General features: G+C 51.9%; 6 protein-coding genes across 12 annotated transcripts in view; 4 read left to right on the forward strand and 2 right to left on the reverse strand.

Moving 5' to 3' along the window:
• Positions 1-12,368: 12,368 nt before the first annotated feature.
• Positions 12,369-78,340, forward strand: GRB2 (growth factor receptor bound protein 2). Its single transcript, XM_040989680.1, has 6 exons — positions 12,369-12,428; positions 19,258-19,470; positions 66,578-66,675; positions 72,300-72,422; positions 75,715-75,883; positions 76,356-78,340. The coding sequence occupies exons 2-6, from the start codon at positions 19,393-19,395 to the stop codon at positions 76,539-76,541; spliced, it is 654 nt and encodes a 217-aa protein (XP_040845614.1). The 5' UTR covers positions 12,369-12,428; positions 19,258-19,392; the 3' UTR covers positions 76,542-78,340.
• A 16,180-nt stretch (positions 78,341-94,520) lies between these two features.
• On the forward strand, positions 94,521-102,882 carry SLC25A19 (solute carrier family 25 member 19). The gene is made up of 8 exons (XM_040989426.1): positions 94,521-94,914; positions 95,313-95,362; positions 96,224-96,393; positions 96,710-96,865; positions 98,585-98,755; positions 99,819-100,002; positions 100,432-100,562; positions 102,323-102,882. Exons 3-8 carry the CDS (start codon positions 96,262-96,264, stop codon positions 102,503-102,505), a joined length of 957 nt encoding a protein of 318 aa, XP_040845360.1. The 5' UTR covers positions 94,521-94,914; positions 95,313-95,362; positions 96,224-96,261; the 3' UTR covers positions 102,506-102,882.
• A 1,303-nt stretch (positions 102,883-104,185) lies between these two features.
• On the forward strand, positions 104,186-107,280 carry MIF4GD (MIF4G domain containing). 3 transcript variants are annotated; one of them, XM_040989684.1, is made up of 6 exons: positions 104,186-104,242; positions 105,073-105,207; positions 105,800-105,909; positions 106,048-106,203; positions 106,286-106,378; positions 106,687-107,280. In XM_040989684.1, the coding sequence occupies exons 2-6, from the start codon at positions 105,117-105,119 to the stop codon at positions 106,912-106,914; spliced, it is 678 nt and encodes a 225-aa protein (XP_040845618.1). In that variant the 5' UTR covers positions 104,186-104,242; positions 105,073-105,116; the 3' UTR covers positions 106,915-107,280. The 3 variants fall into 3 exon arrangements, with proteins under 3 accessions (XP_040845618.1, XP_040845617.1, XP_040845619.1); XM_040989683.1 differs by lacking the exon at positions 104,186-104,242 and adding an exon at positions 104,257-104,614; XM_040989685.1 differs by lacking the exon at positions 104,186-104,242 and adding an exon at positions 104,257-104,475.
• Positions 107,281-107,324: 44 nt separating this feature from the next.
• Positions 107,325-110,236, reverse strand: MRPS7 (mitochondrial ribosomal protein S7). Its single transcript, XM_040989682.1, has 5 exons — positions 109,929-110,236; positions 109,315-109,506; positions 109,146-109,209; positions 108,779-108,946; positions 107,325-107,897 (listed from the first exon to the last, which is right to left on the reverse strand). The coding sequence occupies exons 1-5, from the start codon at positions 110,009-110,011 to the stop codon at positions 107,676-107,678; spliced, it is 729 nt and encodes a 242-aa protein (XP_040845616.1). The 5' UTR covers positions 110,012-110,236; the 3' UTR covers positions 107,325-107,675.
• A 76-nt stretch (positions 110,237-110,312) lies between these two features.
• GGA3 (golgi associated, gamma adaptin ear containing, ARF binding protein 3) lies at positions 110,313-126,689 on the forward strand. Of its 4 annotated transcripts, none has more exons than XM_040989686.1 (17): positions 110,313-110,368; positions 119,710-119,794; positions 119,877-119,952; positions 120,164-120,262; positions 121,046-121,169; positions 121,387-121,490; positions 121,628-121,708; positions 121,932-122,069; positions 122,428-122,509; positions 122,597-122,713; positions 122,969-123,214; positions 123,480-123,550; positions 123,706-124,001; positions 124,149-124,369; positions 124,655-124,824; positions 124,960-125,070; positions 125,283-126,689. In XM_040989686.1, exons 1-17 carry the CDS (start codon positions 110,329-110,331, stop codon positions 125,391-125,393), a joined length of 2,172 nt encoding a protein of 723 aa, XP_040845620.1. In that variant the 5' UTR covers positions 110,313-110,328; the 3' UTR covers positions 125,394-126,689. The 4 variants fall into 4 exon arrangements, with proteins under 4 accessions (XP_040845620.1, XP_040845621.1, XP_040845622.1 ...); XM_040989689.1 differs by lacking the exon at positions 110,313-110,368 and adding an exon at positions 116,746-116,768; XM_040989687.1 differs by lacking the exon at positions 120,164-120,262.
• Positions 126,690-126,997: 308 nt separating this feature from the next.
• The window catches only part of NUP85 (nucleoporin 85), a 19,336-nt gene continuing 8,628 nt past the window's right edge, over positions 126,998-137,705 (reverse strand). The window contains exons 5-19 of one of the 2 annotated variants that reach the window (XM_040989690.1): positions 137,420-137,463; positions 134,275-134,344; positions 133,237-133,358; positions 131,774-131,908; positions 131,559-131,681; positions 131,278-131,409; positions 130,963-131,069; positions 129,779-129,862; positions 129,633-129,698; positions 129,379-129,530; positions 128,806-128,923; positions 128,625-128,725; positions 127,799-127,950; positions 127,456-127,557; positions 126,998-127,178 (exon numbers count right to left, since the gene is read on the reverse strand). In XM_040989690.1, the coding sequence (XP_040845624.1) occupies positions 127,077-127,178; positions 127,456-127,557; positions 127,799-127,950; positions 128,625-128,725; positions 128,806-128,923; positions 129,379-129,530; positions 129,633-129,698; positions 129,779-129,862; positions 130,963-131,069; positions 131,278-131,409; positions 131,559-131,681; positions 131,774-131,908; positions 133,237-133,358; positions 134,275-134,344; positions 137,420-137,463 (1,610 nt within the window). In that variant the 3' untranslated portion in view covers positions 126,998-127,076. The remainder of the gene's footprint in view (positions 127,179-127,455; positions 127,558-127,798; positions 127,951-128,624; positions 128,726-128,805; positions 128,924-129,378; positions 129,531-129,632; positions 129,699-129,778; positions 129,863-130,962; positions 131,070-131,277; positions 131,410-131,558; positions 131,682-131,773; positions 131,909-133,236; positions 133,359-134,274; positions 134,345-137,419; positions 137,464-137,705) is intronic. The other variant, XM_040989691.1, reaches the window with a different exon arrangement.

Genomic DNA, 137,705 nt, shown 5'->3' on the forward strand with positions numbered 1-137,705 from the left:
TCCAGAGCTTTCCACCGTTGGGTCATAAAAAAAAAAAAAAAATCTGCTTCATTCACTCAAGAAGGCAGGGAAGAAAACACAGCTTTTGTGTGTTTACCCAATAAATGGGAAAATATTGCTCCCGTTCTTCATAACCACGAAGAATTAAAACGTGCGGTTAACAAAGATTTAGGAGCTAGGGAGGGGGCGGGAGCAGGGCTGCTGGCTTCTGCCTTCCCTTCTGGTTCCAAGAAAGTGAGGTTTCCGTTGCACAGGGCGCAACTTGGATGGCTCCGCCACGCTGGCCGCGGGCCTGGCGAGCTCCGCGTCCTGTCACTCACCCAGGTCAGCCCTGCGGGCCCCAGGTCAAAGCAAACTTTGGGAGCCCGAGAGCAACAGCGACATCTAGTGGCGAGAGAGGGAGATGCGCTTTTTAATTTTAATTTTTTTTTCAGCCTAGAAAAAACCGGATCACTCGCCCCAGATTTGATCGTTCTCGAATGGCCCCCCCACGGTAACGAGGGCAAATGGAGAGGACAATAGGAGCCCCATGGAGTTATCTCACGTGGTAACTGGAGCTGTGAGGTGCGCTTCCTTGTTAAACACGAAACTCTTGCCTGTGTTTGGATGGGCCCCGACTCCCGCCCTTGGCACTGGGGGACCTGGATTCCTCACAAGTCTATGGTCACCAGAGATCCCACTTGTGGTCGGCAGCATGGAGCTTTCTCTCTAGAAGGGCATTCAGATTTGATGACCTTCCCCCATTCCCTACCCCAATGGTCACAATGACCATAACTGAGCTAATCTGAAGCCAGGAGCCAGGAGTTTCTGCTGTATCTCCCACACAGGTGAAGAGTTCCAATGCTTTGGACCATCCTTTACTGCTTTCTCAGGTCACAAAAAAAGGAGCTGGATGGAAAGTGGAGCAGCCAGGATAAGAACTGGCACCCATATATGATGCTGGCACCAGGAAGTGATTAGCCAGTTAAGCTATTGCGCCAGAACTGCCAGGTCTTGAACCAGGGTGCATTTGGAATGCCGGCACTAATCATCCACGTGCATTAGCTTTTTATCCACATGTACCCATAGGACTGTAAGCTCCAGGAGTCCTGCTGTTTGTTCATGCACGTTCTGGGGCCTATAAGAAGGGGGAGAGCTCCTACCTGCTGGTTTAGTCCAAATGCCTGGAATAAGGGTGGGGCTGCAGCTCAGTCCAGGTCTTCTGCAGGGCAGGAGTTTCATGCTCATCTCCCACATCCGTGGGTGCAGGGGCCGGGATCATCTCGGGCTGCTTTCCCAGGCACGTTAAGGAACAGCTGGGACAGGGTCCAGCATCCTTATGGGAAGCCAGTATCGCAGGTGGTAGCTTATTGGCTACAACTGCCAACACCTAGAGTGAACTGTTTACAAAGGGAGACTTGTTAAAGGGGAGGGGGAGGGGAAAACCTCATTTGTAGCATATTTTACTATTTAAAAAAAAATACTCAAGTTCTGGGGGGCCAGTGTTGTGGCACAGTCGATTGAATCACTGCTTACAATGCCCAACATTTCATACCAGGGTACCGATTTGAGTCTCAGCTGCTCTGCTTCCAGTCCAGCTCCCTGCTCATGTTTCTCGGAGAGCAGAAGATAGCCAATCAGCACCGGGCTCCCTTGCATTCATGGAAGAGCCCTGGTTGGAGTGTCTGGTTCTTGGCTTCATCCTGGCCCAGCCCTAACTGTTGAAGCCAGTTAGGGGAGTGAATCAAGCAGATCTCTTGGTCTCTTTCCCTGTCACTCTGATTTGCAAACACGTAGAAGTCAGTTTTTAAAAATACACAAGCGGGCCCGGCGCGGTGGCGCAAGTGGTTAAAGGTCCTCGCCTTGCACGCCCGGGATCCCATATGGGCGCCGGTTCTAATCCCGGCGGCCCCGCTTCCCTTCCAGCTCCCTGCTTGTGGCCCAGGAAAGCAGTCGAGGACAGCCCAAAGCTTTGGGACCCTGCACCCGCGTGGGAGACCCGGAAGAGGCTCCTGGCTTCGGATCGGCATAGTATCGGCCCGTTGCGCTCACTTGGGGAGTGAATCATCGGACGGAAGATCTTCCTCTCTGTCTCTCCTCTCTGTATATCCGCCTTTCCAATAAAAAAATAATAAAAAAAAAGAAAAAAAAAGAAAAAAAAAATACACAAGCATGGGGATGGAGCTACACAAAAAATACACAAGCTTTGGGGACCTGCTTCGTAGCACGGGTGACATATTCACTGTCATCATTATTAAACAACATGTTTGTGGGCCAAACCATCACAGCATATACCTTGACTGTACACGATTGTCATCTTCAGTAAATTTTTTTTAAGATTTATTTATTTTTATTCGAAAGACAGATATACAGAGAGAAGTAGACAGAGAAGAAGATCTTCTATCTGATGGTTCACTCCCCAAGAAGCTGCAGTGGCTGGAGCTGAGCCGATCTGAAGCCAGGAGCCAGGAACTTTTTTCCGGGTCTCCCACACAGGTGCAGGGTCCCAAGGCTTTGGGCTGTCCTCGGCTGCTTTCCCAGGCCACAAGCAGGGAGCTGAATGGGAAGTGGCACAGCTGGGATTAGAACCGGTACCCATATGGGATCCTGACGCATGTAAGACGAGGCTACCATGCTGGGTCCAATCTTAAACAAATGTTTTAAAATGTATGTTATTTATTTGAAAGGCAGCGTTACAGGGGGAAAGAGAGAGACACAGAGAAAGTCTTCCACTCATTGTTCAGTCCCCAAATGGCCACAATAGCCAGAGCTGGACCAGGTTGATGCCAACAGGCAAGAGCATCATCTGGGTCTGCTACATGGGTGGAGGGACCCAAGCACTTGGGCCGTCCTCTGCTGCTTTCCAAGGCCATTAGCAGGGAGCTGAATTGGAAGTGGAACAGCCAGGATTGGAACCAGTGCCCTATGAGATACCAGCACTGCAAGCAGAAGCTTAACCTTCTGTGTCACTGCACCAGCCCCGGCAAACTATTTTTCCATAAAGAACAATAGAGGCGACATTGGAGAAGCGACCTGGCACTGAGCTGCCGAGGCCTCTTCCTCCTAGTAGGAACTGGAGAAATTTCTACCGGTGTGTCCCTTGCTATTGAGTTCACAGCCTACAATGGGATGGATTTCATCTCCTTCACAGACAGACTATGTCCTTGGAAAGAGAGACCTGGAAATGAAAATAAAAGGAACCCTGAAGGGCTGGGCTGCTTTGGTCTTGACCTGGGCACTGCTATGGAGTTCTGACAAGACCAAAGTCCATCTGCTTATCTGGGCTTTTATTTATTTACACTCAGACTCTAGCCACACCAAGGCACTTTACTGGCATGCTCAATGACAGAGAGCCTGTGTTCCCAGGGGAGAGCATTTGGGAAACCAGTCCCCGCTCCTTTCTCCCGCCCTGGCAATCGGCACCCCGATTCCTGGAAGCCAGGATACTTGGGGAGAATCCCGGAATTCCCAAAGCTCCATTAGTCAGTAAACACTGACTCCCAGGGTTTCCGAGAACTACCTGCAGCTACCACTTGGAAACCCACGTGCCTGAGTCATTCGCTGCCTGCTGCCCTGGACGCTGCTCTGAAGCTGAGCCCTGACACAGCCCCAGACAATTATTGTGGATTTTAAAATTCGAGGAAAGCTGCAGTTGAGAATTGTGGTTCTTTTTAAAAGTTGTTATTTAGTCTAGAGGGACCTCAGCCAGGTCCTACCTTCTGGAATGCCAACTAATCTTTACGGACAACTCAGGGGCCTGGCACAATGACTCAATTGGCTAATCTTCCACCTGCAAGCACTAGTATCCCATATGGACGCCAGTTTGTGCCCTGGCTGCTCCACTTCCCATCCAGCTCCTTACCTATAGCCTGGAAAAGCAGTCGAGGAAGATCTAAAGCCTTGGGATCCTGTACGTGCCTGGGGGACCTGGGAGAAGCTCTTGGCTCCTGGCTTTAGGTGGACTTAAGTTTGGTTGTTGCAGCTACTTGGGGAGTGAGCCATTGCACGGAGGATCTTCCTCTCTTTCCTCCTCTCTGTGTATCTGACTTTCCAATAAAAATTTTTTTTTAATCTTTAAAAATTAAAAAAAAAAAAAGAAATAAAACAAAATGACAAGACAATTCAGTTCATCACTGTCTCTCAATTCTTCCTGGTCTCCCTCGTGCCCGTGTGCAGTGAGCCCCAGGTCTCCCTCGTGCCCGTGTGCAGTGAGCCCCAGGTCTCCCTCGTGCCCGTGTGCAGTGAGCCCCTGGTCTCCCTCGTGCCCGTGTGCAGTGAGCCCCTGGTCTCCCTCGTGCCCGTGTGCAGTGAGCCCCAGGAACTCCAGTGCATTACACTGTCACACTGCTTGGGGTCAAGTTTTTTTTTAATCACCACTTCATACTGTTACTTCATACAAGCCTTGGGGTGGTAGATATAATAAAACTTTTCTACCACAGCTATTTTGTATCTATTTGTGATATAAAATGTATTCTATTTGTATCTACTGTGGAGAGAGTAAAAAAAAATCTGTTATCCATAATAGATACAAGATTTTTATTGGATCTTAATATTGTACACACTGTACCTCGTGCCACACTTTGCACAGTGTTAACCTTGAACAAAATGTATTGCTCTGTTTTTAAAGATTCATTTATTTATTTTAAAAGCACAGTGATGGGTCCAGCGCGGTAACCTGGTGGTTAAATCCTCACCCTGCATGTGCTGGGATCCCATATGGGCACTGGTCCATGTCCCAGCTGTTCCATATCCAACTCCCTGCTTGTGGCCTGAGAAAGCAGTCGAGGATACCCCAAAGCCTTGGGACCCTGCACTGGCGTGGGAGACCAGGAAGAAGTTTCTTTTCTTTGGATTGGCTTAGCTCCAGCCATTATAGCCACTTGGGGAGTGAACCAGTGGACAGAAGATCTTTCTCTCTGTCTCTCCTTCTATGTGTAAAAAACAAAACACAACTGCCTTTCCAATAAAAATAAACAAAATCTTAGGGAAAAAAAGGCAGAGTGGCAAAGAGAAAGGGAGAAGAGAGCTGTCTTTCATCTGCTGATTCACTTCCCAAATACCCACGGCTCCTGGGGCAGGACCAGGCTAAAGCCAGGAGCCAGGACCTCCATCCAGGTCCCCAGTACAGGCCACAGGAGCCATCATCTGCTGCCTCATTACACATTAGCAGGACGGTGGATGAGAGGCACAGGAGATGGGGTCCAATCCCAGGCACGGGCCTTCCAAACTGTGGTTTAACAGCTGCACCACAATGCCTGACTCAGAGGCTCAATAAAATCCAACTAACTAAATAAGCAGTAAAATAAACCATAAGGTGATATTTACTCCCTTGGAGCCCCCTCCTGTCACTATAGCAGGAGACCTCTCTCTCTCTTAAATAAATCTTGGTTTGCATACCCAATCAATCAATCAATAAACCATAAGGGGACAGCACTGTGGTGTAACAGGGAAAGCCACCGCTCGGGGTGCCAGCAGCCCATCTGGGCAATGATTCGATCCCAGCTGCTCCATTTCCCATCCAGCTCCCTGCACGTTTGCCTGGGAAAGCACTCTGGTGTGGGATGTGGCCCTTACCTAGCTGGCCAGACACTCAGGTCCCCTGGCTCTCCCAGCCTCTCTTTGCTTCTCCTCCTATGCCTTAGGCCTGCCAGTCTTTGCATGCCCTTGTAGGGAGCCAAGAAGACTCAGCCAGGGACCCTTGCAGAAGTCAATCTGAAGTGGAGAGGGGCACAAAGGAGCAGGCAGTCATTTCCTAGGGCTGGCACGGCTTGCTCAGCACGCTAGAGGGCTTTTGAAGCAGGCACGTATTTTCTCACTGTGCCGGCAGCTGGAAGATCTAGGCAGAGGCGGAGCAGGTTGCTGTCTTCTTCTCGTCTCTGGCTTGCAGGTGGCTGCCTTCGTGCTGCATCCACACACAGCCTTTTTTTTCTTTTTTCCTCTGCACACATATTCCCCTGTTGCAAATATATGAGTTGGCGGCCCAACGCAGTATCCTAGCGGATAAAGTCCTCACCTTGCATGCACCAGGATCTCATATGGGAGCTGGTTTTAATAACAGCAGCCCCGCTTTCCCTCCAGCTCCCTGCCTGCGGCCTGGCTAAAGCAGTAGAGAATGGCCCAAAGCCTTGGGACCGTGCAAGAAGCTCCTGGCTCCTGGCTTCGGATCAGCTTAGCTCCAGGCATTGTGATCACTTGGGTACTGAATTAATGGGCGGAAGATCTTCATCTCTGTCTCTTTTTCTCTATATATATATCTGCCTTTTCAATAAAAATCAATAAATCTTAAGAAAAAAAAAAAGGGCGCGGCACGATAGTGTAGTGGTTAAAGTCCTTGCCTTGAACGCACCATGAACCCATATGGGCGCTGGTTTTAATCCTGGCAGCTCCACTTCCCATCTAGCTCCCTGCTTGTGGCCTGGGAAAGCAGTGGAGAACGGCCCAAAGCCTTGAGACCCTGTACATGTGTGGGAAACCTGGAGGAAGCTCCTGGCTCCTGGCTTCAGATTGGCTCAGCTATTGTAGCCGCCTGGGGAGTGACCCATGGAACGGAAGATCTTCCTTTCTGTCTCTCCTCTTCTCTATATATTTGTCTTTCCAATAAAAATAAATAAATCTTTTTTTAAAATGTCGAGATGACACTCATGTGATCATTTATTTAAAAAATAATAAAAGGATATGAGTTGGGGATGGGATAGTGGCAGGATGGGTGAAACTGCCACCTGGGGTGCTGGCACTTCACACCAGCACCAGCTTGAGTCTTAGTGGCTCCACTTGCAATCTAGCTCCCTGCTGATGTCCTGGAAAAAAGCAGCAGAAGATGGCCCAAGTGTTTGGGCACTTGCCACCCATATGGGAGACCCAGAAGAAGCTCCTGACCCCGCTCTGGCTGTTGCGGCCATCTGTAGAGTGAACCAGTGGATGGAGGTTCTCTCTGTGTGTAACTTTGCCATTCAAAATATATGCATCCTTTAAAAAAAAAGATTTATTTATTTTTTATTGCAAAGTCAGATAAACAGAACGGAGGAGAGACAGAGAGGAAGATCTTTCGTCCAATGATTCTCTCCCCAAGTGAGCACAATAGCCGGAGATAAATCAATCTGAAGCCAGGAGCCAGGAGCTTCTTCCAGGTTTCCCACACATGTACAGGGTCTCAAGGCTTTGGGCCATTCTCCACTGCTTTCCCAGGCCGCAAGCAGGGAGCTGAATGGGAAGTGGAGCTGCTGAGATTAGAACCAGCGCTGATATGGGATCCTGGCGCTTTCAAGGTGAGGACTTTAGCCGCTAGGCTACCGCACTGGGCCTAATACATGCATCTTTTAAGGAAAAAAAATAAAGGACTCAAGTCAGACTGAATTAGGATTCAGTCTAACTGTCTCATTTTAGCTTAATGGTTTATTTTTTTATGCTAAAAGTTTTATTGCAGTAGTACATTCAAAGCCTGGGAAATGTGTGACCCATCTTAGGGATTTCTTAAAGGCTCTCTCTCATAACAACCAGGGATCTGGGTAATATAGGGCATTTTGGGGAGGGAAAATGCAATTTTATTGATAACATCAGCATATATTCCCACAAAAGGGTGATGCTGGATTGGGTTGAAGGTGCTCTAAGACACCCATGGAGGTTTTAGGACACCCAGGGAAACTTCCTGGAGGAGGTGGTACATAAATGCAGTCTTGGACAGACAGGAACTGGCAGGAGGCAGAGGAGGAGGCATTCAAGCACAAGGGAGCAGTACAAATCTGAGCTGTAAGTGAACTGATGGTCATTGAGAAAACCACAGACAGTCCAGGATTTGAGACATCAGGGGTGGCTAAGAGCTGAGGTTGCAATTGCCGTCAGCGGCCAGCCACAGAAGGCCACATGGGGCACGTGGAAGGCTACAGATTTTAGCTGTGATCTCATAGTTTAGCGTTCTAGAAAGTCCACTGTGGCTGCAACACGGATAATTACCGGAGGGGCCTGAGGTGTCAGTTGGCAAGCCAGAGTGACCACCCAGGAAGGCCAGGTGCACCGACCAGGGCAGGGATAGAAATGGGGTCAGGCTGCCGAGGAGGGGCAGCCACTACATGGGGTGTCCAGTGCGTAGGTTCAGCACCAAAGACAACCTTCGGGGCTGGCTCGGAATTTGGACACAGAAAATTCTAGCTGAGATCTAAGAGCAATAAACACCACCAGCCAGCTCTCCAAAGAATCCAGCTGTAGTCCGTTCCGAGACAGTGTCCAGTCCTTACCTGCAGGTGGCAGCACCAGCACTCCCAGAAAACAAAGCTCCTCACAACCACCCCAAGTCCGGAAGGAACAGAAAGACATCTTGGTGATTGATTTGTGAAAGCTGAACTGACTGATGGAGCCAGTTTGCTTTAAGCAAGTTGGCTACAGTTACACCAGGCTTTCAGACCAAGGTGTGACTTGTACTTCACACCTTGTCTGGCATTGCAACATCACCCACAGGCATGTGTTCCAGCTACTATTGCCTTTGAAGCATTTTTTAAAAAAGATTTATTTATTTTTATTGCAAAGTCAGATATATGTAGAGAGGAGGAGAGACAGAGAGGAAAATCTCCCATCCGTTGATTCACTCCCCAAGTGACTGCAACAGCCGGAGCTGAACCAGTCTGAAGCCAGGACCTTCTTCCAGGTCTCCCACACATGTACAGGGTCCCAAGACTTTGGGCCATCCTCCACTGCTTTCCCAGGCCACAAGCAGGGAGCTGGATGGGCACCCATATGGGATCCCGGCATGTGCGAGGTGAGGACATTAGCTTCTAGGTTATCATGCCAGGCTCCTCCCACCCCTCACCCCTTTAGAATGATGTGGGCTATTGGGTTCTCTCAAATTTTGGAATCTGGAGAAATACTTATCGGAAAGACAACGTAACAAACACTGTCTCCCAAGTCTGCCATGGTAGCACATCTCAACACCTTGCTCCTTCCTTTTCAGATGCTCCCCTTCCAGTTCTGTTCTCCCAACAGACATTTAGACACACCTTATCAACGTTGCATTTGGGGAGGAAGCACGGTCGCCTTGCCTCGGGCCCACCCCTGTCCTCTGAAGCATCCACTGTGTCTTTCTGTGCCCTCGCCCACATTCTTAGCTTCAAATATCACCACCACACAGAAAGGCAGCCACATTTTTTTATCGCTAAGTCAGCCTGCACTATTTATTCATCCATTCATGCCTTTATTCATGTCACACACTGGGTGGGAGACTGAGAATACCTTGTGAAAAAAAACAGGGTCCTGTCTGGTGGGAACTCAGAGACCCCTGGCAGGGGTGGGGAGTGGGTTCCGGGCACAAACTCCTGGATACTGATGCCATCAGATGGCAGGTGTGGTGGGCATTTTGAAGAAATGGCTGACTTGGGGACTCAAAGATGGGGGTAGAAGGCCAGCTGGGCTGAGGAAATGGCATGTGTAGCGATAGGGACACTCAAAACAGTGTGATACCTTCAGGAAGCCACAAGTGGTTTAACATTGGCGCAGCATTTGCTGGTTTGGGATGGAGGGGGTTGGGGAGTAGATCTCGAGGTGCCTTGGCTGAAGGACTGGGGGACATTATCTCCCAGATAAGTGGTGTCTCCGTTCCCATCAACTCTACCCTGCAGCTGCAGTATGATAAAGTATTTTGAAGATGAAACTGACAGTGGCTTACGCCTGAGTCTACAGTCCACAGAGTCAGATTCCAAGGCCCCAGCCAGGGCTCATACGCCCTGGGTGAGCCCTTCTCCAGTGGCTTCACCCACAAGTCCTCCTAAGCCAGCAAGGGTGGGGCGTCAACCGCCTTCCCTGATCCCAGGTAAGGTCAGATGTCCTGCCCCAGGTTTGCTAGGCCACCAGGACCCCTCCCACCACATCTTCCCCTTTTGGCTGGGAAAGGTGGTCCTACTTGCTGCACGGTAGATGTCTGGGCACTCTGGGGGGCCAGGAAGCAGGCTGCCCAGAGCTTTTCAATACCAACAGGATAGTTCCAATCTGCCTGTCTCCTGCCATGTTAAACTGAAACTGGGTCATCGGTCTCTGGCCTGCCCCTTGCCTGGCAAAGTTCACTATTCTTTTCCTGCCCAGCCAGGCCCGTTCAACACTGCAGTTCTTTTTGGGCTGCCTCTCTCCTCTAAGTCCTTCTTTTTTTTCTTTTTGGCCACCATTTTAGCACAAAGTGTTAAAGAGGTCTGGTTTCAACCCCTACAAGTCCTATGTTTTGGTTTCCTCGGGTAACTTACTGCTAGTGAAACCTCAGCTCTGAGTCTGCAAACTGGGTACATCACCCAGCCTGAACCGGCAGGTTTGCTTTCGTTTGTCTCACGTGGATCACACATGTGGTTCCTCTGCTATTTTTAACTCAGAACAGATATCTTCTGCTCACAATCGCTTGATGGGCAAATCTAAGTCACAGATCTTGGCTTGATTCTTTTACAGCTTCTCCCCTCCTCGCCCCTGCCAAATCCTGGGCTGTGGCAGCTCCGCTTGCAGTTCACCCCGGGTGCTCCCTGATGACTTCAGGCCCAGGCTCTGGCTCTCAAGTCTGCAGGCCACTATGTCACTCAGGGACACGTGGGGGTCAACTGTCTTATGGGGTCACCAACTCCAGAGAAAGTCAAGGCTTTTTTGGGTTCCTATGTTACTGGCCACCCCGCTGCCGCCGGGGGCGGGGGGCACCATATCCGCAGCCGATGCTGTCACTGGGGCCAGCACTGGTCCAGCTGGGAGGATGCTGGCCGAGATGCCTGTGTCCCATGCGGGAGGGCCCTGGGAGGCAGGGACAGCTCAAGTGTTGAGTTCCAGCCAGCCACCCATTGAGGAAGACCTGAATTGCATTTCCAGTGTCTGGCTTCATGGCTCACATTTGAGAAATGTACCATCAAGTGGGAGTCCTCTCCCTCTCTCTTGCTGCCCCTTAAATAAATGCATAAAACTTTTAAAAGAAATACTTGATGAAAGAGTCATCCATTTTCCTTGCGACGATAGGCTTATTTTCTCGGCAGAAGAGATGCTGAGCTATTCTTGCCTCACCCTATTTTGGGGGTTTTCAGAAAGCATGTTAACATCAGCTGTATTCTGTTCGCTCCTGAAATTGGAAAGAGGTTTTGCAACTGAAAAAACAGTGTTGCCTCTCGGAGCCTCATCTTCAGCCACACCCCTGTACACAGCAGCAGCTTCCTCCAGCAGTCTGGCCCTACGGTAGGGCACACCACACTGCTCTCTTACTCCCCCGGGTCTCGGTGCCCGCTGCTGGGTCTGCCCGACGTGGTCTCCTATGCCTGCAGACACTGGATCTTCCAAGCCTTCAACCAGACAGGCTCACCACTTCTCTGTGAAGCCCTTTCTTCAGGGGGCAGATGGGGAAACCTCCCGGTCTCCTTAGCTTTCTTGCCATTTCTCCACACAACGCTAACAGTGGTTCTCTCACCTCTCTCCACCTCCATGTCTTGAGGGCCAGGAGTTCCACACCCAGCGCAGTACGTGACCTATATGAGGGCACTTAGAAAGTTCTAAAGGAATGGAATTAGAGGAGAGGTGCTGGGGTAGGCACTGGCTGCGGTTTAACTGCCCCTCGAGGTGCCCATGTTTTGAGTATCCGAACGCTTGGCTTCAAGTTCTGGCTTCACTCCCGATTTCAAAGTCTGGCTTCACTGGGAGGCAACAGGTGATGGGTCAAGTACTGGGTCCGCCGTGCCACCCACATGGGACACCTGGATTAAATTCTAGAATCCTGCCTTCTGTCTGGCCCAGCCCGGTTGTGCTAGGAAGAAATCAGCAGATGAAAAATCGGTCTCTCTCCCTTTCCAATAAATAAACCATTAAGGTTGTGCATTCGTTGTTTTTTTTTTAAGAGACAAATTTATTTTGATGTAAACATTTCAATGCGGGTCTAGTTTTTCACACTATACGTTTTCCTCATACTTTGTGAAACAGCACATGGTTCAATGGTTAAAGGCGCCACTACCGGATTCTCAAGCATCTCAAACACCTGATTTTTGAAATTAAGAGGGCTTCACGCTGGAAAGAACTCTCCAGCTCTCCGCCGCTGCCTCGGTTCGGTGGAGGGGAAAGTGATTACAATCCGTCTAGCGTTACTTTTTCACAGCCGTCATTCACCGGGTACAGCACCGGAGCCAGGCCGGGGCCACCTGCTGCGGGGCCGTCTTGCGCACGCGCACTGGCGTCTGCGCCGTCTTCACCGGAGAGGCTCCCGCGGCGACCCGGTGCGCTTGCGCTCTGGGCCTTTTCCGCCGGGGCAAGTCTCGCGGGGGCGGGCGGCCTGGGGCAGTTCTCGCGGGATCCGCGCGGAGAGCGGAAGCGAGGCGGCTTTGCTGCTCCGGGGACCGGGCGGCGGCAGCGGCGGCAGCGGCGGTAGCGGACGCTGCGCTCCGGGAGCAGCAGCGAGATCGGCGGCCGCTCGGGGCGCGGCGGAGGGGCGGGCCGGGCGCGGGCCGGGCAGCTGCGCCACGGTGAGTGCGGGCAGCGCGGCCCGGTGCTTCTCTTCCTGCCGCTCCTTGGGGCGGGTGGGGCGGGTGCGGGAACCGGGCCCAGCCCGCCGGAGGAGCAGGACCCCCTCTCGCCCTCCCGCCCGCCCGGGCTCCGGGGCCCGAGGGCACCCCGGCATCAGCCTGGGAGCTTCTCGTTGGAATCCGCTGCCAGCGTCGGGAGGGTTCGCACCGGAGGGGACCGGCCCGGGCAGGCGGGGGGTTCGGCGCACGCTTCGAAGAAGGGGGTTCCGAGGCTTCTTCGCCCACCGAATGTTGTGCGGGAGAAGGTTCGCTCCCCCCGCAGAGTTTGCTTTCTTTCCGGCGCTCGGCTCTGCTGGATCTTCGGGAAGACGTTTGTCCCGAGCGAGGAAGGGGCCGGCCGGTGGGGATGCTCGCGGCAGGAGTCCGGCGAGGGCCCCCCTGGCCGCGCTCTAGCTGTCCTTCGGTGCTCGTTGAGGAAGTTGTTCCTAGCCGGCTTCGGTTGCAGGACGCTGTGCAACCTCGAAGTCTGGTCCCTTGCAGACCGGAGTCAAAGCCGCGAGAGAAGCGAGCGCGGGGCTGGTGTCGTACTCCCCCCCCCCCACACACACACCTGTCTCCCCTTCCTCCTCCTCCTCCTCTCCATTCCATCAGGGACGCAGAATGCTCACTCGATCATGCCAGACATTTGCCCCCCACCCCCACCCCTTTTCTAATCTACTTCCCCTTCCTCCTTGCTGTCCCCTCTTTCGCGTAATTTTTTTTTTTTGAGGTTTCTGCCTTTTGGTACTGTTCAATAAAATATTTTCTTGGCTGGAAAGTTGGCCCTTTTCCTTCTTTTCTCATTACTTGGAAACGTCCAGGCTGCTACAAAGCTGAGTTCCCTGCTCCCCGGCCGACCCCGGAGTGGGAAGGCTGCAGGGACGGAGTTCATCCTTAGGTAATCGATACTGCTGCTTGCCACAGTGTGCTTTGCTCGTGATCTCTATTCCCTTTCGCTTTGGTTATTGATGTCACTTAGCGATGGCTGCTCCGGCCTTCCCTCCCAGGTGCCTTTTAGTCCAGAAGGTCGGGTTGATTTGGGGCTCACCTGCCATCTTTGTGATGTTTACTGGGGATTAGTGGATGGGAGCAAATGAGTGAACTCCACATCAGTGTTAAAGTAGAATTTGAAGATAGCCTGGGTAATGGAAGGGGATAGAGATTTCGGCCATTGATGGAGGAAGGCTGCCCCTTTAAATGGTGCTAATTTACAAAAATCAGATTTCTTAAGAATTAGGAGTCTCATAATGAGCTTTTTCGGGAGGCGGAGGGTGGTAAACAGAAGTATTTACACGCATGTGAGTTCACTTCCCTGCCAAGTTATGGCAGGCAGCTGCATTTCTGATGGTTCCACAAAACGTGGCAGTCGCAGAATTTGGAGAAATGTGGAGGTGGAGCAGCTACTGCGCTGTGAGAGGGGCTGACGGTCGTCTGCTGGACTCACGGGGACGCTCTGCCCACTGGCCCGGGGCGTCCGGAGTCTGTATTTAAGGTTTGTCGAAGAAGTTGGCTTTTCCCCTGTGGTGCCAAGTGAATGTGTGTCACCTTCATTTTAGTGCACTGTCTGACATGCGTATTTTAAGATCTGGTTGCAGTGGTTCTTAAATTTAGAATGCTAAGAATTGCCAGTTTTAAAACTTGGAATGTGGCACCCCTAATGGATTAGGCTCCAGCTGGGGTGATCCTGATGCAGATGGTCCAGGCACTCAAATAGTTGCGGAAAGCAGGAGTCTAAAACAGTGGCGCTGCTAAGGGACTTGAACTCACTGGAGTTTGTGGCACTTTTCTGTGCGAACAGAGTAAATATTTAGCATAGCCTGGTCCTGGCTGTAGGTGTGATTAGTTCTGATATGTATGAATGCATGAGCTTTGCTTGGAACTGTTTCGTCAAGTGATTTAACTTGTAATTTTATGTTTAACAGGGCTACTGACTTGCCTCCCACAGAGGTCGTCTGAATCTGTGTGTGATAAGTGGGAATTCTAGGACAGGTGTTTGAACAGGGACTGGGAATGCTGCTTAACAACAGCTTGCGCTCTTAAGATTTGCAAGGCAAAGTGACTGAGAGAAATATGTTCCATCCTCTTGCTCAGTCAGATGGCTGCACTGGCTGGGGACAGGCCAGGCCCAAGCCAGTAGCGCAGGACTCCCTCCGGGTCTGGTGCCTTAGCAGGCTGCAGGATCAGCAGGGGAGCTGCTGGGGTGCTGACCTCACTTGCAGAGCTTAACCTGTTCTGTGATGCTGGTGTAAACGGCATCTCTATGCCAGAGGTCCTGCCCAGCTGTTTACAGGCTCGATCTGGTTTGCTCATCAAAGTCACTTTACAAGGTGAATGCTGTTTTACCTCCATTTTCCAGATGTGGAGTACTAGGGACTGGAGAGCACAAGTCGTTTCCGCAGGGTTGCTGGGCAGTAAAGGGACAGCTGAGTGCAGGGCTAGCTCCAGTGCGCTGGTGAACTTGCAAAGGTAGTTAATACTTGTTTGTAAAGTGTACGGGGCAAAAAGTCATCAGCCCTGAGCCCCAGGCCTGGAGACACTGTTGCTATCATTTGGGTCTTGTTCAGCACATGCTGATAGGCGATTGGGCTTTGCACAAGTGGATGACTTTGCAACATATTGTGGTGCTTACATAGAAGGAGATCCCCTAGACCGTAAGCCTGACAGGTGCAGGTAGGTGACACTGTGTTCTGTGTCACAAAGTGGAATTGCTTGACCGTGGGTGTGTATTTTAAAATTGTCAATAGTTACTGTCAGCTTGCTCTCCAAAAAGATTGACCTAGTTCATTCCCAATTCAAGTGTAGATTTGGGATTTTTTTTTTTTTTAATGCCAAAGCACATTGTCTGGCCAAGTGTAACTACTCAAGTGTAGGGCTAAGGAGTCATCAGCTGGGCTGGCCTCTGCCTGAAGTACCGCAGAGGTTGGATAGTAGAAACTTGCATGTTTGTTGTTTAGTTTGCTTTACTTTTGATGTCTGCAGTGGAGTGTCGTTTTCACCTTCTTCTGGGTGACTTCCAGAGTCAGCCTCTGCCCAGCGCCCTGTGAGTGGGTGACTTCCAGAGTCAGCCTCTGCCCAGCGCCCTTTGAGTGGGTGACTTCCAGAGTCAGCCTCTGCCCAGCGCCCTTTGAGTGGGTGACTTCCAGAGTCAGCCTCTGCCCAGCGCCCTGTGAGTGTTTTCCAGTGTGATGCAGTGAGTCTTACTTGGTAGATGTTATTCCCATCGTTTAAGTGAGAAAACAGGGTTAGTTTAAGATTAGCTTGCCCAGAATTACAGCTGTAATTGTCAGGGCCGATAATAGAACCCACACAGCACCTTAACACTTAACTGTACTGCTGCACTGGCCTAGTGCATGTCACCTCTTTTTTTCTTCCAATGTTTTTTATTTAGATTTATTTATTATTGGAAAGTCAGATATACAGAGAGGAGAGCCAAAGAGGAAGATATTCTGTCCATTGACTCACTCCCCAAGTGGCTGCAACAGCTGGAGCTGTGCCGATCTGAAGCCAGGAACCTCTTCTGGGTCTCCAATGCGGTTGCAGGATCCCAAAGCCTTGGGCCGTCCTCCACTGCTTTCCCAGGCCACAAGCAGGGAGCTGAATGGGAAGCAGGGCTGCCGGGATTAGAACCAGCGCCCATGTGTGATCCCTGCATTCAAGGTGAGGCCTTTAGCCACTAGGCTACTGGACTGGGCCCTAAGATGTATTATTTTTCATTGGCAAGGCAGATATACAGAGAGGAAGATTTTTCGTCCACTGATTCACTCCCTAAGTGGCCACAGTGGCTAAAACTGAGCCCATCTAAAGCCAGGAGCCCGGAGCCCGGAGTTTCTTCTGGGTCATCCACATGGGTGCAGAATTCCAAGGCTTTGCACTGTCTTTGACTGCCCTCGCCCCAGGCCACAAGCAGGGAGCTGGATGGGAAGTGGAGCTGCCAGGCTGCCCATATGGGATCCTGATATGTTCAAAGCGAGGACTTTAGCCACTAGGCTACCATGCTGGACCCTACATATCACCTTTTATTTTGTGTAAATTTTGGGATGAGATTTAAAGGGAAGAAAGAAAATAGTCTCACAAGGACCTTTGGGGTGCTGATAGCTGGAAATGGGCAATTCAAGCCTTGCTTGCCGTTCTTAGAATTCCCTGCTCTGGCTGGCTTGTGACAGTTGAGAGACGTTCTGAACGGGTACGGTGTTGAGTGTACCTCCACCCTGTGCAGCCCTGAGCCACCATCTCCCCTGCTGGAATCACTGCCTGCTCATTGCTTCTTGTTGAGACAGATGGGTGCTACAGCGTTTTTTCTTTTCTCTGTCCTTATCGAAATACACCGTTTTGAATTTCTTTACTTTGCCGTGTTCTTGGTGGATATACTAAGTTACAGACCTCTTCAGATTTTGTGTGAGGTACTAATTGTTACTCGGCCAGCGCAGCCATGGAAGTGTTAATTTCCCACCAGTAGGTACTGGAACAGTTTGTGGAGGATTTGCCCATTTACGCTTTCCCTGAGCAGCTGTGGCCAGTGGGTTGGTAGCGGCAGGAAGCTGCGTGGAGAATGATCTTGTTTTTTGTCACCTGCTGTTGAGTTACTTGACCACCGAACTCTGGGTGACAGCTACACACTTTGATGGTGACCGTGCTTAGGGATGCTGTCGTAGTTGTGTTTTGGGAAAAAAGAAAAACGCCAAATTTCTTTTTTGAACTACTACTTTAGACTTCTTTAACTTCCCGTCCTGAATGCCTGGTCTGAGCAAGCCTCGCTGGATTTTCAAGGGGCTGTGGGAAATACAGAGAGCGTGCAGCAGAGTTTTTGGAGCATGTGTTACAAAAGAAAAACAAATAGGAGGTAAATTAGCAAGTTTTTTTTTTTTAAGCAGCAGTTATTAATGGCAGGAAAAAGAAGGATTATACAAAAAAGGAAGCTTGGTTGTAGTACATTAATTGTCAGTGAACAGTATTTTATGATGTGATTCTGCTGATGGAACTGTAATATGTGATGTTACCGGGAAAGGGCAAGGGGAGCTGGGCTGAGTCAGTCCTGCCCTTCAGATAACGGGCGGTGCCTGCAGTAAGCGAGGGAGCAGCACAAGTGTATGACTTAGAAAGATTGTGGATAAATAGAAAGCTAAACACGAAATTGTGGGTATATGGCAGGGAACTGCTTCTAAAAGCTCTATTATACTTAACATTTTGTACATGGGTTAATTTGGGCAAAAAATAACTGCAGAGTACAAGTGAATGGCATTTAAGGATATAAAAAAGTAAATGTTTAGACTAATCTTTGCATTTAAAAAAATATTTCCTGGAGCACTTTTCTTCCCTGTGTTCCAGCTAGCACATGTGATCTGTTAGGTATGGCCTGAAAGAACACACACTGGTCTGGCATCCTGGTTCCCCGCAGCCAAGTGTCTGGCTTGTGGACTTTGACGGAGGGACTTACCCCCGGGTGATTGCTCTGTGCCTCGGGGATGCTCATTTTGGTTTAGCCTTATTCCCAGCTGGTTTACTGCTTAGTCCATTTGCAGCTATCTCGATTGATGTCCTAATTGTTAACTTTAGAACCAGAGTAATCATCACTCCGGGAGCTCCTAGGTGGTAATTACCCAGAAAGGTGTCACTATAAATAATCTGTCCCCGTTCGGCTTTCTGGTTTTGTTTATCAAGTCTGAAAACAGTGACTGAGCAAACAAGAATGGGGCTTTATTCCCTTTCAGTTATGCAAGCGCGACTGTGTCCCACATTTTGTGCAAGGCACTCTGCTGCCCTGTTCATCTCTTGATACAGGACCTGGGTGGGTGTTGTGGCAGAATCTTTTACCTTCCAACTAGAATTTGTTTCCATTTAGCCCTCTCTTTGCTCTGGGAAAAGCAGCTGCGCTGATTGCTCGTGAGACTGCTGTTTGACCTTCTGGCACCAGCCCCACACATTCTTTCTCCAGACTAGACACTTGGCAGCTCAGATTCTGGGTGTAGATTACGCTTGAGTTCTTCTGCTTAGGCTGGCCGGAGTAGCGTGGAGGCTGTTTCTCTACTGTTGAACCTTCACGTTTCAAGGTCCTGTGGGGCGCCCAGTGTCTTGGGAATCTTGCAGGGGAAAAATGGAACTTTAGACAGATCAGACCCCGGCCAGTCCAAAGCTCAGAGTGCGTTTTTCTGTGGTTACTGAGCTTGCTGATTGGTTTGGATGTGGTAGGGGAAAAGCGGCTGGGGCTCGTTAATACTAAATTGAAGGAAAAAGCAATTCCTGGGTTCACTGTCTCCACTTTGCTGAGAGCAGAACAAGGTTTCGTTTTAAGGGAAGCAGCTTGGGACCAAAGCGTTCATTGCTTGCTCTGGTCTGTGGAACAGGGGAGCCAGCATTCTGAAGAAATCATCACGGTCAGTGGGGAGAGGGGAGGGAGATGGGCCTGTTTAACGCTGAAAAGGTGGGTGCCCTCCCCCGGAGTGGGACCTTCCTCTGTGGATGGCTTTTGGGAGGGGAGTTGTGAGCAGGGAAGGAAAGCAGAGACCGAATGGGACTCAGCCGGGTTCTCTCCGCGCACACCCAGCGGGAAGGAAGAGGAAGTGTGTTCTGGAATAGCTTAATCAGCTGCTGCCATTGGCCGGCAGGCCTGTCAGTCGCCTGGGGGCTGAGTCTGAAAAGGGGAAGCCAGCGAGCGGGGCTATTGCTTGTGAGGAGGAGGGGTGGGAGAAGGGCTGAGCCAGGGGGCGTGGGGGCTGGGACCGCTGGCGGATCGGCAGGGCGGGGCTGCCTTCCATCCAGGCCACTTCTCCTTACCGTCCCTCTTGTGCTTCAGGGTGGCATTGTGCATCCCGGCGTTCCGAAGTGAATCCCAGGAGAGAGGCGAGGCTGAGCCCAGGGCTGGGCTGCTTCGGCGGGGAAGCCTCCCTCCCCCCTGCTTCAGGCTGCCGAGCACTGAGCAGCACTCAGAATGGAAGCCATCGCCAAATATGACTTCAAAGCCACTGCAGATGACGAGCTGAGCTTCAAAAGGGGGGACATCCTCAAGGTAAGTGCTGCTGCCAAGCACGCTGCCGCGCTCACCTCTCCTCACTCCGCTGCTGCCTTCGCTCTGGCAACACACAAAGGAACCTGCTAGTCCTTCCTTCACTGCACACTTCGCCCGTTACCATCGTGTTCTATCTGGAGAGCTTGTGATAGGTGCTGAGTGGAATATTAAATTGGACTTAAGAGTTGGTGTGGTGTGTGGTCTTTAACTGCCTTTGTGTGAATGCCTGTTTGTTGATAGTAGTACTATTTCAAGTAAAGTCAGAGTAATGTGAGTATAGGAAGGTAGTATATGAACACATTATAGCCTACCTGGTAGCATTTTATTAAAAATTAAAAGATTTTCCTAAAGGCCAAAAGCTTGAAGTATTTATGTAAGAGCATTCCGTTAGTGCCATTTTACACTAATGCCAAAGGATTTTGCATTCTGTAATATGATCCTGGTTGGGTAGAAATTAATTTTCCCGGTTTAGCGATGTTGTTAGAAATTTATACCAGAACTCATTAGAGAACTTCATGTATTTTTATTCTCTGTGCAAAAAAACAGACAAAACAAAATAAAACAAACAAAAAAACCCCACTAATAAAGATCTGATCAATAAGGCTCACCTTACATTGTATAAGTTAGGTTTTAATTTTCTTTAAAGAAACTTGAGGAACAGTTGTCCTGTACTGAAGTCCAGTTGCACAAAAGAAGCCGGCTGACAGTTTGAAAGTAAACTGCTTAACAGTTTACAGCTTATTTTCAGCCTTGCTATTTGCACCAGGATTCACTCTCCACCTGGCACATGTTAATTACCCAGTTGACTGGAGCATTTGCCCTTTTTGGATATGTCATTTATTTTTACAGGGAGGGTGTTATGTTATCAAAGTGTATTCTGTTTGACATTTTTTCTCCAGAGCCTTCATCTGGTTGTTGGAATTCACTTCAACCATTTGTGTAGCAGCCCTGAGTAAAATTGTTAGAATTTTGTCGAGAGGAAATGGAAATGTAGAAGTTCAGTCCTGGGGGGGGGGGGGTTTGCAGTCTTTTTGTAATGTGCACTGTTGGTCGTTACTGTTTGGACTTCCTTGCCCAAGGCTCGGGCTTCTTGTCTGAAGTTACCCGCCTGGTTCATGTCGGAGAGGCTGTGCTGCCGAGCCCTCCCCGGCTCAGTTGAACGGTTTTTGTGTCGCTCAGTTTTCCGAGGGAAGCCTCAGGTCACTTCTAAATTGTCAGAAGAAAAAAACTTCTCTAGGTTTAGAAAGATAGGGATATCTTGTCTTCTTGTAGAGAGCTAGAAGTCAGCAAAATTAGACAACTAAATTACTTTGTTGTATGGAGAAGATAGTTTGAGGTCACTGCAGGGTGCTGCTGTTTTCAGTAGCTAACCCATTTGTGATATTAAGTATTGACATTTGTATCATATACAAATATGGTGGTGAGGCAAGTCTGGTTTTGTAAATACACACTTAAATTTCTCCATTAAATTTATCTTAGAAACTTGAACCTGCAAAGTTGGTAGTTCATGCTTTCTCTTATGTCTATCCCGTTGAACTTTAGCACTAAAACAACAACGCTAAGCAGGGCCTGAGGTCTCTTTTTAAGAACTTTTAGAAAAGAGCTTTTCTGATGTATGTTTCTGAAGTAATTAGACAGCTTTTAAGCAAGTTTAAAACCCTCCTCACACCCCATAATCAGGGAAGGTGATGCTGCTGGACACCCCCTCAGGAATTAGTGTCTGCGAGAGGACGTGGATCAGAGGGCGCAGGTTTGCAGTCAGATTTTCTTTGGGGGAAGAGAGAAAAATACATGAACTTGATTCTTTCCAGTCTGGGAGATGATTGGGGTATGAAGTCATGGTGCCATTACTGCTTTTGAACGGTGGCCATTAGCTGTTTGTTAGTAATCATGTGGCTTTACTCCAAGAAGAAAAAAAAGTGCCAGTACAGTAGTTGGCCTTTGTCTTCTAACTGTGTAACAGCTGAGCGAAGAGGCGGCACCTGCTTTGTCTTAAGAGCTGCTAATAAAAACAGCAGAATGGAGGAGCTTTCCTTATTTGATTTTTCTAGAAGTAAACTGGCTTCATCTGAGTGGCTTTGATTTGATTTGGTCACTCATTAGGCTGTTCCTTGTAGCCGAAACATTTTGGTCAGAATAGCACTAGCTCACTTGACGGAGGCCCGGAAGGAGGTGGGTGCACAGGCGTTGGATACATCCCATTTCAAGATAATGAGCTGGAAGGGCTGGGCCCTGGTGTCTCCTGCTCACCACTCTGAGGATTGCATCGGCGCTATCTTGAGTTCCTGGTTAACGTTTAGTCACTGTGGACTCCTGCCCAACAGGTAGCTTCCTTCTGCGGTATCTCTGCACACACTGACCTATTACTGCTCTGAGAAAAGGAAAAGATAACATGTTTTACTGGAAATGTAAGAACAGGATAGAACTGAAGGCTTCTGCGCTGTGTCTGCGCTTGTTTCTTTCCCTCTGACGTAAGCTTACATTTTTCTTGAAGTAGGGCAAGGGAAGGCACTGGGGTTTAAAAATGGAAGAAATTGCTCTTGTGTTGCAGGCCTCAGGCCTTGTAAGGCTGAAATGAACTGAACTTCCCTGCTGCTGTAGGGCAGGCTTGAGATACTCCCTGAGGTGCTGTGCTGACTCTGGGGCTGTGCAGTCTGCCCTGGAGCACAGAAAACCACCTGGGGTGGTTGTGTGCAGACGGTCAGGAGCTGGCACCAGCGTGCGGGTGCGGATAGCGCTGTCCCGCAGTTCCGAGGCGCTGGCTGCTTGCTCTCGCTCCTGCTGTAGAGCTGACTTCTTGCTTCCAGCAGCTCAAGGAGAGACCAGCCCTGCTTGAGTGTTACAGGTTTCTTCCATACTGTGGACACTCTGTTTGCCAGTTTCCCTATCTCCTTGAAATAGATCTTGGGGGGGAAAAAAAAAAAAAGAAATAGGTCTTGGGTTCATACGTAGATCTTTGAAGCATCTTCCTGTGTCATGATGCTTGGGCTGTGCCAACGTCAGCTACAGTGTCACCGGGAACAGTCCCTGGGATGGCTGCTTTAAGAAGGAGAAGATACACTTCTCGCTTCAAGAGCTCTAAAGTCAAATAGGAGAAGTGAGATGACTGTGTGAAATGACATAAAGCAGTATGTCACATTATGTAATTTTGAGAGCAGGAAAAGACTTCCTTTTATTTTTTATTTTTTTAATTTATTCGTAAGGCAGACTCAGTAGTCTTGCATCCACTGGTTACTATGATGATTTCAACAGCCTGGGCTGGGCCAGGCCAGAGCCAGGAGCCCAGGACGCTACACACTCCTGTGTGGATGTCAGAACCAAGTACAGGAACCATCACCTGTCTGCCTGGGACAGATGAGCTGGAGCCCAAACCAGGAACTCGGGGTCAGAGTGCAGGCGTCCTCTGAAGCATCTCAGCCTGCGGCGGCACAGTGCCCATCTCTTGGAGAAGACATTTTAACTTAGACTTTAATTTATGAGGAAGCTGCTTCAAGATGAGATACACAACCGTTCATTTGCACTAAAGGCTTAGTGTTTGATAGAGTGTTAGAGTTGCACACATTCCACAACCTTCAGAAGAGGAAGGCACTGTTTCAGAGCTGACATCTGAAAAGGTGTGTACAATAGCTGGGGCTTGAACGGGAGCTCATGACAGGAGCATGCTGGTGCTGGATGAAGGAGGATGTTTCAGGAGGAGGGTTGTGTTTGTGATGTAACAGTGGGAAATACGGTGGAATTGGAGGCAGATAAGAAAAACCAGTAAGACTTTGATCTGGTCCTTCCCTGCTGGGAAACCTGTGTCCAGAGCCTGGATTAGAAATGGTGGGGGAGAGTAGTTGGAGAGATGCCAGAAGGCAAAGTGGATGCGGTTTCTGCCCGTGTTCTGTGTGACTGAGAGACCCCATCATGGAGCTCCAGAGCTGAGCCTGGATTTTCTTGGCTATGGCTTTTGCTCTAACGGCTGTTAAGTTCTGAGTTGTAGTCGTGATTCTCAGTTTGGTTGTTTGAGTTTTCTAACATGAAAACTAAGAGGATGTTTTGGTTTTGTTCACTGAAGTCCTTGTATCAGTATACTTCATAGAAGCATTTTGTGGCCTGTTAAAAATTCTTAGCAATCTTCTATATTAAACTAGAATATTGTATTTACTCTTTAAGAATAAGGAAAGTAGGGCTGGTGTTGAATAGCAGGTTAAAACCTCTGCCTGCGATGCCAGCATCCCGTTTGGGCACCTGTTCCTGGGAGCAGAGGATGGCCCTGTCTTTGGGCCCAGGCGCCCACAGGGGAGACACAGAGATGCCCTTGGCTTCCGTCTCCTGGCTTCGGTTTGGCCCAGCCCTGGCCACAGGCTGTTTGGGAGTGGACCAGCAAATGGAAGATTTCTCTTTCTCTCAAATGCATAAGATGTTTTTTTTTTTTTTTTAAAAGAATTAAAGACAGTTTTATTTGTGTTTTCTGAAAGCATATGTTATTGTATTTGTTTTGTCAGCTGAATGGACTGGTTCCAGCAGTGCATTTTGTTTGTTTTAAGATTTTTATTTGGAAAACACCAAGAGAGGAGAGGGAGAGTGCTTCCTTCCACTGGTTCACACTCCTGTGGTGGCAGCAAGCGGGACTGGATAAGGCTGAGGCCAGGAGGGCATGAGTGGCAGGAACCTCAGTGCTCCGACCATCTTGCTGCTCTCCCTGGCGCGTTGGCAGGGACTGGACTGGAAGTAGATGTGAAACAAATGGGACTGAAGCAGCACTCCGGGATGAGCTGCCGGCTTTGCAGGCTGTGACTTAACCCACGGTGTCCCGGTGCCCAGCGCTGAGGGCATTGCTCCAGGAGGAGCCCTACCACACCCCTTAGTTGGAGGGGAAAACAGGGGGCAAATAAAACAAAGTCAGGAGATCAGCACAGAATGTCTGCAGTAGTGTGGAGAAAGGCTTAAATGCATCCCCTTTTAATAAGTAACAATGTGACATATGTAGTGCTTCATCTGCTTTTGCAGTAAGCTAGGTGTTTGCTTGCATTCTTTCTGAATTTTGACAGCACTGCAGGAAAGCTAGGTGGTACTGTCTCCATTTTACTGATAAGGTTTAGATTACATAATTTGCCAGGTTCATACATGTAGGCTGGTTTGAGTTCTGATGCTGTGTGCTTCCTCACTGCCTTTCAGGGATCTCCCACTAAGGGAAGTTGCTGTCCCTTGTTCTTGGCCTTGCGCGTAGGCATACACTTCCTCCTGAGTGGTCCCCCACAGGACTGTCATTCAGCGATTTGTGTTCTTTGCTCTTTTTCTGTTGCAAAGAGCACATGTATGTATCAGTTTAATTAAAGTCATAGCTGTGTTCAGCTAGGTCGCATTTTACAGGATACTCCAGGAAGTTAAAGGGTTCTGCATAGCGATTGCTTTGTTTCCTTAATGACCGAGGCTTAATCTGATTGTAAGTCTTTTAGGCTAAAGTTCACTCCGTGTCATAAAACGATGAGATGTTTTCAAAAGTAACTCAGAAATGAGTTTGAGGAAAACCTTGATGTTTCTGGCAGATAGTCCTTTAGAGTGAACTGGGAGGTTGTCCTGGTAATATGGCAAGCTTGGTTTCCAGGCTAGACCTGCTGTTGTCAGCTGCCATCCTGGGCAGCGGCTGTGGTACTTTTTTGCTTTAGGTCTCCAACCTACAGAGTGGAAATGGCAACACTGCTCTTCCTCCCTAAGGCGTGGTAAGGATTAGAAGAGCTCCTGTAGTGGTGTGCTTTGGAAGCAGTAAGAGCCCAAAGTCCCCAGTAACTTGTAGCTGCTGTTTCGTGAACGTTATTCAGGTGCACAACTTGATACGAGACTGCCAATCCAGCCCTCACTTTAAGGGATTGCTGCTCACAGGACTGAAATCGCTGTGCCAGGCCTGTCCCAGAGCTCAGCCTAACGCAGTGTTGATGGAGGGCCACCCGGAAGAACGGCTGCTTTTTCATCCCTGTGCGTCTGTAGTCTCTCAGGAATATGCTGGGAAGGAAGAGTCATGCGCAGCTCCGTGGTGTTCTCTCTCTAAGATTCATTTTATCTACTTGAGAGGCAGAGTTACTGAGAGGGAGGCGGAGACAGTGTCTTGTGTCCTGTTGAGACCCGTATTTGGTAGATTTTGTTTGACTGACTGGAGATTTGGGATTATATTATTGACTAACAGTTTTAAAAAAACACCCTAGAAAAACAACAACAACAAACTAGAAAAACATTAGTATATTAGGAAAAATACCCTTGGGAACATCTCCTCATAGTAGTGAGTGCCCAGGAAGGAGCCGTGGGGAACATGCTAGCTGGATTCAATGTTAAGGGAGAGGTGTGTCCCCAAGCAGCTCTTTGGGGTCTTGGATTCCCTGCATCATTCTTCAGTCTGTTTGCTTCTTCACCTGCAGAGAAGCCTAGAGCCCTCATCTTGGACCCGCTTTTTTTTAAAAAGATGTGTTTATTTTGATTGCAAAGTCAGATATACAGGAAGGAAGAGAGACAGAGAAGATCTTCCATCTGCTGATTCACGCTCCCCCCAGCCCCCAAGTGACTGCAATGGCTGGTGCTGCGCCTATCCAAAACCAGGGACCAGGAACTTCCTCCAGGTCTCCCAAGCAGGTGCAGGGTCCCACGGCTTTGGGCCTTCCTCGACTGCTTTCCTGGGCCACAGGCAGGGAGCTGGATGGGAAGTGGGGCTGCCGGGATTAGAACCGGCACCCATATGGGATCCCGGGCATGCAAGGCGAGGACGTTAACCACTTGTGCCACCGTGCCAGGCCCTAAATTTTACTTCTTAAAAAACATTCTTTGAAAGGCTAAGAGAGAGATTGATCTAAATTTTCTATTTTACTCTCCCATTTCTGGGCCAGGCTAATAACCTGAGGTGCTGGTACTCGATGTGGGACTCCTGTCGGTAGTGGCCACCTGCTGCTTTCCAGGCACAGTAGCCGACGGTTGGGCTGAAAGTGTGGAAGAGTGCAGACTGGATCAAGCATCCCAGGTGACAGCTTTAACCAGTGCGCCCCAGTGCCTGGCCCCAAGTTCCACTGCTTTAAGTGAATCTCTTAAAAGGAGATATCTCAATTTGTGCTTGGGAAAAGACAAAAAGACAAGTGCTGCTGCTTTTTTTTTTTTTAAGATTTATCTGGCGTGCTGCTTTTTTTTTTTTTAAGATTTATTTATTTTATTGGAAAGGCGGATATACAGAAAGGTGGGGAGACAGAGAGGAAGATCTTCTGTCCAATGATTCATTCCCCAAGTGAGCGTAAATGGCCATTGCTGCGCCCATCCGAAGTCAGGAGCCAGGAGCTCTTCTGGGTCTCCCATGCAGGTGCTGGGTCCCAAGGCTTTGGGCTGTCCTTGTCTACTTTCCCAGGCCACAGGCCGGGAGCTGGATGGGAAGTGGAGCTGCCGGGATTACAACCAGTGACCATACAGGATCCCGGCACGTACAAGGTGAGGACTTAACTGCGCTATCACGTTGGGCCCTGTTTTTTTTTTTTTTTTTTTTTAAAGATTGATTTATTTTTGGACCTGGCACGGTGGCCTAGTGGCTAAAGTCCTAACTTTTATATGCTGGGATCCCATATGGGCACCAGTTCTAATCCCAGCTGCTCCACTTCCATTCCAGCTTCTTGCTTATGGCCTGGGAAAACAGTTGAGAACGGCCCAAAGTCTTGGAACCCTGCACTTTCTCTCTGTCTCTCCTCTCTCTCGATTTATCTGACTTTCCAATAAAAATAAATAAATCTTAAGAAAAAGAAGATTTATTTATTTTTATTGGAAATCCAGACATACTAAGAGGAGGAGAGGAAGATCTTCTATTCACTGGTTTACTCTGCAAGTAGCTGCAATGACCAGAACTGAGCCAGTCTGGAGACAGGAGCTCCTCCGGGTCTCCCACGCAGGTGCTTTGGGCCATCCTGGACTGCTTTCCCAGGCCACAAGCAGGGAGCTGGATGGAAGTGGAGCAGCTGGGATTAGAACTGTTGCTCACATGGGATCCCAGACATGAAAGGCGAGGACTTCTACCGCACCAGGCCCAAACCAACTCTTGTTTAGTGAAGGATACATAGACTTAGCCTTGAACGCTGGGGGTTCTACTAAGAGCTTTGGGGAAGAAAAGAAGGTAGAGAGATGTCCTTGCTTGCAGGTATCACAGGTGTGTTTCTGGATGTGGAATAATGGAGTACTCCATCTGCAGTGTAGATTTGTATGATGAATGTTTTTTATGAGCTTATGTTTTATAACCAATAAAAACCAAAAGGGCTGTAATAGTTTTGCAGATATCAACTTAGAAGTCACCATTTAAGGAGAGAGAAAAATCCAATGTGCCTAACTTCCTGGAGCAAACTTGTTTCACATGAAGACTTCTTGGTGCAAGCATCATCCGCATTGTCTAGGGTTGTTGTCCATGCTTCAAATGGAATATATGATAAACCAAAAATATGTTCAACTCTTTATCAATAGATTGACCTTAAGACATCTTTCAGGCCAGTCACGTTAGCCTAGTGGCTAAATCCTCACTTTGCACACACTTGAATCCCACATGGGCACCAGTTCATGCCCTGGCTTCTCCACTTCCCTTCCAGCTTCCTGTTTGTGCCCTGGGAAAGCAGTAGGGAACGGCCCAAATCCTTGGGACCCTGCACCCATGTGGGAGACCTGGCTTTGGATTGGCTCCTCTCTGGCCATTGAGGCCAGTTGGGGAGTGAATCAGTGGACAGAAGATCTTTGTCTCTGTCTCTCCTCTGTGTAAATTTGCCTTTCCAATAAAATAAATAAATAAATAAATTGGATCTTTGAAAGAAAAAAAAAAAAGCTAAAAACCTGATCTTTCAGGGACATGCAGGGTGGCTCAACAGGCTAATCCTCCTCCACCAAGCTGCAGTGGCCCAAATGGGGGCCAGTCCGTGTCCCAGCTGTCCCGCTTCCCACACAGCTCCCTGCCTGTGGCCTGGGAAAGCAGCGGAGGACGGCCCAAAGCCGAGGGACCCAGCACCCTGTGGGAGACCTGGAGGAAGTTTCTTGCTCCTGGCTTCAGATTGACTCAGTTCCAACTTGTGGCTGCTTGAGAAATTGATTAGTGGATGGAAAATCTTCCTGTCTCTCCTCTTTACAAACCTGCCTTTCAAATTAAAAAAAAAAAAATAAGGAAAAACAGAAAAGAAAAACTGATCTTTCAGCCCCAGATTGTTACATGTAGTTTATCTTCTCCCTGTTCCTAGTGTAAAAGTAATGTGCTTTTTAAAAAACTTCTATTTAAAGTTTTTTAAAGATTGATTTATTTTTGATTGGGAAGGCAGATTTACAGAGATCAACCTGCTGGTTTGCTCCCAAGTGGCCACAACGGCCAGAGTGGAGCCAATTCAGAGTCGGAGTGTAGGAGCTTTCTCCAGGTCTCCCATGTGGGTGCAGGGTCCCAAGGCTTTGGGCCATCTTCCATTGCTTTCCCAGGCCACAGGCAGGGAGTTAGATGAGAAGTTGAGCAGCTGGGATACAAACTGGCGTCCATGTGTGATTCCATTGTGTGCAAAGTGAGAATATTGCCACAAGGCCGTCACACTAGGCTCAGTAATATGCTTTTTTTTTTTTTTTAAAGATTTATTTTTATTATTTTTTCATTGGAAAGGCGGATATACAGAGAGGAGAGACAGAGAGGAAGATCTTCCATCCGATGATTCACTCCCCAAGTGAGCGCAACGGGCCGATACTATGCCGATCCGAAGCCAGGAGCCTCTTCTGGGTCTCCCACGCGGGTGCAGGTTCCCAAAGCTTTGGGCCGTTCCCTACTGCTTTCCCAGGCCACAGGCAGGGAGCGGGAAGGGAAGCGGGGCTGCCGGGATTAGAACCGGCGCCCATATGGGATCCCGGGCGTGCAAGGCGAGGACCTTTAACCACTTGCGCCACCGCGCCGGGCCCAGTAATATGCTTTTTAAAACAGAGTACGTACTTGAGGGCTGGTATTGTAGCATAGGGGTAAAACTACCAGCTGTCTTACTGGCATCCCATGAGGGTACCTGTTCAAGTTCTGGTGCTCACTTTGGTAGTGCCCTGGGAAAAGCAAGGGCAGACAGCCTAGGTACATGAGACATGCTGTCAGCAGAAGACTAGGTAAAGCTCCTGGATCCTGCCTGCTGCAAGGCTTAGTCCCAGGAGCTGTGGCCATTTGGGGGAGGGAGCTAGTGGATCAAAGACTCTCTCCTTCTCTGTCTCTTCCTTTGTAATTCAGCCTTTCAAATAAATAAATCTTTAAAAACAAACTATGTGACTAGTATTGTGGGTTAAGCTGATGCCTACAAAACCAGCATGCTATATGAGCTCTGATAAAAGTCCTTGCTGTTCAATGTCCGATCCAGATCCCTGCTAATGTACTTGGGAAAGCAGTGGAGGATGGCTTGAGGCCTTGGGCCCCTGCAATTATGTGGGAGATCTGAAAGAAGTTCCAGACTCCTCGCTTCAAACTTGGGCTGTTTCTGACCTCCTGGCTGCATTAGCAAGAAGCCGGCTCGAAAGTGCAGAGTAGAGCCTGGTGCAGTAGCCTAATGGTTGAGGTTCTCACCTTGCATGTGTTGGGATCCGTATGGGCACTGTTTCTAATCCCAGTGGCCCCACTTCCCATCCAGCTCCCTGCTTGTGGCCTGGGAAAGCAGTAGAGGACAGCCTAAAGCCTTGGGACCCTGCACCCGTGTGGAGACCTGGAGGAAGTTCCTGGCTCCTGGCTTCAGATCGGATCGGCTCGGCTCTGGCTGTTGCGGTCACTTGGGGAGCGAATCAGCAGATGAAAGGTCTTCCTATCTCCTCCTCTGTCAGCCTGCCTTTCTAATTAAAAAAAAAAAATTGCAGAGTAACCAGGGCTACTAGACAACTCAGAATGGGATGTGGGTATCCCAGTTAGTGGCTTAACCTGATGTGCCACAATGCCCACTCCATTTTGACAGGTTCTTAGGAGAGGCCAGATGATGCCAGAAGCACATCACTCAGCCCCGTATGCGTGGTAGGGACCTAATACATGATTAACTCCAGGGTTTGCTTTAGCACGAAGCTGGGCTGGAGCGCAGGCACTGACTTGATCAGCTCTTCAGCTAATGCTCCCTCCCAGACAGGGATTCCTGTTCCCCTTTCCCTGAGCTGAGGTTTCTAAAAATGGTTTTATTTTCTAATGTTTCTAGATTATTAAAAACTGCAGAACCAGCACCATCAACTTCCTTGCCTTATACCAAGTTTTCTTTATTATTAACATCTTGTATCAGCAAAGTGCATTTGTTGGAGTTCATGAACCAAGATGAATACATAGTTTCTTTGGAGTTCCTCAGTCTTTTCTGAAGTTGTAGGGCTACGACAGCTGAGTATAGATTTAGAATATATCTGTATATACTTTAATTTCAGCATTTGTTCTTGTAGCTCTTGGAGAGACCCTATTCGTGATAGCTTGTTTGTTTTTCCTGGAAAGCCCTTACATCTGTATCTATAGCTAAAAGCTTTTGCATCTGTGTAAGATGTTGCTTCTTGGGGGTACCCAAGTCTCTGCCTGTGACACCAGCATCCCGTGTGGTTTGAGTCCCGGCTGCTCCACTTCTGATCCAGCTTCTTGCTAATATGCCTGGGAAAGCAGTTGAAGGCGGCCCAAGTGCTTGGACCATGCACCCACATGGGAGACCTGAAAGTAGCTCCAAGCTTTTTCCTAGCCATTACAGAATTCCATCTCTTCTCCTCTCTCTGTAACTCTTTCAAATAGGAAAAACAAAATTTTTTTAAATTATTTCTTGAGTAATGTATTTCTTGTGTTAAGATTGGATCACCAGGTATTTTAGCCTCCATGCACTGCATGATTTACGTAGGACTCTAAACTGGTGTTCATTCTGTAGGCGTTAATTGTGCATAGGCCATTTATATAAGTTAAAGGTTTTAAATCCTCACGTGTGTTGGCTGTACTTCAAGTTCTGTCCCTCAAGTGACTGGTGACGGTGCAGATGTAGGATATTGGCATGGATTGGCCTGTTGCGGATGTCGCTAACTGGAGAAGTGTGTTTGGGTTTCATGTCTTCACCTCCCACAGCCGCCTCTGGTACTTCCTTGGTGGATGGGAGCTGGGTCCACGGGCAGGGTCGGGGTGGGAGTGGGAAGGTTGAGTGCTGCTGTTGAGCACCGGTACAGTTGAGGAGCCCCTTGCTGTCTGTCCCACCTGCTCCCCGTGAGTGTTGGCTTCCCAAAGCTCATTTCTTCACAGCACAGCCCCCTTCGCCTTTGGCCTGTGCAGAGGCAGCTCCTCAGCTGTTGTTCCTGATATTGCTTGTTTACCAGGAGAATGAATGGAAGGATCCGGAGAAACCCTTGCAGAATCAGTCAGGGGTGGGGGCGAGGTGCTGGGCTGCCGCTTCTAATTTGGGTGCCTTGTGTCACTGGATGTGTAATGTGGTCGTGAGCCGAATGTGCAGACTGCAGCATCTGACACTGGGTGTGTAATGTGGCCGTGAGCCGAATGTGCAGACTGCAGCATCTGAAGCACTTCCAGAGAGCGGAGGCAGCATTTCTTTGAATTCAGCAAAACCATAATTATTGTGTTTTCTTTTCAGAATTCTTACTCAAATCATCTCAGGCCAAATCTCAACCCTCATTGAAGCCATTTTGATTCTTTGTGTTGACTTGCACCAAATTTTGCACAATTTGGTATCTTCACAAGAAAAGTTTTACAGTGTTGTTGATCAACATGTTTTTCAGTTATGTCGGGAATAACGGGAAAGGTGATCTGGAGTGGCTATATGTCAACTAAACTTGGTTCATTTGTAGTTGGTCCTTGGTCTTCCGTAAGTGAATGTTTTGGCATTTTTCCTCTTGTGCAGTTTCCCCAGGAGCGGAAAACACCAGACTGATGGAGCACACTTCACAGTGTGAGCACATGAAGCTTGGGATTCCCTTCAGCTGCGTCCTCCCCGCCCTCACTGCGTCCAGCTGGGCTAGCGGGAGGGCTTCCCGCATGCGCCGGTCTGCCCTCCAGGTGTCGGCGTGGGTCTCTTGCTGCACTCTATTCTGTTTCCCCAGGTTGGAGCATATTCTGTATCTGAGTGTCTTGCACACATGCCTAACAACAGGGTTTTGTAATGTGTTAGAGGGAAGCTGTAGGAACCCACACCTGTGCACCCTGCTCAGTGGGCTTGTGGACTGCATCTGTGCCACCTCGTCGTGTTCTGTCTGCATCTGGGCTCAGCTCGTTGCTTGCCAGGACTGTTTCCCTTTACTTAGGCAGAGGCTAGAAATAGGAATACTTGGATTTTCTTACCACCACATTGAATAGATTTCTTAGCTATTTTAAATTCTTAAAAAAAAAAAAAGACCAAGATTTGTTTATTTGAAATGCAGAGTGATAGATTTTGATTTTGAGTTTCAGTGTTATTGTTGTTTTAATCTGTTAGTTTTTTTTAATTGAAAAGTCAGATATACAGAGGAGGAAAGACAAAGAAGACCTTTAGTCCAATGGTTCACTCCCGAAGTGGCTGCAATAACTGGAGATGAGCCAGTCTGAAGCCAGGAGCCCTGAGCTTCTTCCAAATCTCCCATGTGGGTACAGGGTCCCAAGGCTTTGGGCCTTCCTTGACTACTTTCCCAGGCCACAAGCAGGGAGCTGGATGGGAGGTGAGGCCCATATGGGACTCTGGTGCGTGCAAGGTGAGGACTTTAGCCTCTAGACCACCACACCAGGCCTGAGTTCCAGTGTTTTTAAAGCCAGTACCTGGGTCTGGCGTGGTAGCTTAGCGACTAAAATCTTTACCTTGTATGCGCTGGGATCCCATATGGGTGCCAGTTCTAATCCTGGCAGCCTCACTTCCCAACCAGCTTTCTGCTTGCGGTGTGGGAAAACAGTAGAGGACAGCCCAACAGCCTTGGGACCCGGCACCTATGTGGGGGACTCAGAAGAAGCTCCTAGATTCAGATTGGCTCAGTTCCGGCCATTGTGGCCACATGGGGAATGAATCGGCAGATGAAAGATTTTCCCCTCCACTCTCTTCTTCATTTCTGTATATCTGACTTTCCAGTAAAAATAAATAAAATCTTTTAAAAATACAATAAAAAAGCCATTACTAGATCATTGTAATGATGTTCTGGGATATTATATCCAAATCATAGCAGGATTTATATCAGCAGAAAATTCAAATATGGATGAAAGATGTCACCGTATGCCTGGATTCAAGTCCCAGTTCTGCTTATCCCAGCTTGCTGCTAACAATCATGCTGGGAGGCCGCAGGGTCCGTCCCTCTCACCTGGCTCTCTGGCTCACGCTCGGGCAGGCCCGGGGACAGCTCACCGCATGTACGCAGTGGCTGGGATCAGGGCTCTGGGCATGAAGATGGGCCTGGCCTGGCACAGGACCCAAGGTCGTCCCCTCCCCAAGCCTATCCACCACACAGTGATGCAGCGGGTGGGACCCGGGCCCACTCTGGTGCGCTCTGCCACAGGTGGGAATTTGGGGAATGAACCAGCAGATGGGAGTTGTCTCTGCCTTCGTTTCCCTCTGGCTTTTTGCCTTTCAATTGAAAAATAAATATTTAGTACACTTTTTTCCCCCAAGAGAGAAATGAAAGGTGATTCTAAACACATTGGCTTTTTTGCCTGAGTTTGTTCTCGTTTCTTGTACACTAAAGGATACAGAAACTGCTCAGTCCTGTGAGGAGTTTGGAACAGCCCTGTTGATTTGACCTCACTTGTGTGGTGTGTACACCTCAGAGCTTAGAGAAAGCGCTGCAGAGGAGCTTTCCGGAGGCCGAGGTGCTGGGGAGGAGTCTTCCTATCAGATGTTCTTTCTTGAGTTTACTTTGCTGCTAAAGGTGAGATGGATTGAGTGGGAAAATCGCCGCTTGTTTTTTCAAGCTTTGCCAGAACAGTTGGTTTAAGGAACAGCTGTTTGAACGCTTACTTGTGTTCCTGCATTTTTAGGAGTGCTTTCAGGCCTCTTATTAACACAACTAGGACTAGCTGGCACGCTTGTGGTGCGAAACATAGCTGTAACCAATCTGGAATATGTCCAAACCAAGAGAGATACTGAAATCCAGAAAAAAGTGGCTTGGAGTCTAACACAGATGCCAGGCAGTCTTCTCGCCTGTAGGAATGCAGGCGGTTTGACAGGCCCCGGAAGGCCCCTGCAGGAGCTGATGGGTCACTTCTTTCAAGCCTTGAATGGTGAGTTTTAGACAAGCAGATGCTAACAGCTTGTTTCAGAGTAAAGCTGTCTTGGCATGTGCAGATACGGTAATGAACTTTGCAGCTTGAATGTGGCCATCAATGGCCTATGTTGATGTGCTGATTATATGATATTTAAAAAGTGAATCTATGCTGCTGGGGGACCTGGCTTAAGCGTTCATTATTTCTGAGAACCATGTTTCCACATGCACAGTGTGTTCTTTTGGGTGATGTGATCCTTAAAATAAAGGAGTCCGTGTGCTTTGATTATGATTATTCTCCTAATGATAGATACATTTGCATCAGAGACTCCATTGACTTTTTTCTTTTTTTAAGATTTATTTTATTTTTATTGGAAAGGCGGATATACAGAGAGGAGAGACAGAGAGGAAGATCTTCCATCTGATGATTCACTCCCCAAGTGAGTGCAACAGCCGATGCTATGCCGATCCGAAGCCAGGAGCCTCTTCCTGGTCTCCCGCGCGGGTGCAGGGTCCTAAAGCTTTGGGCCATCCTCGACTGCTTTCCCGGGCCACAGGCAGGGAGCTGGAAGGGAAATGGGGCCGCCAGGGTTAGAACCGGCACCCACATGGGATGCTGATGCATGCAAGGCAAGGACCTTAGCTGTTAGGCTAACCATTCTGGGTCCTCCATTAGCTCTTTTTTTTTTTTTTTAAGATTTATTTATTTTTGTTTCAAAGTCAGGTATACAGAGGAGGAGAGACAGAGAGGAATATCTTCCATCTGATGATTCACTCTCCAAGTGAGCGCAATGACCAGAGCTGTGCCAGTGCAAAGCCAGGAGCCAGGAACTTCTTCCAGGTCTCCCATGTAGGTGCAGGGTCCCGAGGCTTTAGGCCGTCCTCGACTGCTTTCCCAGGCCACAAGCAGGGAGCTGGATGAGAAGAGGGACAAATTGGCACCATATGTGATCCTAGGCATGTAAAGTGAGGACTTTAACGATTAGGCTACTCTGCTAGGCCCCCATTCTGGCTCTTGCAAAGGGCAGAGCCCTGGAACCTAACATACCCCCAGACTCAGCCCATATGGGTGCTAGTGGGTGCTGCAGCCTTGAACCAGCCTGGTCCACCTCCAACCCCGGTCTCGTGCTCACTATTGGGAGCTGAAGCCTCGCAAGGGAGTCCCCACAGTTCTCCTACCAAGCCTGTTCCCAACTCTGGATCTTGCAGGTGCTGGTGGGTGCTGCACCCCAGCTCGGCTTGGCCTGTCCCAAACCTCATCTTGCAGGTATTACAGCCTAGCCCCTTGCAGCATGGCCCACATCCTGACCGTGCTCTTGAGCTGTGGCCTAGCAGGGAAGTTCCCCAAGTTCCCCCCAGCAGCCCCAGATCTCACATGTGCCAATGTATGCTGTGACCTGTTTGGCATGGTCTGTCCTCAATCCCAGCAGGTGCTGTAGCCTGCCATAGCCTGGCCTCTTCCTAGCCCCAGCGCCCACGAGTGTCAAGTGAGTCCAATCTGACTCAGCCCGGTACCACCACCCCCCCCCAACTCCCACAAGTTGATGGGTGCTATGGTTCCACAGGGGTGAACCCACAGGGGTGAACCCCTGTAGATCTGCTACAGGACCTGTTTCCCAGGTCTATGTGTGTCTTATTTCAAGTAAATTTTGAAGAAATAAATTTTTAAAAAAAGCAGTTCTATGAAATGTGTGTTCTGGTTAAATGCTGATTTGGGGATTTATAGTAAGGTAAGAGCAGCTTTAGTTTTTACAATGTGTAACTGATTTTGGAGTTAATACCAGGACCTACATGAAATAGTAGATCCAGTCTGAGTGATCAGAGCCTCAGGGGAGGGAGGACTCATAAGTGTACTTAAACTTCAATGCAGGGTTGTCTTATCAAGAGGGCCAAGAAGAGGGGTTCTCACTGAGCTCAGGCCAACTCAGTACCAGTTACTTTGTCCTATAGTCCTCCCAAGGACTTGAGGAGGAGTACTTCCACATGAATTAACAAAATCTTAGAGAAGTTGAGTTGCTCTTGTTAAAAATCACAGCTAGTGATTGGGTGAGCAGGCATTTAAACGGGACTCTATATAGTTCAGATTTGAACCAGTTGGAAGGTAGCCATTATTAACCTTAATTAAGCTGATGGCAATATTTGCTCATAGGCCATGGAACAATGAGTTTACCAAAGTCGTAGTTTTGTTGCAGAGAAGAGAGTTGAATTTCCAGAACACACTGCAAGGAAGAAACTGGTAAACCTACATATTTGGATTATCTTTGCGCTGTCCCAGATGCATCAGCAGGGAGCTGGATCGGAAGTAGAGCAGCCAGTGCTCAAACCAGGGCACATATGGAGTGCTGGCATCTCAGGCGTCAGTTTAACCTGCAGTGCCTCAGTGCTGACCCCAAGAACCACTTTTGTTTTAGGCAGGCTTGATGGAATTGGTGAAATGGGAAGGAATCCAGTTCTCAAGGGTGTCAGCAGGAAGGAACTGACAGGATTGAGCTTCTCTGTTAGATTCCAGGACTTGGAGGTTGGCAAAATGTTGCCAGTATGGAAAGGCAGGAATTATGTAAATGGGAAATTAGGCAGTTGAATGCCAAGCTATGGGAAAAAGTTTAAAAGTACAGTGCACACTTCAGACTCTGTTGCCATACTAAGTAAACCATAAAAACGCTCAGCTTTCCTCACACGGTAATTTCTTCTTGTGTATTTCTCAGCAGGAAATAGCCCTTAACAGTAAGGAACATACGTCACTTTGAGACTTTATTGCTGTGTCAAATTCCTAACTCGTGATCTCTCTTCAAGCGCAGTAACAGGTGGTATTATGACTCTTGGTGACAATTACTAGATGCCGCAGTCCTCTTCCTGGGCATGTATAACCCAGAGGAGATGAGGTCACCTTGTAAAGATAGCCACACGCCCGTGTACCTGGCAGGATTATTTGCAACAACCATAGGTTGGAAACAACCTAAGACCCACAGGGGACAGTAAAGAAACTATGGAATTATACAAACGTATTCAGCCATAAAAATGGATCATCTTGCCACCTGCCACGACATGAATGGGCCTGAAAAAAGTTATACTAAGTGAAATAGGCCAAATATGGGGAAAAAAAATACTGCATGATCTCACTTAAATGGGGAATCTTTAAAAAGAAGGAAAAAAGAAGAGCAAAATGTAGAGGAAGGGAATAAAAGTGGTTACCAGGTCAGAAATGGGAGTTGTACCTGAATTAGAAGAGAGCGAGTGTGCAGCCTGCCACAGCCACACTTGATCAGAGTGGGTTACACTGGAGAATTTTGCTGAGTGAGTGTATCATAGTTGCTCTTTTCCACATGAAGGAAAATTCTTAACTGTTAAGAGGTGACGGCTATGTTTGTTTCACTTTATATGTGTCTTTACAACATGATCTTTTTAAGATTTTATTTTGTTTACTTTTTTTTGGAGAATCAGATATACAGGGAGGAGGAGAGACAAGAATATGTTCTGTCCGTTGGTTCACTCCCCAAATGGCCTCAACGGCCGAACTTGAGCTGAGCAGGAGCCTGCTCCGGGTCTCCCACACAGGTGCAGGGTCCCAAGGCTCTGGGCCGTCCTCGACTGCCTTCCCAGGCCACAAGCAGGGAGCTGGATGGGAAGCAGGGCTGCTTGAATTAGAACGGCGCCCATATGGGATCCTGACCCATTCAAGACGAGGACTTTATCCACTAGGCTACCACGCTGGGCCCTGTTCTGCCCTCTTTATAGACTTGTCCTAATTTTAACATTGGCACAAGGCAAGGGGCAAGGGGTAACAGGTTTAGCTATAGCAGCACTGGTGTGGGACACCTGCTTGTCTGGGAGGTCTACATAGTCTCACAGTGGCAATCCTTTGATGCTGGAACTTCCAGGAGATATCCTAAAAATGAACAGGAGCTGAAAAGAAACTTCAAAAGGTTAGTTTCATCTTTTTTAAATATAAGATTTATTTATTTTTATTGGAAAGACGTATTTAGAGAGAAACAATACGGAGAGAAAGATCTTCCATCTGCTGGTTTACTCCCTAAGTGGCCACAATGGCTGGATCTGAGCCAATCCAAAGCCAGAAGTTTCTTCCGGGTATCCCATACAGGTGCAGGGTCCCAAGGCTTTGGGCCATCATCTGCTGCTTTCCCAGGCCCCAGGCAGGGAACTGGACGGGAAGCAGGGCTGCTGGGACATGGTTCTGGCACTTTCAAGGTGAGAATTTAAGCATTGAGCTATCACACAGGGCTCTGCTTAGTTTTATCTGAATGTTTTTTCATCTACAACGTGCAGTTCTGTGTTAGATTCATAATTGCCACACAGTACTAACTTTTATGTTTTCTGACTTGTTCCACCTTCCAGAAGGGGACTGCAGGCAGCTTTGCTCTACTTGCAGTGTGGGGTTCTTTGTAGGAAAATGGGGAGGGGTGCTGGAGAGGTCGGTAGAAACTTCATCATCAGGAAGGTTTTGTTTATTTATTTTTAGTTATTTATTTGAGAGAGTTGGGGTGGGTAGATCAAGATCTTCTATCCATGGGGTCACTCCCCAAATACTTCCAACAGCTGAGGTTGGTTGTAGCTGAAGCCAGGAGCTTCTTCCACGTCTCATCAGGGCAGCAGTGGCCCAAACACTTGGGCCATTGCCTGCTGCTTTCCCAGACCATTAGTAAGAAGCTGAATTAGAAGTGGAAGTGGCTAGCACCCAAATGGGATCTGGCATTGCAGGCAGCAGCTTCACTTATACCACAACATCAGCTCCTGGACTGAATTCTTTAAAGTTAGGATATAATTGTTGGACTTTTAAGAAAGAAATTAGAGGGTGGGGGACTACTGCAGTAGCCTGGTGGCTGAAGTCCTCATCTTAGGTGCTCTTGGATCCCATGTGGGCTCCTGTTCATGTCCCAGCTGTTCCGTTTCCACTCCAGCTCCCTACTTTGGCCTGGAAAAGTAGTTGAGGATGGCCCAAAGCCTTGGGACCCTGCACCCACTTGGGAGACCTGGAAAAAGCTCTGGGCTCCTGGCTTCGGATCATCTCAGCTCTAGCTGTTGCAGCCACTTTGTGAGTGAACCAGCGGATGGAAGATCTTCCTCCCTGTCTCTCCTCCTCTATGTATATTTGACTTTCCAATAAAAAAATAGATAAATCTTTAAAAAGAAAAATTGTGGCAAGGTGATAAAGAGAAATCCATTAGGATGTTACTCTGTTCATGTGGAGATGCTGTTAAGGGGAAAGTTTATGTGGAAACTAGAAGAAGCTAGACTGAGAGGGGTAAGGAAGTCTGGCTAAGACACCTGGGCTGTGGTAGGTACTGTTTTTTTTCTTTTTTAAAGATTTATTTTTATTGGAAAGACAAAGCGAAACAGAGAAATCTTTCTCTCGCTGGTTCACTCCCCAAGTGGCTTCCATGGCTGGAGCTGAGCCAGTCTGAAATCAGGAGCTTCTTCCAGGTCTCCCATGCGGGTACAGGGTTCCTAGATCTTGAACCATTCTATACTGCTTTCCCAGGCCACAAGCAGGGAACTGGATAGATAGTAGGGCAACGTGGACACAAACCAGTTCCCATTTGGGATCCTGGAACATGCAAGGTGAGGATTTGGCCGCTAGGTTATTACACCAGGTCTGGTTGGTACTATTAACTGGGGAAGGTAATATAAAAGATAAAGTGTTTTGGAGAAGGGAGACATGCAGGAAAGGGAACTTACTGGGGGATTGTATATATTGGTTTAGGTTAGAGAGTGTATCATGTAGAATGTAGGGATTAATAGAAGTTGTGGAGGGATGGGCTTTTTTTTTTTTTTTTAAAGTTTAGAATTATAACAATACCAAACAGGAAGCCTTGAAGAGTGTGTAACCATCCTGGAGGGTGCCATCCCTGATGCCAGGGAAGCCATGGTAGCACAGATATCTTAGGTTGACTTGCACGCAGCCACTGCATTGACTTTTGGTGTACACACCACATCCTCTGTATCTCTCTGTTCTTCAGCTGGTTGGCTCTTAGGACAAGCATAGCAAAAATTCAGAGAGATAATTTCATAAGAGAGCAAGTAAAGCATTTTGCACATTTGGTAAAACATTATTTTTGCATTGTAAATTGGGACTCCTGAAACTATGGCCAGTGTGTTTATCATTGTCCTTTGCACAACCCATCAAGTTTATAAAGTGGATAAGATATTCCAGAGAGAGAAAGTTCAGAATAGATACCATCGTGAGGAAAGTACCAGTACCATCTTCTGTGACTGGTTAAGAGTGATTTGGGAACTGCTTCTTTGTGGGTGGCAGGCAGTGACCAAAGATAACTGAGTTGAGGCACTGTGCTCCAAACTTTTAAGAAGGCGGTCTGTTTGCCCGTAAAGCTGTACACAGGAAGTCAGCATGATGGGAAGAGCCTTCCTTTGCACCGCACAGACACAGACTTTGTAACAGGAATAGATTCTGAAGTGCAGCCCCAGCGCAAGGGTTTGTGCTTGCTGTCTGACACCCCCAGCACTGTTTTAGGTCTCATTTTTTTGGTGTGTCTGTGCCCAAGACTGACTGTTCTTCATTCTTGCACTCCTGAAATGGGAAAACTTTAAGCATTTAGCTGTAGCACTTTCTTTGGTTGTCAGTGTATGTCATCTTAGTAATTGGGTGAGCTTGGCTGGAGGTGGAGGGCTGGCTGTTCTGCCCTTCAGGAGATTGGCCCACACACTGTGCTTAGGTGCCCACACAGGAGCTGAGGCAAGCGAGCTGCGCTATGATTGCTACAGTGTGCTGCTGTGGGTGGCAGCATGGGTACTGTTCCACTCTGCAAAGCAAGACAAGGCCCATGCGCCCGGTGGGCCTGGTGGAATAGCTTTGGCAACAGTACTTTTGTTTCTCCTTTTCTTATCTTTTAACACCAGAAGTGAATACAGTGGGAACAGAGACAAAGTAATTATTGTTATTTAGTACTTGTGTATCTGTTGCTTATTAATAAAAATAAACAAATTAAAAATAGCTGCTGCCTCTGCTGTAGATATTTTTGACTATGTATTCTGATTAATCTCATGGGGTATAAGAGTTGGGTCTCGTGTTCATCACAGTAGCACTTTGTCCTCCAGCAGTGCAGTCAGGTCACCAGGCACTGTGCCGACACACGACGGAATGGTGGCTTGCCATTCTGAGTGAAATTGTGCTGCATCTGACCCACGTTGCATGGGTGGGGAACTACATGGCTTTTTAAAGATTTGTTTCTTTGAAATGCAGACTTAGACGAGAGAGAGGGAGGGAGGGAAGGAAAGAAGAAAGAAATCTTCCATCTGTTGGTTCACTCCCCAGATGCCTGCAAGAACCAGAGTTGAGCTTATCTGAAGCCAGGAGCTTCTTCTAGCTTTCCCTGGGGGGTGCAGGTACCCAGGGACTTGGGCCATCCTCTGTTGCCTTCTCGGGCCATTAATCAGGGATCTGGATTGGAAGTGAATCAGCTGGGACATAAACTGGCACATGTATGGAATGCTGGCACCATAGGTGGAGTCAGCGTGCTATACCACAGCACTGACCCCGCCTGTGTATTTTTTTGGAAGACAGATGGAGACCTGTATTAGCTCACTTCCCAGATGAACACAACTCTTCCTGGGTCGAGACCAGGAGCTGGGTTTCCTGTATAGGCGGCAAGCACACAAGCCACTAATGTGCTGCCTCCCCAGTTGCACCTAACAGGATAGGACGGTGGAGCCAGGACTTGAACCAAGCTACTCCAGTTAGGAATGTGGGCTTCCCAAGTCACGTCTTAACTCCACCCACGTGACTTCTTTGGATCCTGAGGAAGCCTCTAGAATTGGATAATTACCTTGCATATATGTGTGACTTAGTTTCTAGGCATTATGACAGGAAAAGTGGATTGGGAAATAACCCAAAATCCCATCTGTCCTTTGATATTTTAAAAAATGTGAATGGTTGAAATCACCAAAAATTGTTCCAAACACATAAAAATGGGATCCAACACCATATTTTTGAAATTTAAGCTGTTGAATCGTGTACTTACTATGATTTAAAAGAAGGCACAGGAATTCATCACATAATAATAATATTTCCTCATTTACATTGACAACAAGTTTATTTCAGAAAGAAAAGAGCTGGTATATTTTTGTGGGGGCTTTTTGTTTTTTTAAATTTTCTTTTTAATATTGTTTGCGTAGCTGTGAGGGATGTGGGAGGATCAGGTAAGGAGGACATCGATGGGACAGATGTGCAGGGGTTTTTCCCACTGTATCTGAAGCAGGAGATCATCCTTTGATGACACGTAAGAGGCCCTCGTATGGGGAAGGAGTGTTCTGAGGATGCTGAGGATGCAGTTTGGAGAATTGGTTTTGTTGTTCCAGGATTGAGAAAATCTTTCCAGGCCCAGCCTAGTGCATCCACAGACCCAGAACACGCTGCAAGCTTGGCCAGGAGAGCTGTGCTGCTCTCAGTCCTCCAACGAGGCAGTTGATGTCCCCTGATGGCCTAGATGAGCTGGCTGCCATGTCCCTTTGTGCATCTGGGCATGCCATTCACTGCACAGGTGTCAGCAGCTGAGGCAGCCCAGTCTCAATACAATTCAAGGTCAAACCACATATCCTGTGATTTCCCCAGGGTGGCCAAGGTCTGAGTCCAATAGTCTAGTTGGGGAGTCCCGCCCAAAAAACTCCCGAGCTGACCTCAGACTTGACTGTTGTGTGCCATCCAGTGCAGGATCGGTTCAGTCTGTCACCTGCATCAGCCAGTGCACATACCTGTGGATGCAGCTGCCTGGTCAGTTCAGCCCCATATCACACAAACTGACACGTGCTGTGGTTGAGCCCAGCCAGCCTATTCCAGCAGATGCCGTGGCCCAGTCAGTGTGACCCCCCAGTGACATCATCAGGACTGCCCCCACTCCCGATTTTTATATGTGCCTGCTTTTGCTGTGGGCTAACCTGGCCCAGTCCACATCCCATTCAGCTCTCAGGCACACCCATGGGTCCTGTGGCTTGAGCTAGCATATTTTTGTCGAATACTTTATACAGTAAACATTTTTCTTTGCAAGATAAGTCAAAGTGTCACATACTTGTTGATGCCCTTGAGAATATCAGGGTTAACAGATGAGACTCTATCCCTCAAGAAGCTCAATAGAGGGGCTGGCATAGTGGTACCACAGGCTATTCCTCTGCCTGGTGACACCTCCATCCCACACTGCTTCCGATCTAGCTCTCTGCTTATGACCTGGGAAAGCAACACAGGATGGCCATGTGGGAGACCCAGAAGCTCCTGGCTCTCAGCTTTGGATCAGCTGAGCTCTGGCCACTGCAGCCATTTGGGGAGTGAAACAGCAGATGGAAAGACTTCTCTCTATATATCCTTCTGTCTTTGTAAAATCTACCTTCTCTGTCTCTGTCTCTCTCTCTCTGTCTCTGTCTCTGTCTCTGTCTCTCTCTCTCTCTTAAAACATCAGTCTAGTAAAGAAGACTGTTAGAATGTGTTGAAACAGTGTGGTGGTAGAAGTGTGGAATTAACAAAAGGTTCACTGGTGGCAGAAAGGAAGTGATCCCTATTAGGTCTTGAGTTTGCCGCTTCAGGCAGAATGAATAGTGTATTCAAGGCTGGAGTTCTTAACAAGTCTTGGCAGTTAAGAAACTGCAAGTAGCTCGAGTATTGGTACTTGGAGTTCAAGGCAGGAAATGACAGGTGAGGAGAATAATGGAGAGCTCCACGTTCCGTGTCCTGTGCCTTCCCACGGTCTGGGGATCTGGGTGATTTGGCAGTGGGATTTGCTCTGTTAGCCAAGAGCAGATTCTCTGGAATTGGTCTCCATTCTTGACTCTTGAGAGTTACTGATCCCAGGGCAGACGTTTCTGCACGGTGGTTAAGCCACCATTTGGGATGCTTGTGTCTAAAACATGGGTTTGATTCCTGGCTCTGGTTCTCAATTCCAACAGTGGTAACTCATGCCACTGAGTTCCTGTCAGCCTGGACCGAATTCCTGCTCTTCCTCCCCTCCCCCACCTATGTCTCCCACCCGTTCATAAGTTCAGGGAGTGACCCAGGAAAGTGGAACGCTGTTTTTCTCAAAAACAAAACAAAACTTTAAGTAGGAATAAAATTAATTTATTTTAAATGCCATCTTACCCTGATTGTTAGGATAGAAATATCCTTGTATTTAACATCATAACTGGAGTCTTTAAAAGTTGCTAAGTATCTCACATTTATGGGTAGTGTGCTGTGTTTGTTGGGTTTTTCTTAATTCCACTTTACATTAAATCGTAGTCTCTTTGTACTGTTTATCCGTGGCACACTGTCTCCCTGTTCGCTTAGACGGCTTGTTTACTGTGTGATCCTATCAGGGCCTTACCCTAAAGGGGAGCTAGACAAAGAACAGTGAACAGGATCCGTAGGCTCAGGAGGAGGGCATGACACCTCCTGGCAGAAGTGTGGTCTACTGTCAGTGAATCATAGAGAACACCTGCTTGGCTAAATGGACGTTAGATAGTGTCCAGCTGCTCTCAGAGCATGTGAGATGTACAGCTAAACTGTACAGAACACCTGTTACTACACACCAAGTTTCCTCTGCTGCTAAGCCGTTAGTGTGGTGCGTGTGATGGCACTAATGAACCAGTTCTGATGCAGTATCAAATATTTAAAGCACCAGGGCCAGTGCTGTGGCACTGCAGATTAAGCCACTTCCTGTGGTACCTGCCTTCCTTATGGGTACTTGTTCAAGCCCTGGCTATTCCACTGCCAATCCAGCTCTTGGCTAATGTACCTGGGAAAGCAATAGAAAATGGCACACAGCTACCTGAGAGAATAAAGCTCCTGGCTTCAGACTAGACAGTCCTAGCTGTTGCAGCCATTTAGAGAGTCAACCAGTGGTTGAAGAACTCTGTGCCTCTCTTCCCCCTCCCTCTGTAGCTCTCTCAAATAAATGGGTAACTATTTTGTTTTTAATGGAAAGGCAGATATACAGAGTGAGAAGGAAAGATAGAGAGAAAGATCTTGTATCTACTGGTTCACTTGTCAGATGGCCACAACAGCCGGAGCTAGGACGGTCTGAAACCAGGAGCTTCTTCCGGGTCTCAAGGCTTTGAGTCATCTTCTGCTGCTTTCCCAGGCCAAAGCAGGGAGCCAGATGGGGAGTAGAGCAGCTGGGATGTGAACCGACACCATATGGGATCCCAGTGTGTGCAAGGTCAGGATTTAGTCACTGAGCCATCGTACCATCTTCCATATGGGAGAGATGGAGTCTCTCTGTCCTGGCTGCTGGCAAGCATTTAGGCAAGTGAACTGGCAGTTGGAAGATCTGTCATTCTGCCTTTCAAATAAGCAAGACATATGCATTTTTTTCTTTTCTTTTTTTTTTTAAAGAATGATGTAAGAAATACAGCAAAGGAGTGGCCAGTTAGGAAGAAAAATTGTCCTGAAGAATGAGGCAAAGAAAATGATGGCTTCTGTTTGTCCTGCCAGTGGGCGGGAGTGGGCCTTTGGACATTGCACCAGAGGCTCAGTAGTGAGCTGGGCAAGTGGATTAAGTAGCATGGTAAGCTTGGGGACAAGGTGGGCATGCAGAAGGAACATGAGAAAGCTTGCTGGGTGATGCTGAGCCATGTCCTTGATGGGACCCTTGCACCAGAAGACAGCACTGTTTAACTCTAGACACTAACATGTACGCTCAGGTGTACACTGATGTATCTGCAGCTTTTGCAGACTTATTTGAAAAGCTGACAGATCTTCCATCCATGGATTCACTTGCTAAGTGTCTACAGCACAGGAGTTGGGCCAGTCGAAAGCCAGGAACCTGGAGCTCCATCAAGGTGCCCCATTTGGGTAACAGGGACCATCATGTGCTGCCTTCCCAAGCTCCTAACAGAAAGCTGGCCCGGAAGCCAGGATGCTTCCTTGACCCAGGCTCCCGTGGCATCCCAGGCAGTGTCTTACTTAGCTGTACCACAGCATCAGCCCTGATCCTATAACTTTTACTACACTGTATCAGTGCATGGATTAAACAGTGCTTATATGGACAGATGGTAATTTAGGTGGTTAGTATGTTCTTTGTGAAATTTCTTTTTTTTTCTCTTCTTTTTTAATATTTATTTTTATTGGAGAGTCAGATATACAGAGAAGAGGAGAGGCAGAAAGGAAGATCTTCCATCCGTTGATTCAATCCCCAAGGGCCACAATGACCAGAGCTGTGATGATCCAAAGCTAGGAACCTGGAGCCTCTTCTGGTTCTCCCACACAGGTACAGGGTCCCAAGGCTTTGGGCCATCCTTGACTGCTTTCTCAGGCCACCAGCAGGGAGCTGAATGGGAAGCAGGACTGCCAGAATTAGGACCGACACCCATATGGGATCCCTCCGTGTTCAAGGTGAGGACTTTAGCTGCTAGGCTGCTATTCTGGGCCCATGAAATTTCTTTTTAACTTTGCTGTATGAAAATATTTCTTGATAAAATGGAAGAGGAGAGACAGGCAAGACTTCAGATGGGGAATGCAGGTGTATTCCCAGGAGGCTTAATGGAAAGGAAAGGTGGGGCAGTAGAGAGAAGTCTGCACTCAGTGCACTTGCGTAGATGAGAGAAATGCAGCATTTTATTTACCGTTAAGAAAGCGGCAGTAGATAAGAAAACATGGGTAGTGCATCAGAAACAAAGAAAAATAACTGGGCTGATTTCTCCTGAGCATGCAAGAGGAGACGGGGCTGCACTACAAGTATGGACAGAAAACAGAGATGTGATGAGAACTTACAGGAGCTTGTTGCTTCTAAATATGAAATGAAGTAGGAAATCAGATCATTTGCTGGAAAAAGAAGAGGGTGTTGCTGAGGGTGGCTGAGTGAGTGGACATGGAGCCCCTGAAGGTGGTCTGCCCAGAGTCCCAGAAGAACAGTGCAGACACAGAGACCTTACCAAATGCAAAACATGCCAGAAGTTAACTTCCTTGGCTAGACGTGAGCTTTTATAGACAGGAAGTGTTCACAAGTACCCAGCATGATTAACAACTTACTAAACTCACACTCACACCTTGTTATATAATTTCAGAATGATGAGAGAAAGTTTTAGAAGAATCTAGAAAAGAAAAGTTCCTATGATGAAATGACAACTGGACCATTTATAAACTTTGTGCAGTACCAAATGCTAGAAAGCAGTGTCTTCTAGGTTCTGCAGGAGAGCGCTGGCCAGGGCAGAGTTCTCTTGGCTTCTACACTGGTTCAAGAATAGAGACAGGTATGTGGCCTAGAGACTGGCACATCTGGATCCTCCTCCAGGGCACCTGGTTCCCATACCCGACTCGAGCTTCCTGCTGATGTGGCCCCAGGAGCCAGTGGGGTGGCTCAAGGCATTGCTTGATGCTGCCCAAATGGTAGACATGGATTAAGTTCCCAGAGTCTTGAGCCTGTCCCAGGCCTGGCTGGTATGGGCATTTTGCAGTGAGCTAGCAAATGGGAACTGTCCACCAGAAAAAGAGAAAATCAACATTTTCACACGTGCAGGGACTGAAAATGTTTGCTTCTCAACGATCTTCTTGGAAAAGTAGTTCAAGTACATGAGTTGTAAAAATCAAGAACGAGACATCCAGCGTTCTCCCCTCTGAAGAACATCGTGGGGGAAACGCCCAGAATAAAAGGGGAAGCTAAGAGAGAAGGGGATAGTCCAGATATTTTTATACTGCCTGTGAAAACATTGGTAAGTTAGTATAATCCAGCCAGGAAACCTTTGAAAGTAGGGAAAGCCGTCCAATAAAAGAAGAAATCTTTTTTTTTTTTAATTGTTTCAAATCAGTTTAACTGTTTTTCCCAGAATTTTGAATTATGAACTTGATGGTGAATTTTCAACTGGAGAAATGAGAGTTTTGATTTTAGTCAATTTAGATTTGGAGGCTAAGTCATTATAAGTCATTATAAAACTCATTATATAGACAGTTCATGCTTTAAAACTTTCTACCAGGCCTAGATGCTAAAGTCCTCAGCTTAAATACGCCATGATTCCATATGGGTGCCTTGGGACCCAGCACCCACGTGGAAGACATGGAAGAGGCTCCAGGTTTCAGGCTCCTGGCTTCAGATTGGTGCAACTTGGGGAGAAATGAAGAGATAGGAGGTCTTTCTCTGTGTGTCTCCTCTGTGTATCTGACTTTCCAATAAAAATAAATAAATCTTTAAAAAAAAAAAAACTTAGGGCCCGGCGCGGTGGCGCAGTGGTTAAAGGTCCTCGCCTTGCACGCCCGGGATCCCATATGGGCACCGGTTCTAACCCCGGCAGCCCTGCTTCCCTTCCAGCTCCCTGCCTGTGGCCTGGGAAAGCAGTCGAGGACGGCCCAAAGCTTTGGGACCCTGCACCCGCGTGGGAGACCCGGAAGAGGCTCCTGGCTTCGGATCGGCATAGCATCGACCGATGATTCACTTGGGAAGTGAATCATCAGACGGAAGATCTTCCTCTGTCTCTCCTCTCTGTATATCCACCTTTCCAATAAAAATAAAATACATCTTAAAAAAAAAAAAAGTTTAGGGCCCGGCGCGGTGGCGCAAGTGGTTAAAGGTCCTCGCCTTGCACGCCCGGGATCCCATATGGGCGCCGGTTCTAATCCCGGCAGCCCCGCTTCCCTTCCAGCTCCCTGCCTGTGGCCTGGGAAAGCAGTAGGGAACGGCCCAAAGCTTTGGGAACCTGCACCCGTGTGGGAGACCTGGAAGAGGCTCCTGGCTTCAGATCGGCATAGCATCGACCGTTGCGCTCACTTGGGGAGTGAATCATCGGACGGAAGATCTTCCTCTCTGTCTCTCCTCTCTGTATATCCGCCTTTCCAATAAAAAAATAATAAAAATAAATCTTTTAAAAAGTTTACTGTGTGGAAGGGTACTGTAAAGGCCTGCAGCTACAGACAGTAGCGTGTCCTAGTTGATCTTCATATGTTGATAATTCTTGTGATTTGGGGAACTGCTTATTACCGTAGTTTAAAAAGTGAGCCCTGGTGGTGTTTCTCAGCAGCCTGGTGTTGTGCTATGGCCCACCCAGTGCCAGGGTGCAAAAGTTTCTCCTTTAAGAGCTGTGGAAAGTCAGGAAGTTTTTCTTGTAGTCTTGAGTTAAGGGTCTGACAAACCCATTGTTTCCTTTAATACATCCTGTGATTTAGCCTTCTTAGTCCCGCTCTTCTCTGCAGGTCGTGATAGTTCTGTGGGATGGAAGTGCTGATTTTCCACGCAGAGCAGTGTGAGATGGAGCCATGGGCGGAGCAGGGCAGGGCTGTCCTCGCTGATTGCTCCTGCAGCGCTCTGGCTGTCCCGCCCACAGCCCTCACAGCCTGAAGGAGGTCACAAAAGTGTGGTAATTATTAGACAGGCCTCGTTAATTTAGCCTGTCTGTTAACCAGTTCTGAATTGTTTAGGAAAAAAGTTACTGAATCCTGAAATCCTGACTTTTGATTTCTTGATTTCTCTCCCTCCCTCCCTCCCTCCCTCCCTCCCTCCCTCTCTCCCTTTCTTTCTTACTTTATTCTATTGATTTGTAAGGCAGCGTTGGAAGAAAACCTTCCATTTGCTGGTTCACTTCCTGCAGTGAATAGGAATGGGCCAGATTAAAGCCACGGGCTTCTTTTAGACCTCCCATGTGGATCCAGGGTTCCAAGCAGTTGGGTCATCTTTGACTGCCTTCCAGATACATGAACCAGGAGCTGAATCAGAAGTGGAGCGGGTGGCCCCCAGCAGGGTAGCCTAGCGGCTAAAATCCTCGCCTTGCAAGCACCGGGATCCCATATAGGCACTGGTTCTAATCCTGGCGGCCCTGCTTCCCATTCAGTTCCCTGTTTGTGGCTTAGGAAAGCAGTCAAGGATGGCCCAAAGCTTTGGGTCCCTGCACCCACATGGGAGATCTGGAAGAAACTTCTGGCTCCGGGATCCTGGCTTCAGATCAGCTCAGTTCCAATTGTTGTGGCCACTTGGGGAGTGAACCAGCAGATGGGCAGATCTTTCTGTCTCTCCTTCTCTCTGTAAATCTGACTTTCCAATAAAAAATAAATAGAAAGAAGAATACGGACATGATGCGGTAGCTCAGCAGCCAAAGTCCTTTCCAGGAGTTCAGGGTTTGGGGTTGGGGGTATGTCATGGCACAACCTCTGCTTGTGGGCCCGGTGCAGTAGTGGTTAAAGTCCTCTCCTTGAATGTACCAGGATCCCATCCAGCTCCCTGCTTTAAAAAAAGAATGGGATCCTTCTTCATAATTGAGAGGTTATTCATTTGTTGTTCTGAACATGTATCTTTTTGCTTTTATTTAAAAGGCAGAGCACGTGCACCTGCATGCGCTTCTGTCCAGTCATTCACTGCCAGAATGTCCACAGAAGCCAAGGGTAAGCCACACTGAAGCCTGGAGGCTGAGACTCCATCTGAGTCTCACATGTGTGTGGCAAGGACCACCGTGCTGGAGCCACTCCCTCCAGCCTTCCAGGATGCTCATTAGCAGGAAGCAGAAGCAGACTAGTCAGGACTGGAACCAGGAGCTCTCATCTGGGAACTGCCTTAACTGTCTTGCCAAATGACAAGTATTTTTTTGTTCTTGCTTACGGTGGAGAGTGTGAACTTGCTCTTTTTGATTATGTCACCTCAACTTTGAGAAGCCTGTGGTGTGGCATGAGATTGGGTATCTTAACTTCTCTACTAGTTGCCTGCTTCTGCAGAAATCTGGAGATGGGGAAGGCAGTTTAGAGGAGGGATGGTAAATGATGCATAGCATCAGTTCCGACAGCTGTGTCCCGCATTGGAATGCCTGAGTTCAAGTCGCAGCTCAAACCCCAGCTTCCTGCTAAGTAGCAGGAACCTGAGAGGCAGTAGTGACGGTTCAGGTAGTTGGTTTTGGTGCTCACATGGGAGATGTGAAATGAGCACCCTTCTTCCCTTCTACTAGCCCAGCTGCAGCTTAGTCCTGCTCTGACCACTGCCAACATCTGAGAAGTGAACTGATGAAATTCCTTCTCCTGCCTTCATAAATAAAGAATGTATGCAGATTTTTAAGTATTAATTTTAGAAATTGCAAAACTATAAAAACAATAAATAACAAAAATAAAAATAATAAGTAAAAGACTGTCAAAATTTTCTTACCCTGAACTAAAATTTTCTCTTACCTGACTTGCTAATGTAACATTATTTATATTTTAAGATGTATTTATTTTTATTGCAAAGTCAGATATATACAGAGGAGGAGAGGCAGAGAAAGAGCTGTCTGGTGATTCACTCCCCAAGTGGCTGCAGTGACTGGAGATGCACTGATCCGAAATCAGGTGGCTTGAGCCTCTTCCAGGTCTCCATGTGGGTGCAGGGTCCCAAGGCTTTGGGCCGTCCTCAGCTGCCTTCCCAGGCTACAAGCAGGGAGCGGGATGGGAAGTGGGGCTGCTGGGATTAGAACTGGCGCCCTTAAGGGATCCTGGTGCATGCAAGGCAAGGACTTTAGCTGCTACGCTATTGCGCCACACCCTGCCCACTAATGTAATCTCTAAAACAAATTGATCTGTGTGCCACACACCAATTGGAGTCATCTTAACAAGCAGAGTCACAGGATCCTTGTCAGTCCATTTTTCAGGCCGCCCGCAGCTCCACCTGGCCAAACAGCTGCTTGGGGATTTTGATGCGTTTTGGCACCTGGCATAAGCTAAACCTTCCCATCCATGAACCCTTTTCTTTGTGTCCTTAGGTCCTGCCACTGCCTTGCCTTCTGTTGCTGTCAGTTCTCCATCTTCACCCCAGCCCTAGGGACGTCCTACTCACATCCCGGGTTTCCACTTCAATATTACTCTTCACTTGCAAATCCCCAAAGTGCACTCACTCTTAAGCAGAACATCCTGAATTGTTCCATTGTAGAACAAATAAATTTAAAGTCAAAAGTATCTGGCCTTTCCTGCTATCTGCTGCTTCATTGTGGTGTCACCAGGATCTAGCCCAACCCTTGCTCAGGCACTCAGGGTGTGCTTGATGTTAACGTGGTCCTAAGATGGCATCATTTTGTTACTAATAAGTACAGAAATTAAGGTACTTAAGATATACAGCCAAATTGCCTTACATGCCTGTACTCTTGTGTCAGTGAGAAAAAAAGCTGGTCATTTTCTCTCTCTGGTGTCCATCTGGAGGAACCAGGCAAGGCGGAAGGGCAGGGGGTAGTTGTGTTATCTGGGTAGTTTTTTGCTGTAGAGTAACATTACTAATGTGCTTTACATGTGAGAGATGTCTGTTGGGTGACCACACCCAGCTGTCCACAGTATGTGTCAACACCATTTGTCATTGCAGCAGGAGACAGCTCCATTTCAGGAGGGTAACGTGTAGCCTGGCAGAGGACAGCAGGCAAATGGGATTACACAGCAGTGGCCCCCTCTTTTACTCAAGCCCAAATAGAATGTACAAGAGGTTACTTTGCTTGCTGTGCAGCTAACACACTGAGTTGTTCTACCTTTAGGTTCTTGCTCTATTCCTGTTGGAACTTGCCCTTTTCCTAGTTCCCTCAGACATGACCTTTGCTTTTGGAATCAGCTGTGCCACCTTTGGAGCATGTTGCTGGGAGTCCATGCTCGGTCCTGTCAGTGTTTCTCTTGCCTTGCTTTTTAAATTGGCCATCCCCTCGTTGTTTACATAGTTAACTCCTTAGTTCAGAAACACTTCTGAGGACGTGGGCCATGTATTTTTTGTTTTACGCACATTGCAACCTTCTCATACAATGCTTTCGTTGCAGGAAGCACTTAAAAGTCATCACAAGGGAAAGTTGCTGTAAATCATTGTGACCAAATTATGCATCAAAGTTTCTCATGCCTTCACTCCCTTTCTCATCTCCCTGTTAATTTTTGTTGGTAATCAGAGCAGAATTATTTGGCTGCTTAAGAGGGACAAACTTCATAAAGCGATGTTTTTGTAGTTTTCTTCTTCCAGCTCATTGGTAAGTGTGGGTGCTTGCTGCGTTCTCTTTGCCCCATAGCAAATGTCGCCTTGTTTAATGAAATATCTCCTTAATGTGTTCCAGAGGACACATGTAACTGATTACGAGGTCCTGGTAGGAAACCGGTGACAACCTTAAATTGACTTGTTTGCATGTCAAGACCATTTAGTGACAAGACCATTGCCAGGTGTGAATAGCGTTTTCTGGAGAAACCTGGTAATCAGTATGCAGTGGATGCCTGAGCCAAGGAGTATGCTAGATCCTCGATTGGAGTGCCAGTTGGAGTTCTGGCTATTCTGGTTCTGATCCAGTTCCCTGCTAATGAATCTGGGAAAGCAGCAGAAGATGGTGCAAGTGTTTCAGCTCCTGCCATCTGTGTGAGAGACCAAGATGGTGTTCCTTGCTCTTAGCTTTGGCCTGGACCAGCTGTGGCCCATTGGGGCATTTGGGGAGTAAACCACTGTGTGAAAGATCTTTGTATCTCTCTATCACTCCACCTTTCAAAATAAATTAATAATTTATATTTTTAAATGTATGCTTTTTACTCAGTGAATTTTCCTGAAAGAAATCTTCCTAGTGATTCTATACCAGTTTTTCTCAAGCACTTTTGAGAACATGTCCGTGCCCAGGAGGGAAGCCATGAGCAGGACGTAATCGCCAAGCCTTTTGCATCTACCTCTGACTAATCTGCCCGGCCCTGGTGCCTTCACTGGGCCGTGACAGCAGTGCACACCTGCTCCAGCTGTGGCCCGTTCTACCGCACAGCTGGAGCAGCCCTGGAAAAATGCAAACCTGCAGTCATTCTTGAGTGAACCCTAGGATCCTCTGCAGCACCCAAGTTTGAACTCATTACCTGATGATGATGCTGTTGTCTTTGGCCAGACCGCCCACAGGAGCTCTTCAGATGTCGCTCACTCATTTGGAGAGGGTTTCTCTGAGTTCTTCCTTCTGTGTCTGCTTCTGAACCCTGTGCTTTACTAATATTAACCCATATTTGCATTTTAATGTTGTCAGTCTGTTCACACTGTCGTTTACCTAGGGATGCAGACAGTGGGGGCTGGGTCCTCTTTCTAGAACCCTTTGTTCTATCATGTGACTACAACAAGCCTGTCCTAATTAGGATCTGGACTGGCTGCTTGGAAAGGGGGGAACCCTTGGAGTAGCTTTTTTACTTAAGAACCAAGGCATGTTGGGTGTAAGGATCACCAGCCCAGCTTTGCAGAAGTTTGCAACCTTCTTAAGGTGGGTGTTGGCAATTAGCTCTGTGACCAACTTGAATTTTCTTCTTTCAGAAACATCTGAGATAGCTCTTGGGTGTTAGCGCAGCTGGGCTCCAGCAGATTCCCTTTAGCTCTTTATCTTCAATTCCTGAATCAGTGAAGTCTGAAGTAGCATTGCATGAACTCCTTCTGCTGTCTTGAACTAAGGGGACGCAAAAGGGTTGTTGGAATGAGGAATGGGGTCACGTAGATCTTACTAGGAGAGAGCAGGTTTGCATGTCAGTGTCAGAATACTGCTTGGTGAACAGAATTTATCAAGGTTGGAAGTGGAGGCCTTTTGCTATGTCCTTTCCACCTTCTCCATTGAGTCCTTGCTGTAAAGAGCTTGGGGTGGCATTTGGTGCACAGGTAGCATGCTGCCATGTCTCCGTCAGAGAGCCTGAGTTTGAGTTCTGGCTTGGCCAGTTAGTTGCTGCTGATACACTCCTTGGGAGGTGGTAAAGGAAGTGATTGGAGTCCTACCACCACCATGGGAAACTGCGTTGGGTTCCCAGCTCTTGGCCCAGCCAAGATGTTGCAGGCATCTGGAAGGTGAACCAGTGGTTGGGAGAAGGCCCACTGTCGGGCTAGGCTCCTCTAGTTCTGATGTCATTAAGTAAGGTTTTACTTTTCAGATTAAGGAAGCTTTACCTGCGCTTTAAATTAATGGCCAGAGAGTCTTTTTTTTTTTTTTTAAAGATTTATTTTTATTATTTTTTCATTGGAAAGGCGGATATACAGAGAGGAGAGACAGAGAGGAAGATCTTCCATCCGATGATTCACTCCCCAAGTGAGCGCAACGGGCCGATACTATGCCGATCCGAAGCCAGGAGCCTCTTCCGGGTCTCCCACGCGGGTGCAGGTTCCCAAAGCTTTTTGGGCCGTCCTCGACTGCTTTCCCAGGCCACAAGCAGGGAGCTGGAAGGGAAGCGGGGCTGCCGGGATTAGAACCGGCGCCCATATGGGATCCCGGGGGTGCAAGGCGAGGACTTAACCACTTGCGCCACCGCGCCGGGCCCGGCCAGAGAGTCTTAACCAGGAAAATGATTCATCCCTCCCTCTACTTGGCAGCGAGTTGAAGTGACTCGCTGTCCCCTTTCTCACAGAGCTGTACTGGCTGAACAGAACTAAAGAGGCAAACCAGACTAACCCAGTTGACCCTTTCCTGCAGACTTGTAGGCTGGAATTTGGCCACAGTCCTCAGTGCCAAGTGTTTGCTGTGGGATTGATCTTGATTTGGTGCCTGTAAGTGACCCCTCTCCAGGTGCCCACCATACCACTCTGCAGCTGGCACTTGGCAATTGACTCCATATTCCAATATGTATGCTTGGGAAGGCTGTCCACTGTGTCCCCAGGTCACCAAGGTCAGGACTAAAACCTCTGCTCAGAAGTACAAGCCTGGTGCAGGCTGGCATGCTTGTTGAACTTCTGAGATGGACCTGCGAGAGGGGGTGCTGGCTTCGTGAATGCAGGGGTTGGGGGATCTGGCAGGGCTCAGGTCCTTAGGCCCACCTGTGAGTGGGATGCAGGGTTCATGATCCCCAGGGTTAGGGGATCCAGCAAGGCTTGGAATGACTGACTCAGGTCCTGGGGCTCACCTGCAAGAGCGTTTCCTACTTAGTGAAAAAGGCGGAGTAGTGGACACAGACCCAGCTGTAAAATTCAAACATGCATGCTTGTCCAAAGCTGACCTCTATAAAAGTTTTTGCTTTTAGAGTTGCAGCCATAAAATCAGTTCTGTATGAAGTTAGCCACAAGTCAGATGTGCAGACCAAACCAGGTGTTTTCACACTTCCGGGGAGTGGCCCTGTGGTGGCCCTAGCCAAGGCAACACCCCACTTTATGCAGATAATACTGAATTTTCCCTCCCCTAGCCACTTAGTTTTTTATCTTCAAGGAGAAGGGAGGTTACAGGTGCTTCTGTGGAACAGGATTTGAGAGCGCCCTTTTTGAGGTGCCCTATGTAGCACTCAATTGGCAGTAGCGCTTAAGTTACAGGAAGCCCAAAGGCGACTGCTGTGCTTTATGTTGCTTCTCCTCCTTTGGAAAAACAAACTCATGATAATCAGTTTTCTTTTTAGAATCTACTTCAGAGATTCTTCTTTGTCATCAGAGACTATGTGGGAATCTTTTTTTTTTTTTTCCTTAAGATTGATTTTGTTTTTATTGGAAAGTCATATACAGAGAGGAGGAGAGACAGAGAGGAAGATCTTCCATCTGATAGTTCAGTCCCCAAGTGAGCACAAGGGCCAGTGCTATGCCAATCTGAAGCCAGAAGCCAGGAGCCAGGAAGTTCTTCCAGGTCTCCTGTGTGTGTGCAGAGTCCCAAAGCTTTGGGCCAACCTCAACTGCTTTCCCAGGCCACAAGCAGGGAGCTGGATGGGAAGTGGAGCTCCCAGAATTAGAACCAGCACCCACATGGGATCCAGGCACATTCAAGGCAAGGACTTTTGCTGTTAGGCTACTGCACCAGCCCCTATGTGAGAATCTTTAACTGTCCCTGGTCCAGCTTACTCTGAGATATTGTGGGCAACACAGCTGAGAATTAGGTTGGAGCCAACTCCTGGGCACTTGACAGATTGTAGGAGAAGGCCTGGGCATACCGGCACAGTGCAAAGAGAAGACGAAATGAGTTAAGGGATTACGGAACACTCGACAGTGAAGCATAGAGCTCAACGGCAGGGTGCTTGTCAACTCTGAAGAGGATCATGAAAGTTTAGAAGAGATGAGGACAAGGCAAGTCCGTGCTGGGTGGTGTTTGCAGATCCATGTGTTGGCTGGCTTGGTTCCCATGTAAAAGTCAGTGGATGAGGGCGGATGAGTTGGTGATAACCAGATTATGAAAACTGAAATGTTAAAGTAACAGTGATTTAGACATATAAAAGCCTGCTCGATAGAAAAACAGTGGTGTGTAGACATCTGGGGCACTAAGTAGATTTAAAGGCAGACTAGTTTAGCTTTAAGCAGGATGCTCAGACATTTGGTAGGCCCACGCTCCCTGTTCAGTGACCCCACTGAAAGCAGGTGACCAGAAGAAAACCCCTGCCGAGGCCCAGCCAGCCAGTACCCATGCACAGGGTGGGAGAGGGGTGGCCAGGCCTAGCAGCGGGAAATGGGACTTGGCTGAAGGACCGTCTTCCTCCCCCTATGCCCCAACTTCCTTCTTTTTAATTATATATTCACACACTTAAGTGTTGGATTAGCATGTAATACCTGTACATTTTTAAAGGATACAGTAAAACATCTCTCTCAACATATTTTTATGGGTCCAGCACGACAGCCTTGTGCCTGAAGTCATTGCCTTGCATCCACTGGGATCTCATATGGGCGCCGTTTCGTGTCCCAGCTGCTCCATATCCCATCCAGCTCGTTGCTTCTGGCCTGGGAAGGTAGTAGAGGACGGCCCAAAGCCTTGGGACTCTGCACCTGCACAGGAAACCAGGAAGAAGCTCCTGGCTCTGGATTAGCTCAGTTATGGCTGTTGTAGCCACTTGGGGAATAAGTCATCAGGCAGATCTTTCTGTCTCTCCTCTTTGTATAACTGTCTTTCCAATCAATGTAAGAAATGAAAATAGAATTTATATATACCCCTCCAATAATAATTACAAGTGATATGTTTAAAGAAAAGATATATTTTTATTGGAAAGGCAATTTACAGAGAGAAGGAAGGACAGAAAGATCTTCCATCCACTAGTTCACTCCTCAGCTGCCAGCAGTGACCAAAGCCAGGAGCTTCTTTCTGATCTCCTACATGGATGCAGGGTTCCAAGGCTTTGGGTCATCCGGGTCACATGCAGGCAGCTAGATGGGAAGCGGAGCAGCCAGGACACATGCCAGCACCCATATGGGATGCCAGTGCTTAGATGTGGAGGATTATCCAGTTGAACTATCACACCAGCCCCACAGTACAACCTTTCAACACAACACCAGAGCCATTGTAGAGGGGTGGCACATTAAGCTGCCTGCCACGTGTGATACTAGCATCCCATATCTGAATGCCAGTTCTTATCCTGGGTTCTCCGCTTCTATCTTGCTCTCTGTTAACATGCTTGGAAAGCATTCCCAAGTAGTCCTTGGGCCCCCGCCACCCACGTAAAAGACCCGGATGGAGCTCTTGGCTCCTAATTGCCTGGCAGTATCCCTGGCGGTTGTAGCCATTTGGTGAGTGAACCAGTGAATAAGTGATTCTTTGTCTGCCTTTCAAATAAACAAATCTTGAAACATACACAGCCTAAACAACCATACCAAGCAGCTAGTCTTCCCATTTTCTTATCTTTGCATTTTAAATGTCATGGAAGGTGTGCAGGCCAACCCTGTCCCTGTTACTTCAGTCAAGGTAGATTTTAACCAATAAGCATCCTTGCTGATCCCTGGAGCTTCTAAGTAGACCCTTCCTTCTCCCCACTGCTCCATAGTTAAGAAATAGAGAATTCAGGACTCCTGGATTCCCTCAAAAAAAATGAGACTTCTGAAAATATCTGTTTCTACAGCTATTTAAATAGCTTTTCCTGAAAGAGATGATGACATGAGGCACGATGCGTGCATGATTTGATATCCTTACATGCATGCATTAGAGAGAGGGAGAGACAAAGGGATCTTCTGTCAGTCCCCAAATGGCCACAAGGCCAGGGCTGGGCCAGGAGTCTGAAATACTTTCTGCTGCCTTCCCAGGCCCGTCTGCAGGAAGCAGACAAGCAGCAGAGCAGCCCAGGCTTGCACTGGTGATGGGAGGGGTGCTCGTATCACAGAGGGTAACTTAAGCCTCGGGGCCACAGTACCAGCTCCATAAAACTAAGTACACTTTTTTTTTTTTTTAATCAGTTAGGGTTTTTTTTTTTTTTTAAATCATTTAGTAAAACAGCATAGTTTTATATATGTGTGTGTGTAATATGATATATATTTATGCACAGCTTCGTAAGTCTACCAAAATCCAGAGAATTTTAAGTCTTCATAAATGCATTTCATTTTACCTCCACTTACTGCCCTTCAGGAGCCAGGTACCTCTCCTTTGGCTTGTCTGGGTGAAATTGCTGCCTGTGCATGCTCTACTCGAGCCTGGGCTGCTCTTCGTCGTGGTGGAGGTCTTGGCGAAGGGATCCTGACCTGGGAAGATCTGAGAGCGGTTGCTGCCTGTGCTCGTAGGGACCAGGAGCCATAACCGTTGGTTCAGTTGATGAACTCATCATCCGTCGTGGGGCTGTTTCATGGTTTGGCATACAATATCGCCAACATGTTTTTCTTGATGAGCAAAGACCGTGACAGATGGAGATGGTGATTTTACACTGTTTAAAGTGTTAGTAATGAATCAGTGCAGCGTAAGGCTGAGTCAGTAACCCAGACCAAGAGAAGCTGGAGAGCATTCTAATGCTTTTTTGGAAGATTGGGACGGGGAGGCGGAAGACAGGGAACATAACCGTCTTCTGTTCGTTGGCTACTCCCCAGGGGACCACAGTTTGGTCAGACCAAATCCTGGAGCCTGGAAGTCTGTCCAGTCTTCCATATGGAAGCAGAGGCCTAAGCACTTGGTCTGTCTTCTGACTTCCCAGAATCAGAAGTGGAGCAGGTTGGACTTGAACCAGTGCCATATGGGACTGGTTCACCTACATCACAGGTGACAGCTTAACTGTTTGCAGCATAAAGCTAGCCTCATTCTACTAGATTCTAATAAAATACATAACAGTCAACTTGCCTTGCTCCCATATTTCTTCTAAGGCATAGCACACTAAGTCTCCGCCTGCAGCAGCGACAGGCCTTATGGGCATCTGCTTGACACTTGGTTGCTCCGTTTCTGATCCAGCTTCCTGTTGATGTGTCTGGAAAAGTAGCAAAAGATGTCCTAAGTCCTTGGGCCTCTGCGCCCAAGTGGAAGACCCGGAAGAATCTTCTAATTCCTGGCTTCAGCCCAGCCCAGCTGTGGCCATTGCAGCCATTTGGAAAGTTAACCAACATATGGACGATCTCTCTCTCTCTGAATCTGCCTTTCTCTGTCTCTGAATCTGCCTTTATATATATATATAAAAATGATTATGAATATATATAATATATAATATATATAAATGGTTTTTTATATATAGGTGATTTTTATATATATAAATGATTGGTTTTTGTTCATTTAAAAATGAGTGTGTTCAGGTAAGAAAGTGTCCTTAGATCACAAGGTACTATGATCTGTAAGCAAAATGCCATTTTCCTAAATTTATTTAGGAAATTAAATGCAGTTCTTCTGTCCCTTCATACATTATAGAATGGAGTCAGTAGCTTCGGTCCTTGAGTTCTATACTTTATGTCTTTTTCAAAAGATGTATTTTTCTTTTTTTTAATTTAGAAAAATGATGGAGAAGAATGAGAATCAGGGAGATGGGTATCTTCCATGTGCTGGCACAGTCTCTCCCAAAGACTACGACGTGCAGTTCTGAGCCAGGTCAGAGGCCCAGAACGCCGTCTGGGTCTTCCACACGTGTGGCCCTCACTTGCCGCCTTGCCAGGCTCCGTAGCAGGAAGTTGGGCTGGAATACCCATCGCAGGTGGCAGCTTACCCTGTGCTGCACCGCAGCCCTGGTCCCTCCAAGTCTTTCTTGAAATAAACACACTATAATCTTATAGTCTTTTACAAATACATCTATTTTCAGAGTAAAACAAGAGTCTTCTGTTATTATGTGTACTGTTGGTACCTGTGGACAGCATTGTATCTAACAGTTAATTTAGGGAAGGGAAGCACCTGACCCTCAGGACAGCCGCTCTGTCACTTCTGGTGCTGCCAGTGTGGACAGCAGTCTGTTCTGAGGAGGAATTGTCCACTGAGGAAGTAGGAATGTTGCAGTATCCTGCACCCTGTTCTGCTGGTCACTTTTGTCAGCTAATTTCCTCAGTATCCCCGAGTAAATTACCGCCCCCCTTCATAGGTCAGGAAAGCAGAATTTAGAGAGGGGCAGTGTAAGGCCATTCCTGTTCATTATGGTGAACCTGAGTGAACCCAGAGCTTCCATTGCTTATCTTCCTCACTGTTCATAAAGCATTGAGGTGATACTGGCGTGAAAGAAAATGTTACCAAAGTCACATAATATAGAGACGAGCATTTGCTGCAGTGGTTAAGATGGCATTTGGGACACCCTTCCTGTCACATCGGTATGACTGGGTTCAAGTTCTGGCTCTGCTCTGTTGCAGCTTCCTGTTGCTTGCAGGCTGTTGGGGGTCTGGGAGTGAACCAGCAGATACATGTCCTTTTTATCTCTGTCTGCTTCCTACCCCACCCCTGACACCCTACTTTTCAGATTTTTAAACACAAGTTTTTTTTTGTTTGTTTGTTTTAAGATTTTATTATTGTAAAGTCAGATACACAGAGAAGAGGAGAGACAGAGAGGAAGATCTTCTGGCCGATGAGTCACTCCTGAAGTGACCATGATGGCCAGAGTTGCACCTATCTGAAGCCAGGAGCCAGAAGCCTCCTTCCAGGTCTCCCACGCAGACGCAGGGTCCCAAAGCTTTGGGCCATCTGTCCTTGACTGTTTTCCCAGGCCACAAACAGGGAGCTGGATGGTAAATGGAGCAGGCAGGGCATGAACTGGTGTCCATATGGGATCCCGTGGCATTCAAGGCGAGGACTTTAGCCACTAAGCCACCACGCCAGGCCCTTTTAATACAGTTTTACTTATTCAGACTGGGAGCCTAAAACTCAGTTCAGGTCTTCCACGTGGGTGGCGCAGGCCTGAGTCTTTGAGCAGTGAGCTGTTGCCTCCCAGGGTGTGGACAGGCTCTTGGAGGGGCTGCAGGTATCCGGGGTAGCGGCCAAGGGCGTCACCCCATGCCTGGGGGTAGCAGCCAAGGGCATCACCCCATGCCTGGCCCCGTTCTTTGCCTCTGTCCATTTCTAACGGTGTGTAAAGCTCTGTCGTTTCTCATCTAAGTTGCTTCCCGATTTGGACAGTCTCTGCAACAACAAATTAGCGAATAGTTCGAAACTTCACTGAAACTCATCTCTTCCTCCTTTGGTAATCTCACCTCTTGATCAATCTGCTTCCGTTAAACCACAGTGCTCTTTGTGGCTACAGAGTTTGAAACGTGGAGCTGTGGGTGAGAGGTAGAAACTTTTCTGGGAATTTTGAGAGCCAAGTGGCAGTGGTTGGGGAAGCTCTTTGCTGTTTGTGGAACAGTTGTGAACCAGTAGCAAGAGGCATGGTCATGCTGGGGAAGTGGTGATGGGAGGAGCTCCCCCGGGCTCAGAACTGGGAGCATTTGTGACTGTTGTGAGCTCTCCTGTTGAACCATGGCAAGTTAGAACTTAGTCTTGTAGGTGCAAATCTGTCCCCAAGGGCTTCCAGTCCCTTCCCTGTCCTGCTTTAGGACATGTTCCTCTGGGACCTTGTTCATTGCTGTCTTGTATATTTAGACGTTTGAATAGAACTTGATTTCTAAATGTCTTTTAGATTCCCTCTACTGCCTGCTTCAGGGGTCCCATGTGAAAGGAGGAGCAGGGCAGCAGTGTGGGGGGATTGAACCCCACAGTCAGCTTGAAGGACCCTGTTTCCATCACTGTCCAGCATTAGCAGGTACACTCTGTCTGGTGTTGTGAGCCCAGCAGCACTAGTCTTTCCTTAAAGTCTAGAGGTTTAGTGAGAGGCCGAGCAATAAGGGACACTCTGTGGAAGTGATGTTCTGGATATTTTCCAAATAACCAATTCATGTTCTTGGCTCTTGTGTCTGTAATTCTGTATTTCCCTTCCTCCTACAGCAGAAAAACATCAAACACTATTTTGTTCTGCAGAAAACCATAGTTCTAAATTGGTACCTAATCTGGGAGTTGTCCTAGAATTTCATGCACTGGGCGAAAGCACAGCACTCTCAAGGGGATGTATGTTATGGGGGGCAGGAATGGCGGTTCCATGAACTGGCATGTGGCACAGTTGCTTGTTTCTGCGGCACTATTGGCGTGCTGGTCTCAGTTGCTGCTTGGGATTCCTGCATTCCACAGCAGAGTGCCTAGGATCAAGGCCAGCCTCTACATTCCCAATTCCAGCTTCCTGCTGAGGGGCACCCTGGAAGGCAGCTGGTGATGACTCAAGCACTTGGGATACTGTCATCCTTGTGGGAGGCTCCTGGCTTCTGCCTCGCCCTGTCTCATCTGCTGGGGGCTAAGCCAGCGGATGGGAGATCTCTGTGTCTTAGCTCTCTCTGCCTTTCAAATAAATAAATGTGTTTTAAGCTTACAGTTTTATTATTAAGGGGAAAAGGTGCTTCTATTTTAGATAGATAGTAGAATCCTGGTCTTTTTTTTTTTTTAAAGGTTTATTTATTTTTATTACAAAGTTAGATATACAGAGAGAGACCCGGTGTTGTGGCCTAGCGGCTCAAGCCCTCACCTTGATATCCCATATGGGCGCCAGTTCTAATCCTGGCAGCTCTACTTCCCATCCAGCTCCCTGCTTGTGGCCTGGGAAAGCAGTCGAGGACGGCCCAAATCCTTAGGACCCGGCACCCGCGTGGGAGACCTAGAAAGAAGTTCCTGGCTCCTGGCTTCGGATCGGTGCAGCACCGGCCTTTGTGGCCACTTGGGGAGTGAACCATTACATGGAAGATGTTCCTCTCTGTCTCTCCTCTTCTCTGTATATCTGGCTTTCCAGTGAAAATAAATAAATCTTTTTGGAAATATTTGCAGATAGAAGGAAACACAGAAATATCTTCAATCTGCTGGTTCACACTCCAAATAGACACACTGGAAGGAGCTGAGCAGATCCAAAACCTGGAGCTCTTCCAGGTCTCCCATGTGGGTACAGGGTCCCAAGGATTTGGGACATCCTCTGCTGCTTTCCCGGGCACAGACAGGGAGCTGGATGGGAAGAGGGGCCACCGGGATCAGATCTGGTGCCCACATGGGATCCTGGCGCATGGAAGGCGAGGACTTTATCCACTAGGCTACTGTGCCAAGCCCCCAAATGATTTTTTAAAATTAATTTAGGAAAAGCAAAAGCCCTTTCAGGCCTCCCTGTTACACTTGTCTATCAGCAGAATGATTATTATATATACTGCATAGGTTATTTTGTCTCGTTGCTGTCTTTAATAAAATTATAGGGTCAGTTTTCATTGCTGCCCATCAGGATGTATGGGACTTTTGAACACTGGGCTACTGGGGTTCACCAGGTTCTAGTTCTTTGAGCTTACTGCTCACATCTGTTAGTTCTTACAGGGTTTCCCACCATAGTTAGGCTGCACACATGTGCACTTGGAGCCTCTGTTGAGTCGTGAACCGATCCAGAGGCAACATCCACACACTCTGGCTGACTGGGTTACCTGTCATTTACCTCCTTTTTGTCACGATGTATCTGACTTTGAAATGTCATTACCCAGGGGTCTTAAACTTTAGGCACAATCCAGGTTCTAATTTAAGTGCGGGATCGGTCAGCATCTTCCCCCCCCCCCCTTTTTTTGTTTTGTTTGTTTTATTTACTTGAAAGGAAGAGTTAGTTACAAAGAGGGACAGAGAGGTATTGTACTCACTGGTTCAATCCCCAAGATGGCTGCAGTCAGGCTGAAACCAGGAGCCAGAAGCTTCTTCCAGATCTCTCAGGTGGATGCAGGAGCCCAAGGACCTTGGACCATCCTCCGCTGCCTTCTCAAGGACATTGGCAGGGAGCTGCACCAGAAGCAGAGTAGCCAGGACTGGAACATAGGAAATGTCGGCTCTGCAGCCAGTGCCCTAACCCACCCACCACAGTGCCAGCCCCATCACCATCTTGATATAATTGGATAATTCTTTATCAGGACCAGTGTTGGCATCCCATATGGGCATTGCTTCCTATCCTGGCTGCTTCTGATCCAGATCCCTGCTACTGCACCTGGGAGAGCAGCAGAAGGTGGTCCAAGTGTGTGGGGTCCTTTGAATATAATCAATCTGCTCACCATTTTGGAATCATGCTCATTTCTCTGTTTTCTCATTGACGTGCAATTGATGCCTTCTGCCTTTTGTTTTAAGTCTAGAGTCCTCAGGGCAACACCTAGACGACGCCTGGCTTTGTTCTGCCACTGCTGACAGTACTCTGCTGTCCCCAGTGTTGGCTCAGGGCCTGTCTGTGGATGTCACAGGAGGCAGTGTTGGAACAAACTCTGGGAATTTGCAGATCCACAAGTGATTCTCTGCTGGATGAGGCCTCCCGCTCCTGACTTTGGGTTGCCATTCTATTTTTCTAGATTTCACACAGGTAGAATGCGCTGGCTCAGTCAGATGGTCCCCAGGTCTTCCTGCAGAGGTGATGGCTACTCCGTTTCCAGCACTGTTGGTCTGAGCGTGGCGTGGCCCTGGAGGTGACTGAAGTGAGGAGGACTCTGTCTTCCCAAGTGAGATCATGTGATTGTGCTCACAAGTGGCCGCACCGTGGCCACAAGTGGTCACCGTGTGGGTGACCTGTGCTTGTGATAACCTGGGGAAGCTGGCAAGGAGTCTCAGGGTTGGACTCTGGAGGTAGGCCAAGGTGCCAAAAGGGCTGAAAATGTCCCTGTCCCTTCCTGCTCTCCCAGACCGCGCTCGTTCTGCCTCCGCCAGCCCTGCCCACCCTGACCACCTCCTTCCTTGTTAGTGTATGCTGTTTTCTGGAATCCAGAAATCTGTAGTCAGTATTTTCCCTGTCATTCATCCTGCCTTCCTCCTGGGTGTTTTAAGTATACACGTTTGAACTTCCTATTTCCAGAGACCTTTCTTTTTTCATTGTAACAGGATTTAGCATGATGCTGGTTGGTTGCAGTTGCACGGCACCTCACATCCACATGGCTAACCTGAGACTGGCTTGTGCTTCTCTTGAACAAGGAAAAGAAAATGGTGGATTTATTTTTCTTGTCTTACTTCCTATCAGGTTTTGAATGAAGAATGTGATCAGAACTGGTACAAGGCGGAGCTCAATGGGAAAGACGGCTTCATTCCCAAGAACTACATAGAGATGAAACCACATCCGTAAGTTGGGACCCGCCTGCTTGTTGCAACTGCTGTTTTTAAAACTGAGATCACTAGGACAGATGTCATACTTTTCATTCTGTCTTTCCAAGGAATTCGAGCATATTGATTGTGTGTTAGTATACATGTGAAATAGTGCTGTGATAATACCTTACTTCGTTTGGCCAGGGATCTTCAGCAGTAACACAGTGTCCTGGTGAGCTCTGTGTTGATACTCCAGGGCACAGCACAGGCATGGAGCAGTGTCATAGCTAGCCACTCTTCCTCTTACTGCTCCCACTCCCCGGAGAAGGAAATATGCTGTCTTCCAGGCTGCAAGAGCAGTGAGCATTGCTCATTTTCTTTTCCTTCTGTGTGTGTATGTATGTATTTTTGCTGCTGTTGTTAATTTTCTTTAGAACCCCATCTGATTTATATCACTATGGGACATAATGAAACCTGGAGACCTCTACAGACCACTGCCCTCCCATCTCACCCATTCCTCTTCCTCTGGCCCTGCTGCTCCCTCAGAAGCGGTTGTCTGCGACCTTGTGGCGTATCCGGGGAACCAGGGTTCTCATCGCCCCCACTTGGAGCTGTGGTTCTGTGACCCCTCAGCTTCAGTGTGACTCACACTGCTTCAGTGTGTTCCTCTCGTTCTCCCCACAGCCTGAAGCACAACTTTTACCCACGCCTTATACTGCCCAGAGCCCCCTCTCTGTCCTCCCCATGTGACTAAGTCAGTATTAGGTAGGTGTTTGCTACCGGTAGGTTCATCTTTGTCCAGCACACCTGGAAAGTCTCTGCTGTTTGACTTTCAAGCCAGTAAGTAAGTAGGTCTTGTTACAAAAAGCCGCAGTAAGAGGACTGGAGGGCAGTATAGGAGTTGGTCCCTACACACATAGCCCTGACCGAGGTAATGGCCACTCACAGTGAAATGGGGGGCACACCCCAAACCTCTTGTCAGCAGAGGGCTTCTGTGATAGACAGGCTCAGGAGCCTCCCCAGGGACTGATGGGCTCAGGCCTTGGTCAGTTAGTGCATTCTCAGAGTGCTCCTGGGCAAGGAACCGTGGTGGCAGTCATGTCCTGTCCCACCTGGCTCCCACGTGCACATGCCTGGAGGTGGAGGCAAGGCTAGCCTGTGCTTGCAGGGGCGAATGCAGAGCCAGCCATTTGCCGTGGCTCAGTAAATGTTCCATTGGATGGTTTGCAAGGAGGAAGCCAGTTGAGTTTGCTTTTGTCTTTTGTCTTTTGTGTACTTTTGTCAGCCAGTGTACTTTTGTCTTTTGTGTTTGAAATTTGCACTGTCCTGGTTCTTCGTTAAATATCCAAGTTTTCAGAAACACGTACACAAGCATCCTAGACATCCTTGGGTGAACAATTCCCAAGCAAGATCAGTTAACATGCAGCCGAGCAGGGTTTCTTCTAGTTTCCTGTGCCTAGATGCAGCTCTGTATTCTTCAGCCAGCGAGGGCAGTTTGCTTTGGGGTAGCAGGTGTAGGGCCTCCCAGATGATCTGGGACCACGTTCTGCTCAAGTTGGACAAGGGTTACCAAGAATGGGAAGGCCTGAGGGGCCACCTAACAGCCCCTGCTGTATAGGCAGACAACACGTGCCCCTGGCTTCATTCAGTCCGTCCTCAGGATCACCTCTGGATGGAAGGAGTCAGGTAGTGACTACGTCAGGGATCGTGGGCCACACAAAAGCAGGGTGATGTTCCGCTGAGATTGCAGTCTGCTGACTGTGCACTAGGCCCATCAACAGCAAAAACCAACCTGAATTCCTTTTCGTTTTGTATTTTCAGACTGAAAGAGAGTAGAGCAGATGCTGCTGCAGTTTTTATGGTAAATGAACTGTGGCCTGTGGCCCTAAGGCCTTTCTTGTCCTTCAGGTTGTGTCTGGTCTCACAGGCACTTGGAACAGATAGGAGAGTGCCATGTTGTGAAGGCCGCTCTGTGTGTGAGAGTGGTGCTGTGGCCCATGGGGCCTGAGCTCCCCGCAGGAGTTCTGGCATTTGCAGGTAAGGGTTCATGGTGTTTTCAGAGCTAAGGTACAGCAGAGTGACAGTCATCGTCCCTCCCTTCAAAGCTGCCTTTTAGTTTGGGACGAAGAAAAAGGTTTAAAACACCAGCACAGCCTCACTGCGTCCAGCGTTGGAGTTAGCAGATGAAGCTGACCATGCAGTGGGGGTTGGTGCAGGACGAGGTGTCAGTGCTGAGGACGGAGCCCCTTAGGTGCTTAAATTAGGTGCATGTGGAATATGAAACAATTTGGAAATAAGCCCTTCAGCTCTGGTCCTTGGGCTTGCCCTTGTAGAGTAAATGCACCTGTCTTTTTAAAGGCCTTTTTTTTTCCAAATCTTTTTTTTTTTTTTAATTGATTACATTGCATTATGTGACACAGTTTTATAGGCACTGGGATTCCCCCCTCTCCTCCCCAAAACCCGCCCCCCCCCCATGGTGGATTCCTCCACCTTTTTGCATTACCACAGTTCAAATTCAGTTGAGATTCTTTCCTTGCAAGCATCTACAAAGCATTGAGTCCAGCATCTTATTGTCCAGATAAGTTCAACGGTTTCTTGGAGAGACCGTCTCTGGTCTTAAGGTAGAGCTGACAGTATCATCCCAATCAATTAAGAGCCCCGACATTACATCAGTAGCAATTTATAACGTAATGGAATTAGTTGACATGGTATTGTGTAACCAGCATGTTAAAAGAGAGAGAGAAAAAAAGAGTGCAAGTTCTGAACCACATCCTATGACTTCTACATTGACATTACAATTATTAGTTTATATACAAGTGGGTTCTATACACCTTAAAGTGGCTATAGATTACTATTCAGCTGTCTCATGTCTATTTTAATTTTAGTATTTAGCAGTTTATAGCATTGAAGCATGATTTTTGCAGAACCTGTTAAAGGCCTATTTTTTAGTGAAGGCCAAGTTCGAGAGGGAGAAGGATCTCCCAGGTTACCCATATGAGTGACAGGAGCCCACATACTTAAAACATCACCTGCTGCTTTCCTGGGCACCTCAGCAGAGAGCTGGGTTATAGTGGAGCAGCCGGGACCCAAGCAGAGCTCATGGAAATTTGGCATCGCATGGCAGTAGCTTAACGCACTACATCACAATGCCAGTCTTTTTTTTAAGATTCACAAAATTACATGAAAGGCAGAACAATAGGGAGAGAGGGATCTTCTGTCTGCTGTTCACTTGCCAAGGCTAGGCCAGGCTAAACCACAAGGCGGAAACTCCCGTCCTGTTATTCTACGTGAATGGGAGGAACCCACGAGTTTGGGACCATCTTCCGGTCTCTCCCTAGGCACATCAGCAGGAAGCTGAATTGGAAGTGGAGCAGCTGGAGCTCGTCCTTGCCTTCAGACACTGGATGCTAGCAGTGGCTTAACCCACTGCAACACAGCAGCTGTTCCTTAAACATGCATCCTAAGGTTTTTCAAAACATGTGGCTGTTGCTACAGTCCGTAACTGATAAACAAAACCATATTAGAAAATCAGCTTTTTTTTTCTTTTTATTTTTATTGGAAAGGCGGATATACAGAGAGGAGAGACAGAGAGGAAGATCTTCCATCCAATGATTCACTCCCCAAGTGAGTGCAAAGGCCGGTGCTGTGCCGGTCCAAGCCAGGAGCCTCTTTCGGGTCTCCCACGCGGGTGCAGGGTCCCAAAGCTTTGGGCCGTCCTCGACTGCTTTCCCAGGCCACAGGCAGGGAGCTGGAAGGGAAGTGGGGCTGCCGGGATAGAACCGGTGCCCATATGGGATCCCAGGCGTGCAAGGCGAGGACCTTAACCACTGTGTCACCACGCTGGGCCCGAAAATCAGCTTTTGTAAGCAATAAAAATGCTATGAAAATATAGAATTGTAGCATGCTGATATTTAACATGCATAAAGTCATTCCTGTATTAACTTTTTTTTATTGATTGACCTGAGTCTGGCATATTTTATTTTATAAAATTTCAGTAAGTGGCCAGGGACAAGAAAACATGACAACTGTGTGTGTTAGTGTGTGTGTGTTAGTGTGTGTGTGTCCCACAAGGAAAAATCTAAAAACAGCTGTATGTAACTACTACCAGCAGCCACCTCTGGAAGCTGTCAGATTTTTTAATTCGTCCATTAATTTGAGTAAAATGGGCCAGAGTAGAAATCAGCAGCTAACAGGGTCACCTGCTGTCCCCTGGGGTGCACAGTCAGCAGGAAGCTGGGCGGGGGAGTGGAGCCAGGACCCAGTGCAGCCACTCGAACACAGGCTATGCCCTGACCACCAGGGCAGCATTGCCTCTGGGCCCTTTTGATCTGTAACCATCACTTTCTTCCTTTGGAAATGTAAGAGAAAGGGGGATTCCTGTGGGGAGATCTTGAGGGTGTGGGAGGAAAGAGCTGGTGACTGAGGGTCTGCGGGGAAGGCCGTTATGTGGGCGCCTGCTGCCCTCACATGCAGCGGAAGCGCGGAAGGCTCCTGCCGGAAGCTGCAAGGCCCTCTTGCTCGCGGCCCCTGTGCTTATAGCTCCCAGATCCATCTACCCTGCTAAGTGGGCATTGCTCTTGGCCAACCAGGTTTCCAGGCACCAAGGCGTGCCCTGCAGTTAGCACTAGAGCAAGAGGACTTCCGTACCTCCCTTGCAGCTCCCCCACAGCCTGCGCTGGCATGTCAGCCACAAAGGACACAAGTAACTGAGTTCAAGATCAGTACTCGGAGGTCCCTGCAGGCCATTTCCGAGCCTGGCCTTCCTGGCAGTTGGCACGTTTCTGTCTGGTACACTAAGAGCACCCTGGTTGCTTAGAAGATAGACATGCCGTAATTTATAACTCTGGAGTGCTTGGTACCCTTGACACTGTAGTTTAAGTAAATGCTACTTAAGCAACACAAAAAAATGAAAGCCAGTTTGGAGAAGAGCTTTTTTAGTGTCTTGGCATAATTACTAATAGTTTTCACCTGCCGTAGCTTTAAGTGGCTGTGACTTTAAGCGCTTCGCCTCCTCCTGGTAAGCTCCAGCCAGTTGTTCCCCATCTTGTAAATTCAGCCACTCTCCTGGTGGTGACAGTGTAGCAGAGAAGTCTCACAGGTGCAGCTGCTACAAATGTGGTGAATTATGGTATCCTGGAGCTGGATTGAGTAGTGGCCACCAAGGCCCTGCATGGCACAGCTCCCACAGCCCGAGTCTGCTCCCGCCAAGGCCCTGCACGACACAGCTCCCACAGCACGCGTCTGCTCCCGCCAAGGCCCTGCACGACACAGCTCCCACAGCCCGAGTCTGCTCCCGCCAAGGCCCTGCACGACACAGCTCCCACAGCCCGAGTCTGTGCCCCTTGGGCTCTTAGCAGCAATGACTTTGCCTCCAGCCCATGGACCTCCCTGGCATCTGCCCCTCGTTGCTAGTCCTGCTATAGCACGGAGACTTTGTCCCCCTGTGTATTCCATACTAACTCAGGTCCTCTGGCCTAGGAAGCCAGCTTGTGAGTGTTTGTATCCAAGAATGAAGGGCCCACGAGAGTGCCTGATGGGTCCTATCTGGGGGTGGAGTGAAGGGAAGGGCCTTGTGTTGGGGAGCCCCTCCTCTGGTAAAGGGTGCTGTACTCCCTCTGTTCTGAGAGGCAGGTGTTATCTGCCTTGTCTTCCTTTCCTAGGTGGTTTTTTGGTAAAATACCCAGAGCCAAGGCAGAAGAGATGCTCAGCAAGCAGCGGCACGACGGGGCCTTCCTCATCCGGGAGAGCGAGAGTGCTCCGGGCGATTTCTCCCTCTCCGTCAAGTGAGTGTTTCCGGGTGTCCTGTCTGCAGTTGGGCTGCCCAGCCAGCTTCGCACAGCCTCCATCCCTGGAGCACCCGTTCAGATACCAACCCCAGCGTCTGCCTCTCGCCTTCTAGAGGAGGCTGCCAGGAGAGATTGGGGGTGCAGGGAAAGTCATTTAGAACTAGAATCTGTGAAATAGGGCTTTGAATTACATTTCCCTGTGGTTTTTTTTTGGGGGGGGGGGGAATCTTACTGTTCTTTTGCTTTTGTTTGTTTTTTGTTTTGTTTGTGTTCAGCCCTATTCTGGTTTCTGGTTAATACATTACCATACAGAACTCTCCTGAGGCATCTTACCAATCACTTCTGTATTTATGCATACTGAGATGCTGGTGATTAGAGTAAATGCATTAAGGTTATGGGTTGCATACAAAATACTTTTTAAAGTGAGGGTTAGAATTTACAAATAATATAAAGCATAAGACTGTAAAAGTGATTTCATGGGCTCAGCGTGATAGCCTCATGGCTAAATCCTTGCCTTGCAACTGCCAGAATCCTGAACAGGCGCTGGTTCATTTCCTGGCTGTTCTACATCCCATTCAGCTCCCTGCTTATGGTCTGGGAAAGCAGTAGAGATAAGCCCAAAGTCTTGGGACCCTGCACCCATGTGGGAGACCTGGAAGAGTCTTCTGGCTCCTGGCTCCTAGCTTCAGATCAGCTCAGCTCTGGCTGTTGCAGCTACTTAGGAGTGAACCAGCTGATGGGAGATAACTCTCTCTTCTTCCCCTCCCCCCCCAAACTCTGTAGATATGACTTTCCAATAAAAATAAGTTATTTTATTTGAAGGAGAAACAGATCTTCCTGCTGATTCACTCTCCCAGGACATGCAACAGGCAGTGCTAGTCCAGGCTGAAGCCAGGACCCCAGTTCCATCTAGATCTCCCACACAGGTGACTGGGACTCGAGTAATTAAGCTGTCCTTCTTCCACTGCATCCCAGGATCTATGTTAGCAGGAAGCTGGACTCTAGGAGCAGCACTGGGACTCAAGCTGGGCGCTCTGACACAGGTGTGGGAGTGTGTCTCTATGCTTCCTGTTAGCGTGCGTCCATCTCTTCCCGTGTGTGTTTGAAGCAAGCAGCTTGGGACGAGGAGTATGGGCGGTTCATCACCAGGTGGCCAGGACCACCGGAGCAGTCTTTTGTAAAATGTATTTGTTAGGACAGGTGCAAATGCATAGCAAGCTAATCCTTCATCTGTGGCACCAGCATCCTATAAGGGATGACCAGGAAGAATCTCCTGGCTCCCAGCTTTGGATCGACCAAACCCTGGTTATAATGGGCATTTAAGGAGTGAAACAGCAAATGAAAGATCTCTGCCTGTAACTTTTTTTTTTAAAGATTTATTTTATTTTTATTGGAAAGACATATATACAGAAAGGAGGAGAAACAGAGAGGACAGTCTTCCATTTGATGATTCACTCCCCAGACGGCCACAACTGCTAGAGCTGAACCAGTCTGAAGCCGGGAGCCTGGAGCTTCTTCTGGGTCTCCCACGTGAGTGCTTTCCCAGGCTACAAGCAGGGAGCTGCATGGGAAAGGGAGCTACCAGGATTAGAACTGGTGCCCGTATGCAATCTTGGCGCATGCAAAGCAAGGACTTTAGCCACTAGCCCACTTCTCTGGGCCCCCAGCCTGTAACTCTTGCAGGTGAAATAAATGTAAAAGGTGGAGTTAGGAAGAAGGAGAAATAGAGGGGAGAGATTTTCCATCCACTGGTTCACTCCACAAATGGCTGCAGTGGAGGTGCCAGGCTGAAGCCAGGCACCCAGAACTTCTTCCAAGTCTCCCGTGTATGTGGCAGGGGCCCAAGCACTTGGGCCATCTTCCAGTGCTTTCCCAGGTGCATCAGCAGGGAGCTGGGTAGGAAGTGGAGTGGAGCAGCAGGGATTGAACCAGCACCCAGAAAGCATGAAACTGCCTTTACCAACACAGATGGTTTCACAAAGCAGGTTTGAGAATCAGCAGCCTCAGAAACGTGTCTCGTACCTAAGGTGATTTGTTGTGATGCGGCATCGTAGCCAGCAGAGCACTTCCTGGGGCCCTGTGCGCTTGAGGAAGCCGCTGTGTAGCGCCGCTGGTGTGGGTCCCTGCAGCCAGTGCAGAGTCGGCTCTTCCATGGGCCGCTCTCTGTAACATTCCACCACATGCCATCTCCTTCTCACCCCGTGGGAGAAAACAGTGCAGTAGGCACCTCTTTACCACGATTGTACTTCCGATGAGTAACTGTGCTGCAGATGCTGTGATTGGAAAATTCCAGAAACAAGCAATTCAAGTGATAAGTGACGTTTATTTTTGTGTATTTGTTTTAATTTTTTAAAGATTGTATTGCTAATTACTTATTGTACCTTACTAACTAAACCTTATCATAGGAGTGTAGGAGAAAGCAGTGTATCTGCCCACTGTCTCAGGCATTCACTGGGAATCTTGGTCCGCCACCACACACCCACATACCCTGGGCAATGGGGAGGTGGTAGGCACCCCAGGACCCTCAGTTGTCTTTCCCAGCATTGGGAGTTCAGTACTCTGGCTTCCTTGAAGCCCAGTGCTGCCACCTGCTGAATGTTTTTAAGAAACGACAGCTTCTTTAGCCTTAACTATTAAAGGAGGACTTTTTTTCCCTGTAAGATTTACTTGTTTGAAAGAATTACACAGAGAGGGTTCTTCTATCCGCTAGTTCCGTTCCCAGCTGATTGCAGTAGCCCAAAACTGAGCCAAGCTGAAGCCAGGAGCTTGCACTTGGGTAGCAGGGCCAGTGTTGTAGCTGGTAGCTTTATGCACTACACCACAGCATCAACCTTGAAGGACAGCCCGTAGACCAGGGCAGCAGAGGCCTCGTTGAGCTTGTGTGGTGCCGATTTTCCTGGGCCGGGATCAGTCATACTACCGCCAGACTGCACTGGTGCTGGGGAAGTGAGGGGAGTTTGGTGCTTCGGACTCTGTCCCAGTACACCTTTCCTTTTCCCGAGTGGAAAATGAAGTATTCTGAGTAATCAGAGGCACAGTAAACGTGTTTCCCTCCTCTCTCACTTTCTCTCCCACCTGTGAGGTTATCTTGCTGGAGGGCAGTTAGGTTGGGTCCACTGCTCATCTCCGGTGGGGCTGTTGTGGTTGGCACAGTCAGGGCACAGCCATGGGAGGTTGCTGGTGTCACTCATGGCCATCAGCCACTGTGTGGCCTCCGGACACTCTGGGCGGACAGCCCTGCGGGCTAGACAGAGCCCTGTGACCGGTGCGTGTGCTCTCTGCCCCCCAGGTTTGGGAATGATGTGCAGCACTTCAAGGTGCTCCGGGACGGAGCTGGCAAGTACTTCCTCTGGGTGGTCAAGTTCAACTCTTTGAACGAGCTGGTAGACTACCACAGATCGACATCTGTTTCCAGAAACCAGCAGATATTCCTGCGAGACATAGAGCAGGTACCGCAGGTAAGCTTTGGAGAGCAGGTGGGCTCCCTGTGAGCAGTTGGAAGCAGGTGGCTTTCTAGAAGCCACTTCCAGCCACCCATGCTCACTACTCAAGATGAACTCGCATCCCAGATTTGCCGTTTGCAGCCAGGTGCTGGGCAGGGACCTGCTCAACAGTGTCACCTGCTCGCCAGCTGTGTCCCAGTGTGGGAAGTACCCGGTGGGAGTGGGTCTGCACCAACACCCATGCTCCTGTCCTGGTGGCCCAGCCGTGCATTCATCCCCCTTACTGTCTGGCTCAAGCCAGGATGTCGTAAGAGAGAGCACCTCGGAGGGTCCCACTCCTGGGACTGCAAAGGACCGCAGGCAGCGTGCTGGGAGCGCTGAGCCCACTCAGAGTCAACTCCGAAGTTGCTTTGGTGGGGTGTACGGACACCTGTCCCGGGACAAGGACTTCACCCACATATTTTTTTTTCCTGCTCCTGTTTTGCAGCAGCCAACATATGTCCAGGCCCTCTTTGACTTTGACCCCCAGGAGGACGGGGAGCTGGGGTTCCGCCGGGGAGACTTCATTCACGTCATGGATAACTCTGACCCCAACTGGTGGAAGGGGGCTTGCCACGGGCAGACCGGCATGTTTCCCCGCAATTACGTCACCCCTGTGAACCGGAACGTCTAAGCATCCAGAAGAGCTTATTTAAAGGAAGTGCGAACACACAGCGGAGTGACCGCCCAGAGGAAGTACTTGCTGGCCCGTGAGCAGCCTGCGCTGGAGCGCGGGACCCCTGGCTGCGGCTTGGCGCCACGGTGACTCTTACTTGGGTTGGAACTTTGGGGGGAGGGAGGGGTGTTGGATATAAAATTGCCAAAACTTACCTATTAAGAAGAGTTTTTATTACAAATTTTCACCACTGCTCCTGTTCTCCCCTCATCGTTTTTTCGTCTTTTTTTCTCCTGTCCTTCAGTGCATGACCTTTCAGGCCGCATATAGTCCTAGCTGATGCCTATAATAAAAGAAAAGAAACCAAGTGGGCTGGTATTTTCTCTATGCAAAAAGTCTGCTTCAGGTGGACCAACTGACAGATGAATGGCCACTTCTGTGTTCTTGGTTTACAGGCGGGCAGCTCGAGGCCCCTTCTGTCCAGCCTATGCTGGCGTTGGGGTGGGGGCTGCCGCCTCAGGCCGGTGTCAGGAGCGGGGGGAGGAAGGTGTGTGCTACCCGCCCTCCTCTGCTTCCTGCCAGTGGGACTGACAGCCACCGCACCTGCCTCTACTCTGCCACTCCCCAGATGGTGTCACTGCGCATGTCCCCCCCACCCCGCCAAGCCCTGTCCCCCATTTCCAGGTTGCTGTGAGTGCGGCGTTTAATCTGCTGTGTTTTGCAACAAGGTAAAGGTGGTCCTGCGCTTCTCGGCCAGGCTGTGTCTTGCTCAGTGGGAATGCTTTTCCTTCCGGGGAGGGGAGCGCATGGGCCTTCCCCGCCTGTGCAAAGCTGAAAGACCCAGGCTCAGCACTGAGAGCTGAGTTCAGGGGTGCTCTGGCCTCTGGGAGACAGAGCTAGCTCAGCTAGGCCGCAGTCCTCCCACGGTTTGCTGGATCTAGCCAAGAGTCACAATCCTTGACTCTAGGATTTCCAGAGCCACGCCCCCAGACTTCCACGCCGAGACACAGGAGAGCCGTGGAGGAAGTGCTGTGAGGCCCATCCTGAATGATACCAGGTTTTACAGGCCCAGCACTAGCCCGAGAGTGAGAGACTTGCATTGTTTCTGGGTCGTAACTAAACTCAGGTGCTGGTGCTCACCTGGGCCGGGAACCCGAGGGCAGAGGGAGGTTCCGGGTCCCGCTCCCTGCGGGCTGTGCTCATAGCTGCTCCACACCTCCCCACCCCTGCAGCAGTCCCTGAGACAGGGAGCGGGGAGGGGAAGGGCTGGGAGGGCTGGAGACCCAGGCAGCCGCCAGGCGATGATCTCCCTGCCGGTCTTGGGTCCTTTCTCCTCCCTTGTAGCTTACACTCGCGGGAGCGGCCTCTTTTCTTTTCCCCAGGGACAGAAATGGGATCACTTCCTTTGGGGGTCACTAGATCCCTTGAAACTCTGTGTCAGGCATCAGTGGACTGTCCCTGGCCTCAGCCTGCGCCCCTGGAGGTGCGCCCTCCACTCCCCACTCAGCCCTGCCCCGCCCACACACACCCTGCCTCCCCCTGCCTTTGGCCAGGAAGCATGCTCTCCCCTCCCCTGCTCCCCTGCCGTACTGCTGACCCCAGGAATGGCTGGCAGCGTCCACACCTGGACCATTTGATTGTTTTCCTTTGGCATTGGTGTGTATCATGAAGCCTTGCTAAACTAAGTTTTGTGTGTATATATTTAAAAACAAATCCATGTTTAAATAAAAAGACCTATGTACCTAATCCTTTAACTTTGCGGGTAGCATTTGGTAGGTAGTGATTAACTGTGAATAATAAACATACGTTGAATTCTTCACTCTGCGTCCTTTTTTCTCCCTCTAGCTTCATTTTAAAAGTTGAAAACTGTAAGGTGTGGGTCAGGGCAGTGGGAACCTGAGGGGTTGTGGGGGGCTTGACACTGCAGACACAGAGCCCCCCGGCCCAGGACAGTGCGGCGGAAGTGCAGACAAGAGACCTGTTGTGTCTGATGTGGACAGACCACAGGACACAGAGAGGAAGTTGGTGTGGACCAGGAGCGTTCGGGGACAGCACTGAGCTGTTTTGGACAGCTGTTTGCAGACAGCTGCAGGGAAGGGGCTGCAGGCTGCTCCAGGGCTGAGAGAGACTGGTCTGTCCAGTAGGTTCCCTTCAGGGTGACTGGTTCAACTGTACACGTCACTAGCCGCCGTGGACCGACCAGGTAGACATTAGAAATTGAACAACAGGGCCCGGCGCAGTGGCACAGTGGTTAAGATCCTCGCCTTGCACGCCCGGGATCCCCTATGGGTGCTGGTTCTAATCCCGGCAGCCCCACTTCCCATCCAGCTCCCTGCCTGTGTCCCGAGAAAGCAGTCAAGGTTGGCCCAAAGCCTTGGGATCCTGCACCCGCGTGGGAGACCCGGAAGAGGCTCCTGGCTTCGGATCGGCATAGCATCGGCCGTTGCGGTCACTTGCGGAATGAATCATCGGACAGAAGATCTTGCTCTCTGTCTCTCCTCCTCTCTGTATATCCGCCTTTCCAATAAAATAAATCTTTAAAAAAAAAAAAAAAAGAAAGAAATTGAACAAAAAAAAAAAAAACAGCCAAGGGATTTCCTCTTGTGTTATCTACTTTGGATGCAGCGAATTGTTTTAAAGTTAGTGGGGCCAACGCCATAGCGTGCATGCTAAGCTTCTATCACCTATAGTGCCAGCATCCGTATGGCTGCCTGTCCGAGTCTCTGCTGCTTCACTTTGCATCCAGTTCCATGTTTGTGGCCTGGGAGAGCGGAGGAGGATCTTGTTGAAGTCCTTGGGACCTGCATCTGCATGAGAGACCCAGATGGAGCTCTGGCTGCCAGATTTGGATTAGCTCAGCTCTGGTTGTTGCAGCATTTGGAGAATAAAACAGCGGATTGAAGATCTGTCTGTGAAATCTTTCAAATAAAAATCTTTATTTAAAAAAGTTATCTCAAAGGCAAAATGACAGGGAGAGTTTCCGTTGGCCAGTGACTCCGCAAATGTCCTACAAACCAGCGCAGGGCCAGTCCAAAGCTGGGAACCAGGAGCTCCCTTTGCGTCTCCTGCAGGAGGAATACAAACTTGCACTGGAGCCATCATCCACTGCTTCCCTCGCGTCTAACAGGAAGCTGGCTTGAAAGCAGGGTAGCCTAAGACTTGAGCTAGCTGCTCCTGGGGTGGGGCCCACTCCTACTGGGGTTTGGACGCCAGGCTGAGGGTGCCACTTCCCTCTCCTGCAGGGAGCTTTAGGTCCCCAGCACCCCCATCCTGAGCTGAGTGGAGCCTCGCACCCACACACCCTAACCAAGGCTTCTTTTGATTGCTTGCTTTAGAATTAACAGGGAGGGCCCAGCACAGTGACCTAGCAGCTAAAATCTTTGCCTTGAATGCACCGGGATCCCATATGGGCACTGTCTCTAATCCCGGCAGCTCCACTTCCCATCCTGCTTGTGGCCTGGGAGGGTAGTTGAGAACAGCCCAAACCCTGGGAACCCTGCACCCATGTGGGAGACCTGGAAGAAGTTCCTGACTCCTGGCTTTGGATCGGCTCAGCTCCAACCATTATGGTCACTTGGGGAGTGAATCATCAGACAGAAGATCTTCCTCTCTGCCTTTCCAATAAAAAATGAGTCTGTAAGAAAAATTAACGGGGAAATTGCTGCTGCTGTTTGTAGTCCTCAGTTGATCACAGAGCACATGGTGGCACATACCTTCCTGTCCTGTCATTTCTGGGAAGGAACCTGAAGGCTCGCACATCCACCAGCACTTCTGGCTGTGCAGTGAACCAAGAGATGGGGAAGGGCTGGGGAGCAGTGGCCTGGGGTCACCCTGACCTTGAGCTTCGAAGGCCTTGCTGGTCGTTGGCTCAATCAACTGGCATGTTTACAAGCACCCATTGTCCTACAGGGGGTGGGGACGGATGGCCCTGGGTACCTCTCTGAGTAGCTTTGGAAACTACTTGAACCGTGTGCCCCTGAGTTACCGGACAGGCGCAGTGGCCACCACCACTCCTGAGGCAGCTGAGTGCTATACCAGCATTGACAACCGAGGCACAATCAGCAGGCATTACAGCTTTGATCGCCGTTAGAACAGAGTGCAGTGTGTGCTGACAGCACTAATGGTGATATTGATTCGACCATTTAGGCTCAAAACCTCTCAGATACTTTTAAATATATGTATTGATTGAAAGGCAGGCTAAGAGGGAAAGATCAGCCATCCCATGGTTCTGTTAGGAACTGTGCTCCGGTGCCAGCTTCCCAGACAGTCTGTGTGTGTGTGTGTGTGTGTGAGAGAGAGAGAGATTTATTCTTATTGGAAAGACAGATCTGCAGAAAGAAGGACAGAGAAAGATTCTCCATCTGCTGGTCACTATTCAAGTGGCTGCAACAGCCAGAATTGAGCCAATCTGAATCCAGGACCCAGGAGTTTGAGTTTCCCATGTGGGTGCAGGGTTCCAAGGCTTTGAGCTGTCCTCTGCTGCTTTCCCAAGGAGCTGGAAGGGAAGTGGAGCATCCCATACATGAACTAGCACTCATATGGGATCCTGGTGCTTAAATGAAGAAGGTTAGCTAGTTGAGCCATTACATCGGACCACCAAACATTCCTGTTAAGACTAATGGCATTAGGAGCCCAACATCGTAGTGCAGTGGATTAAGCCATTGCCTTTGATGTCAGCATCCCATGTAAGCACTGGTTCAAGTCCTGGCTCCACTTCCTATTGAACTCCCTGCTAATGCAGTTGGAAAAGCAGCACAACATGGCCCAAGTGCTTGGGCCCCTGAACAAAGATGGAGTTGGCCCAGCCCAGCCGTTGCAACCATTCAAGAAGTGAACCAATAGATGGAAGATCCCTCTCTAATTCTGCCTTCCAAACAATTCAACAGATCTTTAACAAAAATTGCAGTGAACTAAAAAAAAAAAAAATTTTTTTTTTTAAATTGCTGAAACTGGAGACTGGATTCCTGCTCAGGCAGGAACGTCACGGGGCCCTAAGGGCAGGAAGGAGTCTTACAGCTCTCCTGGGAGCTGTGTCTCCCACAGGCCCACGTCCTCAGCACAGTGAGCGCTCACTTGCACGGGGGCACAGGGTGGAGCGCCGGGCCCTGCCTCTGTGCCTCTCCCTCATGCTGTGTAGCAATAACCCCGGGTGTCGAGTGACTGCGTCTCTCTTCACCCCTCATAGACTGGTGGTCAGCCACTCCTCACCCCGGGCCATGTGGCGTCTGTTCTTCCAGCACAGGCCTTGGGCCCCCCCCAAGCGAGAGGCAGGTGCCCAGGGTGGGGAGGGGCATTGTAACCCATGGCCTGCCCTCTTCGCGGGGCATGGTGGGCACCGCTGCAAGTCAGACTGAAACTGGAAATCACCGCCTGGGGCCTCTGGTCTCCTTGCGGACACATTTCTCCGGTAGAGATTTGGCTGAGGGGATTTCAGAGAGGAAGTGTGAAGGTTTGCCACCCACAGGGGTGGGGACCTGGGGACAGTTGGGACTTGACCAGGGTAAGTGGGTCAGACAGTGTGGTTTTGTTAGAGCAGTGGAGGTAGGAATGAGCAAGCTGCTTGGAGACTAAAGGGCAGGCCGGTGGGCATTTAGCCCAGCAGTTGAGACACGCATGTCCCCTGTCCAAGCCTGGATCAAGAGTCAGCTCTTGGAGTCAGCACCAGAGCATAAGGCCTTAAGTCTCCACCTGCTGTGCCAGCATACCAAATGGCCTCCAGTCCCAGTCCTAGCTGCTCTGCTTCCAATCCAGTACCTTGTTATGTGCCTGGGAAAGCAACAAAGGATGGCCAAAGTGCTTGGGTCCCTGCACCCATGTGAGAGACCAAGAAGCTCTCAGCTCCTAACTTTGGACCCACCTAGCTCTGGCTGATGTGGTCATTTAAAGAGTGAATTAGTGCATGGAACATTCTCTCTCTCTCTCTCTCTCTCTCTCTCTCTTTCTCTCTCTGTAATTCCTCCTTTCAAATCAATCAGTTAATAAAAATCTAAAAAAAAAAAAATGTGGGTCCTAGGGCAGGGTAGCTAGGTCTGGGGGGGGGAGCCAGATGGGGGCTCATTCACTCACTCTCTCCCACCCCAATTAAAAAAGAAGAAAGAAAAGAAAGGACTGGTCCTTTGCTGTGACTTCCCATCTTTTTTTTTTTTTTTAAGATTTATTTGTTTTTTTTTTTATTGCAAAGTCAGATATACACAGAGGAGGAGAGACAGAGAGGAAGATCTTCCATCTGAAGATTCATTCTCCAAGCGACCACAACACCTGGTGCTGCACTGATGTGAAGCCAGGAGCCAGGAACCTCTTCTGGGTCTCCCACGCGGGTGCAAGATCCCAAAGCCTGGGGCTGTCCTCGACTGCTCTCCCAGGCCACAAGCAGGGAGCTGGATGGGAAGTGGAGCTGCTGGGATTAGAACCAGCGCCCGTATGGGATCCCGGCACGTTCAAGGTGAGGACTTTAGCTGCTAGGCCACCACAGCAGGCCCGTGACTTTCCATCTTGCCTCGTGATCACTTCCTCCTCTCATCCAGGCAAGCTTGAATGTACCCCAAAGGTGCTCACCAGAGGGACTCCTTGCTCCTCAACCTCCACAAGTGAGAGCTAAAAGAAGCAGGACCCAGCCTGGGGTGCAGCAAGTAAGGCTATCACTGCAACACCACCTTCCCACACAGGCACCAGTTCAAGCCCCGGCTACTCCACTTCCGAATCCAGCTGTCTGCTAACAGCCTGGAGCAGTCCACAGAAGATGGCCCAGGGGCTTGGATCCCTGCTGCCCAGGTACAACACTTGGAAGAAGCTCTTGGGCCCCTGCTTCAGCCAGGCCCAGCTTTAGTCAGGCCCAGCTTCAGCCAGGCCCAGCTTCAGTCAGGCCCAGCCCCACCTTTGCAACCATCTGGAGAGTGAGCCAGCAGGTGCATGACCTCTCTGTTTCTTTTCAAACAAGTTTAAAAGACCCAGCCTCAGATGCTGTGGTGCTGTCCCAGGAAACGATACCGTGTCCCAGCTCTGCCATGGGCTTGGAGAACTTACCTGCTGTGCTGTCGCAGAACCTGAGGCAATAACCTTGAACAGGTGAAGAAAGACTGATGGAAGACACTGAGCATGATGCATAGATTCATAAGTGCTAGCTTCTGAGTTCCAGGCCTAGCTTCCAGGCGCGTTAGCCAGGAGCTGGATTGGAAATGGAGCAGCCGAGACTCAAACCAGCACGCATATGGGATGCCAGCTCTATCCACTGTGCCCAACACCCGCCCCCTGAGTTCCTGTATAAATGGTTACTTAATTAGAGATGGTACAGAGGCCAGAGTTGCTTGCACAGGTTCATTCTCTCCATGCCTACGACAGTTATAGCGACGCCTAAGCTGATGGCCAGAAACTCCCACCAGATCTCCCATGTGGGTGGCAGTGCCCAAGCCCTTGAGCTGTCACTGCTGCTTCACAGGGGACGCTCCAAGAGGAAGCTGAAGTCAGAGGAGAAGCTGGGGTGTGGGTGTAAACCCTATTTCCTTATTTTTTAGTGTTTACTTTGACAGCACATATAATAAAATATGTATTTTAGTATTTATTTATTTGAAGGGTGGAATTACAGAGAGAAGAGCAGATCTTTCATCTGCTGGTTCACGCCCTGAACAGCTGCAACAGCCAAGTCTGGGCTAGACCAAAGCCGGGAGCCTAAATCTCCCCATCGGGGTCTTCGACACAGGCGCAAGGGCCCAAGCTCTTGGGGGCCGTCCCCCACTGCTGCTGTCCTAGGTGTATTAGGGAGCTGGATCAGAGTGGAGCAGCTGGGACCTGAGCAACAGCTCACGTGGGATTCTGGTGTTGCCAGTGGCCCCTTTTCCACCAGTGACCTTGTGGGCTCAGGATTAGCATTCTCTGCTAGCCGGCTGCACATAGCGGACCCCCCACACCTGTCGGCTCTGACTCCAGGGCGGACCCCCACACCCCTGTCGGCTCTGACTCCAGGGCAGACCACCCCCCTCCGCACCCCTGTCGGCTCTGACTCCAGAGCAGACCCCCACACCCCTGTCGGCTCTGACTCCAGAGCATGTGTGCTGTGTGCCAGGACCCCATTTCCGAGTTCTCGATCCTATTGCTCTGTTCGGTGGGTTGGTGCCGACCCCTCCGGCTACACACCTGAGTTGGAAATCATATCCCCTGGCTTCCTACCCCACTGCTCTTCTTTTTCTAAATTTTCCTGGCTCTTTTTGCTTGTTTATGTTTTCAATGTGAAGTTCTTGTTGTTAAACTTTTTTTTTTTGATATTTTTATTTGGGTCATGTTAAATTTATAAACTACCTCCCAAAGAGCAGCCATTGTTACGATGCTCAGTTTTCAAAATTGTGGTCTGCCTTCCCAGTTTGGCTTCTGGTAGGAATGTTTCCAAGTTGGCCTCATGGAAGTTTTGCACGTGTATTATGTTTGTTCAGATTTTTTTTTTTAATTTTTATTTTACTTTGTACACATGTTTAGCTTTTTCAATTAGGGGCCGGCACTGTGGCCTAGCAAGTTAAACCCCTACCTGTGGGCCCAGCACAATGGCTCAACTGACTAAATCCTTGCCTGTAAGCTCTGAGATCCCACATGGGCGCTGGTCTGTGTCCCACATGCTGCACTTCCCATCCAGCTCCCTGCCTGTGGCCTGGGACAGCAGTGGAGAGCCGCCCAAGGCCTTGGGACCCGGCACTCATGTGGAAAATCTGTCCTGTGTCCCCTGCCCTAAGAGTTGGAAACAAGTGACACACTCAGAAAAAGTTGTAGCTCTCCTGGGGGTATTAACAGGGGCTGGATGACAAGTGGAGCAGCCGGAACATGAACAGGTACCACATGGGATGCCAATGCTACTAGTGGTGGTTTAATTCCCAGTGTCACAACACCGGGAGAGCGGTGGAAGATGGGCAACCAATCCGTGCCCCCGATGTCGCTTTCCCCCCAGGTGTGTCGCCACACCACATGAGCAAAGGAAGGATCACCAAAGGATGCCCCCAACTGTCCTGAGCATGTCCTCCTCCTGTTTGCTTCCCTCCTCCCCTACCCCCGCAACCCAAGCTCACTCGGCCCGAGTCATACTTCCGGCCACATCATCACCCCTGGGTGCTGGGCTATCTCCTGGGCCTTTGGGCCAAAGACTTGTGCCTGGTACTCAAGATCCCGAGATCCGTAGGAAAGTCGCCCGGCAGCAGTGCTCAGGGAAGGGGTGTGGCGCAAGAACTCAGTGCAGCCCGGAGCCAGGGCAGGACGCAGCAGAGGGGACTGCTGGGGGTTTAAGTGAGGTAGGCTAGGCTGCAGGAGGAGAGGTCACCTCAGGCCTGAGCTGTGAGGAAAGTGGGGAAATTGCACGTGCCTACTCCCCTCCGATCCAGCTTCCTGCTGAGGCTCGCGGGAGGCACGTGTGCGGGTGTTGGGTCCTCCTCACCGCGTGGGACCAGGCTCCTGGATCCTGGCTTCAGACTGGCTGTTGTAGCCATTTAGGGAGAGAAGCAGTAGATGAGAGATAATCCCTCTCCGTAACTCTCCCTTTCACATAAATAAATAAATCCTTAATAAATGCCACTACACTGTGCACTTAATAGACTTGGCAATGTTATGAGATAGAGTTTTTTTAACCATCAGTTTTTTTATTTTTAAAGATTTATTTATTTTTATTGAAAAGTCAGATATACAAACAGGAGGAGAGACAGATAGGGAGCTCTTTCATGCGCTGTTTCCCTGCCCAAGTGAACCAGCCAGGAGCCTCTTCCGGGTCTCCCACACGGGTGCAGGGTCCCAAGGCTTTGGGCCGTCCTCGACTGCTTTCCCAGGCCACAAGCAGGGAGCTGGATGGGAAGCGGGGCTGCTGGGATTAGAATCTGCGCCCAGGGCCAGGCGCGATAGCATAGTGGTGAAAGTCCTCACCTTGCACGAGCCGGGATCCCATATTGGCACCGGTTCTAGTCCTAGCTGTTCCACTTCCCATCCAGCTCTCTACTTCTGACCCGGGAAAGTAGTTGAGGATGGCTCCAAACTTTGGAACCCTGCTCCCTCCCATGCGGGAGGCTTCTGGCTTCAGACAGGCTCAGCTCCAGCCGTTGCAGCCATTTGAGGAGTGAACCAGCAGATGGAAGATCTATCTCTCCTTTCTGTAAATCTGCCTTTTCAATAAAAATAAATTTCAAAAATATACGTACCATTTAAAAAAGAAACAAAACAAGCCAGGAGCAGAGAACTCCATTCAGGACTCCCAGGAGGGCAGCAGGGAGCCGAGTGGACCGTTCCTACTGCTTTGCCAACTGCATCAGCTGGTAGCTGGGGCAGCTGCAGGGCTGGGACTTGAACCCGGGCCCAGGATCCCATCACCAAGGAGCACACAGGTTCCTTCATGCTGAATTCTCAGGAGGCAGCACCACCTCCAGACCAAGGCGGGGACAGCCAGAGGCCTGGCTTCTGCTGAGGCTGGAGGGCCTGCATTGTCTTATCCTTTGGTCTTTGGCTCCGGGAGGGGTGGGATGACTCTGTGTCTGTGTTCCCTGTAATGTGCCTCAGCACATCCTGCCCCATGACACACCTGCAGGTGGTCTTCCGTACTAGCCACAGGGCACATTCTTGGGCCAATCTCTTATTTTCATCTCTTCAGGATGAGCTGTCACCTAGTAGAGGAATGGCTGAGTCACAGACGCAGGCATTTCCCAACTTTTCTGGAGACTGACTTTTTGCCAAAGCATTCCTGTCATTCTACACTCTGGGCAGGCTCTGAGGGCCGTGGGCTCCACGTTCTGACCTTCCCCCGGTGCTATCAGCCTGTAATTTTAGATGCTCTGGTGAGGGGGCAAGTTACAACTCCCTGTGGCTTTGATTTGCATTTCCTGGATGCCGTTTTTCACATGCCTGTTCCTTCCTTGTAACTTTCTTTGTCAAGTATGGGTTCAGACAGATCTCTTGGTCAAATTTTGTTTAGAGAGATAGCTCAACTCCCCCAGTGCCTGCAAAAGCCCCCTCCACCTCCCGCCCACCCCACCGTCTCAGGGGCTGAAGCTGGGAGCCAGGAGCTCAGCTGAGGTCTCTCCTACGTGGCAGGTGCCCGGTTGGCAGAGCCACCGTCCCCGCTGCCACCCAGGCTCTGCATTCTGAAGAAGCTGGTGTCAGGAGCCTGCCTTGGAATCCCAGTGGCTCCACTTGGCCTTGTTGTTAGTTATTTGAAAAGCAGAATGCTGAGTGCGCGCGCACACACACAGATGGAGCGGAGAGCGTCTCCCCTCTGCTGATGTATCCCCAAAGGCCTACAGCAGCTGAAGCCAAGAGCCTGAGACGCCATCTGAGCCTCCCACGTGGGTGGCAGGTGGGGTCGTGAGCCACTACTTGCTTCACGGGAACTCTAGCAGGAAGCTGGGCAGCACGGTAAACCAGCACTTGATACAGCTTACCCTGTAGTACCCAGTGTCTGCCGCTTTTGTAAAGGGCAGGTTTACCATTTAATCCCCAGCATTAGAGGGTAACTCCAAAGAGCACCACATGCAAATCTGTAGCAAGAAACCTAACTGATGGTTTTCCGGAGCTGATGGACAGGAAGGGGCAATGAGAGTGGCTGCTTACAGCTCTGGGCCTCCCGTGGGTACTGATGCACACGTTCTGGGATCAGATCGTGGAGATGATCGCACAGTACATTATGGTTGATGGTTGCCGTGGTTACTGGAGCAGGGTAGAACCTGCTTCCAACCTGCTCTGTCACTCTGACCTCAGACTGGAAGCCGGAAGGGACGGGAGAGATCTCACACGCCCCTGTGACAGCACTACTGCACCAATGATGGACACAGGCCAATACTCCTCACCAAATAAGGACCGAAGCAGCACCCGCTTCAGCTCTTTGTCAAGAAGGGGTTTAGGGCCTATTGCGGTAGCCTGGCAGCTAAAAATTCTTGTTTTGCATGTGCTGGGATCCTGTGTGGGCACCGGTTCTAGTCCCAGAGACCCCACTTCCCATCCAGCTCCCTGCCTGTGGCTTGGGAAAGCAGTCAAAGATGGCCCAAATCTTTGGGACCCTGCTCCCTGTGGGAGACCCAGAAAAACCTCCTGGCTGCTGGCTTCAGATCAGCTCAGCTCTAGCATTTGTAGTCATTTGGAGAGTGAATCAGCAAGCCAAAGATCTTTCTCTTTATCTCTCCTCTCTCTGTAAATCTACATTTTTAACACAAGTAAATAAATCTTAAAACAAACAAACAAAAAAGAATCTTCCAGGCTGAAGTCCCAAGCCAGGAACTCATCCAAGTTCCCCACATGAGTGGCCGGGACCCAAATACCTAAGCCATCACCCACTGCTTTTCAAAGTTTGTATCAGCAGGCAGCCAGCAAGCACCTGGGACTCCCTGACATTGGATGTGGCTGTGTGAACCGCTACACCAAACCTCCGCCCCGTATGTGTGGCAAGCTAACAGCAGAGTTCCGGGTGACGGAGGCCGGGCAGCCAACTGGGCTGTGTGTAGGGGCACAGACTGGAGGTGACATTGACAACCATCTCCTCAAGGGTGTGATGGGGAGAGGTGACACTTGAGGAGGTGACACTCCCAGTGTCATGGGGGTCACATCACCTTAGCCACCTTCACTCGCGGCACACGGGTGGGGGCGGGGGGGTCCGGGAGTCTCTGCCTCCGTTTTCTCTACAGCCTGGTCCCCATAATTCTGGGCCCAGAGGTGGCAGTGGTCTCTGAGTGTGACAAGGAGCAGAACCCCCTTGATAGAATAGGCCTGGTCTGGGTCTGCCCTGGGGGACACAGCCCTTCTGCCATGCACAGACACCTGCTCGCCCGCTGTCTCTGTGACAGGACAGCTAGCTCCCTCTGTGTTGGGGAGATGGGGAGAAGACGCTTTGTCAAGGGAACCCAGAAGCGCCGGTGACAAAGCGGTCACCCACAGAACTGATGATCTGGGCAGACTCAAATGCTGAGAATCAGGAAGTGGGGTTCTTGGAGCCAGCCCAGGGCACACAGGGGGACCCTCCCTGGCCAGGCCCAGGGCCGCCCAGCATGAGCGCTGCCCACAAGGGCAACAGCAGCCAAGTTGAAGGGCGTACGAGATCAGCTCTCAGAAGTCACTGGACAATGAAGCCACTTCCCCCCAACCCTTGGTGAGTTTTTTCTTGGTGTTTGACTCACTTGCTGAGTGAATCTGAAAGGACAGAAAAGAGGAAGTTGGTCAGAAGTGTCCCCCCCGCCCCTGTCACCCGCCCCGTGGCCCTTCCTCCAGAACTCCCAACAGAGGTGTGCTCCTTGTGGGTCCCTAGGCCTCAGGTCCCACAAAGGGGCATTGGGCAGAGGGCCCGGGTCCCAGGCCCCCAGGAATGCTCCCTTCCCCAGGGTCCTGCTGCTGGGCACCCTGGGAGGCTACAGGCACTGGTCCCTGGGGACTTGGGCTCCTTGCTCTCTGCTGCCTAGGGGGGGCACACAAAGTGTACTTGGGGGATGTGGTTGTTGGCAGGCATTTGGGGGATGAGCCAATGCATGGAAAATCTTTTATTTATTTATTTTAAGATTTATTTTATTATTTTTTTAAAAAATATTTATTTTTATTACAAAGTCAGATATACAGAGATGAGGAGAGGAAGATCTTCCATCCAATGATTCACTCCCTAAGTGGCCACAACAGCCAGTGCTGTGCTGATCCAGAGCCAGGAGCCTCTTCCAGGTCTCCCACACGGATGCAAGGTCCCAAGGCTTTGGGCCGTCCTCGACTGCCTCCCCAGGCCACAAGCAGGGAGCTGGATGGGAAGCAGAGCTGCCAGGACCAGAACTGGTGCCCACACGGAATTTCGACGCATTCAAGCCGAGAACTCTAGCTGCTAGGCCACCACGCTCGACCCAAGATTTATTTTGTTTTTATTGGGAAGGCAGATACACAGAGAGGAGGAGAGACAGAGAGGAAGATCTTCCATCTGATGATTCACTTTCGAAGTGGTTGCAATGGCTAGAGAAGAGCAGATCTGAAGCAAAGACCCAGGAGCCTCTTCCAGGTCTCCCATGTGGGTCCAAGGCTTTGGGCCATTCTTGATTGCTTTCCCAGGCCACAAGCAGGGAGCTGGATGGGAAGCGGGGCTGCCAGGATTAGAACTAGTGCTCATATGGAATCCCAGTGCATTCATGGCGAGCACTTTAGCCACTAAGCTGAAATCTTTTATTTTTACAGGAGGCAATCAGAAGCCCTTTAGCTCCTCCTGAATCATAAAGAAACTGGCAGTTGTGGGTGATCAGCTGAGGGGTGGATTCAATGCAGCGCTGGGTGTGTAGGTGCCACCACGCAGGATGCGTGTTCTCCGTCTCCACTCCACGCCCCAGGGGAGGAGGTCCCCACTCCCGGGGCTAGGCACCTGGTATGCACGGGACACCATGTCCCATCTCAGCGTGCCTGGGTTTGGGCGCAGGATCCATGCCGCATCCAGCTTTCCGCCAATGCACGCCCCATGAGCTGGCAAGTGATGGCTTTGGAATTTGTACCACGAACACTTGCTGTCTTTGCCACACACTTGGGAGACCCAGACTGAGGCTCCAGCTCTTGGTTTTGACCTGTGCTAGCCCTGGATATCCTGGCATTTGGGGACTAAACCAGCAAATAGATTTCTGTTTCTTTCAAGATTTATTTATTTGGGGCCCGGCGCGATGGCACAGTGGTTAAGGTCCTCGCCTTGAATGCCCGGGATCCCATATGGGCACCAGTTCTAATCCCAGCAGCCCCGCTTCCCTTCCAGCTCCCTGCCTGTGGCGCCGGAAAACAGTCGAGGACAGCCCAAAGCCTTGGGACCCTGCACCCGCGTTGGAGACCCGGAAGAGTCTCCTGGCTTCGGATCGGCATAGCATCGGCCGTTGCGCTCACTTGGGGAGTGAATCATCGGACGGAAGATCTTCCTCTCTGTCTCTTCTCTCTGTATATCCGCCTTTCCAATAAAAATAAAATAAATCTTTAAAAAAAAAAAGATGTATTTGAAAGGCAGTTACAGAGAGAGAGGGAGGAGACGACGAGGATGATCTTCCTTCTGCTGCCTCACACCCACTTGGTCACAACGGACAGGTGGAACTTCATCTGGGTGTTTCCTGTGGGTGGCGGGAGCCGGAGTGCTTGGGCCTTCTCCAGGCACATCAGCAGGGAGCTGGATCAGAAACGGAGCAGCCAGGACTTGAGTTGGCGTTCACTTGGGAAGCTGGTGCCATAGGTGGCAGCTGACCCCACTGCACCAAAACACTGGCTCCTCTCTACCTTTCCAAAAAAATAAATGAAACTTTAAGAAGAAGAAGAAAAATCATTCCAGATGATTCTTCTCAACTGAAATTGAGAACTCCTTGGGACTCCTTAATGGCTTTTTTTAGCTCTGTGGGTGCTGACAAATGGCAAGATGTGGGTGGCCGGCTTGTGAAGGAGAGGGTGGTCCTTGGACCTCCGGCAGCAGGCACCGCTGGCTGACCCAGACGGCCTTCAACGCAGCAGCACCCCCACACAGCTGGCAAACAGCAGCTCTGTTTTGTCAAGGCCGAGGAAGTCTGTGCCCCTCGGAGGGGGCGGGGGAAGTCCACGGGAGCTTTGACTAGGTCTATTTAGGATAAATGCTGATGAGGTCACCGAAGGATTCACTTCCCCAAGCTGACGGGAAGCAGTACTTTCGGGTTTCTCTTTCCACACGACTTGGCTGACTGGACACATATCGGAAGGTGGCCTTCAAGGGGTGCAAAGCCTTACTCCGGGGAGGAGGCCCCGGAACACGGGCACCTGCCACATGTCTCATTGCCATTGGGCTGCCCGTCTGCCACCTGGCCCTGAGGGCACCATCAGCGATGCCCACAAAGGGTTCTGGTGGTCTGTGGCTTCCTGAGTCTAATTGTTAGCCTGTGCTCCAGGTTCTTTCACCTGATATGTCAAGTGGCCTCTAGCGAAGGGTCCAGTGTCCACCGTGGGCTTGCTCTAGCCCAGCAGCTCCTGGATCAGTCCTAGGCACGCCTGGGATACAGTTCCATTTATAAAGCAGGCGAAGGAAGAGCCGCATCACAAACAACTCCTACAGAGTGCAACAATCACAACATACTGTGACAGAAGATGTTTAAAATTTAATGAATTCTTTCTTTTTTTTTTTTTTTTAAGATTTCTTTATTTTTATTGCAAAGTCAGATATACAGAGAAGAGGAGAGACAGAGAGGAAGATCTTCCGTCCGATGATTCACTCCCAAACTGGTCACAATGGCTAGAGATGAGCCAATGTTAAGACAGGAGCCAGGAGCCTCTTCCAGGTCTCCCATGCAGGTATAGGGTCCCAAGGCTTTGGGCCGTCCTCGGCTGCTTTCCCAGGCCACAGGCAGGGAGCTGGATGGGAAGCAGGGCTGCTGGGATTAGATCAGGTACCTATGTGGGATCCTGGTGCATGCAAGGCCAAGACTTTAGTTACTAAGCTACCACATCCGGCCCTTAATGAATCAGTTCTAGAATTCTCCACATAACAATTCTGGACTGAGGGTAACGTGGTAACCAAATCTACAGAAAGCAAAACCATGGCTAAAGAAGGGGTCTGCCTAAGAGGCCAAAGTCATCTTATTTAGTGGAATAAAAGTCACATGGACATGAGACGGGAAGCCAAGGCCAGGCCTTCCCAAGCAGACAAAGTCATGGGTGAGACAAAGACGTAAGGGAGGAAGGACCAAGGCAACCCTGAGCAGGCCAAGGACCAGCATCCCAGGTCGGAGCCCAGTGTCCAGTGCTGGCTGCATCTGCTTCCAGCATAGCTCCCTACCAGCGTGCCTGGAAAGGCCACAGAGGATAAATCAAGTACTGTGGCCCCTCTCATTGTTGAGGAAGGAAACTAGCAAACCTAGGAAAGGAGACTCCCCCTGCTGTTGAAATGTAAATTTCTCAAACCCTCCTCCCCATGACCATCTGTCTCTGGAAAGTCTGATACTGTTAATAAACTTGGCTATTGACCATCAGTCGGTCCGTGTATTATTATTATTATTATTATTATTGGCTTCATGCACCAAGTTCATCGCTGCCAGACAGCGAACAAGTAAACATAGAGCTTCTTTTTTAAAGATGTATTTATTTGTTTGAAAGGCAGAGCTACACAGAGAGAGGGAGAGACCAAGAGATCTTGCATTGGCTGATGCACTCTGCCGATGGGTGAGACAGCTGGAGCTGAGGTGATCTGAAGTCAAGGGTCGTGAGCCCCTTCTGGGTCTCCCACCTTGGTGCAGGAACCTAAGAACTTAGACCATTCTCCGCTGCCTTCCCAGATCATAAGCAAGGAGTTGGAAGGGAAGTGGAACAGCCAGGACCCAAACTGGCACTCCTGTGGGATGCCAGCACCAGGCAGATGCTTAACTTCTGCACCATTTCACCACTGCACCCCTCCCTCCCTTTTTTCTTTAAAATTTCTTTTATTTTATTATTTTAAAATTTACTTCATTTTTTTATTTTTGTAAGTCTGTTTAAAAAGCCATATAAAAATCTGGCCTGGCACAGTAGCTAGTGGCTAAAGTCCTTGCCTTGCCAGGATCCCATATGGGTGCCAGTTCTAATCCTGACAGCCCTGCTTCCAACCCAGCTTCCTGTTCATGGCCTGGTAAAGCAGTCGAGGATGACCCAAAGCCTTAGGATCCTGCATCCATGTGACAAGAATAAAAGAAGCTCCTGGCTCCTGGCTTCAGATTGGCTCAGCTCTGGCTGATGCAGCCTCTTGGGGAGTGAATCAATGGATGGAAGATCTTCCTTTCTGTCTCCCCTCCTCTCTGTATATCTGACTTTCTAATAAAAAATGTTTAAAAATTAATATAAACGTGAAATCAGGGGTGGTTCTGGAAAATTCCAACACTTGCCCTGTGAAGATCGTGGGAAGAGAGCTGTTTTCCCCTTCACTCCCACATGTCCTGTTCTTATTATCCTGTAATAAACTGCAGGGGCTACAACCCTCTCATCTTCCTCCTCGTCGCTTATTCTCTCTTCCCCACCCTCCAGAGTTCTGCCAAGCTTCCTGCCACCTTTTCCAAGTTTAAATTGAGGAAAAGGGTCAAGTTCAACTATTCTGCAGGCGGATCCCGAGCTGCGGGACATCGCCTGGGGAGCCCAAGGTCAGAGCCCGCCTCCTCCAGCAGACGTCTTCCGCCTCGCCGCGAACTCTTGGGCGCATGCGCAGGATGTAGGACTACACCTCCCAGGAGGCTGTGCACCCCACCGGGAAAGCCCGTCGGATCTCGGGACTACATTAACCAGAAAGACCTGCGGAGGCGGGCGCTAGACTCGGAGAGTCCAGCCATTGGCCTGACGTCTGACAAGGCTGCTCGGTGATTGGCCTAGATGCCTGTTAGTTACTGCCAAAGGCAATTGAGTTTTGCTGTTAGGCTTCCTGAGGAGGGAGATAGCCGACCCCGGGCGGCCGAGTCGTGCTCATAGTGTCCACTAGGTGAGTGACCTTTACCTCTGCCCTCCTGGCCATCCTTTTGGGGACGTGGTCCCAGACTCCCCGGGGCGGGTGGGGCGGCGCAGGTGGACGTCGGGGGCGGGACTCGCGCCCACGTGTCACACCTGACCCGACCTTGGAGGCGGGATTCCCGCCCGGGGCGCGCCTGGCACAAGGTGGGCTCAGACTCGGGTGGGTCAGAGATCCGGTCTCTTAGGGGCACCTGCAGAACCCCAACACCGGGAGCTCCCCCAGAAAAGCGAGCGGTGGGGGCGGCGTCCCCGCTCCACACACACACACACACACACACACACTGCACACACACACACACACACACACACTGCCCACTTTGCGGCGCCGCGGTCACGCAGGGGATGTATTTATTCTGTCTTGCCCTTTAGGTCACTGTCAAAATTCACCGGTATAGGATATTTTTGAACAAGCAGAAGAAGTGAGTACCCCCGGGAAGCATGTTTAACAAGCCCTTTCCACGTGTCTATGGCTGTTACTTTACTATTTTTGATTCTTTAGAGAGACAAACGGGGGAGGCTTCAACGAATCTTTTCTAGTGGTCCAAACGCCCACCCCAGACCATGGCCTTCTCACACAGGGACAGCGCCTGGCAGGATCCGCCCAGCAACCTGGGGGGGACAGGTCAGATGTCATTGCAGTCTGCAGGAAGGGAAAGCCAAACCCGTGTCAAATAGCTGCCCCGAGAACTTGAACCCCAAGTTTCCTGTTCTGGAATCCAAGGTTATGTCCTTAGATATACCTAGAGCTGCTCATGAGTGGAAATCTCCAGCCTCCCCCCAGCTGCAGGTGTGAATCCTGCAGGGACAGGCAGACTCCCTAACACCTGCCTCTTCCCCCACCCAGCCGGGCAGGAAGCTGACCCCACTCTGTAACCTGTGTGCGGGAGGGAAGCAGAGAAGGGTGCAGGTGTCATGGACAGTCCTGTCACAGGACAATTGACTGGATATCATTTATATGAGAACACTTGATTGGATCTGTAAAACAAAAAGATACTTTCAGACAAGGATGTGGAAATTATTGATGGGTTCCGTACACAGGCTTATGGGAACTATAGAAGCCTCCTCCCTCATCCCATGTGACCGTCAGTCTATAAAAGCCTGATGCCACTAATAAACTTAGGCTATTGACCATCAGTCGATAGTCCATGCGCGTTATTATTGACTCCGTCCCAGTCTATCGCTGCAGGACAGCGAACACAGGCCGCTGCACCCCAGGGCCTACTTGGAGACACCCCAGAAAACCTGCCCCCGTGTTGATGCCAAGTCTCTCTCGCATCCAGCTTGGTACTGATGGACGCTGGACGGGCGAGAGGCAGGAATGGTCGGTTATGACCCCAGAGCAGACGGCAGGAACATCTCTAAGTCTGAGGTGGCTGTGGCTGGCTCCTTGTCAGGACTCGTCACTCGGGCGCTGATCAGTCCCTTGGATGTCATCAAAATCCGTTTCCAGGTACCCTGCCCCCCTTGTCCATGGGCTGGGCAGCAGGACACATGGGCATGTGGGGGAGGCGGGCTGAGCAGCAGGACACATGGGCATGTGGGGGAGATGGGCTGGGCGGCAGGACACATGGGCATGTGGGGCAAATGGGCTGGGCAGCAGGACACACGGGCATGTGGGGGAGACGGCCTGGGCAGCAGGACACACGGGCATGTGGGGGAGGCCGGGCTGTTTGGAGCTTGGAGCGTGGTTAAGGGGAAGCACTGTGATACCTTCTCCCCACCCTGCTGTCACCTCGCCCCCTGACCTCTCCCATCCTCATGACCAGCTTCAGATCGAGCGCCTGTCTCGCAGTGACCCCGGCGCCAAGTACCATGGGATTGTGCAGGCCACCAGGCGCATTTGGCAGGACGAAGGCCCAAGAGCCTTCTGGAAAGGACACGTGCCTGCCCAGCTGCTCTCCATTGGCTATGGAGCCGTCCAGGTGAGTGGCAGGCAACTGGCCAGCTGAAGGGCAGCGCTCTGTGCAGGTGCAGGGGGCAGTGGGGCCTCGGGCCAAGCAGTGAGAGGAGTGCAGGGGGCGGTGGGGCCTCGGGCCGGGCAGTGAGAGGGGTGCAGGGGGCGGTGGGGTCTCGGGCCGGGCAGTGAGAGGCAGCCTGGCCTCCCGCTGGCTGCAGGGCCTGCCCTGCCTGTGGGGACATCAGAGGGATCCCTACTGCCCGGCCCGGTGATTTAGGTCTTACACTTGGGACCTTGGTAGCATGATCTCATGAGGTTTGGCCAAGGACAAGTTGTTTATTTACTAATTTGAAAGGCAAAGTTACATCTGTATATTTAGAGAGAGATCCTCCACCAGTTGGTTCATTCCCCAAATGGCTGCAACAGTCAGAACTGGGCTGGTCTGAAACCAGGAGCCAGCAGCATCTTCTGGGTCTCTCACAGGAATAGGAGTGCTAGTACTTCCATTGCTTTCTCAGGCACGTCAGCAGGGAGCAGGGTTGGAAGCGGAGCAGCCTAGACTGGAACCAGCATGCACAGGGGATGCCGGTGTCATGGTGGGCAGCTTTACCCACCATGCCACAACGCTGGCCCCTCTTTAGTTTTTATTTACTTGAGATACAGATAGAGGGAGGTGCACAGAGGGTCGATCAGAGAGAGCTGGTTCATGCCCCAAATACCTACACCCGCTTGTGCTGGGCCAGGCTGAAGCTGGGAATTCAGATATGGCTGCCGGGCATCTAATTGCTTGAACCATCTTCTGCTAGCTCCCACGGTGTGTATTAGCAGGAAGCTGGAGTGAGCAACAGAGTGGGACTCCAAGCCAGGCACTCCTATGATGATGCAGTATCAACACTTGCCCATTTTCTTACTTGAGGAAGATTCATTTTTATTTTTCTTTGAAAGAGGGAGGGAGAAAGATTTTCCATTCAATGATTGACTTCCCAAGTGACCACAGTGGCCAGAGCTGGGCTAGGGCAGTGCCAGGGGCCAGCAATGCATTCAGGTCTCCCACATGGGTGTCAGGGGCCCAGGCACTGGGCCACCATCTGCTGCCTTCCAGGCACGTAATTAGGGAGCTGGATCGGAAAAGCAACATGTGGATTTGGGATGCCAGCGTCACAGCGTTAACTGCTGTACTACATTTGGCCTTTATTTTAGGGGCACAGTGGCACATCAGGCTAAGCTTCCACCCCTGCAATGCTGGCATCACATATGGGCAGTTTATGTCCTGGCTGCTCCACTTCTGGAGCTGGTGCTGTAGCATGGTAGGTTAAGCCTCCTTCTGTGACAGTGGCATCTCATGGACCCTGGAAGAGAGACAGAGAGGAAGAACTTCCATCTGATGATTCACTCCCCAAGCGGCTGCAATGGCTGGAGCTGAGCCAATCTGAAGCCAGGAGTCCCAAGCAGGGAGCTGGATGGGAAGCGGGGCCACCGGAACCAGAACCGGCACCCATGTGGGATCCTGGTGCATTCAAGGAGAGGACTTTAACCGCTACGCTATTGCCCTGGACCCCAGAGACAGTGTTTTAAGGCACTGTCACAACACTGGTCCCACATGCTCATGTAGATTGTATCACTCCCCAGGAAGAGCGTGTTCTTATTTCTTGTCCCAGGCCCGGCCCCTCCTGGGTCACGGAGGGTCTTCTGGAGTGTTTGGCCTTAGGCTCATTCTTTGGGCTGTCACGGACTGTTCCCACAGTTCTTGTCGTTTGAGCTGCTGACAGAGCTGGTCCACAGAGCCACCGCCCATGATGCCCGCGAGTTCTCCGTGCACTTCGTGTGTGGTGGCCTGTCTGCCTGCATGGCCACCCTCGCAGTGCACCCCGTGGACGTTCTGCGCACACGCTTTGCAGCCCAGGGGGAGCCCAAGGTGAGTGGTTAGGGACCAGACAAGGGGACCCTGAATAAGGCACATGTTTCGGGGGTTGAGTTCCTGGATCAGTTTGTAAAACCTGAGACCGGTGTGTGTGCTCTGGGTAGGGGGTTCCTGCCTTTTCTGGGGACCGGAGCCTACAGGTGTGAAATAAGGATGGGACTCCCCACGGTGGGCGGGGCCAGCACTGTGTGTGTTTCACGCTGGGCAGGATCAGCGATGGTGGGGTCAGCAAGGGGCAGGTCAGCAGTGGGCAGGGCCAGCACTGGCGGGGGGTCAGCATTGTGTGGGGTCAGCCCTGAGGGGGCTCAGCACCTGCCCTGCTCTGTCTCTATCTCTGTCTCTCTTTTAAATTTGTACTACTATAAAGAGAACAGAGTTCATTTGTCTCAAGATCTCTGATTTATTAAAGCTGTATTCACTCACTCACTGACTGCACAAGCCGGGGTGGGGCAGGAAATTGCGCTGGCCCCACTATGTGCAGCCGCCTGCACCCCCGCTGTGTCCTTCACTGTTCTAGAAGCTGCAGACACTCTGGGGCACCTGTGGTTTTTTTTTTTCTTTTTAAGGATTTTTGTTTTAAGGATTTGTTTATTTGAAAGGCATAGTTACAGAGAGAGAGGCCTATCTTCCACTCACTGGTTCCCTCCCCAAATGGCTGCAGTGGCTGGGGACTGGACCAGGCCAAAGCCAGGAGCTTCGTCCGGGTCTCCCACGTTGAGTGGCAGGTCCGCTGTTTCTCCAGGCCATCCAAGTGAGCTGGGTCAGCAATGAAGCAGCCAGGACTCGAACCTGTGCCCACATGGGATGCTTACATGGCAGGTTTCAGCTCAACAGGCTGTGCCGCAGTGCCAGTCCTGGCCCCCCGCTGTTGGGGACACATTTGGCTGTCACTGTGTTGTAGGTGTGTAGACGGGGAGGTGCTTGGGTAACTGTCGAGCTTTTTCTGCAACAGCTGCCTCCTTGGCGGGCTCCTGGGAGCTGGGTTTTAAGCCAGTGGGCGTGGCTGTGAGGGGCTCCAAGGACCCCATGCAGCTCATTCAGGCTTGCTCGTTCGCAGGTGTACAAGACCTTGAGAAATGCGGTGGTCACCATGCACAGGACAGAGGGCCCCTTGGCCTTCTACAAAGGCTTGACCCCAACGCTCATTGCCATCTTCCCCTACGCCGGCTTCCAGTTCTCCTGTTACAGCGCCTTGAAGTCGGCCTCTGAGTGGCTCACGCCGGCCAATGGCAAGCAGAACGGTGAGTCCTGTCCACCAACCACCCAGCGCTGCCCAGTCCTCTCCGGGGAAGGACGTCTTCCTGCCCGAAGCGAGCGCCCCCTGCTGGCTGCACCCGGCCCTGCAGCTGAGCGTCCTGGGCCCTCACCACACCCAGCACTGGTATCCTCCGTGGAGGATGGCGGAAACAGCTTTTCTGTCACAAGCCCAACACATCTGCTTGGTGGTGATGGGTTGTTGTTTCAGGGTGTGTGTTGGGAGGGCATTCCATGCCTTCTGCAGCCTGCGATAGAGGAATGGAATGCTGGAGGCACTCAGGGATTCCAGCAGCACTGCGGTGGGAGCTGCAGCTGCCAGCCCAGCTGGCAGGGGGGCCTATGAGGATGGGAGCTGCTGATGGCGGTCCAGCTCCCGCTAACGCCCCATGTCCCGCCTCTCTCCTCTGCTCCAGAGAACCTCAGAAACCTGCTCTGTGGCTGCGGAGCCGGCGTCATCAGCAAGACTCTGACCTACCCCCTGGACCTCTTCAAGAAGCGCCTGCAGGTCGGAGGCTTCGAGAGGGCCCGAGCCAGCTTCGGCCAGGTGAGGCCCGCCTGTGGGGGTGGCCGCCGGTGGGTCTTGGGACCACTCTCACGAAGAAGGCAGAGTCGGAGACTTGCACGGAGCTGTGCACTACCCTGCCCTTTGTCATGGTCTTCGTAGACATGGTGCTAGGCACTGGAGCCCCTGATTTCTGTGTAGAAAGTTCTAGAAGGGTTTGCTCTGGGAGGAACTCTGTAGTAGAGAATACTCCTGAGGTAGCAGCCATTCTCTCATGGTCTTTCAGACTTGCACATTGCTAGATTTATTTATTTTTATTGCAAAGTCAGATATATAGAGAGGAGAGACAGAACGGAAGATCTTCCAACCACTGATTCACTCCCAAAGTGACTACAATGGTCGGAGCTGAACCCATCCGAAGCCAGGAGCCAGGAGCTTCTTCCGGGTCTCCCACGCAGTACAGGGTCCTAAGCTTTGGGCCGTGCTCAACTGCTTTCCCATGCCACAGGCAGGGAGCTAGATGGGAAAGTAGGGCTGTTGGGATTAGAACTGGTGCCCATATAAGACCCTGGCATGTTCAAACCGAGAGCTTTAGCTGCTAGGCCACCGCGCTGGGCCCTAGGTTTATTTTTATTAATTTCAAATGTTCATATTTGAAAGAGAGAGAGCACGTGAGTGAACAAGAGCACATCCTGCCATCTGCTGGTTCACTCACCAAGTTTCCCAGCAGCCAGGGCTGAGCCAGGCCGCCACCCGGAGCCCAGAACTCCATCTGGGTCTGCCACATGGGTGGCAGGGCCCCAAGCACCTGAGTCGTTTTCCGCCTCTCACCCTGGCTGCATCAGCAGGGAGCTGGGATGGAAGTGGTTTGGATCGGCGCTCCAGGGTGGGACGCTGCCTTCTGAGCTGCGGTGCTCAACTCTCACCCTGTATACCTCAGTGCTGACCTTACAGGCGGCCACGGGGGCTTCAGGACCCCAGGGTCTTCCCCTGCAGATCCAGGGAACCTGGGACATACCGGTGGCCTGAGGAATGCTAGTGACACACATGTCGGAGGGGAGGGGCGCTATGGAATGGAGCAGGAAACAGAGTTCTGGGTGCATAGCTTTGTAGGAAATTGCCAAGAAGGTCAAGGCTTGTGGAACTCTGCCACCAGCTGGGTGGTCGGAGGGCATCCTTTGGTTGAGTTTTCCACCTTTGCATAGAGTCATGTGCACTTAAAAGATGGAGAGACAGAGATCGTCCCCCTGATGGTTCACTCTCCCAGCTGGCTACGATGGCTGCGGCCGGTCAGGTGCAAAGCCAGGAGTTTTTTAGGTCTCCCATGTGGGTGCAGGGACCCACACACTTGAGCCATCCTCTGCTGCTTTGTCAGACTCATGAACCGCTGGCTCTTGGTTTGGCCTGGCCCTGCACTGGCTGTCGTGGCCGTCTGGACGTGAACCGGTAGATGGAAGAGCTCTTACTCTCCATCTCTGCAACTCTTTCAAGTAAATAGATCTTTTAAAAAAGATAAGTCGCCAAGGGCCAGTTTCAGATTTGTGGGGTGCTAGGGGGAATGGGGTGAAGGGTTAGAGACACTTCTGGGCAGAAAATCTGGAGCTCGCCAGCTGCTTGGGAGCGGAAGGCGCTGTGGCCACCTGCCGACTCCCAGGCTTTCGCTGCCATAGGATGAGGTCAGCTCATTGTCCGTTCTCATCACTCCCTCCTCCAGCAGGTGTTTTCAGGGGCTGTGGCAGGTAGCAGCTGCACCTGTCTTTTAATCGCCAGCCTCTTCCTCAGCCTTAACCTTCCTCCCATAGGTGCGGTGCTACAGAGGCCTCCTGGACTGCACGCGGCAGGTGCTGCGGGAGGAGGGGGCCCCGGGCTGCTTCAAGGGCCTGTCCCCCAGCCTGCTGAAGGCCGCCCTCTCCACCGGCTTGGTGTTCTTCTGGTACGAGCTCTTCTGCAGCTTCTTCCACTGCATGAAGAAGGCGGACAGCTAGTCTCCACTCTGACTCTGGGAGGGCCCCCCAAAGGCAGGCGCCACCCCTGGTCTCACATAGCAATGCCAAGGGCTGCCTGGTCCCTCTCTCCAGACCAGCCACCCCTGAATCTTCGCAACGCTGCCAGGTCAAGGCTTGGGAAGACAGCGGGATGTCAGGGTGAGGGCTGCTGGGGGCGGGGCAGCCACACCAGCATGGAACTAAGGGTTGTTGCTTCTCCTTGTCCCTCCCTGCCCCCCCAGGCTCAGTAAGGAGCCCCACCCCTGTGAGAAGGGGAGTGGGAGGGTGGGCCCTGGGCCCTGAGCCAGAGTCTGGTGCCCAGGCTTGGGCTGTTTCTTCCATATGTGTATTTAACAGCCATTAAAGCTGCAAACCTGTTTCTTTGTCACACTGGTTCAGCTCGCTGCCCCCACCCCCCCACGTTTCCTACCCCTCTGGACCCAACAGGGAGCCCTCCCCAGGCTCTGCTGGATCCCACAGGGAGCGGCCCGGCCCAGCCCAGCCAGCTACACTTCCTGTTCCCCCTCCCTCCCGGTACCTACAGAAGCACCACCCTCGGGCCACTCTCCCAAGAGCCCCCACCGGAAGCAGGAAGCCAGAGGGACAGTGTACTGGGAGGGGTGGGTGGAGGCGACAGCCCTTTCCCCAGGCTTCTTGGGATGGCTTCTCTTCTCTGTCAGAGCTGGGGTAGCCCTGCTGGGGGAGGAGCTTAGAGGGGGCCAGCTGGCCTCACCCCCACCCAGGCTGTTCCTGGCTCAGAGTGGCCAGCTGTGGACTGGGCTGAGGGCCTGGCAAGCGCAGAGTCGGTTCCCCGGGGGGTTCTGAGAGGCCAGGGTGGGGTGAGTGCAGAGAACTCTAGTTATGGGGAAGGAGGCAGGGTGGCCATCTACAGCCCCGACGGCCGCACATGCACACACCTGCTTTGGAGCAGGCTCTGGACCCTGGGTACTGTGGCGCTCGCTCCCTCTGGTCCCCCCAGCTCTTGGCTGCAGAACCAGAAGGTCCACAATGCTGTGAGCCTCCAGGCCCTTGGCATTCAAGGCCAGGGCTGCGGGGAGCGATGCCCTAATGCATTTTGTATGAGAAGCCTTGGAGGTGAGGCTTTGCTCTTCACCTCTCCTCCTCGGATTCTGGCGCTGAGACAGGCCAGAGCTGTCTTGTTTCAAGAGACCACCTTAGGAGAACGGGGCACCACAGGCAGGCCCGCGCCTCTGCTGCTCAGGCGGAGCTGTCCGCGCCTGGGCCTCACTCAGCCCTGACAGCCGCTCTGGAGCCAGAAAGGCTCTCGCCCATGACTGCCCTTGTTGTTGGCACCTGTGGTAGGAGGGAGTGGTGGGCGTGGGTGCCGCCGTGCCAGCTGCTCTGCCCTCAGTGTGTGCACTCTGTGTGAGCCGCTGTGGTCAGCTCGTCCCTCCGGCCACGCCCTCGGCGCTCCTCCTACGCCGCGTGGCCTGGCCCGTTCTGCCACACTCCACCGGAGCCCTGGCATGGGCCACCGCGAGACCCCCGAGGGCGTCATGCGGGCCAGCCCGCAGCGCCCGCGAGCCCTGGTAGCCACGGACCGGCCGGGCTCGCTCGGCGCGGGGCGGCAGCCGGCAGGTGGCGCCGGCGAGCAGACGCCGCCCCGCGCCGCGCTGGGAAATGAGCTCAGCGGCGCGCGGGCGGCGGGCGGCGGGCGCGCGCACCCATGCCCGCCGGGCGGCCCTCGGGCACGCGGGCGCGGCGCCGGCCCGGCAGGTGGGTCCCGGGGAGCTCTCGCAGTCGCTCCCACCCGCCGGGCCGCGCCTCCCGGACTTGGCAAGCTGCCGAGGTCTGGAAAGCGCTCGGGTCGCCTCGTAGGATCTGAGAGACGGCTCCGAGCCGGGGGCACTCCAGCGGCCGCCACCGCTCGGGGACGCAGCGTCCTTCTGCCGCCTTAGGAGGACGCTTCGATCCCGAGTGGAACTCGCGGAGTTGGGAGTCCTGAGCGGGTAGGGCCGCGTCGCTGCCACTCGGGAGACCAGTTGAACCAGCCCGTCCCGGGGAGCTGCTGCCGGGCGGAAGGGGTCTGGGCTCCGACCGGCAGGGGAGCCCACTAACGCAGGCCCCTCGGACCCGCGTGCTGGAGGGGTGGGTTTCGCGCACTGAAAGCTGGGGGGAGGAGGTAGGGGAAAGGAGCTCGGATCCCTGCTGGGACAGGGCACCGCATCTCGGGCCTCCCCCACTCCTCCAGCCTTGTCAGTCGTTCGGCGTCGAGCCGGGCCGGTCGAAAGACACAGGGCAATCGGCTCTACCCCGCGGGTCCGCATCCGCGCGCTCCCCTTGGCGGTGCTGCCTCCCCCTGGAGGGACCCGAGGGGAGGTGCGCTGGCTTCCCACCCCTCACCCTAGTGTAATCGCAGAAGTCTGGAGTTGCTTCAGCTGAGCAGCAGGTGTCCGGCTGGCACCAGAAGCCGGGCTTGGTGAGCTCTCAGCCGAAACACGGGAGAGCCCAGGAGCAGCTGCCCGACTAGCTGGCCATCCCACAGAAGGCCTGGCGCTGGGAATCCCAGGCTGCACACCTGACGCCTCCTTCTGCCTTCTTGCCAGGTGGTCAGTAGTCCTAGCCCTGCCAAGAACTGCGGGCCGGCCAGATGGTCATGGGCGAGGCCGGGAGAGAGGAGTACAGTAAAATCCAGTCTTTTGATGCAGAGACCCAGCGGCTGCTGAAGACTGCGCTCAAAGGTGAGCTCCGCCCAGACCCCTTCCTGAGCCCCTTGGAGCAGCACCTGCAGGCTGACCCTGCCCCCTCCCTTTGAGCCCGGCCTGACTCTGGAAGAGCCTGGTGTGTGGAAGGATGAATCACGCAGTCACCTGTTAGCCTGCAGTTTCTCTTTAAACTGAAGCCCACCCCCCTCGAAAGACACTGCCGCCCTCCAGTTTCCTGGCGGGGGATGGATGGTGCAGGAGGCTCAACCACTGCCTTCTCGCGGTGAACACAAGTTTGATTCAGCTGACACAATGCCCATCACGTGCCCAGCCAAGCCCAAGGCCCAGGCCCCGTGTGGCCTGCTCTGCAGGGGGGGTGTGCGAGTTTGTAGAAACTTTCCCTGAAACACTCACTGCAGACTTGCTGTCCTCGACCTGGTGCTGGGGAAGATGTCGTGAAACGCAACTCCACGGCACCCTCTTCTGGGCCTCGCTGGGTCTGTCCCCCCGCGTCCCCCTCCTTTTTAAAAATCTATAACGAGGCATCAGAGCCTCCCCAGGTTGGAGTTGATGGAGGTAAATGTGGGTGGGCAGTGGCCGTAGACTCCCTTCCCGTCTCTGCCTCCAGATCCAGGAGCTGTGGACTTGGAGAAAGTGGCCAATGTGATTGTGGACCATTCTCTGCAGGACTGTGTGTTCAGCAAGGAAGCAGGACGCATGTGCTACGCCATCATTCAGGTGGGGGGAGGGACTGATGGAGGACAGAGCAGATGCCTTCAGATGGGCAGCAGACCTGGCCAGCAGCACAGAGGCATGGGCTGGGTGGGGTTCCCAGGACATGGTCCCCACTCTCGCGCTCCTCTTGTGGGCTTGCAGGCTGAGAGTCAGCAGGCTGGCCAGAGTGTCTTCCGCCGAGGGCTCCTTAACCGGCTACAGCAGGAGTACCAGGCTAGGGAGCAGCTGCGGGCACGCTCCCTGCGCGGCTGGGTCTGCTACGTCACCTTCATCTGCAACGTCTTCGACCACCTGAGGGTGAGGCCCGGGTAGCCTCACTGCCTGTGGGTGTCCTGAGCCCCAGGCCGGGCTGATGCCCACAGCTCCCATCCCCCTACAGGTGAACAACATGCCCATGATGGCCCTGGTGAACCCCGTCTATGACTGCCTCTTCCGGCTGGCCCAGCCCGACAGTCTAAGCGAGGAGGAGGAGGTGGGTGGCGCCGGCACCGTGGGCTTAGTGCCTGCCCACTGTCCAGACCCTTTGAAGCAGGAATCCAGTGTAGGAGGGGCACCTGGAAGAAGGTGGGCCAGGTGCAAGGCAAGCTGGCGTTTATCCAGGATCCAGAGCACCCCCAACCTGCTTGCTCAGGGACTCCCTCTCCAGGAGGGAAGCCTGTCAGACAGGAATGATGGAGGCTCAGCCGCCACAGCCGGGCCCTGCAGGGTGGGCAAAGATGACAGGAGTGGGGCAGCACCCAGCCAGGCTGGCCCTAGGCAAGTATCGTTGTGGCCCTGCAGGTGGACTGCCTGGTGCTGCAGCTGCACCGGGTCGGGGAGCAGCTGGAGAGGATGAACGGGCAGCGCATGGAGGAGCTCTTCATCCTGCTCCGAGATGGGTTTCTGCTCCCTGCTGGCCTCAGCTCCCTAGCCCAGCTGCTGCTGCTGGAGATCATTGAGTTCCGGGCCGCCGGCTGGACGACGAGCCCTGCAGCCCACAAGTACTACTACAGTGAGCTCCCGGACTAGTGCCCCCCGCCTCCCCTCTGCACTAACCAGGCTGGACGACGGGCCCTGCAGCCCACAAGTGCTATTACAGTGAGCTCCCGGACTAGTGCCCACAGCCTGCCCTCCACCGCTCCCCAGGCCAGCCACACAGCCCATGCCTCCACCCCATCTGCACAGGGAGTGATCCCGCCTTGAGGCCCCACCTCCCCACACCTGCTCTGCTGGTTTAGGGCTGAACCCCTCTCCACCACTACCAACCACTACACTGTGTAAGGCAGGCACAACAAGCCATCTGGGTGCCTCAGTTTCCTCATTTGTAAAAAAGGCAGCCTCAGCTATTGGGCTGCTGATGAGGGACTGTCACAGGGCAGCACAGGCAATCACAGCCCCCCAGCCCCCACGTGACCTGAAGAGACCACTTGGAGACCACATGCATTTCCTCCAGTCTGTTTTAATGACTGAGTTGTGGTCCTGGCTCACATGCCAGTGCAGGTGGGACTTTTCTAATAAATCTTGCCGATACTAAAACTGCTTCCTCTCGTGGCATCTTGCAGCCTGCTCCCTGCTGAGGTGGAGGTGCCCTGGGCTGCAAGTTCCTCAGAGGAAGCTCCTCAGGGTGGGCACCGTTTCTTCTTCATGAGAGGGCAGCTGTGCCCTAGAGGACAGCTGGCGAGCAGTGGGCACACTGCTCCCTCCTGCCTCAGAGAGGCGTCTGTCCATGCCCCACAGGTGCCTTTGCCATGAAAGTGGCAGGGCAGAGGGCGCGGGGCTCCCGGGCCTCCCTACCACCAGCGGTAGTGGGCCAGGGCGCGATTGGCCTCAGCCATCTTGTGCATGTCGTGTTTCCGCTTGATCACGGGGCCCTGGTTCTGGAAGGCCTCCAGCAGCTCCTGGGACAGCTTCTCGGGCATCAGCGTCCGCCGGTGCTTCCGCTCCCGGCACTCCGTGATCATCCACTTCATGGCCAGGAAGCGGCGTCGGCGGTCGGCCAGCGGCACGGGCACCTGGGCAGGGTGGCCAGGGGAAGACGGGGGAGGTTGGCGCGGCACAGGCTGGGGCCTCGGGAGGGCTAGCCGCACCCCACCGTGGGGAGGCCTGTCTGCTCTGCTCTGGACTCCTCCCACCCCAGGCCACCTCGGAATATGGGTCGTAGAGGTAGCTGTTCAGCACATACTGAGCCTGGGCCGCCGCCCTTCCTGAACGGAGGCGACGCAAGCACCAGGCAGCAAGAGCTGTCAGCTGTGGTGACTAGACCACTGCAGACCATGGGTTCCTAAAAATAAGACCTGCTGCCCAAGGGTCACTTGGCACGTCCTCATTGGTGCCAATGCCCATGCCAGATATGCAGGAAGCAGGCACTAATGAGACCATGTCCACCCTGTGGGTTTATACTGAAAAAGGAGAAGGCCGATGCCATGGTACATCAGTTTAAGTCCCAACTGCTCCACTTCCCAGCCAGCTCCCAGCTAATGCATCTGGCAAAGGAGTGAAGGATGGGCCCAGTGCTTGGGCCCCTGCACCCCCGTGGGAGACCCGGAAGAAGCTCCCAGCTTCTTAATGGCTCAGCTCTGTAACACTGCCTTACAAAGGAAAAAAAATCCTTTAAAAAAAAAGCCCAAAAAAACAAAACAAAACCCTGCTGATGAGCGATGCCTACATGATCCCCGACAGGCCTACAGCGCAGGGCCTCACAGGATCGCAGGGCCTCACAGGATCGCAGGGCCGCACAGGATCGCAGGGCCTCACAGGATTGCAGGGCCTCACAGGATCGCAGTGCAGAGGAGAGGCCCGGGGGGATCCCAGGCAGCCCACCAGACGCTACTCTGCTTTCTTCGTCTTCGCTCCCCTACCGATGTCTACACTGGGGCCTGTCCTGCCTGGTCACCTGGTAGAAATGCCCGCCTCTGAGGACAGATATGAGCCCCAGCACGGGCTCGCAATTCTTCAGCGCCTGGTGGAAGATAACATAGGGGTTGAGCTCAATGCTCGTGCGTTCCTCTGCTGAGGCCGCGTGGTACTTGGCAAACTGCTTCCTCTTGATGGCTTCCAGGGTCTGCAAGGGAGAACATGGGCAGACATCTGTCACCCCAGGCTTCTTAAGGCATGCCCCTTTGTCTCCTGGCATCTCATAGCACACCCAAGACACAGTCCCCAAGTGCCTCTGCCGCTGCTGCTGGAGGACAGGGCCTCTCTGGGGGGAGTTCACTTTAATGACAGGTGTGCCATGCCGCGCACAAGAGGGGGGCACTTACCTGTGTCATGAGGGACCGGGCCAGGACCTTGTTCCCGTCCTTCATCATCATGTTGGTGAATTTGCTTCAGGGAGGACGAAAAAAGCCACACAACACGTTTAGCTTACAAAGGCAGACCCCCGGCACCTGCCCGGGGACCCTCCTGCGTGCGTGTCCCCATCCAGCTCACCTGATGACGGGGTCATCGAACACGGAGCTGGTCCTCGCGGCCGGCGCGGCTTTGATGAGCTGAGTCCTCCTGAGTTCCCGATCATACTGCTCCTCCTCCGTGAGCTCGGCCGCGGGCTTGCGGTAATAGTCCTTTTCCACCAAGGGATCCCGGTACTCGGGCCCATAGCGGCTCCACCGCACCTGCGTGAGCCTGGAAGAGGGGAGGGCGGGGGACGGGCTAAAGCTGACCCCACAAATGAGGAAGCCTGACTTAACAATAGGCGTGCTTGCAGCCGCTGGCTGCGCCTGAGCCGCTCAGGCTTTGAGCCCTCTAGTCCCCCAAGCGGCTCCTCACACGGAACGGGGAGTCCTCCTTGTCAGGTGCTGGAGGTAAGGCCGGGCCCTGCCACCACCCCCACACATTGACGGTCCCGGTCTGCCCCTTGACGAGGGGGGACCGCACTCGCAGCTACGGACACCGTTAGCTCGTTCCGACCTCCCCGAGGAGCCAGGCAGCCGGGTGACAGGTTCGAGTCCAGCCGTCCGGGACGCCGCGCGGCTTGCCCATGGCCCCTTCCCTTCCCTGCAGGCCCCACTGTGAAGATCCAAGCGGCGGCGCTCGCCCCTTCTCACCCTGGAAGCCAGCACACGGTCGGCCGCACGCCCAGCGCCAAGCCTGTCCACCCGAGGACAGCCTTCGCCACGGGGGCGGCCATCTTGGCTGGTCACGAGGACTCCCCACACCGCGGGCTGCCCTCGGCGCGCCTGAGCGAGCGACGGGAGCGAGAAGCGCCACAAGGTTCTACATCCGCCCTTCACCCCACTGGTCTGGGCGCTAGAGCTTCGCACTGCAACGCCCGCGAAAAACACGGCATAAGGAAACGCTCGTCTTTCCCACACCCACGGCGTCCCGGCCCGAGCCTCGGGTTCCCCTCTTGCGTTTCTCAGGCCCCCATGCAGGCCCCGCCCCGGCGCGGCTGGAGCAGACTCTCGCGAGACTTAGGGCGGCGGGGCCGCCCCGGGCTCTTGCAATATGGCGGAGGCGGAAGGCGAGAGCTTGGAGTCTTGGCTGAGTGAGTAGTCTCCGGTCTCTTCTGCCTTCCCCGGATCCGCCGTGCTGTCCTTGCGCTCCTCCCGCGACCTCTCCGGGGCTTCGCGGATGCAGGCGCTGCTTGGCAGCCTCCCGCGCCCAGGCCCCGTCCCGCCTCGAGCACCCAGCGTTCACGCCCCTTCGCGAGCGGGGCGCCCTGTCCCCCCACTCCCCTGGCTGCGTCGCGTCCTCCCGCTGCCGCGCGCGCCGGCTGACAAGGGACTGCGGGTTCTGGAAGAGCGACGGCCAAGTTCGGGCTGACGTGCCTTGGCGCTTTGGGGGCTGGTGGTGGGGCGGCGCCCAGCCTGGTTTCGGGGTGCCCCTGTGTCCTCGTCCCCGCCCCCGTGTCCTCTGTCGTGGGTCTGAAGCTCCCGGAACGGCGAGTGCAGCAGCCCATGGGCACGGTCGGCTGTCTCAGAACTGGCAGAGCTGGGGCGCGGTTGGGGACCCCTCTGCTGGCGCCGCTGCCCGGGGCACGCGTCTGGATCTGTGTGGCCCCGCAGCCTTGCAGTAACGGCCAGCTCACCCTGTTAAGATGACAATGTGGGGTTTCCTTGCTTGCAGTCTGTTCATGGCTCAGTGTCTCCTGCCGGAGCTCGGGGAGCTCTAAGATGCACAGACTCAGACGCTGCCTTGGGCTGGGCTGCGCTGTGCTGAGCTGGGTATTGAGTCGAGGCTTCATGGTTTTCCTGAGAAACCCCCAACAGGCGGTGGAGTCTGGCCTTGAAGTGAGATTGCAGTTGTCAGATGTGCATGTGCAGGTAGTGATGGGCATGGCCCCTCCTAGCCGCCCGCGGGCCTCCTTTAAGTTCATTTTCCCCTGGGCGGGTGGGGGCAGGCACTTGGTGAGATGCCCCTTGGCATTGTGTCCCTGTGCCCTGACTTACTGCTTCCTGTGCCTGCTGCTCATGTGGGCAGACCCAGGTGGACTTCTAGGCCCCTGGTTTCAGCTTGGCCCAGCCCTGGCCATGGCAGGCATTTTGGGAGTGAGCCGCCCAGCTGGGTACACCTCAGTGGAATTAGTGGCAGTCACGGGTGTCTGGGGGGCAGTTGGGAGTCGTAGATTAGGGAGTCAGCTGTCCCAAGTGGGAGCTGACATGGGTGTTGGTGAGGGGTCTGGGGAGCAGGTGGCAACCCCAGGCTGACCTTCAAACTTTATCCATTAAAGTCACATCTGAACACTACTAAGATTTCTTCCAACTCTGCCCTCTGTCTACCCTCTTAACTCTAAGATCGCATGGTATAAACTGTGTTAATAGGTGACCCAGTGCTGGGGACTGGGTACCGTCTTAGCCCACACTGTGTCCCCCGGGCTTGCCTCTACTGTTGCAGCTTGGCCCGGTACCAGATCTCGGGTCCCTGCTTGCTTGCTTGCTTGTTTTTTCTTTTCTTTTTTTTTTTTTTAAGATTTAAAAGTTTTTATTGGAACGACAGATTTACAGAGAGGAGACAAAGATCTTCCATCCGCTGGTTCACTCCCCAGATGGCTGCACTGGCTGGAGCTGAGCCAGTTTGAAGCCAGGGGTTTCTTGCAGGTCTCCCACAATGGTGCAGGATCCCAAGGCTTTGGACCATCCTAAGTTGCCTTTCCAGGCTACAAGCGGGGAGCTGGAAGGAAAGTGGAGCAGTGGGACTGGAGCCATCAGCTGTGTGGTATTCTTGTGCTGGCAGGTGGAGGATTAGTCTGTTGAGCCTCCCGCCAGCCCCTCAGTTCTGCATTCTGCTCTTAGAAGAGCATTTACTTACTCAGGTCCCCTGCTGCCAAGCCAAGCTCGCATCCCACCAACCCCCACTGCTGCTCTCCACCTTTGCTCAGCTAAGGTGGCTTTTTCCTGGGCCCCCGTAGTTGACCTTGGAGCTCTCCAAAGCCCTGTCGCTGTTGGAGTGTGGCAAGCACCTGCTTTGGGGGTGGGAGAGGAGAACATGCCTCCACGTTGCAGCCTGTGCTTTGGCATTCCTGGCTAGTAAGCTGGAGCCAGAAGTGCTGAGATGCAAAGCCCATCCCTGGGAAAGTGGCTATAGGGGATGGGAGAGGAATGGCGAGGAAAGAGCTCTCAGGATAGGCCTGGAGGGGTGGGCAGCACTGGCCCAGCAAGTCCTGGGCCGTGATGTCGAAGGAGAACCAAGCTGTTGGGGCAGCAGCGGGCAGGAGTGGGCAGCTCCTGTAGGGGCATGGTGGGAGGTGAGGCGGGGCCTGCAGCTAGGGCTGGCCATGACACTGACCGACTGACCGTAGCACTAGGGAAGCCAGGAAGGGGCCCCGAGTTTGTGTTCTGATTCTTGGTACTGGTTAGTGCTGATTGGCTGACTGACTTTGTGTAGATGGTTTGTATCTTCAACTTTGAGCCAGGAGGACGTGACCTTAGAAGGATCTAGGCGTGACCCTGTGGGGCCTGGCTGCTGCTTGTCTGTGGGTGCCTGCCAGAGACTGGGGCCTGGCATTCTCTGCTTGAAGCCCCTGGTGCTACAGATGGTCCTCAACGCCCTTTCCAGGCCGCCATCTCAGCGCCTGTCTCCTGGGACCTCTGCTGCTGTCAGAGTTGGGGACATCAGTGCTGTCCCTGTCACCACATGACGTGCTGGGGTCTCCTGAGAGTCAAGGGAAGGAGAAGGAATTGAGCAGAAAATGAGAGCAGGAAATAGAAGCCACGAGTCAGGGCACAGCTGGGAGGGGCTCCTGCGGAGCTCTGGGGTCACCAGCAGGCCAGCTGTGTCCCTCGGGACACCCTCAGCTTCTGCTGGAGAGGCAGTGGGCAGGTGGTGGGGAGCCTGGCAGGGGAGAGTTGCTCAGAGTAAACCCCGGAGGTGTCTCCCCAGTCCCATGGGTGGGTGAGCAGGCTTGGATCACTGTGGGAGAAGCTTGGAAGTGGAGCTGAAACCGAGCTCTGCGCTGTGTGAGCTCTCTGGGAACCCGCAGGTGAGGGTGGGCAAGGTGAAAGGAAGTGGGGGTCCGGAGCAGAGAAGGAGGCAGGGGCTTCCTGCCATGGATGTGTGGAGGAGTGGGGTGCACTCTCTGGAAGCTGCTCCCCGGTGCTTAGGGCGTGCGTTGGTGGGCTGGCATGTCTCAGCCAGGAAGTGGTGAGGGTTCTCAGAATAGCGCTGGGGGCGGCCGTGGCTCCCTAGAGCCTGGAGCTTGTATAGCCTGCAGCTTGTAGAGATTCATTACAAAGGCGCACCCACAGAGGAGGGCATCGCGGGCAGCTGATGAGGGGTTCAGGCTCCTGGGCAGCACAGAGCTCACTATGATACTCTTTATCATTTTTTTTTTTTAAGATTTACTGATTTTTATTTCAGGCCCAGCATGATAGCCTAGTGGCTAAAGTTCTCGCCTTGCATACCCCGGGATCCCATATTGGTACCAGTTCTAATCCTGGCAACCCTGCTTCCCCTCCAGCTCCCTGCTTGCAGCCTGGAAAAGCAGTTGAGGATGGCCCAAAGCCCTGGGACCCTGCACCCATGTGAGAGATCTGGAAAAAGCTCCTGGCTCCTGGCTTCAGACTGGCTCAGCACCGGCTGTTGTGGCCTCTTGGGTAGTGAATCAACAGACAGAAGATCTTCCTCTCTGATTTTGGATTAAAATAAAATTTTTTAAAAGATTTATTTCATTGCAAAGTCAGATAGACAGAGAGGAGAGACAGAGAGGAAGATCCTCCGTCTGATGATCCACCCTCACCAAAGTGACCACAACGGCCATGCTGATCCGAAGCCAGGAACTTCCTCCAGGTCTCCCACGTGGGTGCAGGGTCCCAAGGCTTTGGGCCATCCTCTGCTGCTTTCCCAGGCCACAAGCAGGAAGCTGGATGGGAAGTGGAACTGCCGGGATTAGAACTGGTGCCAATATGGGATCCTGGTGAATGCAAGGTGAGGACCTCAGCTGCTAGGCCACCGTGCTGGGCCTGATTGAAAAAAAAAAGAGTTACTGATTCTTATTTTAAAGGCAAAATTAAAGAGGGAAGGAGAAACAGCTTTTCTGTGCACTGCTTCACAATAGTCAGGGCTGGGGCTGCAGAAGAGCCAAGCACTTGTACTGTCCTCCACTGCTCTTCCAGGCCACTAGCAGGAAGCAGGATGGGAAGCAGAGCAGCTGGGACTGAATCATGGTGCTCATGTAGGATGCTGCTGGCACAGGTGGCTGCGCCGCCATGCTTGGCCCCAGTGGCCCTCCTAATGGGATTGCCCCGCGTATCTTGCTGAGTGGCTTTTTGGGTAATTAACCGCCCTTCCCGCCCACCGCGGCTCCTTCCTCTAAATGTGGCCTTACCATCAGGAGCCTCTCTTTGCAGCGGGGCACTGCCCGCAGGCCCAGCCCCGCACTGGGAGGGCTCCGCTCGGACCGGGCCTGTTCCGGGCAGGGGGAGAAGGTCTAGTCCTGACAATTGCGGTCACCCAGCTAGTGATTTTTTTTTTTTAAGAAAAATGTTTTACCAACTTAATGATTTATGTGAAAGGCAGAGCGACAGAGAAGGGAGAGATAGGAGACATCTTCTGTCCGTTGATTCTTTCCCAAAATGTCACAGCAGCAAGCGCTAGGATGGGTGGAAGCCATGAATCAGGGCTCCATCAGGGTCTCCCACTTGGGTGGTCAGGGCCATCTTTTGCCTTCTCAGGCACATTCAAGGGAGCTGGATTGGATTCGGAGTGGACCAGTCAGAATGTATACTATTGCTCCGAAGTGATGCTGGTATTGCAAACAGCCTCTTAACTTGCTGTGCCACAACTGTGGCCCCAACTGGTGATTTCTAAAGTTAGGAAAACTCCCATTGTCATGAAAGTTAGAATTTTTTTTTTTTTAAGATTCATTTTATTTTCATTACAAAGTCAGATGTACAGAGAGGAGGAGAGATAGAGAGGAAGACCTTCCATCCGATGATTAACTCCCCAAGTGAGCGCAACACGATCTGAAGCCAGGAGCCAAGAACTTCTCCAGGTCTCCCACGCGGGTACAGGGTCCTAAGGCTTCGGGCCATCCTCGACTGTTTTCCCAGGCCACAAGCATGGAGCTGGATGGGAAGCAGGTTGGCCGGGATTAGAACCAGCAACCATATGGGATCCCCGTGCGTTCAAGGCAAGGACTTAAGCCACTAGGCCACGCTGCCGGGCCCGAAAATTAGAATTCTTAAAGTCCCACCAGAGTCCCTGCAGGAGGGGCTCTCTGCTGTGGCCTGCGAAGGAATAAAGAGCAGCAGGAGTGTGCGTGCTCTGGGCTGGGCGGGGTGGGGCAGCCGACTCACACACTCAGTCACCCTCACCTGGACCACCCTGGGGAGCAGGAAGAAGCCCCAGAGCAAGTGTTAGAGGAGAGACTGTGTTTAGCATGGTGAACCCTCGGGGACTACCGAGGTCACTTCTACACTTGTCTTTGCACATGATTACGGATGGGCATTTGGACCACACAGTTAAAACTCGTTTGTCTCCTGGCCAGCATTGTGGTGTGGCAGCTAAAGCCACTGACTGGTTCACTGACATCCACATGGGCACTGGTTCAAGTCCTCAAAGTGCTCCATTTCTGATCCAGCTCCCAGCTTTGTCCTGGCTGTTGTGACCATATGGGAAGTGAACCAGTGGCTGGAAGACCTCGTCTCTGTGACTCTGCCTTTCAAAAAACTCCTGCCTTTCAAAAATGCTTCTGTGCTTCACAGTGGAGTGCCTTGGTCTGCTAGCCGGTTCTTGGTTCCAGCTTCCTGATGAGGCAGACCCTAGGAGGCAATAATGATAATTGAAGTAATTGGGTCCTGCCACCCACAGGGGAGACCTGGTTGAGGGCCCAGCGTCGACCCAGCTGTAGCCCAGCCAGCTGTAGCAGACATTAGGAATGAGCCAGCAGCCGGGAGCTCTGTGCGTTTCCAAACAGAACTTGAGCGTGCTGAATCCTGAGGCCAGGGCTGTGGGTTTTTGGTTTGTTTTTTTAAAGATTTATTTTTATTACAAAGTCAGATATATAGAGAGGAGGAGAGACGGAGATCTTCCGTCCGATGATTCACTCCCCAAGTGACCACAATGGCTGGAGCTGAGCCGATCCGAAGCTAATCTGAAGCCAGGAGTTCTTCCAGGTCTCCCATGCGGGTACAGGGTCCCAAGGCTTTGGGCTGTCCTGGCCTGCTTTCCCAGGCCACAAGCAGGGAGCTCGATGGGAAGCAGGGCCGCCGGGACTAGAACCGGTGACCATATGGGATGTGCTCAAGGCGAAGACCTTAACTACTACGCTATCACACTGGACCCAAGATTTACTTATTTTTATCGCAATGTCAGATATATGTAGAGAGGAGGAGAGACAGAAAGGAAGATCTTCCATCTGATGATGCACTCCTCAAATGACCGCAATGGCCAGAGCTGAGCCAATCTGAAACCAGGAGCGGGGAACTTCGTCCGGATCTCCCACACAGGTACAGGATCCCAAGGCTTTGGGCTTTTCTCTACTGCTTTACCAGGCCACAAGTGGGGAGCTGGATGAGAAGCAGGGCTGCCGGGACTAGAACCGGTGCCAATATGGAATCCCGTTGTGTTCAAGGTGAGGACTTTAGCCACTAGGATACTGTGCCAGGCTTGCCAGGGTTGTTTTTGCAGTCCCTCGATGAGACGATGAGACTGACACCTCCACTGCTCAGCAGGGTTCCGAAAATGGGGCCCTGCAGTTCCCAAAACATTTCACACACCAAGGAGAGGTGGGTTTTGGAAAATCTCTGAAGGGTCTGTATCTGTATGTTCGAGGGTTGTGAGTCCAGGAAAATCATTAGATCTGGCTCTGCCAGGGCAGTGACAGGTGGGACTCATCATTCAGTAAATGGGAAGCAGGCTGATGTATAAGGTGACAGTTCTGAAAGGTTCACAGATGATGCTGTAAACACCCAGTTGGTCTTTGGCAGAAAAAAACTTCCCTTGTAGCCAACCTGACTCCAGCTTCTTTTTTTAGTTTGAAAGGTGGAGTTGTGGAGAGGGAGAGACAGAGACCGTCTGTCTGCTGGTTCACTCCTTCCACCCTCCAGTGGTTGTCACAGCTGGGCTGGGTCAGGCAGGAGCCTGAACTCCATTCGGGGCTTTCTGTGTGGGTACGGAGCCCAAGGGCTTGGGCCTCCTTCCAGTGAGCTCCCAAGTGCCTTCACAGAGAACTGGGTTGGAAGTGGAATAGCCTGGACTCAATCCTACATCTGAATGGGATGCCAGCCAGCATCAGATAGCTGTTTAACTTGTACCCTGTGCCACTGCCCCACGCCTTGTCTTTTTTTTTTTTTTTTTTAAGATTTATTTATTTGAAAGATGTTTTCCATCTGCTGGTTCATTCAGCCCAATGCCCAGAGCAATGGAGCTGAGCCAGGCCACAGCCAGGAACCAGGAACACCATCAAAATGTCCCATGTGTATGGCGGAGACTCAGGCACCTGGGCCATCTTCCCACGTGCTTTACAGGGAGCTGCAGCAAAAATAGAGCAGTGGGTCTGGCACGATGACTCAGTGGCTAAATCCTTGCCTCGCCAGCATATGGGTGCCAGTTCATATCCTGGCTCCTCCGCTTCTCATCCAGCTCCCTGCTTGTGGTCAGGGAAAGCAGTAGATGGAGATGGCCCAAAGCCCTTAAGACCCTACACCCACATGGAGACCTGCGAGAAGTTCGTGGCTCCTGGTTTTGGGTCAGCTCACTCCGGCCATTGTGGGAGTGAATCCTCTCTGGCTCTCCTTCTCTCTGTAAACTTGATCTGCCTTTCCAATAAAGAAAAGTCTTAAAATAATAATAAAAAAAAATAGAACAGTGGGATGGATGTAGTTGCATAGTGGGTGCAGCCGCCTGCGACTCCAGCTCCCTGCTGCTGGTCTGGGAAAAGCAGCAGAAGATAGTCCACGTGCCTGAGTACCTGTTTTCTCCCTGCCACTCTGTGAGAGCAGGAAGAAGCCCCTGGCTTCAGATCTTTCTCCCTATGTGTGTAACTTTTTCAAATAAGTGATGTGGGGGGGCTGGCATTGTGGCCTAGATGGCAAAACTGTCACCTGCAGCACTAGTTTCCCCGTGGTACTATTCACGTCCTGGCTGCGTCACCTGTGACCCAGCTCTACTGATGTGCCTGAGCACACAGTGGGAGATGGGGAAGAAACTCCTGGCGTGGGACCAGTGCAGCACTGGTGGGTGGGGTCGTTTGGGGCGTGGCCCAGCAGAGGGAAGAGCTCTGCATCTTCCTCTTTCTGTGGCTCTGGGTAAGGCGGCGCAGAGGGCCTGGCAGCTTTCCCAGGGCTTGTCTCTCGGAGCCCTGGCACCGGCCTTGGTTCTCCCTACTTGGGTCACGCCTGGCTCATTTTCTGTCATTAGAGTTACATGTGTTTATATAATGGTGTGTTTCATGTTGGTCTGCCACTGTCACTGAACCCACACTGTGGCTTGGCCATTGTGTGCGGTGACGTCATGGAGCGTGCTCACACAGCTGGCTGCTGCAGCAGGCCCTCTGCTGTGGCTGCAGCGTAGGCATTTGTACCGTGCTCGCTTTGATTCTCCTCTAAGGTCCCCATGGCTACAAGGCTTTTCGGCAATTCTGACTGTCACAAAGCTGGATAGGAAATAGAATTTGCACTGGACTGAGCTCTGGAACCTTTTCCGTTAGAGAAGAAATTTTGGGAAAAAAAATTTTGGAATGAGGGGAAAGTTATGATTTTTTTTTAAAGATTTTTATTATTATTTTTTATTGGAAAGGCAGATATACAGAGAGGAGAGACAGAGAGGAAGATCTTCCGTCCGATGATTCACTCCCCAAGTGAGCGCAACGGCCGATGCTATGCCGGTCCGAAGCCAGGAGCCTCTTCCGGGTCTCCCACACGGGTGCAGGGTCCCAAAGCTTTGGGCCGTCCTCGACTGCTTTCCCAGGCCACAAGCAGGGAGCTGGAAGGGAAGCGGGGCCACCGGGGTTAGAACCTGCGCCCATATGGGATCCCAGGAGTGCAAGGCGAGGACCTTAACCACTGTGCCACCGCGCCGGGCCCGAAAGTTGTAAGAGAGAATGGGAGAGAGAGAATTTTCCATCTGCTGGCTTACCTACCAAGTGGCTGCAACAGTGAGGGGGGGGCCAGGGCAAAGCCTCGACTCACGAGCTTCATCCAGGTCTCCCACACGGGTGCAGGGCCCGAGCACTGGAGCCAGCTTCCACTGACCTCCCAGGCCATTAGCAGGATGCTGGGACACAAACCAGAGCCCATACGGAATGCCAGTGTCACAGGCAGTGGCTCTACGGGCTATGCCACATTGCTGTCCCTGGAAGCAAGCTTTTAGTACCTAGAAACTGAGGAAAACTGCGATTTTTGTCTTTGCCATTCGTAACACTTGACCTCCTCTTTGTTGTGATCCAAGATAAAGCCACCAATCCTTCCAACCGCCAGGAAGACTGGGAATACATCATCGGCTTCTGTGATCAGATCAACAAAGAACTCGAAGGGTGAGCGTGGGTGTCAGTTGGCCAAGCAGGATGAGGCAGGAGGCTCCGGGACCGACGATGACTGTGGTCTCCTGTCCCCCAGGCCACAGATCGCTGTCCGACTGCTGGCGCACAAGATCCAGTCTCCACAGGAATGGGAAGCGGTGCAGGCACTGACAGTAGGTCCCTGGTCACCAGAGGGAACCCGGGGCCTCCCCTGCCGGGCGTGCCTTGGCCGTTCATTGGGTTTAGCAGTGCAGAGAACAAGCCAGCGGGAGGGCTTACCACATGGTCAGTTGGCCGCCCTGCAGTGGGGCCACTGTGCTTGGGACTGTCGTGCCAGGTCACACCCCAGGCCTGCCCCCCATGTGTCCCTCTGTGTGGCTGCAGGTGCTGGAGGCGTGCATGAAGAACTGTGGGAGGAGACTCCATAATGAAGTGGGGAAATTCCGCTTTCTGAACGAGTTAATCAAAGTCGTCTCCCCAAAGGTCAGTCAGCAGAGGTTCCCTCACCTCTAGGGACGCCTCTGGGACCCCCTGTCGCTGTTTACTTTCCTGTCCTCACAGAACTAGTTCCTGGAGGTATCAGGATGACTAGACAGGCACGTGACCAGGCCACCATCTCCAGTGGGCCGCAGCCTAAGTGGAGAGGTGACACCAGAGGCTGGGTGCAGGCCCAGGGAAAGGGCTGGTCGTGTGTGGGGGGAGGAATCAAGGTTCTTGGCACCTTGCCAGGACGGGGGTATCAGGAGCTGGCCTCCATCACTACTCCATTGCTCAGAAAATGGCCACCTTCATGCCACTGTCATTGCTCAGGGCACCCGGTTTCAGCACCATCAGCTTTGTCTCTTGAAGATTCTCTCAAATGCTGGCAGAGTGCAGTCACCCTGCCCGATCGTGCACGTGAGCAATGCTCAGGGCTGGCTGCTAGCTGCAGGCTGTGCAGGTGGAGACAGCCATGGCACGAGGGCAGTGCCCTCCCCTGGCTCACCTGTACCCATTTTCCTCCACATTTACACTCATCTCTTTGAGTCAGCACCCAGTACCCAGGAGAACCAGGGCAGGGCCGGGAACCAGCCTGGTCACCCTGTGACTGGCAGGACCCAAGTTCCCGAACCATCCTCTGCCTCCCCCGTGCAGTAGCAGGGACTCCAGATGGCAGCAGAGCTCCGTGTACCACAGCACCTGCTGGGCGTTGGCCCTGGGGACGGCGTGCCATCTCTGCCTGCCAGCTGCAGTTACTAGGTTCTTCCGCTTCCTTTTGCCTCTTAGTACCTGGGGGACAGGGTGTCCGAGAAAGTGAAGAGCAAGGTCATCGAGCTGCTGTACAGCTGGACACTGGCACTGCCAGAGGAAGCAAAGATCAAGGATGCCTACCACATGCTGAAGAGACAGGGTACGTGTGCGCCTGGCCACAGCCACAACAGCTGGGCAAGGCAAGGCAGAAAGGGAAGCTTGGGCTCCTCTTCCTGTCGGGAAGAGACTTGTCCAGCAGGCGAGCAGCCTGCTGCCTGCCGCCCCCTGCATGTCTTCATCCCTGGGCTCTGGGCTGTGGGCTGCGCGGAGGGCGACAAGACAGGCTGAGCGCATGTGCACCTGCTGTCCCCTTTCAGGCATCGTGCAGTCTGACCCCGCCGTCCCTGTGGACAGGACGCTGATCCCTTCCCCTCCACCTCGTCCCAAAAACCCCGTTTTTGATGATGAGGAGAAATCCAAGGTACCGTGCGTCATGGGTGTGAGGCCGAGTCCCAGGCAGCGGTAGCAGTGGCCCGGTCAGGGCGAGGCACATTTCCCTGTGGCCTCCTGACCAGGTGCGTGCCGCTGCCTTGCCTCCTTACCCTTGAACTCCTCTAGCTTTTAGCCAAGCTACTGAAAAGCAAAAATCCAGATGACCTGCAAGAGGCCAACAAGCTCATCAAGTCCATGGTGAAGGAAGTGAGTGGGCCCCTTGTTCTGTGGGCAGTGTCGTAACTGTGAAGCACCCCTGGGTGTTTAGGCCCGTCTTGTTCTCCCTGTCGCCAGCCCTCCCCTGAGAGGCCAAGGATTAGACACCTTAGACCTTCCCGAGGGTGGAACAGACATCGGGGCCAGGGCTGCTGGGCTTGAGGCAGCTACCAGGGAGGGCCCGCTGAGCTGTCCCGGGTCTCGGGGTGCACAGGACGAGGCGCGAATGCAGAAGGTGACCAAGCGGCTGCACACTCTGGAGGAGGTGAACAACAATGTGAAGCTGCTGCACGAAATGCTACTGCATTACAGCCCCGAGGACTCCTCGGAGGGGGACAGAGAGCTCATGAAGGTGGGTGCCTGCGTCAGGAGCCAGCAGCTCATCCAGCGACTCGGACACGGGTGAAGAGGGGGCGACCTTCCCCTGTTACGTGAGACGGCCACTGCACGCAAGTCCGTGTCATCCTGGCTCTGACTGTCCTCACTGCCTTGGGGACATCGGAGCCCTGATGCTGCTGGCAGTGTGTGAGGTGCGTGCAGGCCCAGGAGGCCCTTCCGTCCACACAGACGCCCTGGGTGACCTGGCTCTGTCTCCTGCTCCATAGGACCAGCTGGGGCAGCACCCACCCACCTGTATTCTGCACTTGATAGCCAACTCCGATGCCATCCGAAGCCCCTAGTTGGGGATTTTACAACTGGGTCTCTTCTAGGAACTGTTTGATCGGTGTGAGAACAAGAGACGGACACTATTTAAACTAGCCAGCGAGACAGAGGACAATGACAACAGCTTGGGTGAGTGAATAAAGAATAGTTGGCACGAGCTAGGAATTGTATTGAGTGGGCACAGCCAGTGTGAGGCATCTGTCTCTTCTGTCCCAGGGGACATCCTGCAGGCCAGTGACAACCTCTCCCGGGTCATCAGCTCTTACAAGAGAGTCATGGAGGGGCAGGCCATCAATGGGGAGCTGACTGGCCTCACCCTGCCTGACAGCGAAGGTATCTGTGGGAATTCCTGTCCTGGGCTCTTCTGAAGCAGGGAGCTGGGGTGCAGGTAGCCATGGGGTACCCCACAGGGCCTGAGCAAGTGCTGCTGCAGCATCCAGGAGCTGCAGCTGGAATGGCCCTGCCTGCCCTTCCCAGCTGGCTTTCTAGTGTGCCCTGGCAGAAGTGCCACTGGGTCAGGCCAACACTTGGAGCCTTGGTTGCTACAGCTGGGGGCTTGACTCCTGTCCTTTCCATCAACTTGCCCAGGAAACAGCCAGCCCAGCAGCCAGGGCACGCTCATCGACCTCACGGAGCTCGAGACGCCTAGCAGTGCCTCCTCTGTGCCAGCCCCGGCTCCTGCGCCCCCCGCCTCAGGCATCCCCATCCTCCCCCCACCTCCCCAGCCCTCAGGTCCTCCACGCAGCCGCTCTTCCAGCCAAGCTGAGGTGCCCCCGGGGCCCAGCGGCACGAGCAACGCCCTTTCCCTGCTGGATGAGGAGCTGCTCAGCTTGGGTATGTCCTGAGGGAGGCTGAGGGGCGCATCGAGGCAGAAGGCTGCGGGAGTGGGACCGTGGAAGGCCGCCCTTTGGTGGACGCCAAGGGGCTTCCTGGTACTAACTGCTCCTCCTGGGCTGCTCCAGCTCTCCCGGGAGGGCGGAAAGGGATTCCTTGCTTTCTCTGAGCTGGCTGGACACTCCCAACACCCTTGCCCAGTGGGGTCCGTGGTCATGGGACCCACCTTAGCTCAGAGGGACTGCAGCGTTGCTTCTGTTCTCAGGCCTCGCTGATCCAGCCCCCAGCGCTCCTGTCACAGAGTCAGCTGGAAAAACCCAGTGGCACCTGTTCCAGGTAAGGCAGCCAGTGTCACACCACAGGCCTTGAATCCTCCCTTCCTGATGGTCCCTGCTGGTGTCCCCAGCCCTTGGCCCACTCCAGAGCACCTGGACACAAGTGGGAGAGGGGAGCTGGCAGTGCTGGCTCTGAACGCCTGTCCTTGCCCACAGAGTGAACAGCAGGACCTGGACTTCTTCAGCCCCAGGCCAGTCCCGGGCCCCCACAGCTCCCCAGAGGGGCCTGTGCTCCCGCCCTCAGTCCCCACCACCAGCTCTCCCTTCGCTGCTTCTGGGCTCCCAGCCAGTGTTCCTGCCCCTGGCGCAGCCTGCTTGTTCTCCACTGAACTGGACCCAGCTTTGGCTGTGAAGATGGAGCCACCAGCCCTCGGGTGCCAGGGTGTGGCACCAGGTGACACTGCCCTACACCACCTGGATACCCTGGACCAGCTGCTGGAAGAAGCCAAAGTGTAAAATGAGTGGGAGAAAGGTGGGGTTGCCAGTGGTTGGGCCTGGTTAGGGCGGAGCCCGAGGTCAGGCTTGATCAGGTGTGTGGGCACTGAGGGCCAGCTCTGGCCTGGGCCCAGCTCTCACCTGTTGTCCTTTCGGCCTCACAGGACCTCGGGCTGGGTGAAACCCAGCTCCTGCTTCTCCCCGAGGGCTGCAGCTTCCCCCCTGGTCCCCAATACCCCCTCAGCCAAGCCTTTCTTGCCGTTCTCCACGGGTCCCAGCAGCCCTCTCTTGCAGCCACTGGCCTTCCAGTCTCAAGGCAGCCCTACGAAAGGACCCGAGCTCTCCCTGGCCAGTGTCCATGTGCCCCTGGAATCCATCAAGCCTAGTAGGTGTAGGAGGGAGGCTTGAGCTGGGGAGGGAGGCGTGGGGTCCGGGCAGATCCATCGGTGGAGGTCAGCTGCTGGCCTGCTCTCAGCTTTTGCTGCCAGTGGCTGTGGGTCTGTGGGCGCCTCCTGACAGGACAGGGCCTTTCCCACGCTCCACGGGGAATGATGCTCTTACCAAGGCCAGAGTGTAGCCTCAGCCTTCTCCCTGCTTGGCTACAGTGAGCGCCCCCCAGGCTGTCGGGTACTTTAGCTCTCTTCTTTCACACCCACATGCCTTCTTGCAGGCAGTGCCCTTCCTGTGACAGCTTATGATAAAAATGGCTTCCGCATCCTCTTCCACTTTGCCAAGGAATGTCCCCCGGGACGGCCTGACGTGCTGGTGGTGGTGGTGTCCATGCTGAACACGGCTCCGTTGCCCATCAGGAGCATCGTGCTGCAGGCTGCCGTGCCCAAGGTACTCCAGCGCTACCCCGAATCCACCACAGTGAACTCCCATGGCCAGCAGATGGCAGTGTGCTCACTGTGACCAGACATGGTTCCAAGGGGCCCCTCTGCCAGCTCTGCTCAGCTAGTCTCTCTCACCCCTCAGTCAATGAAAGTGAAGCTGCAGCCGCCCTCTGGGACAGAGCTCTCACCATTCAGTCCAATCCACCCACCTGCAGCCATCACCCAGGTCATGCTGCTGGCCAACCCGCTGAAGGTGAGCAGGGAAGGCGGTGGGGGGACAGCCCAAGGACCCAGACCTAACGTGCCGTGTTAGGTCTGGCAGCAGCAACCCAACATCCCTTTGTTGAGGTTTAAGAGAGGGACTAAGTGTGCGACCAGGTCCATCTTCCTAGCATCAGGGTGTCATCAGGGAAGGGTCTTCCTGCACTGGGCGGGGAGGGCTCTCATCTGTGTCCTCTGTCACAGGAGAAGGTGCGGCTTCGCTACAGACTGATGTTCACGCTTGGGGAACAGCCGAGTACAGAAGTGGGCGAGGTGGACCAGTTCCCTCCTGTGGAGCAGTGGGGGAGCCTATGACTCAGAGGATGCGACCGCCTTTGCTCTAAAGCCAGGAGGGCTTGAGCTGGCCACTTCTCAGTCTAAGGCCATGCTTAGAGCTGCGACTCGCCCAGGACCTGGCTGCTAGGAGGCCAGCGGCTGCTGTGAGAACCTGGCCCCCTAAAAGGACCTGTTCTTATCCACCTGTGTGACTCGAAGTGGCCATGTACCATCAGTGAGCAGCCCTGCCCTGACTGGTCCTGGGAGCACAAGCCCCAGGTTTAAAGTAGGTGTCCTTTTTTTTTTTTTTAACTGGCATTCCCAGTGTCCCAGAGCAAGTCTCTGAAGAGACATGTCACCAAGGGTGGCTTGCAAGGTCCCAGCCCAGCATGCTTTCCCTGCAGGCTCCCACTGTCGCCTTCAGGGAGGGGGAAGCCATGGGCAGCAGTATGCAGGACCAGCCACCAAGAGGCCCACTGGGCTGTGCGCTGTGTCCTATGGACATCTCTGCAGGACCAGAGCCCAGTGTGGTGACATGCCTTGGGACACCTAGTGGACAGGGATGACAGCGGAGGAGAGCCAGTATTTGCCTTTGCCAGAAGCAGGAACTCAGATCCGGCGGAAACAGGCTGTCCTTCTCACTACCTCTTGCTTGGCATGAAATAAACTGCTGTCCTTCCCTTGAAGCTGATAAAAGGGGAACAAGTCCTGCCATCCTCTGCCCTGCTTTGGCCAGTCCTGTCCCCAGGAACATGCGGTGTAGCCCTCAGGTTGGACACCAGCGTGCACAAGTCCAGCATGCTGCACCAGACCTGCATCCTAGCTGCCCAGACTCCCTGCCCTCAGAATCCTGAGGAGCAACTGCGAGACAATGGCTCTGGAGCAACCAGCGGAGGCGGCACCAGAGCCTCTGGCTTCTGCAGGGCTCGTCCCAGCCAGGGCTAGAAGGCAGCTGAAGTGAAGCAGGTAGGCAGGCCCGTCTCAGGTGAAGGATGCTTCTGGGCCACTGATGGCCAGGCCCTCTTGGGCATCCCTGCTGTGCGCCCCCCTCACTCTTCAGCAAGCAGGTTTCACTGCTTTCTTAGGACAGACAGCTCAAAAATGATTCACTTTCACTACTCAAAGGAAAAATGCAAGAACTCTCCAGAGACCGGCTGCAAGCCACGGGAGGACCTGTGAGCCGCCCGTGGAGGGAGGCCTCACGGGAACCCTGGGCATTGATGCATGTGAGTTGTCACTAGAGAGGTCACTGTCCACGGCAGTCAGCTGTACTGGACACGCCAGCTCTGCTGCCTTGCTTTGCTGCATGTGAAATAAAACCATCTTTACTCAGAATCCTCTGGCCCCAGCCACAGCAGCCACTAGATGGGGAGGAGCCCACACCAGAGTGCTGCAGATGGACGAGTTTGCAGAGAAAGCAGCGCTTTCCTCAGCCCTGGTTCTAGGGACCAGGTGGGTGGGTGTCCGAGCACTCCTTACAGAGGACCAGACACTGCCCTCCCGATCCTGGGGTCGTCTTCCTTAGGAGACAGTGGAAAACACTCCACAGCAAAAGCGCAAAGCTAGCATTTTCCCCACTTTCCTACCTTGGGGTCATGGCAGCCCTACATTACAAACTCATTGACTTCCCTGTCTGTAAGAACTTGGTTTGTATTTGCAAAAGAAAGCCATTTTATTTTAAACATCTATATACATGACCATACAAAGCCCGCATGCAGGACCTCAGGAACCTTCCAACGACCCCTCCCTCACAATCGCACGAGCCAGGTTTCGCGCGAGTGCCAGTCTGAGCATTTCCACTTTAGTGGTCTCGATGTCATCGTCCTAGAAAGCAGAGAGCCAGTGTAAGAACAGCAGAGGTGCCCTCTAGGACCCCCAGAGGGTGGCAGAAAGCATGTGGCGCTAAACAGCGGGCTGTCCATGGGAGAGTGTGTGGCGGGAACCCTAGAAGCACCCATGTGTTAGAGAAGTGAGCTGCCTCCGCTCTTGGAGGGTGAAAAGGAAATGGCACATGTGATGGTGGGAGGGCACTGTGGGGAGCTCAGGAGTGCATTTTCCTATCTTCTGTGACACCGTGCACCCAAAAGGAAATGGAAATGACCTCTAGCCGCTGGGCATCAGGCTCTCCACACGCTGGCCTTCCCAAAGTCAAGTCCTCCAAACAGCGCATCAGCTCATATGTTTGTTCTGCTGAAAATATCACCTGCGAGAGAGGATGCCTTACCCTGCTGTCCCAGCTGGGGCCTGCCTCCGTTTGGTCCAGGACCAGTCCTGTGCTCAACCAGGAAGCCCCGGGAGGGTGGAGCAGTTTTCTGGGCTCCCTACAGCCTTGGGCTGGGCAGTGCTGGCTACTGGTGGCCCCTTGCATGAGCACAACTGCACAGCGGGGCTGTGGGCACACACAGTCACACGCCATGACAACAAGGAACACTTCCGTCCTCTACCTGCTTCTGCTCCAACAGGGGCAGGGCGTCCGTGAGAAGCGTCATCCAGAACGAGCGTGGGGCGATCTGAGACGTCATCAGGGAGAGCAAGAGAGAGGCGGCTTCCATGAAGCGCTTCTCCCCATACAGCCGGTGGAATTCTCGGTATTTCCCTAGGGAGAGGCACACGAGCTCCCTGGGACATGCCCCGTGCTGCCCTGGTGATAGCCAAGGGGCACTCTGGCCCCACAACAAGCCACAGCATGGGACAAGGAGGTTTGTCCAGAACAAGGAGGTGCAGACCAGGACACCCTGGGCTTTGCAGGAACACAACAGTGTTGAGAGCCAAGGACTTGATGAAAAGAAACCATAGATTCACAGGAAATGGCGGGACAGCCAGGGGAGACAAACTGGTGCCAGCATGATGAGGGACAGGGCGGGCAGATGACTCCACACTGTTCCACAAATGATGAAACCCATGGGGAAAAGCCACCTGCTGGTCCCCACTTTGTGCTCAACACAACCAGTAATGGGACGGGGCGTTTTGGTGACATGTGTCATAACCTCTGGGTCAGGAGAGGACATGGGATGAGCGTGGGTCTCAGGGCGCTGCTGTAAAGTCAAGGAGGATTGAGGGTTTCAGAGGCCAGACTGAGGGGAACATGCACAAAGCATACATGGGAGCGCCTCGCTCCTTACACTTCTGACCGTCTGGTATGCAGCATTCTACCTGGTTAGGAATTTGAGCTAATGCTAAACACATGGAAAAGTCCAGAACCACTTGTCCAAGCTCCCACAACTATGCCCTTGGACCCAAGGCCCAGGACCAACCTCAACAGTAACTCACCCAGGAAGGTCAGTCGGTCACTGAGCATCATGGCTGGCCCTAGGTTGTCAATGAGATCCAAGTCGGAGAAGCAGCCCCGTTCACAGTAATCCCTGAGGAACCTGCAGAGCCAGGCCAAGGGGGCTCAGCGGCAGGCACAGCCTCGCCTCCCGTACCCCAGCAGAGCCCAGGCTGAACCCACCTGTCTGACACAAGTGTGGCAAAGGCGGCATCTTTGGCACGGATGCTCCACGAGAGGGCAGAGCCCAAGCGATTGTTGCGAACAGCTTTCATGGCTAAGATCTTACAGATGCTGCGGACTTGGCAGGAACAAAGAAAAAAGGTCAGTCCCCTCAGGAGCCCAGCTGGGCCATCAGGAGGCGGCGGCTCAGCTCCACAAGCAAGGTCCACACACCCCAAGCAGGACTTGCTGAGGGGATGTGGCTTTCAATTTGCTCTCGCGCCCCTAACATCAGCCCCATTACTCATCCAGGCACCTAAAATCCTAACTTCCCCTGGTGTTGAATGTGCTCACGATACCAGGCTGTTCCCACATCTGTTCCTCTCCTCCAGTTCCAGCTGGGTAGCTGCCTGCCTCCTTAGCTAACCACAGCATCCTGCCAGGGACAGGGAACCTTGCCACTGACCACAGGCCTGAGAAACCAGCAGAGGGCTGCCTCCACAGCACCGTGCTCCGCAGCTTCTAGCTCTCTGAGCCGAGGCTCCCACCTGGCTCACAGGCAGCAAGCACCCGAGGCTCAGCCGGGCCGCTCACCTTGCTCGGTCATCTGCCGCTGCTCGCAGACCCGCAGGACCTTCAGCGCTTTCTGCTCCGTGTTGAGAGGGATGCGCTCAATGTGCAGCTCCAGGGAGACGCGGCCCAACTCCGGGCAGTGGTCAAAATAGTCCACCCCCAGCTGCCACAGGCTGCAAAGGCCCCAAAGGACACTGCTGAGGGCCGGCAGGCAGGCTGCCCCGGGCTCCCTCAGGAGATGGACCCTGCGAATCCCCTCTCAGGAGTTCCCCTACCTGTGGTGAGCAAACAGGCCTGAGGCGTATTCCAGCAGGAGGAATTCCCTCATGTTAGAACCGAAACTGGGAAGAAATGGAAGAGGGACCAAGGTTAGAGGCCCCTCCCTTCACCTAGCCCACCCTGAGGCACGCCCACCACTCACTAGAGGTTGTGGGACTGCAGGAGTTGGCAATGGTCCAGCAGGTCAGTCAGGTGGGCCACAAACCACCAGTTGCTGAAGGCGATGCTGCAAATGGAGACGCAGGCCACAGAGACAGTCAAGAGACCCCGCCCCACCTGAGCGAGGTCTGAGCAAAAATCCAACATCTATGCTTCAAAACCAAGTGGGGCACCACTAGGCTACTGTACTGGGCCCATTTCTTAAGAAGTCTTAATGAATGGCTCAAGAGTGGCCTCTATTGGAAATATGAAGACCTCTGGAGCCAGGGACAAGCAGCTGAGGTGAAGACAATGGTCTAGAGGAGCCGACCATGACCTCCAGGTCACCTTCCTGGCACAGGGTCCCAGCCGCACCTTTGCCCCACCTGACTGCCCTGGGGCACCCTTCGATGACTGCCACCCACTGCCCTGCCTGGCAGAATGTGGGCAGCTGCAGTGCCACTCCTCTGGGCAGACGTCACACTGGACCTCCTGCTTGCTCTGGAGGCAGACCTGGTGTCTCTGAATCCAATACTTGCGAGGAATTGCAGGGCAGTGGGAAACCTCAACATTTGGCCCAACTCCCACTCAAGTGCAGGCCTGCTGTGTCCTTTTGCTGGACAGCAAAGAGCTGGCCCATCCTCACAGGAGGAAGTGAGGGGTTACCAGGCAAGCACCCCAGAGTCCTGGCTGCCCATTCTGCACCTACAGCTCTGAAGCAGCTGATGGAGGAAGAAAGCTTTGCCATCAAAACTTCCTCTGGAGAAGCAGCAGAGGATGGCCCAAGTCCTTGGGACCCTGCACCCACATGGGAGACCTGGAAGAAGCTCCTGGCTTCAGATCGGCTCTGCTCCTGCCGTTGCAGTCACTTGGGGAGTGGATCAGTAGATGGAAGATCTGTCTCTCCCCTGTAAATCTGCCTTTCCAATAAAAACAAATAACCATGACAAACTTCCTGCAGGCCTCCGGGGTTGGAGCAGTCATGGGGTGGAGCCCTGACCCGACTGACACACCCCTAGACCTGCAGACTGCACCCATGTGGGACCTGGATCAAACTCCCGGCTTCTTTGTTCTAGCTCAGCCATGGCTATTGCTACCATTTGGGGAGGGAACCCACAAATGGAAGATATTTCTCTTTGTACTGCCTTTCAAAAACAGGACAACTGAAGCCGGGGGTGGGTGGCATACCTGCACTCCTTGATCACCTGGTGGATGTCGAACTCGAAGGCTGCCATGAGGATGTTGTCCAGGGGTTCCGGGCTGCTCTCACCTCCCAGAAACAGGTCCAGGCTAGACTGCGAGAGGCAACGGCCCCTCAGTGCCCAGGAGGAAAGCTGACTCCAGGGGACAGGCAGGGCTGCCCTCTGGGGAGCCCTGGAACAGGGAAGAGTTCCTTCCTTCCTTCCCAACAAGTGGAAGGAAAGGGCCCACCTGCTCCCGGGAGGCGAAGGTCCAGGCAGCCACACAGCGGGGAGCCGCCCCGCCCGCTCCCAGCATACTCACCTGGGCATAGAAGTGCAGCTCGATGGGTTTCACCGTGGGGTTGGAGTACAGCAGCCGGGTCACCAGGAAGTGGTACCAGTTACTCAGAAGCTCCTTCTGTTCCAGCAGGGCTGCCTCATCCCCCAGCATGATCTGTGGAGATAGGCATCTTCATGAGCCCCTTGCAAGGGCAATGGCCATGCCCACGGCCCCTGACTTTCCCACTTGAGCCCCAGCAGGGGGGACAGTGCTCCCACTGCACTGCCCTGGATGCCACCGCCCGGACTCATCCCTCCACTGACCTTGCACAGTGACTCCAGGTGCGGGCTGGAGGCGAAAGTGCCGTCCTGCAAGTGCCGCTCACATTCTTCATGCCAGTGCTGCCACTTCAGCTCCAGCTCCGTCAGTGTCTGTGTGTTGCCAGGCTGAAGGGAGAGACGGGTCCTGGGACATGAGCTCCCCACCCCGAGAGCTTCCCCACCTCCTGTGACCAAGTGGCTCGGCTGCTTCCACGTACACTGAGGATGGGCATCGTCCTCATGAGGTCCCCTAGGACGCGGCACATGCCTGCAGAGGCTGGGTTAGTGTCTGCCTCCTTGGACAGCATCTGCCGGGCTTCATCCAGCCGGCCCTGGAGCACCAAGATGGTCACCTGCAAGGAAGCCAGAGAGCATGAGCAATGGCCCGAGGCCAGGCCTCTCGCGGCGGCGTTCCCTCAACCCACACTGACGACTCTCACCCAGGAGGAGCAGTGGCCCCGTCCCCAAGTGGCAATCGCACCCAGCATCACGGCTGTACCCTCTCAATCATGGTTTTCAAACTACCAGGAGCAGCCCATAACAGATTATGACCAGCTTTTAAAAAGCAGAGCAAAAACCAGAACACCAGGGTTAATCAAATTCTGGTTCACCACATTCCATTTCTTACAAGCTGACACACACTGCATTTTACGATTCCGAGTCCACATCAATCCCTAGTGGAACTTTGCTCACAGATAGCCGAGGTGCCTGGCACACTGCCTGAGCAGTGAGACAGCGCCCTGCCTGTCTGTCCTGCTCGCACACCACAAGCAATGCCTGCTGCAGCCGAGTGCACAGTACGCCGTGCATTTGGGGGCGTGAGGGCTGAGTCCCAGCCAAGCGCTCAGGGCCCAGCAGCAGCCGCAAGTGCAAAAAGGCTGAAAGGAGTTAGGCGAGCTTCACTCAGACACACACCACTGAACACATGTGTAACTGGCTCGCTCTGCGTTCAAGTTCATCCTTTAAATAAACGGATTTTGTCAAACTAAAACACACACCAAAAACGTTGGCTACAGGTAATAAAAACAGCTGATAAAAACATAACTGAGTGGGGGCTAGAGTCCTGGTACAGTGAGTAAAGTGCCACCCGTGACGCTGGCACCACTGATTAGAATCTGGGCCGCTCTACTTCCCATGTAGCTCCACGCCAATGTGCCTGGAAAACGAGGAAACACCTAGCCCGCCCCGCCCACACACAGCAGACCCGCTCACGTTTCTCGTTCGGCCTTGAACAGTGAAAGGCCTCTTTAGGCTTTTCACGGGCACAACAGGCTAATCCTCATCTGTAGCAGCTGGCCCCCCATATAGGTGCTGGTTCCTGCCCCGGCTGCTCCACTCCCCATCCTGTTCCCTGCCTGTGGCCTCTGAGAAAGCAGTCAAGGACAGCCCAAAGTCTTGGGACCCTGCACCCACGTGGGAGACCCAGAAGAAGCTCCTGGCTTCAGATTGGCTCTGCTCTGGCCATCGTGGCCATTTGGGGAGTGAACAAGCAGATGGCAGATCTTTCTGTCTCTCCTCTCGGTGTATCTTCCTTTCTAATAAAAACATAAATCTTAAAAATAAAAAAAGAAAAAGAAAACTGAGTAAGCCTGTGTCCCCATCAGATTCAGTCAGCCAGTAGGCAGTGCAGTGCTGGCAGGTCGCCCTCAGGAACGCTGACCCACAGGGCAGAGATGCTTACCAATCTCCAGAAGCCCTGGTGTTTGCTTGGATTCTCACTTCCCAGGACATCTGCTGACAAGGTGTCCACCTCACACACGTGGAGTCTAACCCAGTCCAGCAGGAGGAGGAGGAGAGGTCCGGCTGGGAGAAGAGACGCCCATCAGACACAAAAACACGGAAAGTACTGCTTCCCCCACAGCGCACTGCCCTTTACACCGCCACGGGGCGGGGGTGACACACCGACCAGCGACCACACGGCGCGGCCAGCCCTCCTGAGCAGACACACACTGGCTCCTGAGGAATGGACTCGTATATGACCCGTCCTGCACACAGGACCAAGACCATCAAAACACTCCATGGCTACGTAGACACTACCTAGGGGCCACGAAGGGACCGGCATGCACCCAGGATGGCAGGTGCGCAATGATCAACACAGCGCAGTCCTGGGCCAGGCACTGGGACAACAGGAAGGCTTCCACTTGGGACCCCTCTGAGAGGGCCTGTGTTCTGCACTTCAGCTTCCTGCCAAATAGTACCTGGGGGGCAGTGGGTAATGACTCAGTTATCCAAGTGGGAGACCTGGACGGAATTCCAGGCTCCTGGCTTCAATCTGGCCCAGATCTTATTTTGGCAGTTATGTGACAGTGACCTCGCGTGTAGAACATACTGCTGTCTCTCTCCCCAACCCCTCATCTTTCAAACAAACATTAAAAAGAAAAAGGATTAACTGACTGGACAGAGTTGCCCTAAGCCAGGAAGCACAAGCCACTGAATTCTCAAAATCAGATTTCCCTCCAATCACCTGGTCCCTCCCCATGTCCCCAAAACTTTAAATCTGCCCTATGAAAACACTGACCACCTCTTTCACAAACCACTTCAGTACTTGTTTTCTAACCGGGGGTTCCCAGAAGGCATTCTGCCTGAGATGGCAGGATTCCCTAGGTGCTCCGTGATGATGCCGGAAGGTGCTGGAGACGAGCTCTGGGGAGCGCATTCTCACCCGTGTGTGCAGGAAGGGTGCGCCCAGATCAGAGGCCAGCGGGGCGGGGGTGCTCACCTGGGGCCACTTCAATGAAGAGGATCTCACACAGGTTCCAAATGAGCTCCATCACAGACAGAATGCCGACCTAGGGAAGACGGCAGAGCCTGTAGCCCAGGGCTTACCTGGGACTCGGGAACAGCAGGAGGCACAGAGAAGGGTGTGGGGCACAGCAGAGCCACGCACCATCCCTACAGGCAGAGTTCCCAGGCGGGGATTTTCCCCAGGGCAGCCAGTAAGACTTTAGGAAAGGGACTGTAGATCATTTTATTTGAATAGCTGTGAAATACATTAAGAAAAATATGACCACACAAAGTCACAATATATTAGCACATCAAAAGATTGATAATCTTTTTTTTTCCTTTTAAAGATACTTAATAAAAGACAAAAGTTACAGAGAGAGAGACAGATCACCCATTTGTGGGTTGACTCCTCGGATGGCCACAACAGCCAGGAACGGGCAAGGTCCACGCCGGGAGTCAGGAACTCCACTCAGGGCTCCCACGTGGCTGGCAGGGAGCTGGGCACTTGGATCACCATTTGTTATTTTCCCAGGTGTGATAGCAGGGAACTGGATCAGAAGTGGAAAAGCCAGGACTAAATCAGTGTGCCCTTGTGCAATGCCAGCATTGCCGGCTACAGCTGCGTCCATCACACTACCCCCTCACATTGATAATAATCCTGTTGAATTATAGTTCAGGAAGGGGCAATGGGTAAAGAGAGAGACAATTTTTAGAAAGACATGCAGGAGCAGGCGTTTGGTACAGTGACTGGGGTGCCCCGTGGGACATCTGTGTTCACATTCTGGCTCTGCTCTGGCCTCCAGCTGCCCACAATGCACAGACTCTGAAGCGGTGGGCAATGTCCCAAGCACTTACCCGCTATCACCCACATGGCATCCACACTGAGTTCTGAGATTCTGGTTTCTGCCAGCCCCAGCCCAGCTGCCGCAGGCATTAGGGGAGTGCACCACCAGATAGAAGGGGTACATGTGTGTCTGCCTGCCTTTCAAGAACAGATTAAATAAATCAAGGCCAGTACAGGGGCGCAGGTTAGGCTGTCACTTACAAGGCCAATTCAAGCCCTAGTCAGGCCACTTGCAATTCAGCTTTACCTCACACACGGGCAGGCAGCAAGCGCTACCTTCAAGTGCTTTGGTCCCTGTACCTGTGCAGAAGATCAGGACAGAGAGCCTGACTCTTGGCCTGGCTCAGTCTGGAAAGATCGGTGTCTTCTCCCACCACCCCCTCCCGCCCCACTGCTCTGCCTTTAAAAATAAACGCTGGTGGGGCCCGGCGCGACAGCGTAATGATTAAGGTCCTCGCCTTGAATGCACTGGGATCCCATATGAGTGCCGGTTCTAATCCCAGCAGCTCCACTTCTCAACCAGCTCCCTGCTTGTGGCCTGGGAAAGTAGTGGAGGACGGCCCAAAGCCTTGGGACCCTGCACCAGCGTGGGAGACCTGGTAAGAAGTTCCTGGCTCCTGGCTTTGGATCTGCTCAGCACCAGGCATTGCGGCCACTTGGGGAGTGAACCATCGGATGGAAGATCTTCCTCTCTGTCTCTCCTCCTTTCTGTAATCTACCTTTCCAATAAAAATAAATAAATCTTCAAAATAAATAAAGCAAGCAAGCAAGCCTGGCGCCTGAGCCTGGGGACCTGCAGGCGCCTGCTCCTCACTGCCTGCCCCCATAGCAGCAAGCCTTCTTCTTCCCCTCGTCACAAACACTCCGTGACTTCCTACAAACCACTGAGTCTAGAAAACACCAAGGGCAGGTGACACAGCGGACATCTGCAGGGGTGCCGGTTTGAGTCCAGGCTGCTTCACTTCCAATCCAGCTTCCTGCTAAGGCACCTGGGAAAAGCAATGAAAGACAGTCCAAGCTCTTGGGCCCCGGCACCCATGTGGGGACCCAGATGAAGCTCCTGGCTTTGGTCTGTCTCAGTACCACCATTATGATTTATTTATTTTACCTGAAAATCAGAGCTACAAAGAGGGAGAAGGAGAAAAAAGAGAGGAGAAACAGAGAGCTCATCTGCTGGTTCACTCCTCAAACGGCTCCAGCGGCTGCAGCTGAGCAGGTCTGAAGCCAGGAGCCCAGAGCTGCTTCTGTGTCTCTGTCAACATGATCGCAGGGACCCAAGGACGCAGGCCATCCTCCGCTGCTCCCCCAGTGCCACTGCAGGGAGCTGCATCAGAAGTGGAGCAGGCACATCTAGCTTCCACACACATATGGGATGCCGATGCCACCAGTACAGGTTTAGTGTACCCCACACTTGACTGACACAGCCATGTCAGGGTGGATCAGTGTAGATGCGAGGATTCTTTTTCCCTGCTTCTCCCTCTCTAACTTTACCTTTCAACTTCACAAGCTAAATAAACTAATCTTCAACTAATTTCAACTAAATAAATCCATCTTTAGAAAGATACGGAGCCCAGCGCAGTGGCCTAGCAGCCTAAGTCCTTGTCTTGAATGTACCGGGATCCCTTATGGTTGCTTGTTTTGATTCCAGCAGCCTCACTTCTCATCCAGCTCCCTGCTTGTGGCCTGGGAAAGCAGTCGAGGATGGCCCAAAGCCTTGGGACCCTGCACCCACGTGGGAGACCTGGAGGAAGTTCCTGGCTCCTGGCTTCGGATCAGGTGTAGCCCCAGCCGTTGCGGTCACTTGGGGAATGAATCATGGGACGGATGGCACCAGCACTGTGGGGTTATGCATGAAGCTGCAGCCTGCAGTGTCAGGACCCCATGAGTGCCAGTTCTAGTTCCGGCCACTCCTGATCGAGCTCCCTGCTGATGGCGTGGGAAAGCAGGGGAAAAATGGCCCAAACACAAGCGCCCTTGCACCCAAACGGAAGACTTGGACAAACCTCAGGGTTCCTGGCTCGGCCTACCATTGGGCCGTAACAGCCATCTGAGTGAAACCAAGGATGGAAAAGCTCTCTCACTGTAAATCGATCAAATAAATAAATCTTAAAAAACAAACAAACAAAAAAAAAACAAAATAACAAACAACAAATACACCTTTCCCTGAAAACTGAAAACTTATACAAGGTATTTATTCACCAAGAAATCACCGTGTTCCAATATGGTAAAAAATGAGAGAACATTCAAGACAATCAGTGCGGGGTCGAGGCCAAGGGGCCAAGTGCAGCTGCCTTACCTGGCTACTGAACTTGTGGCTACTGGCTGGGTCTTTAGCAGCAACTATCAAAACAGCAAACATGAGACATGAGCGATGGGAACCTCTAGGCCTCTTCGGAGCTGTTCACATCAAGTTCTAAGCTTTAAGTCCCACCCACTTTCACTTGCAATCTCCCTTTCACACACGTGTCTGGCCTCTCCCAGCTCTGCACGCCTCACGGTTTCACCCAGGCAGCTTTTGTTAACAGGGAGAGAACACAAAGCCCCCCAGGGAACAGAGACTTGGGGCCAGCCCACGGGGGTCC

This window comes from Ochotona curzoniae, unplaced genomic scaffold (genome assembly GCF_017591425.1).
Source record: "Ochotona curzoniae isolate NIBS_2020 unplaced genomic scaffold, NIBS_Ocur_1.0 contig_523, whole genome shotgun sequence".
Classification (NCBI taxonomy): domain Eukaryota; kingdom Metazoa; phylum Chordata; class Mammalia; order Lagomorpha; family Ochotonidae; genus Ochotona; species Ochotona curzoniae.

Coding starts and splice junctions, on each gene's coding strand:
- GRB2 (XM_040989680.1), top strand. CDS start 19,393: ATGGAAGCCATCGCCAAATATGACTTCAAAGCCACTGCAGATGACGAG. Junction 19,471..66,577: donor AAAGGGGGGACATCCTCAAG/GTAAGTGCTGCT, acceptor ACTTCCTATCAG/GTTTTGAATGAAGAATGTGA. Junction 75,884..76,355: donor ACATAGAGCAGGTACCGCAG/GTAAGCTTTGGA, acceptor CCTGTTTTGCAG/CAGCCAACATATGTCCAGGC.
- SLC25A19 (XM_040989426.1), top strand. CDS start 96,262: ATGGTCGGTTATGACCCCAGAGCAGACGGCAGGAACATCTCTAAGTCT. Junction 98,756..99,818: donor CAGCCCAGGGGGAGCCCAAG/GTGAGTGGTTAG, acceptor GCTCGTTCGCAG/GTGTACAAGACCTTGAGAAA. Junction 100,003..100,431: donor GGCCAATGGCAAGCAGAACG/GTGAGTCCTGTC, acceptor CCTCTGCTCCAG/AGAACCTCAGAAACCTGCTC.
- MIF4GD (XM_040989684.1), top strand. CDS start 105,117: ATGGTCATGGGCGAGGCCGGGAGAGAGGAGTACAGTAAAATCCAGTCT. Junction 105,208..105,799: donor GCTGAAGACTGCGCTCAAAG/GTGAGCTCCGCC, acceptor CTCTGCCTCCAG/ATCCAGGAGCTGTGGACTTG. Junction 106,204..106,285: donor ACGTCTTCGACCACCTGAGG/GTGAGGCCCGGG, acceptor ATCCCCCTACAG/GTGAACAACATGCCCATGAT.
- MRPS7 (XM_040989682.1), bottom strand. CDS start 110,011: ATGGCCGCCCCCGTGGCGAAGGCTGTCCTCGGGTGGACAGGCTTGGCG. Junction 109,210..109,314: donor TTCGATGACCCCGTCATCAG/GTGAGCTGGATG, acceptor TCCTCCCTGAAG/CAAATTCACCAACATGATGA. Junction 108,947..109,145: donor CCCGGTCCCTCATGACACAG/GTAAGTGCCCCC, acceptor TCTCCCTTGCAG/ACCCTGGAAGCCATCAAGAG.
- GGA3 (XM_040989686.1), top strand. CDS start 110,329: ATGGCGGAGGCGGAAGGCGAGAGCTTGGAGTCTTGGCTGA. Junction 123,215..123,479: donor TGAGGAGCTGCTCAGCTTGG/GTATGTCCTGAG, acceptor TTCTGTTCTCAG/GCCTCGCTGATCCAGCCCCC. Junction 124,002..124,148: donor CTGCTGGAAGAAGCCAAAGT/GTAAAATGAGTG, acceptor TCGGCCTCACAG/GACCTCGGGCTGGGTGAAAC.